General features: G+C 48.7%; 3 protein-coding genes across 9 annotated transcripts; 2 read left to right on the top strand and 1 right to left on the bottom strand.

Moving 5' to 3' along the window:
* The first annotated feature begins 53260 nt into the window (after nucleotides 1-53260).
* BEND6 (BEN domain containing 6) lies at nucleotides 53261-76358 on the top strand. 3 transcript variants are annotated; one of them, XM_078598417.1, is made up of 6 exons: nucleotides 53261-54115; nucleotides 64497-64602; nucleotides 65634-66322; nucleotides 69488-69677; nucleotides 70878-70953; nucleotides 73479-73565. In XM_078598417.1, exons 1-5 carry the CDS (start codon nucleotides 53798-53800, stop codon nucleotides 70919-70921), a joined length of 1347 nt encoding a protein of 448 aa, XP_078454543.1. In that variant the 5' UTR covers nucleotides 53261-53797; the 3' UTR covers nucleotides 70922-70953; nucleotides 73479-73565. The 3 variants fall into 3 exon arrangements, with proteins under 3 accessions (XP_078454543.1, XP_078454542.1, XP_078454541.1); XM_078598416.1 differs by lacking the exon at nucleotides 70878-70953 and having other exon boundaries at nucleotides 64500-64602; nucleotides 73479-76358; XM_078598415.1 differs by lacking the exon at nucleotides 70878-70953 and having other exon boundaries at nucleotides 73479-76358.
* A 12020-nt stretch (nucleotides 76359-88378) lies between these two features.
* On the top strand, nucleotides 88379-132249 carry LOC144721073 (KAT8 regulatory NSL complex subunit 1-like). Of its 5 annotated transcripts, none has more exons than XM_078598411.1 (15): nucleotides 88380-89645; nucleotides 109035-109070; nucleotides 111786-111927; nucleotides 112552-112701; nucleotides 114927-115033; nucleotides 116441-116648; nucleotides 118986-119079; nucleotides 123188-123391; nucleotides 124406-124558; nucleotides 126596-126804; nucleotides 128028-128149; nucleotides 128804-128858; nucleotides 129546-129652; nucleotides 130239-130440; nucleotides 130946-132249. In XM_078598411.1, exons 1-15 carry the CDS (start codon nucleotides 89038-89040, stop codon nucleotides 131414-131416), a joined length of 2868 nt encoding a protein of 955 aa, XP_078454537.1. In that variant the 5' UTR covers nucleotides 88380-89037; the 3' UTR covers nucleotides 131417-132249. The 5 variants fall into 5 exon arrangements, with proteins under 5 accessions (XP_078454538.1, XP_078454537.1, XP_078454535.1 ...); XM_078598409.1 differs by having other exon boundaries at nucleotides 118905-119079; nucleotides 126599-126804; XM_078598408.1 differs by having other exon boundaries at nucleotides 88381-89645; nucleotides 118905-119079.
* Nucleotides 132250-134354: 2105 nt separating this feature from the next.
* LOC144721074 (ribulose-phosphate 3-epimerase-like) lies at nucleotides 134355-142170 on the bottom strand. The gene is made up of 6 exons (XM_078598414.1): nucleotides 141960-142170; nucleotides 140217-140296; nucleotides 138288-138427; nucleotides 136785-136919; nucleotides 135869-135955; nucleotides 134355-134732 (listed from the first exon to the last, which is right to left on the bottom strand). The coding sequence occupies exons 1-6, from the start codon at nucleotides 142082-142084 to the stop codon at nucleotides 134610-134612; spliced, it is 690 nt and encodes a 229-aa protein (XP_078454540.1). The 5' UTR covers nucleotides 142085-142170; the 3' UTR covers nucleotides 134355-134609.
* Between the last annotated feature and the right edge of the window lie 2009 nt (nucleotides 142171-144179).

Below are 144179 nucleotides of genomic sequence, written 5' to 3'. Positions count from 1 at the left end.
CACTCTTTGTCGGCAATAAGATGATGAAACATTTAATAGGCGTTAACCTTACCCGGTAAAGCTGTTCAACCCAAATTAGTATTAATGCTTCGATTGTTGCATCACATTCGTGCTGCTCGCCGTCCGGCGTTCTTCTCCGGTCTAACACTAGTGCTGAGACGAGGTCACACATGAGTCTCAAGGGAAAGGCAACATTATCATCAAAGCGTGTTTGTTGGCATGGTTTGCCACAAGTGTGTGCGGTTAATGCAAAGTTGGGTGCCTTGCAATCGCTGTCTATGCGGTGTTCGAACATCTTGAGGCCTTCTGTATTATCTTTTTTATCAGATGTAACTCCATTAGCTTTTCGTATCATCATCATCACCACCACCACCGCCAACTGCGGTGATCGTCGATTCAAGAGTACCTTACGCATATTCTACGTTGTCACAAGAAGTATCAACGGTAATTGAGAGCAGTGAGGTTGATTCGCACAAAGATCCAAGACACTTGGTGACGTCTAGTGAGAGGACACGAGGCTTGGCGCGGTCTGACGGCGCAGGAGTTTTGCGCTTCCCTCTCTCCGAGGTCGCTCCACGACAGGGGGGGGGGGTGGGGGGGGCAGCCGAGAGGCTCTCTGATCACCGTGGGAGGTGACTCGGGGCAGACACCCGTGGTTCAACTTTGTTCTCGAATGTTGACGGTACCCGCCCAGTCACCGATGCCTGGACAACCACCACGTTGCTCACTTAATTGGCCAAATTCCAGTTCTGAGATTCAAACAACGAGGTGTCATTGACACGCGACGAGCGCTCTGCGCAGGGCATTGTAACTGGCGTGACCCGAGTGCGGACAGAGAGGCCTCGAGTGAAGTGCCCTCGGAAGAGATTCTGCGTCTTCATCTCTCCCGTGGCGTTCTCTGGCGCAGGGTGACGACGCTCTCTGAGCTGCGGAATTCCGTCAAACAAACCCGCTCACAGTGCGGACATGTGGAGTGCGACAGCTGCACGTGACTCTCGTACGTTTCCCCGCGGGGATCCGGGGATCATCGGTGGACATCATCGGGGATTGGGGACTCGGCGTTGGGCATCTTCGGGGTGCCCCGGGATGCGAGGCTCGCTCCAGCGGCGCGGGGTCAGCGCCCGTCAAAGGGTCAAAGGGAGGCATCGCCACTGCTGGGCGACCTCCCCCCCCCCATCCTCCTCCACCCCGCCCAGCGCTGCTGCGGGTCGCGCGGCCAGCGTGTGTGCCACGGCCTGTTGACACTCAACTCGCCATGAAAGCCGACGCGGAGGAGCCACTTGCGGAGAGCATTGATGTCTTTGTGCGCGTCTCGAGAGCCGCGCGGTGGGCCACGTGACGTCGCGTCTCCTCCAGTCGCGTCTCGTTCGTGACGACGCCGCGGTGCGAGTTGCGTCTCCACGTGGCACGCACGAGGCTCTACCCCCCACACCCCCCGCACCCCCCGCACCCCCCGCACCCCCCACACCCCCCACACCCCCCACACCCCCCGCACCCCCGCACCCCCCACACCCCCCACACCCCCGCACCCCCCACACCCCCCACACCCCCCACACCCCCGCACCCCCCACACCCCCCACACCCCCCGCACCCCCGCACCCCCCACACCCCCCACACCCCCGCACCCCCCACACCCCCCACACCCCCCACACCCCCGCACCCCCCACACCCCCCACACCCCCCATGACAGCGATCGCCCTGGGATTTTAAGACGGCGGAAGAGACCCCAAGAGGTGCCGATTTCAGGTGCTCATTTTTAAACAAAAGCTCAACAATCAATTTATGTTCGAGAATTTTACATATTTTTTTATCAGCAAAATGTCCTCGCCAGCGTCAACAAACCGGTTAGTATGCAAATAAATTTGTCAAAATCCCGATGAGAAGTATTCGTTGGCATTGCCTTGGACGACGATTTGCTGGCTTGCACTTTAACCCGAGGCGTTGCGAGTGATGTCGCGTTCGCCTGTTTCACATTTGACATCACGCATCCGGGTAAATGCTGCAACTGTGTTAACAGTATATATACATAAAATATCAAGAACGGCTTTAAGCAAATACTGCATTACATATTAGTTTTTACAAAGCTCAAACTTAAGAAGGAATGTGGTTTACATCGCAGAACCACTTCTCTCACTTTTACCTCCGAGCAGGTGAAGTTTGGTGCATAAAACGAGACTCGCAAGAACCCATTTCCTTGTGCTTGATGTTGGCGCAGCACGGGCAGCACGAGCAGCACGGGCAGCACGAGCAGCACGAGCAGCACGAGCAGCACGGGCAGCACGAGCAGCACGAGCAGCACGAGCAGCACGAGCAGCACGGGCAGCACGAGCAGCACGAGCAGCACGGGCAGCACGGGCAGCACGGGCAGCACGGGCAGCACGAGCAGCACGGGCAGCACGGGCAGCACGGGCAGCACGAGCAGCACGGGCAGCACGAGCAGCACGGGCAGCACGGGCAGCACGAGCAGCACGAGCAGCACGGGCAGCACGGGCAGCACGGGCAGCACGGGCAGCACGGGCAGCACGAGCAGCACGGGCAGCACGGGCAGCACGAGCAGCACGAGCAGCACGGGCAGCACGGGCAGCACGAGCAGCACGGGCAGCACGAGCAGCACGGGCAGCACGGGCAGCACGGGCAGCACGAGCAGCACGAGCAGCACGGGCAGCACGGGCAGCACGGGCAGCACGGGCAGCACGAGCAGCACGGGCAGCACGGGCAGCACGGGCAGCACGAGCAGCACGGGCAGCACGAGCAGCACGGGCAGCACGGGCAGCACGAGCAGCACGAGCAGCACGGGCAGCACGGGCAGCACGGGCAGCACGGGCAGCACGGGCAGCACGAGCAGCACGGGCAGCACGGGCAGCACGAGCAGCACGGGCAGCACGGGCAGCACGAGCAGCACGAGCAGCACGGGCAGCACGGGCAGCACGGGCAGCACGGGCAGCACGAGCAGCACGAGCAGCACGGGCAGCACGGGCAGCACGGGCAGCACGCGTTGTTGCTGTTCTGCACGCTGTTCACAAGCCAGGGTACGGCCCCTCGATGCTCATGGGAAGGGAATTTCGCAACATTTGTGATGCGTGCGGTGATCCGCCAGCCCTCACTGCCTCCACGGTGCTGGGTCACAGGCCACGTGCGTGGCCACCACTCATGCCTGGCTGTGTGTGCTACTCTGCATGTGAGGGGTTCGTCTTCGGCACAATCGTCCATTCGCGTCGCCTCGTCCAACGGAGAAGGATGCAGCCTCGAATGCCCCTGGACCCGAGTTGTGTCCACAATGTTGTGGCCGCTCTCCCTCTTAGCCATCGTCCAAACGCGCTGGGGGCTCTCCGGACCCCCCACGGCACCCGCAGCGGCTGTGCCCCTGGCAGGTGGCGAGTGGGGGGGGGGCTGCAGGCCTCCTGGGGGGCTGGGCTGGGACGGGGGGGGGCTACAGGCCTCCTGGGGGGCTGTGCTGGGACGGGGGGGGGGCTACATGCCTCCTGGGGGGCTGTGCTGGGACGGGGGGGGGGGGCTACAGGCCTCCTGGGGGGCTGTGCTGGGACGGGGGGGGGGGGCTACATGCCTCCTGGGGGGCTGTGCTGGGACGAGGGGGGGAGCTGCCGAGCCGACGTCTTCCCCGCCAGCAAGACGTCGGCTCTTTGCCCGTCTTACAAATCACAACCGGACCCGACTCGCTGACCTACCGTATCCACAAACAACGCTCACTGGGGATTATTCACGTACTCGATAGCTCTCTTTCACGAATTTCAACCTCCAATAGTTTTTGGTAAACAGATTCGTTTGGGCAGCAACCGGATTGAAGCATTGTAAAGGGCATGAGCGGCTCGTCACAGTCACTAATAATAATACTACTCGCCGTGTGTGCTGCTTGGGGTGCCTTTCTCACGCATTTCCCTGCGTCGGAATGCATTCTGCTTCTTCATATGCCGGCGGTGTTCCTTGCCCTCCCGCACAGCGCCAAGTGCTGTGAGCACGGCCCGGCAGCAGCAGCAGCATCTCCTGGAGTGCGTGCGAACTCAATGGTCTGTGTTGTTCGCTTGCCTCAAGTGCATTTTGATATTTACAATTTGAAGGATCCTAAGCGATGGCCCCCAGTGTAGTTCATCCAGTTCACCATTTGAAGTATGAATCCACATTCTAACCCGAGGCTTTTTTTCTATCCTGGAGGAACCTGCGTTGAGATGTGGGGGCCCCGATTCATTTTGAAGCGGCGTTTTTTTGCGGTGGGAAGGGCACCGCACCCCCTGAAGAACCCCCACCCCCCCCCCCCCCAACACGTGTGAAGCGACGGCACTCCAGGGCTCTGCACAGACTCGTCCGTGAACCTATTTGCTCCACTGCCACCCTGCGGCCTCGTTGCAGCCCGGCGGCTTTGAGGGTCTCACACGTCTCCGTGTTCCACCAACCCTCGCGCCCAACCAGCGCTGGGTCACAGCTGTGGACCACCTCGTCCAGCGCAGCAGAATTCGACAAATGTGTCGGTGCGCTTCCCGTGGCCCCGCGCGCCCGTCACCAAACACGGCTCCCACGGATGTCTCCGCCTCCCCGAGGCTCGAGACAATGCAGATCGGCATCCCAGTTCAAAGGAGTCAGACACAAGGTGATGATTTCACTCGGTTTGCTCTCCCCTCTCGCTCTTTCTACGGCGGCTGTCTCGACTCGCGGCCGTGACTCTGGTCGCGGCCCATTTAGCGCGCGGCCCCCTCCTGTCAGCGGGCGGCACGCAAACGCCCGAGCAGATCCGCCGCTCCCATACGGCGAGCGGAGCAGCAGCAGCAGCATCAGTGGCGGGTGACGGATCCGCGCGTGCGACTCCTGTTACGAGGCCGAGTGGGGGGGGGGGGCGCCGCGCGTGCGTGCGGTGCTCACTCGGAGCTTCCATCGCGGCGACAAACGTGGATTAATGTTCCGCTCACTCGCCGTGGGTAGCAGACGTGGAATGTGCGGCGACTATCGAAGCTAAATCACGATTAGCTGCTCGGCCACTTACAGCAACCACAAAGACAGAGAGAGGAAAGAGAGAAATCCCAGAATACCGGAACGGGTCACGAGGAGAGCGTGCGGAGTCGGGCCATCATCTGGGAGTGCCAACTGGGCCCAGACTCGTGCCTTGCAAGCGGAACGCAGCTTCAGCAGCTGACTGTCTGGGGAACAGCAAGAGGCCCCCCCTCTCTCTCTCTCTCTCTTGCTGTTCTTCGAACGCTAGGGAGCCGGAAAAGCCCTCTGTACCAGCGAGCACGGCACCCTCGTGTTCACCTTCTGAAGCGCTCGCTCGTCACCGTGGCGTTGCTGCTGGCAGCAATAAAAGTTGTTTAAAAGTCAAAGTCTCTCTTGCTGTTCACGACCGGTGCTGGGCAACACCCAAGGGGACAGACACTTCTCCGCATGGCGGATGCTGCTGCTGCTGTAGAGCGACGACGGTGATTTTCCATCGAGCTGGTTGAGCCAGAGCATTGCGTCAGAAGTGGCGGAGGCAGCGTGTCGCTGCGAACTGGGCATGGCCGTTATAGAGCCGGTGGAGCGAATGGATGGGTACCCCCTAAGGGTGCAATCTTTATTTCCCTTAATTTATAAGGAGATGAAAGTCGACCAATACAAGCCTCTTCTGCAAGGAGCAATAACACGGGGAGCATCGTTCAATATCCATGCAAAACACAGCGATTGATGGTAACACGAAGCCCCGTATAGAACAATAAATCTGCGCACACCGCTCCAGGTAAAAGGCGGCCGCGAGACTCCGCGAGCCCAGCTTGGAGGTGGAGCAGCTGACGACACACTACAACACAATGACGACACACTACAACACAATGAGTCTCAAGACTCGTTTTCAGGAGGAGGGACGCGATGCTGCTGCTGCTGCGTGTGATCCCAAACGAGTGATTTTGAGGTAATTTTGCAGCGTTGGGGATGTGTTGGCCCATCCCGGTGAGGCTGTGTGGGGTTTTACATTCTGGGAGGAAATTGGAGAGGGTGGAGGACAGCCTCCGAGAGCCGAGGAGGATCATTCCCTGTGCACACAAAGACAGTCACCCACGATACACCCTGTGGCAGGCCGCTGGGACAGCTTCTGTCAGCAAATGCATAATTAATGTTGTCTTTGTTCACATTTTGTGGAAAAACTAAACGTTTCATTGGCACTACAATGCTTCTATCATCATCGCTGCCGCTACATAGATGAGCCGCGACACGTCAAGGAAAAGAGAAATGAACGTGTCCGTGGGTAAGTGCTTGCAGGTGATTCATTCCGAGTCCACGTTTCCACGGTGTTCAACATTAGAACCTGCCGGTCTCCATTGAGATGGAGCTCCGGATTGCACTGCTCTCTATCTGTGTTGCATGCACTGTCCGCGTGATTGCATCGGATACACATTTACACCTGGACCCAAAGACAACAGCAGGCCCGTATGGTAAGTCCCCTTTATGAACCAACATATTTCATGGCCTCTTGTTTGTCCAAGATAAGACATCTCTATTCCTCTTTTCCTGCCCATCCATCAATTTCTGTGCAGCCGATTGGATCCTTGGCTTCGTTTCTCAGGGCCGCGCCCTCGTGAAGACAAAGGTCTTAGAAGCGTGCAGTCGAACTCCCGTCTTGTGGCGAGTGTTCGATTTCAACGCAATGCTCGCACGCGGTGGGTCCATGCAACATTTTAACGCCTTTGTTTACCGAGCACTCATGTTGCAGTGCTGCTGCAGTTAATCATTGTTTGCCGGGGGGATAACAAAGCCCATTGCCACTGATGTTTGCATTGGCCTGGAATCGAACTCAGGTCGCCGAGTGCATAGCGCGGTTCGTGAATCATTGCACCACCGCTCCCGATTTTACAGTCATATTTTGTTTATGTTCACGAGTATGAACGTGGTATTTTTGCTTTGCTGCACGTTACACTGAATCATACCACGATATGAATATATGCTGTTAGGAAATTAATTGATCAAATTGTCTGGATTCTATTGGGTAAGTCCCGAATCGAAGCACAACTTGTAACAACTCCTGGTTGCTGTATTCATATCGGATGACCATCGTGAGAGTTGTTGCTGTGGCTCGGCATTGCAGGCGCACGGACAGCGCGTGCAGAGAGAGGCCGGGCAATCATTCTCTCAACGTTAGTTGGCTGGAAAGTGCTCAAAAAGAGATGGTATCGGCTTACATTTAATGACATCCTAATAAACATGCATTATTCCCAATAGCGTGACCATTATGATTGAGAATGTTGATGGCGGTTTTTAAATGATAGGAGCACAAAAAAAAAACGTGTATTTTTTTTTTATAAGAAACGTCCTGAAACGGTCGCTCTAGATTTCCCCTTGAGCCAAAACCCACCACATGATGACAGCGGCGCCCTGGCGCATCACGGGGGGAAGACTTCCCGCGACGTCGGTCGTAAACACATCGCCACGTTCCTTTCTCTTCCGTCAAACAAAGAGAAAGTTGTCAGCGGGTGAATCGTACCACCCCCTCCACCCGCGCGCCTCTTCTTTGCCGTCGTCATGTAAGGCGCGCGTGCTTCCAAATGGACGCAGGTGATTGATTGCCAGGTGTGACACCGAGCGGCCGTGAGTGACTTCACGGCCGCGGCTCCCAGATGGCCCAGGCACGGCAAGTGCGGACGTCTGCGGCCCTTCCAGTTGGGCCCGCTCGGCTCTTGGGTGCGGCATCGAGCCGTGCCGTGCCGTGCCGTGCGTCCGACGTTTCGCTCCACGTGCTGGGATCTTCTTCAGGAACTCGATTTCCGGTATGCACTCGTGCTGGCGGGCACGGCTCGGAGATCGTAGAGGTCACGCGGCCGTGTGACCTCGACGGGACGCGCGGGCCTTGCCTCGCTGCTGGATACCGGGGACGCGCAAGCAGTCGTCAGGAGCAGAATGAACACGCAGACAATCTGCCGCCTTCAAATATCTGTTCCTCCATATCAGAACAATCGTGTATTTACACGTCGCATCAGCGCATAGTTTCAGCAGCGTTGGCTCAAGACAAGCACAACTCTTGGACAGGTTTTGACGTTCAGTGTCTCATCAGCAGGCATGCGCGTTTGTGGGCAACCACCACCTCCAACAGGTGCCGTCCCTTTGCGTGGCAGCGTCACTGTTTCTGAGCAAAGCTGTTCCCGGGGGTCTCCATTTACGGAGGAGTCAGCTCATTGGTCTCAGCAGAGCTGGGTCAGTGAGAGAGAGAAACCCAATAATCCCCCACCGACTCACCCTTTCAAGTTCCGACCCCCAGTCGAGGCTTTTGATCATGACAGCTGAGTGGCAGGCACCTCTAACCTGCACCAACCTACGGGCCTCCATCCCCGCCTCCCGTGCACTGGGAGACTATCGCGCCCCTCGGGAGAGGGCAGCAGGAGGGGAGACCACCACGCAGGTAACGCTGAGAGCAGCCGCAGTGGGGCGGGGGGAGACACGAGGGCAGACAGGACGGGAGCGCACTTGAGACAAAGGCAAGATGCTCGCTGAAATACGAGAGATTAGCAGACGCGAACACACGCGGGGGGAGGGGGGAGTGTATATGCGAGTGTGTGTATGTGTGTGTGTATGTGATAGTGTAGCGGTTAGCGCGCTGCGCTATGAACCCGGCGATACGAGTTCGATTCCCGCTCACGGCCAACACCAGTGACGATTATCTGAACCGGTCCCGGGCCTCCCCTAGGTCGACTCAGCCTCAAATGAGTACCTGGTGCGGTGTGTAAACATTGCCACTAGGGAGACAAAGGCGGTCGGGCGTGGTGCTGGCCACCCACCCCCTCGTGTATCGTTCCGGCCTTCGTAGGTGCTCGCTACCAGCACTTGCCCCTACAGTCTGTTAAGGCTACACGGGGGACCTTTGTATGTGTGTGCGAACAGGTAACTTACAAGCACAACGGCAGACGACGCACGGACACAAACGCGGGGAGCAGTCGGCTCTGCTGGGAGGGAGGGAGCCTGAGCCATGGACTTGCCCTGGGGCACAGCACGCGAGGAGAGGCGAGGTGCGCGACAGCGCCGTGGAAGTGACTCCGCGCGTGCCAATGCGTGATGGGCGATGTTTTAGGAGCGGTGCCTCGGCTCTGCCACTCGTGGGCCGGGGCAGAGCGACACGCGTGGTGCTGCACCACGTGGGGTGCTGCACCACGCGGGGTGCTGCACCACGCGGGGTGCTGCACCACGCGGGGTGCTGCACCACGCGGGGTGCTGCACCACGTGGGCAGTTGGCACGGCTTGGGCAGCGTCTCCACTCTGAGCACCAAAACCTCGCCCCTTCCCGCTCCATCATGCGGCTCTCTCCGCCTCGCTCCCGCCACTGCATTTGTTGAAACCCCCTTCTTAGTTTCCAAGACCTCGATGTGTATCGCCCCCTTTTGAGTGCAGTTTTTTTGATGTGTGTTTGTGTTTAGTTTGTTGTTCTTCCCCGCACCTCCGATTATACCGGTTGGCTACCTACGGAGCGAAATAAGTTCAACAAACACACATAGGAAGGGGTCGTATCTAGAGCCTCTATATATCGATATATATCGATATATATCGATATATCTATCTATATATCTAGAGCCTCTATATATCCAGGTTGTATTGGGCCAAGAGAGGCGAAGGTGGAGCGCCAGGCCAAGGGGAAGACGGCGATGCCTTTGGCCTGCAGCTCGAAACTAGACAATGTTGCTTTGTCTCTGCATCCGAGACAACAAAGGGCGATTCTGAGGTTAAAGTCGGACAGGTTGTAAACTCCGGCAAGGCGCAGAGGCTGTAGAGATAGCCGCGTCACAAGCTTGGTCGTGGTTCTGTGCGAGCCTGCTCAGCAGCAGCAGCACGAAGGGCAGAGCGGTGTTTATTCACATGGCAGCTCGCCGTGTGATGTAACACGCCGTTTGAACATCGGCAAGACATCGCGTGACTCTGAACAACCCAACGGTGACCCGCGCAGCAGAGTCGCACTGCGGGGAGGAGGTCTAGCTGCAAGACACCTGGCAAGACGCACGTGGCCTCTGTGCGCCTCGCTTCACAAGCTGAGCCGTGCTCGTGGAGTGGAACGCGTGGTGTGTGTGCGGGTGTGTGTATGGATGTGTTCATGTGGGGAGTGGTAGTGTAGTGGTTAGCGCACTGCTCGTGGCCAATAACAGTGGCGTATATTTGGACGGCTCGACATCGTCACGAGGAAGACAAAGGCGGCCGGGCGTGGTGCTGGCTACCCAGCCCCTCGTGTGCTCGCTAACAGCACTTGTCCTAACAGCCTGTTAAGGCTATACGGGGGATCTTTGTTGTACGTGACAAAAATGCTATTCTGCTCTAAGGCAATATGAATGTATGAATAACAAACTCGTGCATGAATAAATATGCAGCATTAATTAATCATAAGACATTTATTTGAGGTTCATATTTCTTTGCAGGCTGTTATACTGGAAATAAATAGTCGCCATGTAATAGAGTCTACTCGTTTTGTATGTACAGTATGGGTGTTGAACTTCTTTCGCACCGTATGTAGCCAACCGTGACTCTACTCTGCAATCGTTATGATTCATGCTGTTATCCACAGTGGCTCTTCCTAGTATCCGTACGTTAGGAAGCACAAGGTTGTACATGCGGACAGAAGTTGCAATTGGCGTGCAAAATATTGGAGCTAAAATCAAAGGAAGCAGCAAGCAGCAAACAACCTCAAGCTCGCCTGTGCCTCAGGTGGCTGCGTTCTGCGGGATAGAAAGGCGTGCCGAGGGAAGCCGTGCCATCCAGCACTTTGGATAATGCGTTTGTGTTGAACTTCTTTCGCATGGTACGCAGCTATCCATGATAATCGGAGGTCCGTGGGAAGGACGACAAACTAAACGCAACAATCGGTTCTAAATTAATGAGTTTTCAATCGAGATGATGATTTAAAAGTGCATAGCTCCAGTGGCTTCTTAATATCGGAAGGGAGAGCGTTCCAGACGGCCGAAGAAGCGCATCTGAAAGCGCGCGATGCGGTGAGCGTCTTTGTTCGACGGTGAGTCAAAGGGCGCAGCAGCGAGGGTGAGCCGGAGTCCACGTGGTGGTTCACGCTCCTTGACGAGACCGGCGGCGAGGTTTGTGGACAAGGCCAAGGCTCTGATGGGCCAGGCCACTCTCTGTGAATGTGTTTGTGCTATTTGGAGCCGGTGACTCCGAACGCGCCGCCAAGAGAGTGAAGCTGCTTGAGCAACTTCTGCGTCTTGTGGACACCCCCCGCCGCTCCCCACCCCGGGGCGCAGGGGCTCACGGCGGGCGCGCTCGAGGGGTTCCTTCTGGCGGAACGCGGCGTCGCTCGTGGGGACCCGCGGACGTGGCGGTCCTCCTCGTGCTCCACGACGGGCAGGGGGAGGGCGGATTCTCCGGAGGCCGCTTCTGGTTTTCGTGCGAGCAGAGGGGGTCGCCGATGACGTGTCGGCCTGATGGAAAGACCTCGCCACGAACCGCGTTCTGTTCGCGACTGCTGCCCCGTGGAAGCAGCTGGGAGACGGAGTCACGCTGCGTCGGCGTGGCAAGGACATTTGGTCGACGCAACTCAACAGGACATGGTTGGCTCTTCCAAACGAACAAAGGCGGACACCCTCCTGTGTGACCCTGGGAGACGAACGGTGAAGCGCATCACGGTTGTCGCAGCGCCCGGCAGCCTTTGCGCGTTGTACTGCACTGCCATTGCGCCGGACTCACTCGGCTCGGTAATGAGACGGACAGACTCGAGAAGGACGCAGCCACAGAGAAACCTGTCAACCCCTTATCAGTGTCTACCTTGTTACAGGCACATTCAGACATTACTAGTCACCCCGGGCCATGAGTCCCATCACAAGGGAGACACACAAATACATAGACATGTTTTGCCGTATTGAAGCGGCTGAAAACTCAATTTCCCTGTACTGTACAAGAATTCGCAGTGAGTTGACAGCGATGCATCGACCACTGGCGTTTGACAACACACAGGGACGGGATGAGCAGAGAGCCGCGGTGGCTCTAAAGCTCATGACGCAGATACATTGTTTAGACAGAGGCAGGCAAAGAGAAGTTCCGAGGAAGAACAGACGCAAGGGTGCAAGGCAGAAGAAAGCTGTAGTGACTGAAGCGGAAACATGATCGCGTACACAGACGTGGGCAGGTTAATGCACCATTCCTGGAGGATGCGGACACTGAGAACGAGATATCACATTCAACATAAAAGGAGACGGGTATGGGAGCGAGGCAGAGTTGAACCATAACACAAATCCCATGAGCAGTCGATATTTTAAGAAGCTAAGAGAGTGCAGTGATTCAGAAATTACCGTTTCAAAGGCACGGGTGGTTACGTACGGTGCGAAAGAAGTTCAACAACAACAACCGCCGTTCGCCACTAAGTGGCGGTGACGTCACCATGACGCTTATGCCAGGCCATGTGCACCTTGAGGCCACGTGAAGTGTCGAACGCCCGCTGGCAGGAGGTCACGGGGCAGACCCAGTTGCCACGGGTCGACTGACCGAGATGACCGAGATGAATGGCTGATGCACCACCTGTGCCCCCTCTACTGTGCCAGCTTTAGCAACCCGGCGCTCCGCTCGTTGTTGTGAGCGTCGCTCCTCCGCCCTCCGTTGTTGTTGGAGGACGACTGATCCAACTGCCCAGTAGCTTCCTTCACGAGCCTCCTCCACAGAGGCTGATCTTGACACCGCTGGTACCAGTCATCGGCAAGTCCACTCAGCTCCACGTCCTCCTGTACCACATCACTCCATCTCTTCTCTAGCCCGTGCCGCGCCCGTTTAGCCCCCTCGATCCGGCCGAACAAAAGCTGTTTAGGCATGCGGTGGCTGAGCATGCGGGCTACATGACCCAACCAACGCAGCCTTGCCTGCTGGAGGAGCTCACCGATGGGACTTTGCCCAGATCTTTCAAGGATTTGTGAGTTCCTCACACAATCCAGCCTGGTTAAACCCATGATGGATCGTAGGCAGGCCAGCCTAAATGTTTCTAACCGGCGAAGATGCTTCATTAGGGGGGCCCACGTTTCGCAAGCGTAGAGAAGGGAGGGAATGACTGTGGCCGAGAAGGCCTGAAGCTTCGTGCGGAGCGACAGACCAGGTAGCTTCCACACAGCGTTACGCAACCGATGAAAAGATATTGCCGCTCGACTGATTCGGAGTGAGACCTCTGCTGTTAAACTGGAGCCGGTCGACATACATACACACATACACCCATGACCGCTACAATCTACAACCTGTGTCAATCCACTGCTGGGGGGTCGAACTCATTTCGAGAGTGCGTTGCTGTAACCACCGCGACACCACTCCGTCTGGCAATCACGAGGCCATCCCTAACGACGTCACAGCCACCTTGCTGCCCACGTGCTTGCACGCGAATGCTCTCCGTGGAGATGAATTGGAGCAGTCGTTCTCCATTGCTAGGCCCGCGAGCCACTGGCGGTCACTGGTGGCCTTTAGTGCGGCCCCTGACGGTCGCGAAGAGCCACTGCGTTCGTCCATCTCACCACCGTGATGTGCGCGAATGCGCCGATGCGGGTGCCCGCACGCCTCCACTCGGCCAAGTGGCCCCGTCGCCGGCGGGCGGGCAGCGAGAGGCACGCACGCGCGCCAGGCTCGGCCACCGTCACCCACGCACGCGCAGACATAATAACAAGCCGCTGCTGCTACGTGAACGAACGACAGGCTGAGAAGTATCGCACTCGTGCATGGGCGGAGTGCACAATGCACCACGCGGTGTGCCTCATTACAGCGGTCATTAATACAAGTCCCACTAAATAGGTGCCGAAACTTGTTAGCATTGCGCAGCGCGAGGCGATTCGTCTTGATTTCCAGCGCCGTGGCGTGTGTTCTGCTTAACAGCCCCACGACGCTTCTCGAGCGCTCAATGTCATCGTCGCCTACAAACAAAATTTAGGTTGGGAAAGGCAACATTAGCGAGCTCCCATCGCCCGCCGCACGCTGGCGTGGGGCCGCGTATTGTGAGCATTGTCAGGCCGCACTACATCACCGTCGCTTTTATGCGCGCCTCTGGTTGTTTTCACCGCAAAGTGACACGCAGGCATGTAACATGTTGGCTAAACGCCCCGGTGCGTGAGCGCGTGTGCGCCCAATCCGGTTGATGTGCAAGCGCTCGCAGCGCTATTTTGGCAGATGTTTTACAGTGTCAGCATCTTCGCACGTGGCCTGCCCTTCTCGCAGCTTTGCCCTTTAACCTCCCGCGAAAATCTCGGATGACGACTGCCGCTTTGATGCGCCCTGCGGAAGATGGCACGGCGGATAATCAACGACTCGTTCCTAACGTCTACGGCGACGTTGTGTGAATGTTGTTTAATGTCCTGTATTGTTTCTCGGTGCTATGTAGCCCTTGTCGTGTCTCCTGGCTGTACAAGTCCAGTACATTGTTCAACGTCGTTGGTGGGGTCTATTTGGAATCGACAGTAGCGAAGATTTATACGGGTTAAGTCGTGAACACTGCGTCCGTGCGTGTGAGTCTCAAGTTGAGTGTCCTTGTTTACCCAGGCGAGAACTCAAGAGGCCAGCTGAGTCGAGCTCGCAAGAGTGACCTGGGGCATTAGCCTGCCAGTCGAGGGGCGATTATTGCTCTGTGTATAATCCTAATTGAGTAATTCATGTTCAAATGTGGACCATTATACTGGCACATGATAGTCGATGCTTCGAATGACGCCACGAGGGCATCAACGTTCACTGTGAAGCAGACAACACAGTCTCGTTACGGTCAGCACGCCCGCAGTGATAACCAACGCGGCCTGCCAGATTCGAACCGTGAAGCTCTGCGACAACCCGGCGATAGCGCTGCCGCTGGGCCGTGTCGCCGCCCCATCGAGATGACAGAAGAGAGATGCAGCCCAGACTGAGGTGAGATAAATGCGTTGGCGTCCAGCGAGAGCATTGCTCAATATTGCACCCACTCACTGCTCACCGCTGGAGTAGCTGAGACCATAATCTTGGCTTTGCATTACAGTGAATTACTTTACTAGGAGCGGTGGCGTTTTGATTAGCGCACTGTCTTATGCATCTTGTGATGCGAGTTCTATTCCCAGCCACGGCTAACATCAATGGCGAGTGATATCTCACCCGAGAAGGCACCTCGCTCACCCAAACCAAAGCTTTCATCAACGTATACCGATTCGGGTGAAACCCGTTCGTGTTTTATTAGCATTTGAGTTTGAGCTGACATTTAGTGCACCCATATATGTGTAAATGTATATGTTGTACCGTACATATATGATCCTCCGGCGGATCGCGCCTGAGGTGGTCACGTGCCTGCGTTCTCAGTCCGTGGCTTGTTCCGTGGCCTTTCAAATTGCTGCGTTTTATTGTCCCAAGAGCTTTTCGCTTTGTTCTGCGTGACAATGGGCAGTCAGTAACGCCTAATAGTAGAGTCTGTTAATTGGCTTCAACTGTATACACACTCCCCTAGATAGTGATGAATTAAATTTAATTATTTTACAGTCCTTAGGTCAATCCACCACTTAATGAAGGCCTTCCCATGCTGTTTTACCATACTGCACCCTGATCAGTATGCGTTGGTGGAAAGCTTCAGTTGGAGTGGACGAGGAACATTGTCTGTTCAGATATCGCTCGCCACTGATGCTTGCTGTGGTTGAGAAACCACAGCACCACCGCTCCGGGTGGGGTAATGCACCGCATTGCAACAATTCTGGGTCTAAGCCACTCCCGGCAAATTAACAATGCGTGTGTGCAATGTTTACAATATTTCATCCGGATCACCAAATCTGCTCGGGCTATGAATCCTCGATCCTTCCCTGGGCAAGGTGGACTGCACACACGCACCACCGCTCGAGCGGTCCACCCCGTCACGATTTCTCTCCCAGGATCTGCCGCGCAACGATACACGGAGCTCACAGGAAGCGCAGAAGATGCATTCACTGCACCACGTGGCGCGGAGGGCACCCGCACAGTCGGTGCCTTGGTGGTGATCAACTCGCAACCCCCCCCTCCCCCCAGACTTGTCTCTCTGCCACACCACATTCACCCGACGGCGATTATAATTGTTTAATTTTAAAATAAGCGTCGCAATTACTCTACCCAAGCCTTGTGCCGGTACTCTAATCTAATTAAATCACGAGGTGAGGCATTCATTGAAATGTCCACGGCTCTGCTTTGTTCCCGCCCGAGGTTTTCATGACCGCGCGTGTGAAATAATAAACTCCAACGCCTCTGCCCTGTCATTAAATCATTTTCGGTTTAAACGTTTTCGTGACACGTCCGCTCGAAGCCACTCGGATGCCACGTTGCCATCTGTCCCAGCGCATTGCCAATCCAATCCTGGATGGAGGACTCCCCTCCCCCCATGCTGTGTCGGTTATGGACGGTTGTTTGACCATACTTCACCACACTGGTCAGTGCGGTTTGATGAGGTGGGGGGGGGGGAGAGGAGCAAGACCGCTTCAGATATCAATCACCACGAATGTTAGCCGTGGCCGGGAATCGAACTCAGCTCGCCAGGTTCGTAGCAGTTCACTAATCACTGCGCTACCACTCAGTTTAGCTGAAAGATAAACAAAATATTTAAAATGCCCTGTCTTCTAAGCTTCTGTCCATTCTGTCCTGGGTGGTATCCAATGCATCGGTGTCCTTTAGCAGTGTAGGGGTGGTGATTCCGTGTCCCGACGTGTAATCACGGTCACATTACACCTCCAACGACCTCCGAAGATACGGAACCCACAAATAACGATATTCAGCAAATGAGTTTTCCATTCAGTGAGCCATTCCTCTGGTGGCGACCGCACCTATCATTTGCGCATTCTGCAAAAGCTGAGTGGCACAGTTAAATAAGCGGGGTGGCGCTCGGGTTAATCCCTGCATTAAGGGTCGCCACTTAAAACATACCACCTTCTCTGTCACACGCTTTCTAGCAATCCTCGTGGAGTGCCAATGATGTCCACGGAATGAAAGCAAGCAGCTGTGTCAGACAGAGGCATCACGGAGAGGGCACTTCGAGTGTGCAGGGCAGTGCGTGCGTGTGTGCAGGGCACTTCGGGTGTGCAGGGCAGTGTGCGTGTGTGCAGAGCAGTGTGCGTGTGTGCAGGGCAGTGTGCGTGTGTGTAGGGCAGTGTGCGTGTGTGCAGGGCAGTGCGTGTGTGCAGGGCAGTGTGCGTGTGTGCAGGGCAGTGCGTGTGTGTAGGGCAGTGTGCGTGTGTGTAGGGCAGTGTGCGTGTGTGTAGTGTGCGTGTGTGTAGGGCAGTGTGCGTGTGTAGGGCAGTGTGCGTGTGTGCAGGGCAGTGCGTGCGTGTGGAGCAGTGTGCATGCAGGGCAGTGTGCGTGTGTGTAGGGCAGTGTGCGTATGTAGAGCAGTGCGCGTGTGTGCAGGGCAGTGCGTGCGTGTGTGCAGGGCAGTGCGTGCGTGTGTGCAGGGCAGTGTGCGTGTGTGCAGGGCAGTGTGCGTGCGTGTAGGGCAGTGTGCGTGCGTGTGGAGCAGTGTGCGTGTGTGTAGGGCAGTGTGCGTGTGTGCAGGGCAGTGTGCGTGTGTGCAGGGCAGTGCGTGTGTGCAGGGCAGTGTGCGTGTGTGCAGGGCAGTGCGTGCGTGTGTGCAGGGATGAGACTCTCCCCGTGCCCCAGCCCTGCCGCGCCTCCCTTCACAGAGCAGGGCATTGTGGGTGTCACAGACATCTGGATAATTCTGGGCAGCCACGGCTACATCCGCGCGTTGAACCACTTCCAAGGTCAATCGTGAAACATTTAATTTTCGGGACAAACTCTGATGCATTTGGTAGACCCCATTTTTTGTTAAATTATGGTTTTAAGTACATTGTAATTACCTATAATTAACTCGTAACAGCTCGAAATTAATGTTGAATTTCCACACGCTCACGTTACCTCGCCCTGGTCCACACATTCATTTATCAAGTGCGCGTTCATTAAGGCCACATGCCGCGATGTCCAATTGGTGACGGTGAACCGCGTGAAAATAAATCGCAACCCAAAGCAATTTTGAATCGTTGATGTTTTTATTTCACATTAAAGACGCAGCTCCTGTCAATGGTATTTACACTCATTTGAAAAATTACGTTCACTTTCGCGTAGCAATGGCTTCCATCACGAACGCGTTTCGCATCGCCCCGTTGCCGTGAGGCCGACTGCCCCGGCCGCTCTCAACTCTTCCCTCCCTGGACGCGGCGGTCTCGACTCGTTGCCTGCACAACCCAGGAATGGCTCGCTCAGTCGGGAGACTCTCTTCCTGGAGGATCGTGCACTACACCGCTGACGTTGCTCGTGTTGAGCAAGCGGACGACATCAGAGAGCGCAGATGAACCCCAAGCAGAAAGGGGTGAGAACATCCAAACTCCAGATACATACACGCACACGTTACCAAGCACGGCATACTCCTCGTCAGCAAAACGTCAACAATAATAATCAGTGAAGGCTCTCGCGTCGCCGCGCAAAGCGTGGCTGGCACCGCGGTGTTGTCCTTGATCCTGACATCTCCTTCCTCCCCCACGCCTCTCTCCGCCCGCAGGACTTCGCCCCCCTCTCCGTCTGCGTCACATCTCCTGCATCCACCGTCCCGTAGCCCCAGCTACGGGACAGCTGATCCCAGATGCCACCGCAAGGCTCCTCGTCTCTACCCGACAAATGAGACCACGTCACGACCAATACTCCAGCCCCTGCATTGGTTCCCAATGCACTCCCAGATCAACTTAGAAATGTCACTCACCGTCTTCAAGATCCCCCATGGCCTTGCCCCTGCCTACCTCTCCCCTCTCATCTCACTCGGCTGTCCGCTCAACGTCAACTCAGTGGGAGGTCGCTCTTTCTCCACTGCCGCAAGTACGTGCGGTAAATCCAGCCTCGCATTCTATTCGGCGTTTGAACATCTTAACACCAACTGTTTTATTGCCAGAAAGGGTAAAAGCCTCTTCTTAAGTTTTAAGCATTTGCAATTCGTCGCGCTGTCCGTAGCTGAAGGCGCCAATAACTCGCGCCCGTTTCTGGAGGTGCCTGGCGGGACCGTGGACTTCACGAGGGGAAGGTCCCGTGGCGTCGGCACTCGCCTGGAGCCACCCCGAGCCGCAGTCGCTCGCCGGGCTGCGGGAACATTCACGGCGGGCGGGCGGCCCGGCTGGGCTGGGCTGGGCTGCTCCGCGTCCTGCAGGCGCTGCTCACGGACACCTCGAGCTGGGCCCTGCGTGGCGTTTAGAGCAGCACGCTTGGCTACGTACGATGCGAAAGAAGTTCAACGCACGTTGCTTACACGAGCAGCAGGGGAGGGAGTGAGCACATGGGGAGGGCTGATGGAGGCGGCAGATACACATGAATGATAACCACGAGAGAAAAGGGAAGAGATGGAATTCTCAAGAGATGGTGATAATGGCCGGAATAGAGAGTCTGCTGATAAAAAAAGAAGACGGTCTATTATTATTATTAAACGATGGTCGTTTCTTATCAGTGTTGGCATCCGTTAAGAGGGAGAAAATAAATATACGGCGACAACCGTGCCGACGAAGTACAAGAAGACAATAAAGATAACGATCCCAACAACTGGCACGTCCTAAAAGTAAAATATCGCGGTGTTTAACGACTCAGGTGGTGGACATAAAAAAACGAGTAAAGAGAGCCGGAAAGAGCGAGGAAGATGGAAAAACATAGATTAGTGATGGACATCATCACTACGACAATGAATAATGCTCGTACATCAGTTGAGTAAATATCCCAACAAATCATTGGTGGGGGGTGTGGGTTGGGGGGGCCGGGGACAAGGAGAGCGCGCGTAGAGTGAACAACGGGGCCGGGTGCGATGTTGGGCAGAGTCCGGGGCGCTGCGTCGGTCCCCGGCCCCTTGCGGGTGGAGAGGAGAGGGGGCGGGCGAGGGAGCTGAGCAGCAGGCGGCAGCAGCAGCAGGCGGCAGCAGCAGCAGGCGGCAGCAGCAGCAGGCGGCAGCAGCAGCAGGCGGCAGCAGCAGCAGGCGGCAGCAGCAGCAGGCGGCAGGATGGCAAAAGTGGAGCGGTGCCAAAGCCTGCAGCCGCCCGACGGGAATTCCACCGCACTTCATTAAGTGCGGCGAAACTCGATCGCTTAATTTCCCGGACGTGATCTACCGCCCGGGCGCCGTGTGCGCTGCGCTCGCCTGCCGCTGTGTGCCATTGTGTCGCCCCCAGGAGCAGCACAATGGGCGCTCTGAAAGGCGATCTTATTAGCGGCTGTAAACCCGTCAGCTCGACAGACGGGTACAAACATAAAACCACCAGCACCACCACCGGGACACGCTTTATTGGCGCGCCCATTGATAAGGCGAACTTTACAAACCCCATTATGCGTCTGCAGTAAAGTGTCTCTGGCAGACAGTGGCTGTGAAGCTATCCCTCTTTTTTTTTCCCAAGACGGGTTTTGTCCGTGGGCAGTTAAAGTGAGACGACCCATCGTCAGCTGCCCCTGGAGGTTGCAGCTGCCCCCTGAGCGGCTGGGAGACGTCACCAGCTACACACGGGGAGGTCACCGCCACAGAGCGTAACATCATATCTGGAGCTCGCCTTACCTGCGAATTGACACAATAATTATAATCATCGTCGTAATTATACATTATTTTATTATCACAAAGCCAATGTTGTTTCTTAGCGGTATGGCACTGCCATTGGGCTACGTTATTTTCGCAATATGCGCCACCAGGATCCAACCAACATGCTCGCGACACGCGTACAGTGCATGGATTCCGAGGTGCCCCGTTCGATCTCCTGGCGTGGGGCACTTGAAACAATGAACAGGTTTCTTAAATCCTTCCAGCGTCTCCTGCACCCCGCAGTACGAATGGGTGCAACAGTCGTCGATCGGGAGGTCTTGTGTGGTGGGGTCAAATGTGGGTAGCCCCGACCTCTTTGAAGACGTCTGGCCAGTCTGAAAAAGTAGGCCACGAAATGTCTTCCAGAGGAGCTCCCTCGAGTGGAGGCAACCCTCTACAGTGCACAGAGCACACGCGCCTCTACAGCAGACATGACGGGGGTGCCACGGTGGCGAAATGTTAACTACCTCGCCTGGTATGCAGGAGGTCGTGGGTTCGATCCCTAACCGTAAATCTTGCTGTATCTTTGGAGTTTGCGTGTCTCTCTCTCCCCTTGGTCGTGTGGATTCTTCTCCGGGTCATCCGTTTTTTTCCCCCTACACATTTCCATACATTCGTTTAGAGCATTTGGCTGCTGCAAATGTCCACGTGATAAGCCACTTCATTGAGCGATCATTTGTGGCCAGGTCACTTCTGAAAAAAAGAGCTAAATAGCTCAGTGGGCTTTACCTGGTAAAAAAAAAGGTTAAGAATAGTTTTAGGTGCTACGACTGATACCGACTCCAAAGCTCACTGTGCATGCGGCTAATGCCCCAGCCTGGCTCCGCGGTAGCTCAGCCTTATTAATTAATGTCCTTACTCATTCATTTCCTGCCAAGCACAAAGCCGCCGAGCAATCGCCCCTTTCCGCCCCCGATGTAAGCTGCTCGAAGACACAGTGCTCAAAGTTTTCAACACGTTTCCTCGTAGACTTTCCTGCCGATTTCACTGCTTTCCCACCGTAAATCGCCACAGAGCACGTTTCCACAATGGCGTTGCGTGTGGCTATTCTAGGAATGTTGTAACTGAGGTAGCTGGGTCGTTTAGTGGGCCATTGCAACGTCCACAGAATAGTAGTGAGGTTCCCCGCTGCTTCTAAGTCTTATAAATGCACGCCCGGCATGCCTGACCGACACCTCAGCATGGATTCATAGAGGCACATTACGCCGGTGATATAGCACTCAAAATACGACGTGACACACCGCAGAGACACGCTAACGGGTGCTGCTCGCTGGCAGCAGGAGGTCACGGCTCCCATCGTGCCTTACACGCGTGCCACGTGACCACCACAGTGCACGTACAATGCACTCGGCCTTGTCCAGACCACAAACTCCAAAGAGCTGAATGCGTAAACTCAAGAGAGTTGAATACGTGGCAGTCCTGTCACATACTGCACAATGTCACATACTGCACAATGTCACATACTGCACAATGTCACATACTGCACAATGTCACATACTGCACAATGTCACATACTGCACAATGTCACATACTGCACAATGTCACATACTGCACAATGTCACATACTGCACAATGTCACATACTGCACAATGCGCCTGTAGCGCAGCTGCTTAGCCCGAGCAGGGAGCGCGTTTGCCTCCTTTGCTGGTGAGCGTGGAGTCGGCAGTGATATTCCTACAGCCACGGGGCTTGCGTCACCTGCAGTGGTGAGAACGCTCGACTGTTACATCCCCATTAGCAAGGGTGAGCCATTGTGTGCCAATGTTTTATTCCTTTCAAATAAATCGTAAAGACAAAGTCTAATCGCTTTCTCGCTCAACCGAGCACAGCGTCGTGATTTTCTTTTGTTCCAGCTCTAAGCCAGTGGTGGCAATTCCACATTGCTATGGCTGGGGTGAGATCATCTATAGGACGATCACTGTTTGCTTGCTACAAAGTGGTCCTTATTTGACCGACTCCAAAGTGGGATGTAAAGGACTGCGTGGACTGCCGACCGGAATCTGACTCGCGACCTTCCACGTGTGACGCGTGCTCTCGACCAGTGCACCACCATCCAGGCGAGGCACCCAGCGGGCACAGAGGGTACCCGGCTCAGCATCAGGAGACCTCAATGGGCTTTCGCCATTCAAAATAAATAAAGTTTGTCAACACGAATCACTCATTCAGTCATCTATTACGGTTTCGTCCTCACCGGCGAGGATTGGGCAAACCGTGCCCACTTTTCACCCAGGAAAACTGGGACTAAGTGTTACTCACCGGACATTACAAATGACAATCGTATATTTAAGAATCACAATTAAGAGACAAACAACATATATACTATACAAAATAAGAAATTTAAACAAAACAAAACACCTTCAAATCTCATTCATGGTCATCAAACGACCCGGGCCACTGTCCCAGTGCCCAGCCAGGCGATGTAAAACTCCGCGAGCACCAAGGGAACATCGCAGTCGCTCATGCGGCCCTTTTACCCCAAAACGTCTCACGCGTGACATCTACCCACGAGCATCACGCACAGAGAACACGCCCCGCCTCCGTCTGATTGTCTTGGATTTCTCAATGGCCACACCAAAGAGCCACCAACGCTCGCAGTAACTGGATAGCCTGGGGGGCAATGCTGTCAAGTTAAGTTGATCCTGAGTGCACAAAGGTCACTTGCAGTGCGACAGGTCCACAGCGCGTGTTCACTGCCGGCCTTGTTGTGAACGAGAAGATGCTCACTCGCTCCGAGCCGCTCGGTGCACGCGGGCACCGGCCGCAGGGAATTCCGCCCTCCCTTGGCACTTGCACCTCATTAATTACTGCAAGCGCACCGCCGTCTAATCACGCGGAGCATGCTGCTGCTCCCAAGAGCTCCCGTGGGGGGTACAGCCCACCCCCCGTGGCCTCCTCCGCCTCCTCTTCCCACACATCTGGGCTTTGTCAATGCGTGACAGCCTCCCGCTGAGGATGGCCGCTGTCTCCCAGTGCCCGGCCACGGAGCGACGCCTTCATTAGCCGCGCCACGGCGAGGCGACCCGCGCGCTTAATAACAGCACGCGATGCGCACGCCTGCAACCTGCGGGCTGCGCTTGTTGGTGTGCCCTTTAATTAGCGGAGTCATTGCAGCGTGGGAGCTCATTGTCGAGTTAATGATTGCGAAGAAATTAAAGAAGGGGGGGGGGGGAGAAGACGTAGACGCGTTAATGTTTTGAGTTGCATTGTCCATAAGAACATTCCTCACTCCTCTTGGGGTCTGGTGAGCGATTGTTGAGTTGACATCGACTGGTTGTGTACGCGACGTCGTCTCGTGCAGGTTCACCCCGAGGGGTGCACGGGAGCTGAGCACGTGCTTGTGACCCCGAACCAGAGACCCTCCGAGCCAGGCCATAGCCGTGCCAGCCCGATGCTCGTCTGCTTAGCTGCGGTGGCGAAATGTTGACACCCTCGCCTGGTGCGAAGGAGGTCGTGAGTTCGATCCCGATCCTGACGCCTGAATGTTTGGAGTTTGCATGTCTCTCTCCCCGTTGTACTGCCAGCCTTGGCAATCCAGGTTCTGTGAGTACACAGTTGACCTGTCATGAGATGTACAGGGCTTTAGGATGCCTACCATTGAATCCATTAAAAAAACGGAAATTTTGGTATGTATGTTGAATTTCTTTCGCACCGTACGAAGCCAACCGTGCTAATCGGAGGAACGTGGGAAGGACAAGATACGAAACACGAATGTTCACTCTTGAGCCGGTGACGTTTACTGGTGAGCAGGTGAGAGCTCATCAAGCCGCGTCCCTCTCACTCGACAGAGGTGGCATCCACACAAGAAGACACGCACGAGCTGTGGAGCCGGGCACGCATTCGGCACTGAACACAAATCATCAGTGCAGCCGCAACGACAGCAACATTGAGAGAGAGAGAGAGTGCAGGTGAGAACCTGTCTCCAGGCTCACACAAGCATTGGCTTTCCGAAGCCAGTGGTGGAAATTCCACATTCCTGCGGCGGCAGGCAAACTTCTCACGATACAACTCACTGTGGTACTCAACTCAACCGCCCTCAAGACCAACTAGAGACCGTGGGCCTGTCTTGGGGGCGACGCAGAGAAAGCTGCTGGAGACCCCCCGGCACGGCGTCGGCTTGTGGCGCGGCCTTGTGACTCCCCAGGGAGCGAAGAGGAGTGAGGCAGTGACCGTCCTGGGGGGAATGATGGGCCGAGTTGACCGCTGATCGGGGTTTGAAACTCGTACAGCCGAGCACTGCACCAGAGAGCCAGCTGACGGGATACGCAGCAATAATGAAACGATTGTGCACCGAGACCCCAATTACAGCTTAATTATGTTTAAGACACGTCAATAAACACTGGAACTTTACACAAAGTAACATGTCAAAATAATATGAGCATGAAGTATTGCATGCAAAGACAAAGCAATACTTCAAATAAACAAACATTTGTATGCAAAGAGCAGACGTGGAGCGGGGTTAGTGCACGGCTACCATCAGTGGCAAGTGATATCTGAACAGGTCCTAGGTATACTTCGATCAACTTTCACTCATCGGCGTGGTGAAGTATGGTCAAGTGCCCCCCACGACCAAGGAGGCGTGGGAAGGGCCTTCATGCAGTCGTGGCGACGAACGGAATTCTGGAATTGTCAGCCTCGAAACGATTGGCCATTGATTCAGGGAATGATTCCGTGGAGGGATTTTTCAGATGCCAATGAAACTATCTTCTCGACATTATTAAATATAGCTTATCCAAAATGACACTACGCATCTTACATCCCATCATCATGCGTTGTAGCCCTTGCCACCTTTCCCCCTAGGTATTTTTCCTGGCGTGTTTCTGAAATGATGTACGCACCTGCGGCGTGTCGGCTGCTCCGAGTCACGTGGGTGCGTGGATAATTATACAAGATTTACACATCTTGACTTACAACTTTCGTGCCTGCAGGAATTCATATTCTTTGTTTTTTTCGGTAAGTCACGTAGATGGAAAAATAATAATAATAAACCACGACTTTTGATCGCTTGTTGCAGCCAGAGTCACTGTTGTAGCCAGAGTCACTGTTTTAGCCAGAGTCAGTGTAGTAGGCAGAGTCACTGATGTAGGCAGAGTCAGTGTTGTAGGCAGAGTCAGTGTTGTAGGCAGAGTCAGTGTTGTAGGCAGAGTCAGTGTAGTAGGCAGAGTCAGTGTAGTAGGCAGAGTCAGTGTTGTAGGCAGAGTCAGTGTAGTAGGCAGAGTCAGTGTTGTAGGCAGAGTCAGTGTTGTAGGCAGTCAGTGTAGTAGACAGAGTCAGTGTTGTAGGCAGAGTCAGTGTAGTAGGCAGAGTCACTGATGTAGGCAGAGTCAGTGTTGTAGGCAGAGTCAGTGTTGTAGGCAGAGTCAGTGTTGTAGGCAGAGTCAGTGTAGTAGGCAGAGCCAGTGTTGTAGGCAGAGTCAGTGTTGTAGGCAGAGTCAGTGTAGTAGGCAGAGTCAGTGTTGTAGGCAGAGTCAGTGTAGTAGGCAGAGTCAGTGTTGTAGGCAGAGTCAGTGTAGTAGGCAGAGTCAGTGTTGTAGGCAGAGTCAGTGTAGTAGGCAGAGTCAGTGTTGTAGGCAGAGTCAGTGTTGTAGGCAGAGTCAGTGTAGTAGGCAGAGTCAGTGTTGTAGGCAGAGTCAGTGTAGTAGGCAGAGTCAGTGTTGTAGGCAGAGTCAGTGTTGTAGGCAGAGTCAGTGTTGTAGGCAGAGTCAGTGTAGTAGGCAGAGTCAGTGTTGTAGGCAGAGTCAGTGTAGTAGGCAGAGTCAGTGTTGTAGGCAGAGTCAGTGTTGTAGGCAGAGTCAGTGTAGTAGGCAGAGTCAGTGTTGTAGGCAGAGTCAGTGTTGTAGGCAGAGTCAGTGTAGTAGGCAGAGTCAGTGTTGTAGGCAGAGTCAGTGTAGTAGGCAGTCAGTGTTGTAGGCAGAGTCAGTGTTGTAGGCAGAGTCAGTGTAGTAGGCAGAGTCAGTGTTGTAGGCAGAGTCAGTGTAGTAGGCAGAGTCAGTGTTGTAGGCAGTCAGTGTTGTAGGCAGAGTCAGTGTTGTAGGCAGAGCCAGTGTTGTAGGCAGAGTCAGTGTAGTAGGCAGAGTCAGTGTTGTAGGCAGAGTCAGTGTACTAGGCAGAGTCAGTGTAGTAGGCAGAGAGGCGGATGCGGGCGTTGTCACCTCGGGGCGACGATGACTGCTGACCGATGCCGGCGGGCTCTGTCTTAGCGGGATGTATTTGCGAGTGTTTGCCAAAGGAAAGCCGCACTGCCAAGATGTAGCAGTCCCCAGCGATCTTGCTGCCGCTGCTGCTTCTGCTTTGTAATCCCGACTGAGTAATCTGCAGGTAATTGTTCAGCATTGGGATGTTTGGCCAAAACCGGTGACGTTGTTTGGTTTATTTAGCTCTTGCTGGGGAGCCCGAGGACTCGGAGGGAACCCATGCAGGGGGGGGGGGGGGGGCAACACACAAACAGCGCACAGAGAGGGGGGGGGCAACACACAAACAACACACACCGAGGGGGGGGGGGGCAACACACAAACAACACAGAGAGAGTGGGGGGGCAACACACAAACAGCGCACAGAGAGGGGGGGGCAACACACAAACAACACACACCGAGGGGGGGGAGGCAACACACAAACAGCACAGAGAGAGGGGGGGGGGGGGGCAACACACAAACAACACAGAGAGAGGGGGGGGGGCAACACACAAACAGCGCACAGAGAGGGGGGGGCAACACACAAACAACACACACCGAGGGGGGGGGGGCAACACACAAACAACACAGAGAGAGGGGGGGGGGGCAACACACAAACAGCGCACAGAGAGAGGGGGGGGCAACACACAAACAACACACACAGAGGGGGGGGGCAACACACAAACAACACACACCGAGGGGGGGGGGGCAACACACAAACAGCACAAAGAGGGGGGGGGCAGCCCCGAGTCTGGAAGCGAGCCCAGGCGCCGCTTGCTGCGCCTGGGCTCTCTCCTCTAGCACGTCAGGCGTGGGAGGGGGGCACCTGGAAGGGTACCTGGGGGGCGGGGCACCTGGGGGGGGGGCACCTGGGGGGCGGGGCACCTGGGGGGGGGGGGGTACCTGGGGGGCGGGGCACCTGGGGGGGTGTTTCGGTCACTTTGGCATTAAGCGCACATTCGATTTATTTTGTTTTGTAACCGAGGGAGGAAATGTCGGTATGGGAAGTGGCTATGTAATGTTTGTTTTGTTCTGTCCAGCTTGTTCTCCGCCAAACGCAGGATCGATCGCCCACAGGAAAGCCCCTTCGGGCACTCGCGGCCCAGGTGCAGGAGGAGCCTGAAGGGGAAACTCTGCGCCTCCTCCTCCTGCTGCTGCTGCTGCGATGAACACTCAGCTGCTGTGACGTGAAATTCACTAAATCGCTCCACTGCTGGATGAGCACCTACCCCATGCTATGTGAGCCACTGTGCCAATATAAGGCCGCGCGCATTCCACGCAAAGTGCTTGCCACAAATGAACCACAATGCCTTGCTGATCTGGTCAAGGAGCATACACCACCATCACCCTAACTCCGGTCATTCTTGCAGCAGCAGCGACTTTTGTCTGGCATTGCGGTGCTTTCAGATGCGCTTCTGCGGCCGTCTGGAACGCTCTTCCTTCCGATATTAGGAAGCCCCTGGAGCTATGCACTTTTACATCTCGATTGAAAACTCATTTCCTTAGACCTGCTTTTTGTGCTTCGTTTGTTGTCCTTCCCCCGCACTTCTGATTAGCACGGTCGGCTACTTACAGTGCGAAAGAAGTTCAACATACACACGTGCATAGGGGTGACTGAACCATCCTCCACCACGCTGGTCAGTGCGGGTTCGTGAAGGAGGGGAGCATAGACATCGTATTATACAACAATGGATGTCTCTGTACTTATGTTTGCTGGGTGGCACTGTGCCAAGGTGCGTGGCTCACAGTCAGTGGGTCATAAGTTCACATCTCTGATGAGGGTCAACTGAGCCCATCGTCACCACAGGGTCGATAAAGCAGCCGCCACTTTTTGGGGAGTCACCAGTGACTGCGTTGTGGGCTCCTGCCAAAGGAGCGTGCCACAGGCACCAGTAACATGCACCAGTGTGGCTCAGCGCTCCAAACGAAGATGACAATGGCCAATACTCACGTGAACACGGGGACACTAAGTGTTTATATGTTGTGTTATAAAACCAAACGAATTAGTGAATGTTTTTTTTTGGTGTAAAGTTTTTTTTTCAATGTGGCAATCGGCAACCTCTGCTCGTTATTTATCCAGGAAAACATCGCTGAGTTTCAGGACTCTTTTAGTCAAACATTGCCCTGCGCTGCATTGTTTGGCCAATGCCATTAACGAGCGTTTGGCAAATGGTATGAAATTGGAGTACCTGGAGAAAACCAGCGCAAACAAGAGGGCGACGCTCAAATATCCGCTTGGCTTCAAGGGACCATTCCTGACGTGGCCGCGTGGCTCATGGGTCAGAAGGCTGAGTCAACACCGCTGAGGTCCTGGGTTTGAATCCAGGCAGTCACCCATGATCAAACTAAGTTACCGCGTGTAGCGAGTTGATGTTCTCAGCCTGGGCACTTTATACTGCACACAAAACAAAGACAAAGATCCCCCGTGTAGCCTTAACATAATGTTGGGGCAAGTGCTGTTCGCGAGCACCTCTGAAGATCGTCATGGCACACGAGGGGGTCGGTGGCCAACACCACGCCGGGCCGCCTTTGCCTCCCCAGTGACGATGTTTACACATCGCACCAGGTACTCATTTGAGGCTGAGTCGACCTAGGGGAGGCCCAGGACCGGTTCAGATAATCGTCACTGGTGTTGGCCGTGAACGGGAATCGAACTCGGAGTGGCCGGGTTCTGTTGCGCAGCGCGCTAACCGCTACGCCACCGCTCCCGACAATGATTAAACGAAGTTCACACGTGTCGCGAGTGAATGTTTCCAGAATAAACATACACACACAGACACAAAATCTCTTCATAATAAATGTTGGTGTTTCACTCAACTTTGTCAAAATTACAGCTCTAAAATGTAAATATTGATTCGAGTGTCATGCTGCAAACACCAAAATCACAGCGCCGCGTGCAAGGAAAGTGCCACCGTGATCTCGTAAACATACAACAGCCACTTGAAGGGTTTGTTCTTGAGTCCCGTGAACATCCTTTGTGTTGCCAATCTCAAACATGGCATCTCGTGCGGTCATCTGTCCGGTGTGGAATGATAAGCTTTACTCCCTGCAAGACGCGCGTTTTTTTAATTTGGATGTATATTGTGCAGAGCCCTATTCTTCTTTTACCTTGCCAAAAAGGTCACGTTTAAAGCCCTAAATGTACCCACAATTGTTATCCTGTCTAAATAGTTTATTCACTGTCGGGCACATTTCCACGGAATCAATTAGAGTTCTAATTTTGGTAACAAAAGCTGCAGAGCGTTAATAACCCCAATCACAAGCCTCGACGCGGAGTGCACGGCCATCTTCACGGCTGCTCTAGAGCGGAGTCTCCATTCCTCACGCGAGGCCATCATTGTCAACAAAGGGGCATCACCACGCTCCTTCCGGAAATGCCACTGCATTTGAATTGTGTTTAACTGAAATCAACGCGTTGCAAACAAAACTAAAAGCACCTCTATTTTGACAGTTTAGGTGTAAAAGTGACCTTTGCGTTGAAAAGTAAAAACATTTTTGGGGGGAATTTCCTGTTTTGGGAAAGCGCAGCCACTGGGTGTTTAGAGCCCCGTGGGCGACGTGGCGGTGCAAGGGGAGATGTATTCCGTGCTCTCCACCACCATCACAGATCCCCCCATAGCCGCACAGACCGCTGGGGCCAATGCTGTTGGCGAGCGGCACACCACGGAGGCCGCCCGCAATGGGGTAGTGTGGCCCAGCAACCACGCGCGGCGGCCTTTGTCTCCCCGTAGCCGATGTTTGTGTGTGTTTTTTTAAACCCCACAGCAGGTGCTCATTCGTGGCTGAGTCAATCTAAAGGAGGCCCAAGACCGGTTCAAATAGTTGTCACTAATGTTGGGCGTGAGCAGGAATCGAACTCGGAACGCCGGGCTCGCAGCACAGCCACTGGCTGCCACTGCAACAGGCACACTCCACATGCAAGTGCGTGCATGGCACGTGCATGCGTCAGTTGTACGCGCGCATCTCACCTCCCTCTGCCTTGTGACCGATTGCCGTGCATGATAGGCACGCTGCTGATGCTAATCCTGATGGTAATCATCAGCAGCAGCGTGCTGCTGTTCCTGCTGCCGGGGTTGCCGCATGGCTGTTGCGGGACGAGGGAGCAGGAAGAAGGGCAAGGGGTGAAAGCAGAGAGAGAGAGAGTGATCTCCTTTGGAGCCCCGCGTATTTCCCTGATGGTCTTGGTCGATAAGATGCGTGGCTCTTTCACGAGCTCATTAGCACGGTAGCCACCAGCTCCCCCCCTTCTCTCCAGCTCAATGTCCCCCACGACCCGGCTTGTGTTTGCCGAGTCGAGGGTTGCCCTCGCTAATCCCACGCCACTGACAGGGCAAACCATCTGCCCTCATTGGCTTAACCCTTTTTATCTCTACATCGTGCCTATTGTCAGGTGCCGTGTTCCCCTTTGTTGTTTAGTTTCTGCCTCTGCTTAGTAAACAGAGAGCCCATAACCTCAAACTTGTTGCCCAAATGCTCTACTGACACGAGACTTTTGTGACTAATTATAATGAATAACGTTTAGATTATACTGTTTGGAGGCAAACGCAGTCAGTACCATTGATCCTGCTTTTCCAGTTCTGCATTTCCGAATCTACCTATAGCAAAATGTTCGCTCTCTTTGTTAAAGCTTCTCTGGCGCTTAGTGATTCAGATTTCTCACAAAGTATGGGCGCGATCGCTGTCGGTGGTTGTGCTCAATAGCTCTCTGGGTGTGGGGTTGTACCTCGGGTGTCCGTTGTCCATCATAGCAGCGATGTACTGACATTTTCCTTCGTCCAAGTTGGCACACACAGCGCTGCAAAGCCATCGATGCACACTCAGCTACCACAATGAGTCCGTCTCTGCTCCTAAACTAAGGAATGGTCTGACGCTACTTCATTCCACGAATGCCAATCGGATTCAGACCAATCTCAAGACGTTTTGTCCATTGTCAAGTGGCATCTCGGAAGGTTGTGTTTGTAATTTATTAAAATACATTGTTGCCACGACATCATTGTCGTTCATATCACAACTCTACATCGCCGTTAGCCACGATAAATCCACTGCTGGATGAAGGCCTCCCCAAGCCATCGCCGTCTCTCTCGCTCTCGCAATTCAACAATCCATTGAGCTCCTGCACATGAACTGATCTCATTGCTCCATCTCTGCTGTGGTGTGTTCCGGAATTGTCCTGCCACTCCCTCTTTGGTCTTGACACCGCCATCATCTCTTCTGGAGACGTGGCAGCCTCAAGCCCACTTACTTGTATGAATAGTCAATATTGACTTTGATTTGCGGCTATCCTGTGATGCACGTCTTCCTCGTTTACTCTTTAATCGCGACTGGGTAATGTGCCGGGCGTCTTCTTATGAAATATTGGAGATGAGCAGAAATATAATCTGTGGTCACAGTGGAACCGTGTTGATGCGTGGCAGAGTGCAGGGCGCCCGTCCTGGATAAGTAAATTTGCAGATAATGGAAGTAAAAAAAACACACACACACACATGATGCACTCCCTTTATCCATAAAATATGACTCGTGATAATTACAGATTATCGGATGGACTTGCAGCAGGACTTGTGCGAGGAGGGTACTGGCGTTGACCCTGCACCACCAAATGTCCCCTCGAAACCACCCAAGTTCTCTCTGCGTAGCGGTGAATCACTGAATCGTGCCTGTGAGTGCGATGAAAGTTGGGTGCCCCAAATTGCCTCCTCTGAATGTCCACACGAGGTCTCGTCAGGCATGCGCCTTGTCCGTGGGGCTGTCCACAGTACTGTCTCATCCGTGGATACTGCACATCGTAGGAGTGTCTGGAACCCATCTGTGGCTCCGTCCACACTTTTCCGATTGTCTGGAAAATATTGGAAGTGAAAAAGGACTGATCGGTGGATAAGGGAAAACAAATACAGAGCAGCCAGACTCCTAGGATAAAATTAATCGCGGATAAGAGGATTGGGAAATAGGCGTTATTTTATTCACTACTCAGTTCGAATTACGCATGGCAACTATCGCCCCCTACTGGCAGATTAGTATCCGGTTGCAGGCCAGGTGCTGAGCCACCTTGTTTCCACAGGGTCAGCTGCTACTGGGGGTGCCCTTTCCATTGTTTGCGATGCGATGCGATGCGAGTTGCTTATCGCGTGCAAACGTGATCTGAGATGCTCCGGTTTAAAGGGAGCTATATCAACAACAAATTACTTTTTCTATTATGACCAAGTATGGCACTCAACCATAAGGGCATACAAATAAAGTCACGTACAAGCCTACACATGAGCGCTGTTTACGCGTACACACAACCTCCCAAGGGTGACACGCAGCTGCACTCTGATGTACTATGCATTGGGGCAATGTGTGAGCCAACTCCAGCCACGCGGAACCTTGTAACGTTTACGCGTTCCAGGTCAATTTCTGGAAACAGTTTCCGTGGACATGAATTCGTCAACAAATCCACAGAGGTTATTTGGAGATATGACAGGGGCATAGTTTTTGTATACTCGATTACAATCTGCAGTCCCTTCATTTTACGGTCACTTTCACCGCCCTTGATTAATGCATTCACATCAGGTCTGTTGACGGCTACCTGCAGTAAAGTTTAACAAGTTTTACACATTTGTCGCTGCCGTATCTATTAACTGCGGGGAGCCTCGTGCTTTCACAGCTGCAGTCACACGCCTTCAGCGCGGTCTACATTTAGTGAATTGTGGAGCAAAACGCAAACTGCTGGATCTCCAAGGACAAACTGGTGCCTGCGATTTATATGGGCCGCTAGTGCGCAATTACGGGCTATTCTCAATCAGAATGGGCACAGTTCCTCGCCGCTGGAACCTCTCCATTTCGACTTTAATATGCTGTAATGAGTCGTAATAAGAGCTGTGCCACTGCCCTGGGCTCACTGGATTGTGGGTTTGGCTCGCAGAACCGGTACTTACTGGGGGGGGGTGGGGGGGGCATGAGACACAGCAACAGGGTTAGGAGATGCCCCACGCTGGGCGCTGCTGCTGCTGGGGGCGGGGATGGCGCTTACCGGGCGAAGCGCCCCTGATTGCTGCTGATTTGGGCCGCTCTCGCAATCACTCTCGGAGCTCATAGCCTCTGGCGCTCCAGCCGCCCCTATCTACACGTGCTGCCGCTGCTGCCGCCGCGTGTAAACAATGCTAATGTGTGCTAATGCACTCAGGGGGAGGGGTGGTTGGGGGACGGAGGGAGGGGCGTGGGCGTTCAGCCCTTGCTCCTGCTGCTGCTGCTGCAGGTTGTGACACCGCGGCAAATATGTATCGAGGCGAATGTGACGCTACATCCAGCGAGGGCTGTTGTCGTCCGCGCGCTTGTGAGTTATGGCCTCGTCTCGTCGGCCTTTGCTCGCGCGAGTGAAAGCGGCGGGGGGGGGGGGTGTTTGCAAGGGCGGTGTCCACATTCGCTCAAGACCTCGGCGCAGGGGAAGGCAGCCCCCCCCCCCCCCGCGTGATGCACAGGGCCCACGTTGACCAAAGTGGCAGTTGTTTTGCAAATTTGTTAGCTTGCTCTGCTTTACTGAAACGGCGGCGGATTGGCGTATGCCTCGTCACATCTGGGACCCGGACCCCAAAATGAACCCTTTCCGACGGAGCCTCCTCTCATTTTGCGTAAAAAAACACAAAAAACATTTGGGCCAAAATAAATTGAATGGAAATCTTCAATTATGACAAACACACGACCGCTAATTGCAATCCAAACATATTGTGAACGGTTATAAATGAAGTGCTTAAACAATGTCGGATGGAATGTGAATGGGGTGATGGCATTGGCAGCTTCTCTAACCACAGCGAATTAACATTTGTGACATCGTGCGCGGAGTCATTGTTTTTGCAACATTAGCGATGCTGGCGAGCTGATGGGTGATGGAAGCCATCCCCTCTCTGTGTCCACTGCTGTGGCTTGGCCGTGCGCACCGTTAGCAGTCACTCCGCCCGCTTCTTTCCTGGGTCGTCACGAACAAAACAAACATCGCTTAAAGCAGGTGCACTCATAATGACTCCGCGATTATATTTCTTGATTGAACACACGGCACTAATTCAAGGCACGTGAAAATAACTGTGCCGTAATAAATAACAAAAAAAATACCCGCGTGCGTGCCGAGATGCAGCCAGACCCAGCGTGGAAGCATCACACGCGACGTACGATGTATGGTGAACTTCTTTCGCACCGTACGTAGCCAACCGTGCTAATGGGCGGTGCGGGGAAAGGACAACAAACTAAATACCATAAGCAGTTCTAAAGAAAGTAGTTCTAGATTTGAAGCTTTCGTGACTGCAAGGATTCATATTCTTAGGTTTTTTCGGTAAAGTCACGTAGGTAAAACATTAAAATTAATAAAAGTAAAATTAAATAAAAATCACGACGTTTCGGAGGCAACACAAGCGTCCGTCTTCAGGTGGAACCGTCACAGCCACGACAGCTGTATCAAGTAAATGAGAGATTGCAGGAGCTACCACTCCGTTTATATAATGGTTGGAGAGGAGGGAAGGGCCAAGTACAGCACACTTTTTATTAATATGGTAAGAAATTAGTTTTCAATCTAGATTTAAAAGTGTATATCTCAAGTGCCGGAAGGAAGAGCGTTCCAGATGGCCGCAAAAAACGCATCTGAATCGCTCGATGCCAGCCAAAGGATGGCCTCGGGAGGACGTCTGTGCCTTGCATCGCCCACTGGCAGGCGCGGGACATCACCCAGAGGAGTCTCCGGTGTAGCCAGCGCGTGCGCCACAGCGTGCACAGTTGCCCGCCAACATACTGTGACGTCACAATTGAATATAGTCATTCACGGCACTTTGTCAACACGCTGCTGGATGACGGTCAGAGAGCTGCTGACCATACTTCACCATCTTGTGCAGTGGGGGTGGTGAAGGGGGAAGGAGCCCAGAGCCTGTTCAGGTATCACTCTCCGCTGATGATAGCCGTGGCTGGGAGTCACGCTCAGGAGTCGGGGACTGCAGTGCAATGTGCTAAGAAATGCAGTGCGGTGCGCATTTTGCATAATATCTAAATATAATATGCCATGAGTGGTTATACTATGAACAGAAATGTCAAAAAATCCCTGTATCCTGACATAATCCATAACGTACATTAAATATTCAGGGAGTTAAGTTTATGTTCAGAGCCAAGTTCAGCTCAAGTTGGAGTCCCTTCATCTCCATGCTGATGCATGAACGTGCAAGCCCCAATCCAGGAGCATTTGACCAGAACAGCATTGCACTCTCGTGTTCTCCTTCATTCCAGACCCATGTGGTTCATCTGAGACCTATTACATAGAGGCGTTTTGCGGTGTAGCATAATATTTACGTTGATAGCACGACATACCAGCTGTTGCTTGCTGCAAAAGCATAATCATAACACGAGCGGTTAAATCGTTCGTGATGGCTTTGTCATTTTCACGTCATGTGTTTGTGGATGTTTAATGTTGTTCTTACAGTAAGCTCCTGGAATGTTATACAGATAGCAGAAGAGCATGGTGACGCTTTGAAATGGATTGGCTTTGCATCTGCCTGTTCAGCAGCATTGATACAAGCAAACCTGACTCTGCTGATGACATACTCGAACCCGGTACAGAGTTTGCTCGTATTGAACCAATGCTGCTAAAATTGTGCACTCCCAAAAAGCATTGTGGAAGGCCTTGTAGAAGATATATATACAGGAGATGTATGTATGTTGAACTTCTTTCGCACCGTACGTAGCCAATATAATCTGCTTGTTTATTCTTGTTAGTCTATGCGTCTCCACAACACTGCCTCACAATTATTTTTTCGTTACGACCTTTGCAGGATCATGGGAGCGAAAGTCTTCCACCTGGATTAGTCACAGAGCATGCCACACACATCCAGTGTCTGCATCTGCGTGGGTCAAGGTGTTAAGATCTGCTCTTTTTCGCAATGTCGGTGGAGAGAGTTTTACAGGGCCAAAGCACGTGGTGATAGGTACCCCGGTGTTTAGCAATGCAAAGGTGGTGACCTTAATTTCATGGCTGCTACAAATTGTTACACACAGCGACAGGAATCCGCCACAGGTCAGCCGAGGTGTCTGGTGGCGAGTTCGTGCGGACACACACAGGGCGTCTGATGGCCTCGGTTAACGACGACTTCAAGTCATCAACTTCACGGAGCCCAGCTGATGACGTCTCGCGTTACTCGAAGTCACGTGGCCTGGCATGTTCCGTCTGCATCGCGTTGACATTTCACAGAGGCAACGACGCATTCGTGCAGTGCCCACAGTGGACACAAGTCGCCCCTGTAGGGGTTGATTATTTCACCGGATTGTAACGCAGAAGAACCAGGCTAGACGCGTGCTGCATTATTTTCTTTCGTTCATCACATCGCGCATGGATCTTGCAGCAAGAAAAGAGAACGCTGATACATCCTTTGTGATGTTATGTTGGTCATAGATGGCCATAGCTACGAGTGACTGGTTGCTTCCGATTAGTAGCTGCTTACAAAACTGCAATGCATGGCGCTAAAATGTCCATTTTGAAGTGAAAATTTGAATTTTAACAAAACATTGTTCTCAATTTGCTGGTGACGGTGTATCGTTTACATTGCATAGCTTTACATCACGTTTGAAAACAAGTTAATTTGCACTATTTAAGTTGTATGCAAGAATCAGTTTTATTTGCATAGTATGGGCTAGGTTATTTCTTCCGTATATGTTGTTGCCACTGGGGTAGCAATTTGCAATTTTATTTCAATATCAGCGATTGCGCCTGTGTAGTGTGGCGGGTGGCTGGTTATGACCAACACCGGAACGCCTCGACACCCATAGTGAGGATAAAGTAAAACTGCATCAAAGTAAAACTGCTTAGTTTTTTTTTAATGTTCATACTTGACACTTTTGTTTGTTCCGTTGTAAATCGAAGCACCACTACAGAGAACACATATTTGTACATTAGCCGTCGTCGGAATGTTTGCGCAGTCTATATAATTAACCCGGCATAAGCCCCGTATCCCGTTTGCCTGCGATAAACACGCAGCGTTTAGCTGTGCAATTAAACAACCATTCTGCCACTCACGCTCTGCTTCATTAGCTCCGCGAACTCAAGGAATGTTTATTAAAGAAGAGGCTACAGAAATGAAAACAGTTCAACTATACCAGAGCTTATTATTATAATTAGGTTGGCCGTAGCCAAAGAAGAAAAGCATTAACCTGCTTCAAAAGAAGGGCACGACTCGAAGGCTTACGGACACTTTACGGATGCCGGGCAAGTTGTCACAGTGAGCTACGCTTTGTAGTTAAACCTGAGAGATCAACGGGGGGGCATTCATCCATTGTAGTCGTGGCCCGCGCGTTAAGACCCAGGGGTGGCTCGTGAATGTGCCGCCGCGAGCGTGAGATGTTGGAAGTGACAGGCGAGGAGTGTTGCCACTGCTGTGGAGAAGCCCTCTATGGGTCAGGGCCAGCGGACGACAACCAAATTGTAAGTGACAACTTCGTCGCTCCAGCGCTCTGGCGACAAACACTGTTTTTTCGACCCCCCCCTCTCCTGTCCACGGGTTAATAAGTGGCTGCTCTCGTCTGGCGGACACGAGGAAAATTCCTCAAATACCTCGCGGGCAGCGCCGTTCGAGCTCAATCCAAAGGTTCCCGTGGTCGCCTCGTCCGTTGAGCGAGCGCGAGGCGGCCGGGCGAGGTGAACCCTCCTCCTCGTGTGTGAGAAAGCGAGCCAGGAGGAGGAGGAGCGAGGAGGGTGCATGAGGGTTTGTGTGCTCAGCGCTGTTTGCTCGGTGTAATTGCAAGGCACGGGGAGGGGGGACGTTGGCTCCATCTGGGCCGCGTGTGCGAGTCCCCGCCGTCTCGCCAGACCCAGAGCTGTGGCTTTCGGGGTTAGGCGAGGGTTAGGGGACAGACCGTAATGGATTACGAGTGGGCTCAACGTGTAATGTCCTCGTCCATTAGACGGAGTTGGTGGCCCAGCCGGGCTGATGCTGACGTTGGGAGCGCACGGCTTGCCTGCCATCTCCCTGCTGGCATCGGGGGTTGCCCCATTTGCCCATTTGTCGTCAATCGGCCAGAAACCCCGGGCGTGACCCCACCACCACCCACTCACAAATTCTGAGCCGCAACACAATAACCACCTTGTCTCATCTTCAGAAATGGCTAAAGAGTTGCTGCTTAAACGCTCTCCTTTAAAGCCCCGTCTTGCCTTGGGGCTGTTGTCACAGCTGTGTCAAGTCGGGCCTTCTCCTGGCCACGCGTTAATCGCAGCGACCGTCCCGCGGGATCGCTCTCTCCTCTGTTTAGACAGAAAAACGAGGAGGATGGGGAAATGTGTGGTGTGTACTTAATTAATGTGGCATCAGAACGAGAGAGAGAGAAAGAGAGAAACAACCACAGGGGTTAAATGTTCAAGTAAAGCAACAGAGCCAGTTAGACCCATTAAGGTACATTTTAAAATTGTCATCATTTAAAAAATAAAAAACATTCGTAGATTGTTCATGTGTAAACGCACGGTGGGTCAGCACACTGGGGCCATGAACCCGCCGCCAAACGGTGTTTGTTTAATTCCTGGCCAACATCAGTGGCGAGCGAGGTGTGATCGCCGCTGCCCACCCTCCACCTTTCTCCAACTTGCACTGACCAGCGTGGTGAAGTATGGCTGAGCAACGCTCACGACACACACGGCATGGGGAGACTCCCACACGGCAGTGGATACAGGGCTATCAGTGATACAGAATGAAAACACCACACATAGAGCTCTATGCGAATATAAGGAGCAATCACTGTATCTATAAATGCCATCAATTAATAATAACATCTGCTTTGTACTTTGATTCAGTATACAGTACAACCCAGTTGCATTCATGCTTTATATTATATATTACTAAAAAACTGAAATTTAAGTATATATACTGTGTGTATATATAGCGTATACATACTCATGTTGTTTTATACATGGATTTGTTTGTGTGCTTGTGTATGGGTGCAGAGTTTCGCAAGTTCGAATCCAACCCGAGGTTAGAATCCAACTCCAGGTTCAAATCCAACCCGAGGTTAGAATCCAACTCCAGTTTAGAATCAAATCTCAGGTTCAAACCCAACTCCAGGTTTAAATCCAACCCCAGGATCGAATCCGACCCCAGTGTCGAGTCCAACCCCAGGCACTGCTAATGTGCATGGGCTGATTGTCATTTCGCAATGCGTGCTGTGGAATGATCGGCTGTTAGAACCGGTCCCGCGTCTGCTTGTTCTGTGCTGCGTCAGTGCTGCTGGGGTTATGCCTTACCAGCAGCGCATTGTGTTAATGCCCTGTGTAAGAAATGCTCCGATATGTTTTATATTTATGAGTATACACATATTCTTATATTTTAATGTGGATAGATGGATACACGACGGATGTGTGTTATGCGTATCTATTTTGCTATTTATATTCTCCACAATGACGCGAATTATTTCATGACATTTTCGCTAAATAAATGGAAACCTTCTTCTTGAATAAGTGACACGTTCCTTGCACGGTGGAACGAATTCCAAGATACGACTAATGAGATGTTGGTTTAAGATTGTTCAATTCATTTAGAATTCACCTGCAGCTTCTTGTACATCTCTTAGTTGTTGTTTTTTTTATAAAGGACTGTGGGATAAAGTGTCCAAACGAGGAGCAAGGTAAATGTGGAGATGGAAGGCCCCTTCATTTAAGGTGTGTTTAGGGTGAGCTTGCCCGAGGCAACCTTTAGTTAGCTTTCATTACATCGATTGGTGTTAGGGTTACGGTTAAGGGTTGTGTTTACAGGTCAGGATCAAGCTTAGGGTTAGGGTTGGGCTTACAATAGCACTGCTGTCAGAGATAATGTCGGTGCACATGCACGAAATAAAGCTAACCCTGTAATGCAGTTGTATTTGGTCAAACACAGTACAGTAGTATTATTGTGTGATTAATAATGCAAGGATAATAATTTACAGCTCTCTATTAATTTACTGCAAGACGAAGGCCAACCCAGAGGACTGCTGTTGTCTGTGATTATCCCAATTCTGCTCTGAAATCGGTGAGCGTGACACCACAAGACCATATCAGGCGTCGCTTCAGTAACCCTCTCGTGCCAGCCAAGAGTCGGTAGATTGCTTCGTAATGTTAGATGGGTGGTGATTGGTGGGGCTTGGTCATGTCGTCTGCACCGTGCCGGATGAAGCTAGTGCGGGGCCTGTAGCATATGTTATAAAGGAGCCTTAAATAAATAAATAAATACGTAAATATTTAAACACATTTTTTTTACTTGCATAGTAAAATAATTGTATTTTTTCTTTTGCTATACAGGCAGAAAATACGACAAATCGCTAACCTTAAACACCCAGTCGCTCATAAAAGTGTAATGCAGTATAGTACTATAGTAATAGAGCAAGTGCAGAATCGCTGAACCGGAATTGATAGCTTGAAAGCATTTAGTGCGGGGCCCTTGAAAGTGCGGGGCCCGTAGCTACTGCATATGTAGCTACTTGTGCTACTAGGATAATCCGGCACTGCATCTGCATCATCAGCAGCTGTAATTCGCTGGGCGTAGCTTGTCGGGGTTTCCCGCTTTCAGGAAGCAGGATGTGGGGACTGCCACTATTTTACAGGGGCCTCAGTAATAGTCCACGACAAAAAGAGTTATTTTACAATTTTAGTTGATTCAACTTGTTGATGTTCAACTTGTTCATGTTGAATAAACTTAATCAACTCCTTGTTGCAGCTCTACAAATGTTCATGCACAAATATTGTAGTGTTCATGTACGCCCAGAGATGCGCGCATACTCACAACTACATATAAACTGCATTGCACATTAAACAAAACGAACATTAAACTATGAGCCTTCAGCACGAATGTTCTGTTGAAGCATTTTTTATCGAAATCTTGCTTCAACAAAATGCTGATGGAAAATATTTGTCCGAAAAAGGTGAATCGATGGATGTACGATAAAGACGTGGCTGTTGTACCCGGACAGACTCCCTCTCCACTCACCTTCTTTACCCACGATCCTCCACCACAGCGCGCAATAAGAGTATGTAACCGCACACGATACCGCATTGCACATTCAAACATATGCAATATAAGCATTTAAAATTATAAAGCGCCCTAAATCTGTCTCAGGGCGCTACGCATGGAAAGGCGGAAAATAGCAAACAGCAGCGAAGTAAAGAAGACGCGAGAAAGATGGCTGAAAATAACTAAAGAGACAAAGCCGTTTTAAATAGGTAAATTCTAGTCGAGATTTGACGATTTGTAAGTGTGTCGGAAGTCGTGACCTCGAAGGGCAACGAGTTTCAGAGTTTAGATGCCGCAATGGAAAAGGCACAGTCATCACCCCGAGTGTGAAGCCCTGTAAACACTGTGCACACACACACACAGACTAGTGCACGGACACCATGAATACGCACGGTTATCATGGTGGGCTACGTACGGTGCGAAAGAAGTTCAACACGCAACACGCGTGTAATTGCGCGAGACAGCAAGGGTGCCCAGAGCAGCAATACGACTTCTGTGGGAGGGAGAGAGAGCGAGAGAGGACCGCCCCTGTCCTGGCGTCCCAGGCTCGTCCACTCAATGTTGAAACAGCTGCCCTAGGCAATCCTTAAGTCTTCCCCTGGACATTAAAAATCCCTGCGTTTTGCCGGTTGCCTGTAATACTCGACTCAGGACAACGCATCTGCATGCAGATCTCCTCTCTTCTGGTATGTTTGGGATATTGTTCTTCCCACGCTCTTGCAGGCCCGGGTTGTTGAAGACCTCGGAGGTAGCAAGCCGAGTGCGGGGACAGGTTTAGCGCTGCAGCTTTCACAGGGAGAGGAGGCTGAGAGGGCGTGGATCAGGTTGTTCAAAGAAAGAATGCTCCGAAGCTGCGTTTCATCTAAATGGAGAGTGTAAGTGTTGTGCCGACAGAACCACGGACACGCCGCATCAACGCGCACTCCGAACATTTTTTTCGTTATGAGAGTTACGCCAGCGGACTCGGACTCACATTTCGACTTGCACATATCCAAACACCGCCACCACATCACCACGAAACGGCGACTGCAATGGACAAACGGAACCCATCACAACACAATAAAGTCTAAAGTAGTGAGACATTTTGTTGAGAGAACGTTCACCATCATCGTCGTGATGAGCAGCTGTTGTCTATCCACCGCTGGATGAAGGCCCACGCCGTTGTCAGATTCCTCACGGCCGCGTGCCAACTGCCGTCCACCTCGCTGCTGCACGTGACCTGCCACGGTCCGTAGGCCACCAAAGCCTCACCCCCCATCCTTAGTCCACCAGACTCCATCTCGTTGAGCCGTGCGCCCACGCCCATTTGCTTCACCTCGTTGTCAATGTGATGTCTCCCGTTTGCGTGTGAGCCATGAGCCACATGTTCCCTCTCACCTATGTCAGTGCGCGAGGTGGTTCACGTCGCTACTCGACGGATGTTGAACTCCGTAGCCAACCACGCTCATCGGATGTGTGGGGGAAGGACAACGAACGAAACAACAAAAAGCAGTTCTGAAGAAATTAGTTTTCAATTTAGATAATTTAAAAGTGCATAGCTCCAGTGGCTTCCTAATATCGGGAGCAAGAGCGTTCCAGACGGCCGCAGAAGCGCATTTGAAAGCGCGCGATGCAGTGACCACCGCCTTTGTTCGATGGCGAGTCAAAAGTCGCTGCGAGGATGAGCCGAGTTCGCGTGGTAGGCGTATGCTCCTTGTCGAGATTAGCGAGGTGTTGTGTTTCATTAACTTGCTGCAAAATTACAAATTAGCGACGGCCAAGGAGACGACATCTCGACCAATGGCAGTGCTCGTGCTCTGACAGTAGCTATTGTCTAGATCTAGTGCTCTGACAGTAGCTATTGTCTAGACCTAGTGTGCTCTGACAGTAGCTATTGTCTAGATCTAGTGTGCTCTGACAGTAGCTATTGTCTAGATCTAGTGTACTCTGACAATAGCTATTGTCTAGATCTAGTGTGCTCTGACAGTAGCTATTGTCTAGACCTAGTGTGCTCTGACAGTAGCTATTGTCTAGATCTAGTGTGCTCTGACAGTAGCTATTGTCTAGATCTAGTGTACTCTGACAATAGCTATTGTCTAGATCTAGTGTGCTCTGACAGTAGCTATTGTCTAGATCTAGTGTGCTGTGACAATAGCTATTGTCTAGATCTAGTGTGCTCTGACAGTAGCTATTGTCTAGATCTAGTGTGCTCTGACAGTAGCTATTGTCTAGATCTAGTGTGCTGTGACAGTAGCTATTGTCTAGATCTAGTGTGCTCTGATAGTAGCTTTTGTCTAGTTCTAGTGTGCTCTGACAGTAGCTATTGTCTAGATCAAGTGTGCTCTGACAGTAGCTATTGTCTAGATCTAGTGTGCTCTGACAGTAGCTATTGTCTAGATCAAGTGAGCTCTGACAGTAGCTATTGTCTAGATCTAGTGTGCTCTGACAGTAGCTATTGTCTAGATCTGGGGTCGGCAACCTGCGGCTTCCGAGGCACATGCGGCTCTTCAAGGACTTCTCCGTGAGACGTTATTTATGAAGGATCCACCGTCTCGTATTCCACAGCATTGCGGCTCTTGAAATTTCGAGTTTCTACCAAATTCGAAAAAAATGGCTCTTATTATTATTTTGGTTTCCGAGCCCTGGTCTAGATTGAATCATCAACTTGAAATCTGACCTCTGAGTGCCGCTCTCGGTGAGCTGCCCTCCACTGTCACGCACCCATTCTCCACCCCATGGCAGCCTCCTTTTTCTGATTCCATCATCAACCCGTGCCCCCGTGGTGTAACCCGAACTTCCACGTTACTCCATCCCACCACGACGGTTCCGATAGATGCATTTATATTCCAAGACCAAAAGATTTGTCTCGAGATGCAAACATGTCCCTTATGCTGCTTGTCTCATTTTCGTTGATTCCTACTTTGCTGTAAATATTTTACGGATTTTTTACGTGTGTATATATAAGTATATTTAAACCTAAGTTGGATCTTAATGTTTGGAATACACAGGCATCACGGAAAGTGGCTAATTACGCTTAATATCTGTGGCATAAATTACGAATCAGATTTACATCTTGATGAAATGGATGTGAACATGTATAACAATATATTGATCAGTTTAATCGATTAATAATATCAGCCCACGTGACCACAATCTAAACGCTTTTGCCGGAATTAAATTCCCCGCATCGGGAATGTTTAACCACTCTTGCGTGACTCGTGACCTCCAACCTCTTACTCGCGATATAATGGACGATATGAAGAGGCAATAAGTAGGTTACGTGAAGAAGCGGTGACCCACCCAACCATGCGGACAGCAGGAGGAGGGGCGGGTCAGAGGGATAATGAAGGCTGGAATTATCTGAAGTCGGAGACGGTGGAAGAAGGCACGCACTCAGCCCGATCGGACGAGACGGCACAGAAGAGATCCGCGGATGACGTTCACACGCTCTCCCTTGTGACATTCAGTGTTGGTTGACAGGAATCGATGGATGTCGGTGCTCTTGGGCATTAATTAACGGCAGTACTGCATAGGGGACGCGTTTTACTGCGTACGATTCGCGATAGTTTGTGTATCGACGCAGCAAATGCGAGAGTAGGCGTCGCGTTCCGACTTGGCACTGCGAACTCCATCGCCGAGCGAACGAATGAAAGAGCGCACGGAGAGAATTCCCCGGACGAGAAAGTGAACGCCGCCCCCTGCCGAGTGCTTGTGACCAAGGCAGAGGAAGGATGTTGGTGTGACTTTAAAGCACTTGAGACATGGGGTTGATGATACAAACATACTGGTTAAATTGGACAATATCCAAATGCAGCAACGTATTAGGACACGGCACATGATTGGAAGACAACAGCTGTGTAATATGATCAATATAACAATGAGTACAAGTTTCCCACATTTCATGCGCTTTCAGTGTGTGCGAATTCGCTTATATGCGGCTAACCTATTTCTACCGAAAATTCGCGATATGCGGCTATGCGGTCGGACGTGGGCTAACATTGTGCGTGTACTGTGTGTGTACTGTGTGTGTGTGTACTGTGTGTGTACTGTGTGTGTACTGCGCGTGTGTACTGTGTGCGCTATACGGCAGGCAGCCATCTCGTGCGGGTTCGCTTTGTGCGGATTTTTTTGGAGCATATCTAATACTACTGCAACTACTGCCGCATACAGCGAGGGAAACCTGTGCAGAGATATTGACAAACATTCGAGAAGTGCGAAAGTGTCGTAAGAGTGAGATACAGAGTCTCATATCGGCTTGCAATGGTTCAGGGTCATTGAATGCAGAGGACACGGTGTGACGTTAGTTTGCTCAACAGGAAGATGACCAAGTTCCCAGGAGAACGCGCCAGTGGTCGAGACGCGGCGGGTCGAGGCGTGAAGGAGGTGGCAGGTGTACTGGACTGTGATATGTTCTGCGGAAAATATTTGGGACTTGCATAGGGGAAGAGGGAGATGCATGTTGTGACCACCGGATTTAGCAGATGATGCGTTTATGTTCGAGATGGATATTGTTATTTGTAGCTTTGGCTAAGCACGTATAAAACAAAGTAGTCCCTATCGGCGCAGGTACAAACCTACTCAGGTGCAACCAACTTCCATGAGACCCAATGCACCGACATACCCCCTCCCCCCCCCACAGGAACACGTGCGATGTGGCGGGTGAAGAAAGTTGTAATCGCCAAACATAAAGAGCTCTCATGGTGTAAAATCAGTGCCGGCCCGAGCCTCTTGGGGGCCCTAAGCAGAATTTGATTTGGGGGCCCCCCTCCCACCACGCAGACTCATCTGTGCTAGAAGATTATTGACACAAATGTCACACTATAATGTTATAGCGAATATTATAAACGAATACAGTGAGGTTATGTATTAATAAAAAATAAAAACAACACTTAAAATACTTCACTCTTTTATTAAAAAAAAACGATTCGGGGGCCCCCTGGTGGCCAGGGGGCCCCAAGCAGCCGCTTAGTTCGCTTATGCCTCGGGCCGGCCCTGTGTAAAATGCACCCCTAGGTTACGCGACACGCTGTTCCAACACAACTTTTGACGCTTCGTAAATGACAAGACGCCAATTTTTATTTTTAAATGTAAATCGACATCATCCTTCGTGGGTTCGTGGGAGGCGCTCCAGAACGCGTTCCGTGGAGTTGTTGTCATCCGTGCAGCTGTGCGGGGAAGCGCACGATTGTCCAAGCGCGCCCCACTTTTAAACAAAACAAACGTGTTTCTTTTTAAGGTAGTTTGTGAATCCCCATTGCATGCTGCACGTGCGCTCTAAACGCGTCTGCCTATTACCCAACCGATCGGCATCTCCCCCAGTAGCGAGGAGTCAATTGTGTATTGTGCCGCTTCCAACTACGCAGGTGATTATCCAATGTTCTGCAGGAGGGCCGTGCGATGAAATGTGTGCATGTTTGTGTGTGTGTGTGAGCGCATCTGTGCATGTGGTTGATGTGTGCAGTGTGTGCATGGTGTGTGTATGTTGACTCAGCCTCAAATGAGTACCTGGTGTGGTGTGTACACATCAGCACTCGGGAGACGGGAGACAAAGGCAGCCGGGCGTGGTGCTGGCCGCCCACCTTCTCGTGTGCAGGCTGCTCTCTAACAGCAGTTCCCCCCCCCCCCATCAGTCTGTTAAAGGCTACACGAGAGGTATTTTTATTTGGTGTGTGCAGCAAAGTGACGCAGAGGGGAGCCAGTCATCTCAGTCGGTCAACCCTTACCACCTGGGTCTATGCCGTGGCCTCTTGCCAGCAGCCAGCCTTCCACACTTCACGTGGCGTCAAAGTGCAACTATCCGGGCACAAGCGTTGTGGGGACGTCACCTAAACATCATAAACCTCGTAGCGAAATAGGGCTGGTGTTGCTGTTGCAGGTGTTGTGCATACTTGCACCTCCACTGCACCTGGGACACTTTGTAGAGGTTGGATCTCAACTCTGGGCAATGCCCATAACGCCTCCGGTATATCCCTTCGGCTTTGCGCCAGGCTGAGTCCAACACGAGCAGCACGGTCACTGCAGCGGCTGGCGGGTTCACGTGTAGGGTTAGGGTTATAATTGGACAAAGGGTCGCCGCTTAAAATGATGCCTGGTTTTGCCAACCTTCCAGACCGCATCGATGTCCACGTCGTAATCATGCACTTGTATAGTTATTTGCATAATTGTAATCATGGTAATATGGCACTATTAGTATTCTTTTGATTACTATTGTGGGGCAGTTTGATCATCTCCATACTCAGAGCCACCATTATTCTTGCCATGTGTTATTATCATCATCTAGTAGTAGACGTTTATAAAGTAAAATAATGATACATTTTCAAGGGAGATCTGGGTACGGCATCATCAACAATGTAAGTTCCGTTATTTCCATTGCCATCATCATTACAATCACAATCGTCATCACTATGCACATTAAACGTCTCCTTATCTGCGGTGATGTGGCCGACGAACATCTGGAATCCCAACAGGAAGAAGACGGCCACAGAGTTTCCGCAAACCCCACGGCTCGCACAGACACCACGACCAGTCGCGGGTCACAGTCTCGCAGATAAGCGGGAGCTCTCCTGCACATCGATTCACTTGGTTTTAGCCCAACAGGCAGTGGTGGGGGCAACAACGCAGCGCTGGCCTACACAGCTGTTGCATCTCATTGCCTCAGGCCGCTGAGTCGTGACGAGAGGATGATGGATGGCTACTTGGCCCGTGGCTGCTGCTGATGCAGCAGCAGCAGCCACAGATCCTGGCACGGGACACGGGGCTCCCGCTCGACAGCAATTCCGTGAACTCCGCCGTCTGCGGGACCGGTGTGCTTCCACTGGCGGTGTCAGACAGCTCCCATGCCCCTCACAGACCCTGGCACCCACCCCCAGACACATCGCAACCTCCATGCCCCTCACAGACCCTGGCACCCACCCCCACACACACCGCAGACTCCATGCCCCTCACAAACCCTGGCACCACCCCCACACACACCGCACCCCCCATGCCCCTCACAGACCCTGGCACCCACCCCCAGACACATCGCAACCTCCATGCCCCTCACAGACCCTGGCACCCACCCCCACACACACCGCAGACTCCATGCCCCTCACAAACCCTGGCACCACCCCCACACACACCGCACCCCCCATGCCTCTCACAGACCCTGGCACCACCCCCACACACACCGCAGACTCCATGCCCCTCACAAACCCTGGCACCACCCCCACACACACCGCACCCCCCATGCCCCTCACAGACCCTGGCACCCACCCCCAGACACATCGCAACCTCCATGCCCCTCACAGACCCTGGCACCCACCCCCACACACACCGCAGACTCCATGCCCCTCACAAACCCTGGCACCACCCCCACACACACCGCACCCCCCATGCCTCTCACAGACCCTGGCACCACCCCCACACACACCGCAGACTCCATGCCCCTCACAAACCCTGGCACCACCCCCACACACACCGCACCCCCCATGCCCCTCACAGACCCTGGCACCCACCCCCAGACACATCGCAGCCCCCATGCCCCACACAGACCCTGGCATCTACCCGGGGAATGGTCAATGATGATGATGATGCTAGGTTTTACCCTTTCTAGTAATAATGCAGGAAGTGTTAAGATATTATAATACAACATAGATTCCTTTGCAAGGCGTCAAGTCTGCATTCACCACACGTACTTGTGGTGAACGCGCAAACAAACATACCCTGCTAATTATATGTGCATTATATTTGAAACTGATTGGCCTACACTAGAGACAGCCTTCTTAATGGTCCCATAGAGATGATGATGATGATGCTGATAGCTTCGTGTGCATGCCCTTCAGCTGAAGAGCATTGCTGCACCACGGCTGCATGGGGCACACGCAATGCGTGACCCAGCTGGATTAGTATTGCCGCTTCACGAGCGCCTGCAGTCCCACGCTGAGTTCCCATGCATTTGGAGTCATTTTTGTCTCATGAAACAAACCTTCAGACTGTTGTCAGGCAAGCAGAGACGCACACCCTAAGTAGGCATCTGAAAAGAAAGAGCAATGTGGGGTTTTAATGTCTTCCCAGCGGTGGTGCTTAGCTCAAGGGGCCACAAGTTCAAGAAACATATTGGGACAATATAGAGATTATCGAGTCTTTCGGTAAAGTCACGTGGATAGGTTCAAAGAAAATAACAAAACATAAAAATGTATATAGTTTCGATCGCAACACAAAGGTCGTCTTCAGAAGACGACCGCTTGTGTTGCGATTTAAACGTCGTAGTTTTTTGTATTTTTTTGGTTATGGTCTTTGAACCTATTTACGTGACTTTACCGAAAGACCCAAGAAAATGAATTCCTGCAGTCAGGAAAGCTTCAAGTCAAGATATAGGGACAACTCAAACATGACCTCTCATTTGGAGCATAACAACCACTAACGCTAGCCGTTCTAACGATACTATCAAAACAATTGCATTCATCTGTTACAGCCAGGCCCCGACTGGCTGCAGGGCAGTCCGGGTAATTGTCTGGTGGGCCGGTTTGTGTGGTGGGACCTTCTGTCTCCTGGCTATCTCTGAAAAATACATGTCTCTCTCGCATCTCCTACAGGAATACATGTGTACCATGCTTTTCAAATCCTATCCAAATACATGTTTTGTCATATAGTGTCTCAATACATCTATATTCATATACTATTGTTGTCTTTGATCCCGCCACCTCTGTCCTGTGATCTCTACCTTGTCTGCATATAGCTTCTCTCAAATCAAGCCGTCTGTCTCGTCGTCTTTATCTCTCTTCTCATCTCGCGACATTTCTATCCATTTCTATGTTTTTATCTCATCGCTTTACATCTATAAACTTGTTTACATTTATCTTATCTAAATACATATCAAAATCTTGTCTACATCTCTTCCATCATCCGATGAGAAAATTCAAAAATTGTGTCTTGTTCGATGATAATTAATAGTTATACCAATTACACCAATAATGTGATGAATGGTGGTGCTGTTAGTGGTGATGGATAAACATGAAATGAAGGCGTTGGGCAAATCCAAGCCACGGACCGTAAGTTTCTCGCCTTTGCCGCTTTGAATCTCATGGGCGGCATGATTGTTTTGCGTGCTAAAGGCAGCAATCGGCCATGTCCAATGACTGCTTTTAAAACATCAACCCCTTATCGCACAACAGCACACCGTGTGTCGACGCCACTGTCAATGAGTCATGGGGATTTCTAGGTTGTAAGTTTACGAATTGGCAGGGTGTGGATTGTGACCGCTTTATTCATTGCTGGGAGTCTAGCGCCTCCTGGTGTAGTATTCGTCAGCATGATGTCAGACGTGCAGCTCCACGTGGTGGGAGCTTCTGAGGGAACAACTACATTTTCTGCATGAGCTGAATATTCAATTCCTCAAGAGGCTTCCAACACGTGGAGTGAAACGCCGGACATTATGCCAAACAACACGCAGTGCAAACCGAAAACATCAAATAGCTATACAGCACAACCGTGAAAACGTATACAGTAGGCATATGCACACTGTTATTTATTTTAAAAATTCAAAATTACAATAATACTGTACTGAAATTACATGCGTTCACAATAAGGATCCCCAAATGTCTCTGCTACCAATTATGCATTGTAATTGTTTTTAATTGATAAATTCTTTAGTACAAAAACGCATTTCTAAAAATCTATTTCAAAAGAGTAAAATATGCATTCATATTAATTGTACACTGTCGAATTATGCACACAGCAAAACATTTTACAAAACGTGGCATTCCATTGCACGGAAGGCAACACATCCCAGGGACGAAGCCACGATCAAAATAACCATCAAGACAGAAAGATTAGTGCAGGCCAGAAAACAAATATAATTTACAGCACAGAGGTGTTGAAAAGCCTTATCCAGACCACCAGCTCAAACTAACTAATTGTGTGGCCATTTAGGCATTTACGACCACCAACTCAAACATGTGCGACAATGCGGCCATCCCAACATGTTGAGAGGGATAAAGCTTTTAGGTCGTAGGGATCGCTAAAAAAACATCGATAACATCGACCTGTTCATTATGATTTATCAACATTTTCCTTCCAGCGTTTGTGTTTTTCACGCTGAAAAGGCGTTCAAAAGGGGGCTGCTCGCGGCAGGCAATGTGCGCTGAATGACTTCTCTCATTTGGCATTTTTGGTGCGTTCCTTTTCATGATCAAATTATGTTTTAACGCCGCTGCAGCCTTCCCTTGCTCGCTTTGATCACAGTCCGAGAGACTAGCGGTGGGGAGCTATTCTATTCTTGTGTATGGAGTAAATATGTCGAGGTCTGCTCGCCACGAGGAGAGGGCTTCATGAGAGAGTTCGTGTCGTGTTGCTATTCCTCTTCCGCTGAAGGAGCACAGACTAGAGTTGTTTACGTTGAGGTCCGCACTTTAATCCGCATGGTCACAATCGCACTACTGTGGCTCGTCTTTATGTATCTGTATGTGTGTCTTTACGAGACTCTATGTAGCTCTATGCGTCTCTGTGTTTACTGCGGTCCATAGTTTGGGTTGCATGGACACGATCCCACTACTTTCCCGAAGGAGATGCGCGCATCGGCCTGTTGATTTTTCTGATGTGGTTCATGGTTAGACCAGGGTATAGAATAGAATAGACCAAGGTCTTTGAGGCGTTTATTCTGGACGTCTGCATGGAGTCTTCTTGAGTATTTGTACAATATTTGTATGCGATTTTGCGTGGTGTGGGTGTGTGATTGCGAGACGCGAGTTGGCGTGGGGGCTGTAATGCAACAGCGTCCATCACACGTCAATCGAACGGATAATGTTACATTCTCATGGCTTTGTGGGAGTCTTTGTGCAGTCACTATGAGAACGGCCCGTGGAAGCTGATATGACGGAGCTACCTCCGAGACCCATTCATCAAGTAACTAATGACAAAGATCCCCCTATAGCCTGAACACACTGCGGGGGCAAGTGCTGTCAACGAGCGCCTATGAAGGCCGTGGGCACGGCACACGAGGGCGTGTGTGGCCAGTACCACACGTAGCAGCCTTTTGTCTCCCAAGTGGCGATGTTTACACACTTCACCAGGTCCTCATTTAAGGCTGAGTCGACCTAGGTGACCTCTGGTGCACACACACCAGAGAGCGGCCTTCTCCCACCAGCCAAGCTTCAGAGCCCGAATGCTCGACGCATGATGAACCCAATGCTTTAAAGTACCAGGGGTGGGGAACGTCCCAAATCATTTGGTGTGGCCCTGCCAAGGCAACTCAAAAATTCACTCAATCTCGAAGCAAACCTGGAAAATCAGTTGCGAGTAGCAGCAACATCATCAATACCAGCTCACATCACACGCCTCGCCAAAGAGAAGCAGTTCCAGCCATCACATTAGGGGTGAGTTAAGAAAATGTTTGACCAAATATAACGGGCTAATTTTTAAGTTGATAATTTTGTATGGCCCGCGAATAATGTTATAAATATCCAAATGACCCTTGGCAGAAAAAAAGCTTCCTCACCCCCCTGCTTTAAACTCACCGTGGTTTTCCCCACACGATCCCCCTGTATGGGCTCACACCTTGGTACGGTCCGTAATGTAGCGGGCCCCGTCCGTCACGTGCGAAGGCACCGACCAATCGGAATGCGCGAGCCACCACGGTTGAAGTGGGCAATACCACTCGTGAGCGTCTCGGGGGGGGGGGTGTTGGAGTTGATGGGGTTGAATGGGGAGCGGCAGTGGAGCTATTAGCGCTACGCTTCACTTACGAACCTGGCCATCCGAGTTCGATTCCCGCTCACGGCCAACACCGGTGAAGATTATCTGAACCGGTCCTGGGCCTCCCCCTAGGTCAACTCAGCCTCAAAGTGAGCACCTGGCGCGGTGCGTAGTAAACATCGCCCCTGGGGTGACAAAGGGCGGCCACCCGCCCCGTGCCACGTTCCGGCCTTCACAGGTGCCTGCCACTCGCGACGAAGACACAGCCCTGGCACCAGCAGTCCCGCTCAGGCGACACGGCCCATCTTTGTCTTCTTTGAGGGGGGTTGGGGGGGTTGGGTGCACACGAGGGAGGAGGAGGAGGAAGGGGAGGAGGCATCCGGGCACGGGCGGCACCCCCCGCTCAGCCCGGGGCCTCTGGGACGAGCAGGAGGCGAGGGAGGCGCAGTGGGGACCGGGCTGAGGGCTGAGCTCGGGGCCCGGGAGGGAGGTGAGAGGCAGCAGCAGCAGCGACAGGACGAGGCTGGAGCTGAGTAAGGGCCATGTCCCGCCAGCGATTTGCTGCTGATGGGGGGCGACATCATCATCAGCAGCAGCAGCAGCACCACGAGGAGGAGGGGGAGGGGGAGCACCGCGGGCAGCAGGAGGCCGGCCCGGGGCTGCCAATAAGCCACCATCGCCCTGCTCGCCTGGTCACGCACGGGGATCTTAATCACCACCACCCTCTACAGCATCATCAGTACCATCAGCAACAACAGCAGCAACAACAACAGCAGAGGCGCGGGGCGGTGAACGGGGAGGCGAAGCGGCGCCGCGTCCCGAGTCGGAGAATCGGGCCCGATGGTGCCTACAGAGAGCCGGTGTGTGACACCGTGTCACTGTATGTGTGTGTCACCACTGTGTGTGTGTCACGACTGTGTGTGTGTCACCACTGTGTGTGTGTCACTACTGTGTATGTAACTACAGCAGCGTGTGGCACTTTTGTAGCTTACAGTGTCATTGTTTGGCACGATGTCACTCAGTGGGCATGGCTCACTGTGTTGAATAACTGTACGCCACTGTGGCATGGTGTGTGTGTCATTACTGTGGGTCACAGTGTGTGTGTCACTACTATGGGTCACAGTGTGTGTGTCACTACTGTGGGTCACAGTGTGTGTGTGTCACTACTGTGGGTCACAGTGTGTGTGTCACTTCTGTGGGTCACAGTGTGTGTGTGTCACTACTGTGGGTCACAGTGTGTGTCACTTCTGTGGGTCACAGTGTGTGTGTGTCACTACTATGGGTCACAGTGTGTGTGTCACTACTGTGGGTCACACTGTGTGTGTGTCACTACTGTGGGTCACAGTGTGTGTGTCACTTCTGTGGGTCACAGTGTGTGTGTGTCACTACTGTGGGTCACAGTGTGTGTCACTTCTGTGGGTCACAGTGTGTGTGTGTCACTACTGTGGGTCACAGTGTGTGTGTCACTTCTGTGGGTCACAGTGTGTGTGTGTCACTACTATGGGTCACAGTGTGTGTGTCACTACTGTGGGTCACACTGTGTGTGTGTCACTACTGTGGGTCACAGTGTGTGTGTCACTTCTGTGGGTCACACTGTGTGTGTGTCACTACTGTGGGTCACACTGTGTGTGTGTCACTACTATGGGTCACAGTGTGTGTGTCACTACTATGGGTCACACTGTGTGTGTGTCACTACTGTGGGTCACAGTGTGTGTGTGTCACTACTGTGGGTCACAGTGTGTGTGTCACTACTATGGGTCACAGTGTGTGTGTGTGTCACTACTGTGGGTCACAGTGTGTGTGTGTCACTACTGTGGGTCACAGTGTATGTGTGTCACTAGTGTGGGTCACAGTGTGTGTGTGCGTGTCACAGTGTGTGTGTCACTACTGTGGGTCACAGTGTGTGTGTCACTACTGTGGTTTACAGTGTGTGTCACTACTGTGGGTTACAGTGTGTGTGTGTCACTAGTGTGGGTCACAGTGTGTGTGTGTGTCACAGTGTGTGTGCCACTACTGTGGGTCACAGTGTGTGTGTGTGTCACTACTGTGGGTTACAGTGTGTGTGTCACTACTGTGGGTTACAGTGTGTGTGTCACTACTGTGGGTCACAGTGTGTGTGTGTGTCACTACTGTGGGTCACAGTGTGTGTGTGTGTCACTACTGTGGGTCACAGTGTGTGTGTGTCACTACTGTGGGTCACTGTGTGTGTGTCACTGTGTGTGTCACTACTGTCTCGCTGAGTGCCACTGCTGTGTGGTACCGTGTCACTGTGCCTGAAGAGAGTGGGTGGCACAGTGTATCGCTGTGGGGCAATGTGTTGGCCTGCGTCAGTGTGTGTGGGAGTGTCACCGTATGAAGTTTGTCACTTGAAATGTGTCACTGTGTGGTGTGTGGCACTGTGCCATTGCGCGAGGAACAGTAATTGTGTGCAGCAAAGGATCACTGACAATATAAATGTGTGCGTGGCCACGCATCACTGTGGAACTGTGTTAGTGAGTGTGGGTCACTGTAACGGTGTTGTATGCCACTGTCAGTATGTGGCACTGTATGGGATACCCAAATCACCGTGAACACTTTGGTGCTCTGTGCCACTTGTCACCGGGACATTATGTAACACTGGGGTATCATGTCAGCCAGCGTGTGGGAATATGAGTTTATCGCGTAGTCTGACCCCAGAGTAGTACACGTGTCACCGTTTCACTGTATCACCATTTAACTGTGTCACCATTTCACTGTGTCACCATTTCACTGTGTCACCATTTCACTGTGCCACCGTTTCTGTGGAGCGATGAGGAAGTTGTTGTGACCGTGTCACTGTGGAGCCACAGGGTGACACGAACCTTGCCACTCTGCGCGTGGCACTGGGTGTCTGTGTGGAACGTGTCTTGGTGTTCCATGCCAGTGTGTGTCTGTGTGTGATTGTGTCTTGGTGTTCCATGCCAGTGTGTGTCTGTGTGTGATTGTGTCTTGGTGTTCCATGCCAGTGTGTGTCTGTGTGTGATTGTGTCTTGGTGTTCCATGCCAGTGTGTGTCTGTGTGTGATTGTGTCTTGGTGTTCCATGCCAGTGTGTGTCTGTGTGTGATTGTGACTTGGTGTTCCATGCCAGTGTGTGTCTGTGTGTGATTGTGTCTTGGTGTTCCATGCCAGTGTGTGTCTGTGTGTGATTGTGTCTTGGTGTTCCATGCCAGTGTGTGTCTGTGTGTGATTGTGACTTGGTGTTCCATGCCAGTGTGTGTCTGTGTGTGATTGTGACTTGGTGTTCCATGCCAGTGTGTGTCTGTGTGTGATTGTGTCTTGGTGTTCCATGCCAGTGTGTGTCTGTGTGTGATTGTGTCTTGGTGTTCCATGCCAGTGTGTGTCTGTGTGTGATTGTGACGGTTCGCCACCGTTTCTCACAAGGGGACATCGCATGTGTCACCGTGTGTCACCTTCCCTGATGTGTCACCGTCCCTGATGTGTCACCGTCCCTGATGTGTCACCGTCCCTGATGTGTCACCTTCCCTGATGTGTCACCGTCCCTGATGTGTCACCTTCCCTGATGTGTCACCGTCCCTGATGTGTCACCGTCCCTGATGTGTCACCGTCACTGATGTGTCACCTTCCCTGATGTGTCACCTTCCCTGATGTGTCACCGTCCCTGATGTGTCACCTTCCCTGATGTGTCACCGTCCCTGATGTGTCACCTTCCCTGATGTGTCACCGTCCCTGATGTGTCACCTTCCCTGATGTGTCACCTTCCCTGATGTGTCACCGTCCCTGATGTGTCACCTTCCCTGATGTGTCACCTTCCCTGATGTGTCACCTTTCCTGATGTGTCACCGTCCCTGATGTGTGCATGTGGAACGGCGTCTCAATGTGGCGCGTGATGTTTGCTATCAGCGACTGGAGGGGCAGTGCCACTGTGGATGATGTCACCGGTGGACATTTTCCGCCACCGTGTGTCACTGCGAGTGTAGCACTGGTGTGGCACTGTGCGTGTGGTTCGCCCGTGCTGTTGTTACTGCTGGCCGTGTGGAACACTGTTAGACCCCGAGACACACACGGAGCTCTGTGTGGCACTGTCACCCGATCGTGCGGCCGTGTGATCTCCTCTTTACAACTGTCTCAACCACGGCCCCATTTGTATATCACGTGTGGTACAGTAGCTGTGTGTACAATACCATGTATACGATACAATTCGGATTTGTATGGCATCTGAATGTCACGGCATCTCGCTGCTGTATAGTGACAGTGTGTATATTCATGTTGTCGGTGTTGACTCGGGGTGAGGCTTTGGAGGGTCTTCTTCTTGGACTTTAAACGGGGCAGGGAATGTAGCACGAAGTTCCGACCTATGTGTGCCTGTTGTATAAATCTGCCATTGTGTAGGCGCCGCGTCACTTGCACAAGGTGCCAATTGTGTGACCGTCTGTGATGCTGGCGTGCCACCACCCTCGCCATGTGACTGTGTGCCAGTGCGGCTTGTCGTCGCCACGGTCAGTCACAATGTGTGTCACTCTGTGTGCCATTGTTGGGCTGTTTGGTGAACTCTCTTTCGCACCGTACGTAGCCATCCGTGCTAATCAGAACTACCGCGTGTGTCTTGTGTGAGCCGCTGCTGCTGCACACGTGGTTTTGTTTTGCTGTGCGTTTGTTGCGTTGAGGGCAATCGAGCCATTGTGGTGCAGCTGGCCTCACACCGCGAGGACAGTTTTATTACTGCAGCTGCGTGTGTCTCCGTGGACGTTTCCTGTGGCGCTCTGATGGCGATGTGTCACTCCGTGGCCCCTTTGTGTGTCACTGCGTGCCACTGCTTCGTTGTGTGCGTGCCACTGGCTGTCACGAGCAGCCTATTGTGGCATGCACGTGTCACTGTGGACTCCATGGCCACTGCTAGTTTGTTTGCATAACTGGTCGTTTTGTGCCAATGTATTTTAATATCATTGTCACTATTTTCATTTCATACGTGTGGCCCTGTGTTATGGTATTTGTCGCGATGCCATGTACGTGTGTTTTTGGGATTCAGACTTTCTGTTGACTGCACTAAAGGATTGCTTTTATTTTATCTCAAACGCTCTCACTCGCTACTTTAGTGTTATTGTATGTTGTGGTACAGTATGATTTAAATGGAGCTAATTGATGGGTCGCAGCTTATTTAACGGGACAGCGATGGCAGTTTGTTGTTCAAGTGCAGAGGCTGAACATTCTTTCCCACTATCATTAACCCTGGCTCACAACTGTTTTTTTTTCAGTATTTTTAAATGGATCAGCTGTTATGTGTCACGGATATCTGGTTACTGCTGCTTATTCATATAAATATTTGAATGATGGAATATTGACTGGACATTCGCACAAATCGTGCGCTTCGCCATTTCACTTTCTTACTTCCCATGGGCGGTATCATCGCTTTCAAACCTGGGCAATGTATAGGATAGTCATGAGTGGCCGGGATGAAACCATCAACTTGTTACGCAACGTGTTTCATTTTTAGTGGTTTTCTGGATTTGACTCCAAGATCTGTGATGGCAGCGTAGTAGTCTCGCATAGTATTGGCCATGGTTTTAACTATGTATTGAATCATCGATCAATTTGGATTAATATTCATTAAGTTATTGATACATGCATCAAATGACTTAAAAAGCAATGTTTTTCAATTTGTATATGTTGTATGTAATGGGTTCCTGTGACCCCTCCAGCCACTTGAGGCTATGACGAAAATAATCAATTCTTGCATTGACTCATGACCCAGAATCACGACAGTTGTAATCTGAAATGTGGAGAGAATCGTTCCACCCTTGGTATTAGCTATGTTAACCACGTGACCAGCTCGTGGGCAATGTACTTATCACAATGTACTTCTTATGGCTTTGTCGAGATTGTCAAATGAGGTATTTTCAGCTTTGTTCATGCCCTCCTCTGTCTTTGCTAGACTTGTACCTCCGTACAAAGCTGCTATTTGCCATTCAGACACTAGTTCTAGCGACACTGTGCGCTGGTCTCGTCTTAGTTTGATTAGATGAGTATTTGAAGGATATTAGCCATCTCTGAGAAATGCTCTGCAATTGGGCTTCCTCGATACGTATGGCTTCATTGGCCTTGTGATGCAGTTCACATGCTCAGTTGCTGCATGCCTTTGTGTCTTCTGTTCGTCTAGGAAATTACTGTAAAAATGCATACAGCATTGGCTAAAAAATGAAGTTGAATACAAATTTTACTGAGTTTTTTTTTATAGTAATGTGTTTTTTGGAATTATACCAGCAATGTTAACTGAAGTTCATAGAGGAGATTTACGAACAAGTCTACTAGCAACTGGCAGTGGCGACTGTCCAGTAGGATGCCAGGCAGTGCAAGCAGCACACGGGAGCTGAAGAGGCCTTGTACAACAAGTCTCAGTCAGGAGCCTGTCAACCCATAATGAATTGCTGTGTCATGTGACGTCCTGTCAGCAGCACGCTTTTAAACGTTATCCGTGGCCTTTTGAGCACAGGCACTGTGCTTAGTAGTGAATGTTGTTGTCATCCGTGTTGTGTTGTTTGTTAAGAATGAGTTTAAGCACGTGTCTCTACTGCATTTGTGTTGGAATGTGTTGTTTTCTTTGTGTGTGCTGCGCCAGAATGTCTCACCCTAATTTCATTAGGCGTTCGATGTGTTGTCTATGTCTTGCTGTTTGCGTCTGTGTCCGTATAAATGTCATGCTGTGTTTATATTGTAAATAAGAATGGTAGTTAATCGGCAGCCCAGTGATAACTCATGTAAGTTGTTTTTGCCACAACTGTGGTATCACCAGTATTACTTAATAAAATCTATGATCCTCTCAGATTTATTTACACACATAGTCCATGAAGAAAAATACATGAGAGTTCATGATGCATTTTATATTTAGTGATGGTTACCTATCAGTGTTGATTTGAGCAATGTGTATTTAAAATGTACAATTGAATAACACTTAAGAAATCATTCCTGTACAGTTCAATCCGCATCACTGGCACCATTAAGTCGTGGTAGAAGGCTGAGGTTTATTAGATGTTGAAGGCTGTAGAGATATTCTGACGGGGCTTGAATAATTCATTGCATATATTTGTCAAATATGACAAGCACGAGAGAGACGTGTCAATGCACGTGGAAGAGAGGGGTGTGTCCAAGGGTACTGGTTAACCAATTTCCAAACAGCAACATCTTCACATCGCTTAACCATTACTCGTGCACAACACACACAATTCGTGTGCTACTGCAGGAAGGTTAATTGGCGCCACGGTGGCTAGGAGATGTTAACTACCTCGCCTTGTGTACAGGAGGCTGTGGGTTCGATCCCGACCCTGACGCCTGCTGCTGTATATTTGGAGTTTTAATGTTCTCCCTGTAGTCGTGTCGATTTTTCTCCAGGTCCTCCGGTTTTTCCCTCCACATTTAAAAACGTGCGTTTTTAGGGTATTTGGCTGCTATAAATTTTCGCATGATAAGCCACTTTGTTGAGCTCTCATTTGTGGCCAGGTTGCTTCTGTAAAAGAGCAATATAGCTCGCTGGGCCTTGCCTGGTAAAATAAAAAAAATAGTTTAATTAGTGCACGAACAGTTTTCCACTCAAGAGTGTAAAAAAGGGACGTTTATTAATTTATATATTTGTATTTATTTCCGGATTACCCCAAACACTGGCTTATTTGAGTGTGGCTTTGAGATGTTTCACTGTGCTATTGTAGTATCCGTTTTGTTTACCACTTTTTCTTATGGTCTCATTATGGTATTTTTAGTTTGTCTCAGATAAGGAATACTTTTAATTCATCGCTATCATGAAATGATAGTCAGTGCCCAGTGATGTTTAGGAAAAAAACATGCAACTCCAGTCATGTGTTTTTCTGTCACTGGCTTGAGAGCAAGGGGTGTTGAAATGTATTTCATAATTCCCAATTTAGCGTTGTGAAACAAAAAATGTTCTGTGCTCTATGTGAAGCCAGGGTTGAGGGTAAATTCAGCAGTTTGTTTAATTACGAAGAGAGTTCTACCTGCATGCCACTCGAACGGAATACTGTGTTCCATTTAATGCTTCCTTTGGGTTTTATTATATCTATAAAAATGAACCATTTCACAAGAAGATGGAACCATGGGACCTGAGAGTGGCACCTTAACTGCAAGGCTATATTCGATGTACAAGATCAAGGAGCCCTATTTCTCACTCTAGAGTTTTTGTTAAGCTTTAAATAGACTCTGCGGCAACGCCAAATAACCGAGAATCTACTTTGGGGAATGTGCTGGTGTGGATGTGTGTGCTGCTCATCACAACTATTCAAATGTTAACTCGCAAAAACCATCCATCCAGTTCACCATGGAAGTGGAAGCTGTCAGAACTTTACCATTTCTGGATATTGGGCTCGGACGTGGTCGAAATGGTAAAATAACACAGCGTTTACCGAAAGAAAATTCACACTGACGCCTATCTGAATGCAGAGTCGCACCATCACCCCACACAGAAATTTGCTCTCGTCAAGACGCTCATACATTGGGCTAAGAAAGTGTCAGATGGTGATAGTCTGAGAAGTGAAATTAAACATGTTAAAGAAGCGCTGAAATTGAACGGTTACAATGATGCACAGATCAGGAAGGAATTGAATTCCAAAACCAAATCAAATAACACGAGAATTGAAACTGACCAAGTAGTTAAAACTATTAAAATACCGTACATTGCGGGAGTAACTGATAAACTAGCCAGATGTTTGGAAAACAAAACATCCGAGCCACATTTGGCACGATACATGAAATACAGAATTAATATTTGCTACAAAAGATGTATTAACGAAGCTATCAACAGAAAGTGTGTACCGGATTAATTACACGTGTGGCAAATGTTATGTTGGGCAAACAGGACAAATGATCAACACCAAAGACATTCAATACTCCCAAATACACTGTCGGCAGCGGCAGGTCATGCGTGCCAACAAGGACACTCAATTGAGTTTGATAATGTTGAAGTTCTGTGCAATACTAGTTACTGCTGGACAAGACTAATGAGAGAATTTATAGAAATTGAGAGAAATAAATTTTTTTTTAAACCGATCGGATGCAGACGTATTGGTGTTTGGAAGCGAATCATCAAATAATACTTTTGTTTAAATGGATGCCTATACAGGTCACCATACTTCAATGGGGATTACTGTTGGTACCACTATTTTAGTTCACACAATCGACAGGAAGTACACGAACATGGGCTTGCATAATGCACATGCATCATGTGCGTTGATTACCATATTAAAAACTCAAACGGCAATGGATGCCCATAGTCATTAATACTGCATTCATTAATCCCCCCCTCCCCCCACTTCGCGCAAGAAGAGCACACAAGTGACGTCATCGCACCAACGCCTCTATTTAAGGACGAAACAGGTGGACTCCTCCACAAATCTGGCTGTCGCCTGATGAAGCTGGTTGCAATTACTGGCGAAACATCGTATTCCGTTTGTAAATGTTGTGGCTTGGCTCTCCAACACACCGGTGTGCTGTACTAGTGACGAATTGGCCACGTTCTGTTTACGTGACAAATCTTACTAGTTGGCTGTGTCGGGTGGTGGTGGGTTTAACGACGCATTTATATATTTACGCGATCTAACCCAAAAAAAACTGTTATGGAGCTCCCAACTGATATACAAATTTTTCATTGTTGAAATTGGATGTTTCCAAAAAAAACAACATCCATATATCAGCATTACCACTTACAAGACTTTCTTTTATTAAATATTCACTGCATTTCCCACAATATACCCGCAGTCAGGTTATTTATAGATAAATGCATGATTCAACATTTGTTGAGTGTGTACAGTTTTCTGCAAGCATGAACTGCACCTATTATGTTTACATGTGTTGTGACTGCCGTGTCTGAAGCATTAAATATGAAGTGTACTGCGTCTGAAGTTGATCTCTAGCCATTTTTACCAGGCTTAGTATTTACCTGTTTGGCTAAAAACAAAACAAAAAGTAAACTCGTGGAGTTTAGGTATTTAGCTGTGCTCAGTACCTAAACGCGTCGCGTTATTCTAAATGTGGAGGGAAGAGCAGAGGACCCGGAGAAAACTCCACACCAGGGGGAGAACATGCAAACTCCAAATATACAGCAGGTGTCAGGGTTAGGATCGAACCCATGGCATCCTGTATACCAGGCGAGGAAGTTAACATCTCGCCACCATGGCGCCCCAATATGGTGGTTCGAAATTTGGAATACGGATTATTGAATCATTTCTGTACCTCCTATTAAACAAAAACTACATACATACAGTAGTTTAGCGGTCCACATCATTGGACATCTGTGAGAAAGACCTTCATGAATCTGAATGCGCCCCTATTTTAAGACTCCACTCATGAGTCATCTCTTTCTCTCATGCGATCTCCGTGCGTATAGCAAAATGTCTCCGTGTATTGCATGCATTATCTGTTACATTTTAATTTTAGTGCGTAATTCATTAATTCTGCGTGCATAAAACTCACAGTAGGCAGCTTATCTAGTGCTGGCTGTAGGCATTGAGACATAATGTATGACTTTGAGAACACGTGCCTGTGTACCACCAACACCACACTTGATAAGAAATCTATACTGCATTGTGCAATGCATACATTTTTTTTGCTGTTTTGAGGAATATGAAAACAGCCTTTTCTATACCACAGGACAAATAAAAAAAAATGCGGTGCGCTTGCAGGAATGGTGCCAATATTTGTATGGTTGTGGACAAGTTTTTCGCCTGTTACAACGCACTGCAGTTGAAAAACGCATAACGCGCAAAACACATGGAAAATGGTCCAAGAGGAATAATTAGTTTAATAGGAAAAAAAATGTTACAGTAACAGCTCTGCTCCTTGTTACGTGAAAAGTTGAGTATCTTTATTTAAATGTATTTATTCGGTAAAACATTTGATGAGTAAGTAATTGATTGCTTATCGGATAATAACAATAATTTTTTGGGGAGAACAGTCTCACCTTTGTTTCCATTCGTGCCGCTGGATGGGAGGTCATGGGCGGGGCTTGTTGATGTCCTCATCAGAGATGTCTCGCCGGATGTGGCTTTGAATGTTTCCTTCCTTCGGAGGACGTGATGTGGGGCTGGCTGCCATTTACAAAGGAGCTTGAGTAATCGACTGCGTGAAAAGTAGTCCATGACAACTTTAAGTCACTTCATCAACTTTGTTGATTCTTTGACCCTTTTGGAACGTTGTCTAATTGTAATTAGTGTGCAATTGGATTGGTCCATTTTTTGTCACTAATGCTTGCTGTTTTTCTCCAGCAGGACTGGCTTCTTGAAGAAAAGTCAAAGGAAGAACTCAAGAACATGGTGATTGCTCTGCAGGCAGAAAACAGGCATCTCAAGAACCAGATCCGCTGCCTTACTGGTAATGCGCTTTAGCCGCATGTGGGAGGCTGGGTGCTTTGTGGGGTAACTTCAGCTTGGCTCTGTGTTGGCTTTGATATAAAAATTCTAACATTTGAATATTTTGACGAAGTTAGTCATCCGTCCATTTCTCTCGTCACACAACACCTCTGATTAATACAGTTGTATATGTCCGGTGCGAAAAAAGTTAAATGTACATACGCGCTATGGTATTCGCAACATTATTATCGAGTCATTCTCTGATGTGACAGAGTTTTGGTACGGTGAGTGCATGTGACTGGATTAACTCACTGATTTGTGATTCAAAGGTGAGATGTTAGTCGAGTGTAATACCCAGCAACTAGATATTGCTCCATGTTTTTTTATGAAACTGCCAAACTATCTTGATTCCATAAGAAAGGCTTTCTTGGGTTAGATCACGTAAATATAAATGTGTCGTTCAACCCACCACCACCCGACACAGCCAATTAGTCAGGTTTGTCACGTAAACAGAACATGCAATTCGTTACTAGTACAGCACACCGCTGTGTTGGAGAGCAAATCCACAACATTTACAATCTATCTATCTGATTGTTAGTGACTAAGTTGATGAACAAATTACTGACATCAGTTAGTTCTTCGTGGGTTAGTGGTATGTATATGTAGTACGTGAATATTATTTCTAACCTTGGGACGGGCCTGTTGAGATGAGTATCCTTTGCAAAGGAAACTGTGTATCTCTCACCAGTATTTAAACGTCTGTTAGACTGTCCCCATGCACAAATGAGTGTTGAGTGGTGCTCATTTCAGACTCTTTAGCTGGCGTTATTTGCCTTGCTTTATTACCCTCTAATGGCCCATTCAAAATCCATTTATTTAATGTAGTATTCATAAACACAAGCCCTTCAGGAACACAATCATTCGTTGAGATACAATGTCTGCAAATTAACTCTTGGACATTTCGTGAGAATCGGGATGTCTCGCCATCCAATCGAATCCTGACACATCCGATCGCCCTGCTTCCCCGCGCGTGTGTGTGTGCGTGCGCCGCAGGGCTGGGGATGCTGGCTGACCGCGTGGAGAGGCTGGTCGGGCAGACGGATGCACTGCTGCATTCTGGGACCTGCCGGGATCCTCCTGTGTCGCCGAGCCACTCCACGGCTTCGGCGCAGAGCACGGAGCTGGCGGGGCACGGCGAGCGGTCGTGGGACGGGCCGTGCTTGAGCGACGCCCTTCACGACGTCGCGGACCAAACTCGGACGGACCTGAACTGCGGCCCCGCGGAAGTGTGGGTGTTGGACACCGAACCTGAGCATTCGGTGGCGGTGAAGTGCGAAGAGCCAAAGGACAAGCGGCCGTGCCCGAGCTCCGCAGCGGAGTGCTCTTGGGGGCAACCGTTGCCTCTGCACGCAGAGAACGTGGAGGGTAAACAAAACTCGCCTGCCGTTTCGTACGGCCACCAGATGGAGGAGTCCACGAGGACGAACAGAATGTTTGCATTGGACAGCGTTGGCACGGCGGCAGCTGAAAAGTTTTTGTACCCAAGACAACAGTTTTGCGCGGACGGCCATGGAAGCCCGGCCGAGCAGCAGAGGCTGCAGGTCATTGAAGACCAGGAGGTGGCCCTGGAAGAGGATTGTGCTCGTATTCAGTTCCTCTCCCGAGAAGAGCAGCAGTTTCAGGAAGAAGAGTCTGAGATGAAACCACTGCAACCCCTCGATGTCAAACCGATAAAGACAGAAGTAAGGTCCATTCGTATTCTTCTGCGTGAGGGGCATGATGATGTTAACAATTGTGTGGATGCGTATGTGTACAGGGGGCGGTGGCACAGTGGTTAGTGCTCTGCGCTACTAGTTAGTCAATCGGCAGGTCACGTGTTTGGTGTGGTAAAGTGTGGGTACTCCCACCTATTTTAAGACGTCTGGCCAGCGTAGAAGAGTAGGCCAAAACACCCTTGGGCATTCCCTATAGTAGAGGCCCTACTGTCAGGAGTGCTGTAAGCCAGCAATTGCAGGGCTATACCTTACAAGGAGTTATATGGAGGTGACTCGCCGCCGATGAGCGAGCGACTGCAGTGAATCAATGAGTGCTGGATCGTCAGTCAACGTTGAATCTTATCCAGTTTAGTGAGGTAGAAACTGGTTTCTTCACCTCAGATAGGACAACATTATTCTTCATCTGGTGACAATGTGTTAAAGTAGAAGGCTTGGTATGGAAAATAAAAAAAAACATTCCTGGATGCATCATTGGCTAAATTAGTAACATAGACATTCCATAACAGGTCAGATGAGATTGTTGTGCCAAGAAGATCAATGGCTTTGCTTTTTCTAAGTATAACATAAGTAAATATGGCGTATGCCCTGACCCACTTTCCGTGCGTGCATGTATGCCTCGCGGATCTCCTACCCCCACCCTTTGCTCTCGTTCATTCATGGTCTTCTTTCCCTAACAAGCTACCACACCTACTCATGCTGGTGGAATGAAGCTACATTGCAGGTCCACATTTTACACTCTGGCTGATGCTAAAGAATTCTGCAGCAGCCAGAATCGATTCTAGTGTCACGTTTACCTCTGCTTCTGCAGTGCAGCCGCAATAGACTTATCACTTTTAATACTTCTAAGACTCAAGCTCTCAATGTCTCTGCTAAACCAATAAAAAAATAACTCGAGGCTCTTGCCAGTCTATTACTTGCTACAAACGATCCCACCCTCGTGATCATAGGCACACATTTTTTTTTATTCTGTCTTAAGTTGAATTGTGCATCGACTTTGTTGCTCAAGGCAATGTCAGTAAACTTCCATTCCTTGTTCATACTACATTTCTGTTCAGCAAGCAGCAACCACTAACAATAAATCATATAATTGGTGCACCTCCGAGTGGGGTGTGGCTCCCGCACAGGGTGGTGCGTGCCCGTCGCGATGACAACGTGTGTCTAGATACAAGACAAAGCGGATGCAGCCTGGCCAGTGTGTCTTGCTGCGGTGTCATTTTCTCTCGTTTACCTGCTCCTGCCTGCTTCTGCAGTCGGTGCTGTAACGAAGGCTTTCACAGGATGCCACCTGCCTGTTTTCACCCAGGAAAGTCTCGCCGAGTCTTAACTCTTCTTTAGGAGGGTCCTGCCAGGTTTTCGCAGTAGGGGGCGATGTTTCAATGTGTAATAACATTTGAGTGATTTGCAGGTTATTTTTCAACATTGGGATGTTTGGCCAACGTGGGTTACATTGTCGGTAATTTTAGCTCTGGGAGGAAACTGAAGAACCCAGAGGAAATCCATGTAGAGCAGGAGAAAAACATATAAACATTACACAGAAAGGCGCCCAAGTCTGGAATTTAATCCAGGCGTTGTTGCTGTGAGGCACATCTATGACCACTCCGCCAGCCTGCCACCCGATTGAAATATGTATTCATGCTACTCTGGTGTGTGTTGATCAGGCTGATTAGATCCACAACAGTATTTTACTCTTTGTTGTAAATAATTATCATTTAAAATATTTTTTACGAGACTTTCATCATGGGAATAGCTATAGGTCTGCTGCAAATGATGCTTCATTCAAAGAGTTGTACATGATAAAACCCAATGAGCCAATTCATGTTTTCATCTTTCCATGTGCTTTAAGCAGATGATAACGGATACAATGTAAATGATGTAGCCGACAAGCAGTGATGAGACAGGAGTGTAAGATATCTTGATGTCACTTTGTAATTAAAGACATCACTTTGTACATGTTGTTGAGCTGCAGCTCGGTTGGTAGAGCCTCTGGCTTCCAACCGAGTCATTACGGTTATGATCGACTCGGTCCATCAGCTGTTCCAGTGCTGGTAAAGTCAGGACCGCTAGATGGGACAGTACCACACGATGCAAATTCGCATTAGTGAGATTTCAATCAATAGATTTGTTTTGGACATAGGGACATGGAGATTAAAGCCGTTGATGCACAACCACCAACAGAAACGAGCTCAAAATGCGTCTGAGTATGAGTGACCTGAAATACCTTGGCGTTCACATTGTTGCGAGTCAAACCCACTCATTCGTTCCCCGTTCATTGTCTGCTGTGTGACAACTATAACACATTGTATTTAAAAAGCATGAAAATGCAACTGCATCTCAAGACACAGAACTAGAGTAGGGAACAAACACTGGAGGGTGGGAGGGGGAGCAGGTGAACAGGAGAAGCTGACGCGGGAGAGAGGGAGACGGTGCGATGTTAGACACCCTTGGGCGCTGTGATCGAGGACCTGACCATCATTTTAGGAAGCTTCACGGACGGTCTGGAGCACGCAGCCTGGGCACGTATTTATTAGATAAACGGTCTTTGTAATTTGTTGTTCAAATTCGTTCCAGAACCCCTTTACATTTAATCGCTTTCCCTGTATATTCCTGATGCCTCACAGTGGGTGCTGTCTTGGCTGTCTGTACAGTTGTGAAGAGTGCGCTGGGCTCCAAATAGCACGGTTGGCTACACATGGGTGCAAAAGAAGTTCAACGTTCATACAAAGACAAAGATCCCCACGTATAGCCTGTAACAGACTGTTGGGGCAAGTGCTGTTAGCGAGCACCTATGAAGGCCCGCACGGCACACGAGGGGGTGGGTGACCAGCACCATGCCCGATCGCCTTTGTCTCCCCATGACGATGTTTTTACACATCGCACTTGGTACTCATTTGAGGCCCAGGACCGTTTCAGATAATCGTCACCGGTGTTGGCCATGATCAGGAATTGAAATCGGGTCACCGGGTTCGTAGCGCAGTGCGCGAACCTTTGCACTACTGCTCCCCACAACATACATACACGGACGCAATTGCAACTGGCAGCCTCACCACCCCCCCCTCTTTCCGTTCGAACAGAACATGATTTCCACCATGTGTGTGTGTGTTCGCTTGTCACCTTGTGCCCCGCTCACGGAAGTTCATCACGATGGAGCTGCTGTGGAGGTTTAAGGGCTGCGAGAGCGCCCAGAAGTTCACCAACAAGCTCCTGTCGTCGCTGTACACGCGCGAGTTCATGGCGTCGCACTCCATCACGGGCACGGCCTCTAACAAGGAGCCCAGCTTCGTGAAGCCTGCCCTGCCCTCCGCCGAGCTCATGGAGATCATCCGTGAGTCCCCGGCGATGCCGCACGCCGATGCAACACCCGCCGCTCTGACCCGGTCACATCACCCTCGCAGGGTTGAAAAACCCATCGATGTAACATCAAAATAACATTCATCCTTATATTTTTTAAAATAGTTTTTAATGCAACTAAGGGTGAAAGTGTTAATGCGTAAGCTCCATCCGTCCATCTAGAGTGGGGTGCGCGTGATAATTCCCGTGAATGTGGTCCAATATGAACAAAACTCTACAATAAATTGTGTTGGTATTCGAGCCTTATTCGAAGTAAAACTGTCAGATTTGATAAAAGGTTGCCAAAACATTTCCCTTGGCATTTGTGCCGCATTGGCGTCTCCAGCTCCCGATGACATCATTACGTGGTGATCTAATGTCGTGATTTCACACGTCAAGTACCGTCATCTCATTGTGCTGCGTGAAACGTAAGGATATTGGCAATTAAATGCCACTGAGAACAAACACATGTTGTAAAGTGTTACAGGAGCCATGCATGTGCATGATTTCTCTCCCGTGATAATATTGCCTCCCTGGGTCTCAGTACTTGTTCAGGATCTTTTTTTGGGGGCCTATTTTGGCCGATTTCTTTTTAAGAGCAAAAAGAACCCCGAGAGCAGAGCACAGTGCGTGGAGAAGCCCCACGCACGAGATGCAATAACTCTCAAAAGGTCTACACAGATGTTCCCCAACCCATTTGCTCTGCTGCCACCTCATGGTCACCTCCTAGCCTCGCGATGTTGGGAGCCGATCAAATATGTACGTGATCCCCCCCAACCCTCCTACGCCCTCCAGAGTGCTGTATCACAGGCATGCGCTACCATGCCTGGCCAGGTACCCTTTAAACGAGTTTCTACCACCGTTAAGTCCCCTAAATCAAGCCATTGCTCACGCTGTCATGCTATTCAATGAGATAATGAGATGCATTATAAATCTTGATGACGACTTATTCATTGTGTTCACATGTGGTGCCATTCTTACTGCTTTCCAAAACTGCAATCGTGGTCAATAAACAGCGAATGCCGTACAGAAATGGAATATATCGAGCCGATGGGCGCAGTGACGGAGCACTTCACTGGCAGAGTCGTTTGTTTAAATTCTGGTCGAGGGGCTTGACCTGGCCCATCTTCTGTTCTGGGTCAGTAAAACTAGTACTGTTTTGTGGGATGTCAACATTGGTTTGTCCTTTGCATAGACGATCGAATTTCTACCACGAGCTCAAGATTGCTCTCACATTGATAAGAGCACCGTCTTTGAGACATCCCTTTGTGGTGGGTTACTTCCTAATGTACGCAGCACGACTTCAGACAGCAGAGGGCGATTTGTCCCTGTTTAAGAATGGTCAGGCCAACGTTGAATCCATTCGGAAGCTGTCAGAATAAATTAAATAAAAAGTGAAAGTCAAAGTGATGTCTGTGTAAAAGAAGGTCATTGAGGTATTTGTGTTCATCTCCTGTTTTACGGCCCTAAGCTAGTGGTGGACAATCCATATTCATATGGTGAGGACGAGTCTCACCATGGACAACCACTCGTGATTTTCCCATAAAGGGATATAACAGTCTTAACAAGTTGAAACAAAATAAACCGCACCTCTGTGGAATGGTGACAGCAGGCAGTGCAATTGGCCTGTGTATGTGTGCTCACATACGCACAACTGTTCCAGAATCTCACTCGTATCCTGGCAGAACATTTTATATGACTAAGTTTTGTTAGCACGTGGTGACTCGGTTCTTTCAACCTGATTGTAATTTTGCATACCGCCTTACCCAGTACACGAGATAGGCCAGTGAAGTGGATGCACAGGGCAGGCAGTTCCATCACAACAGTTCCATATTTTGCATGTGGAGAAAAATATAATAGGATATTAAAAATGCCAGCTACAAAGGCAATACTAACTAGACTTATATTCCAATTTTTTTTACGTGCAAAATTGCTTGATGGATAATCTCATTTGCAAGAGTGTCCAGGGTATCAAGTGACTTGTACATAGCACACGCGTTTAAGTCTATAACGTAAACAGAATACGTTGTACAATGGCAATGCACACATACAGCGTCCAGAACAGGAGCGAGGGCAGGAACAAGACGGCCCAGGCAGTGCGCATGAGCATCACACATCGCTCACCTGAATACATAAATACAGGGTGCAGCTCAGACGGTTCATATGGAATGTACTTTGGCTGTAAACATTGCAAATATTGGACAAGTGTTTTTTTTTATGAATGAAAGGTTTGAGTTGAGCCTGGCGACACATTCGTATTGTGTCCTAAGAGATCGTCCCATTGTAAAAACAAGTTTAAAAAAAAATTATGTTTGTGGTTAAACACCCGTTTTGTACGGATGTTAAATTGTAATGAAGCTAATCTGTCATCAAGGGCTGTGTGAAAGGCCCGGTCCTTATCACACAGAATAGTTTCATATGATGGGCGACTTGACTCACTGCCGCAATATTAATTGGTGTGGCACCTTATCCATCTGGCCAGGAAATGAGTTTCCATATGGTGTGTCTGCCTTTAATCAAGGCAATGTTATGCCGGTGGCATTCCCTAATTGAGAAAATGTTTTGCAACCGCTTTGGAACTTTTTTTTTACCGTTGAAACTATGGTGATGTTAATTGGCAAAAATGCAAGCTGTTTTTCTTTTATGTATGTGCGTTCATGCATGAGGATGGTATTTGTTTTTGTAACACTTAAGGCAGCATCTGACTAGAGCTACAACTAGACGTTCATCTGAAGACAGGGATAAACTAAAAGTCACAATTATTTCATTTTATTACACTCTACCTATTTGTGTGTTAATGCCGAGGATTGCACTACATTTATATTTATTGTTGTGAGCCTAAATTTAAAAGTGGAAAAAACATTAAGTGATTTTAAGAATGTTTATATTTGGAGGTGACCAGTGGGCTTAGACGTCTCAGTGCTAAGCTGGCATAGCTGAGATCTTGATTTCAAATCTGGGGAGCTGTCCATGCATAAGCGGACACTTAAGATTTCAGAATCAGTTCTGTGACATCTTCTTCCACAGGTAGTCACTGAACGCAAAGTAATGCACTGCTGTCCGACACTTCTAAAGAGTCTTCAACTCGTCACGTGATGCTGATAGCCCAATTAGAGTAAAACTGGGACAAAGAAATAAAAAAATGTATTTGTGTTTTAATTAGAAACACTTGCGTGGCAAAGCATACGTTGAAAATGTGTTTTGTACTTTTTAGTTCTTCCCTTTGAGAGATAAATTTGCGATCAGTCAAGTATTTAACTGTCTTCCAGTACTGCCAATAGCATGTATTTATAACTGCATGAAAATGTCATTAACATTTTATTTCCAAAATTTATAGACTTGAGAAATTACATTTTGCAGTTTTCCCACGTAAAATTATTTTCAAAAATTGGGGAAGCAACCTGACACACACTAGATTTTGCTCAGCACTTGCAGTGTTCATGCACTGTACATCCTCAAATAGAATGATATGCATAACTGATCATTAAATATTAAATTATAAAATATCTTATAGACTTGGCCATTTGATCCATTCAAAAGTGTCAAATAACTTATTTATGGTAATCTGTGAAGGATTCTTAGAAAAGTGGGATAAATCTTCTTTGCTGGTCTGTGCGGTTGCCTTGTTATTTTCCTTTGCTTATGCAGCCATAATTAAATATTAACTTATTTCGTACCTTACGTAGCCCACCGTGCTACTCGGAGGCGCGGTGGAAGGGTGACAAAGTTAGAGAACGAAGTGTGCCTGGTTCGGACCGACTGGAGGCAGTGACCTGGCTTATGCATGCATTCACAGGGGTGGTGCTGCACTTCTTCCCAATGGAGACGGACACTCAGATCAAGAGCTACATCCGGCAGAAGCTGCAGAATGAGAGCAAGGGGCTGAGGAAGCAGAGGAGCAGCGTGGTCCCCTCGGCCGTGCTTGCTGGAGAACCACCACACATCAAGATGGAAGCCGGGGACTAGGTCACCGTGTCGCAGCGCATCACATTGTGCCATTGTCGTACGGACAGACTGTAACTTCACAACCTAAGTGCAATGTCCTGGGCGTACAGGCTTGTTACAGTGCTTTTAACAGTCATTGCGTACCCACCCGTGGACATGGTTTGCTTTATGCGGTGGTCGCCGACACGCTCCAATTGGATACACTTGAACTCATCAGTTTGTTATTATTGTAACTCATCAATTTGTTATTATTGTAACTTCTAGTGCCCGGAGGGGAAACCCCTCCGCACCACGTGACCCCTCCACCACCTCCTGCTCCGTGTTTTGAGTTTGCGAGTGGGGGCTCGGCAAAGTGTGTTCTTTTAGCTCTGTAGTAAAACTCAAAAGATAGCATCTGCGAGTCGTTTCAAAAGAAGTCTTATGATGGGCAACACGTTCAAGACGCCCTGCAGGTAATCGTTTGCCGCCAGGACCGCTGATAAGCAGCACAGCGCTGCATATTGAGGCTGATTTGGCGTGAAAGTGCTGTGCAGCGTTGGCAGCATTCCTTTCAACAGAATGTGTTCAATTCAGCGCCCTGAATGCGCGTGGGTGGGGAAGAATTTGCTGCCAAAACTCCGCGGGGCAAAAGCGAGCAGAGAAGCGGTGCTGCACGCGGCTCCCGAGGTTGTGGTTGCCCCACAGGTTGTGGTTGCCCCACAGGTTGTGGTTGCCCCACAGGTTGTGGTTGCCCCACAGGTTGTGGCTGCCCCACAGGTTGTGGCTGCCCCACAGGTTGTGGCTGCCCCACAGGTTGTGGCTGCCCCACAGGGGCAACCGCGCTGAGCCCCCCGCTCATGGCTGAGTAGCCAGGTGAGGCGGCAGCCCCGAAACGTTCGGCCATCCTACCAGTGACCCTGATTTGTTGATTATTCCCCACTAATCACAATGACATCGGTACCCTGTATCTCATCTTTGGGGCCTGAGCACGAATAGTGGGAACTGCATTAAGTATCCTAATTCGAGCAGAATTAAGCCAACCGGGGCACCCTTTCCCCGGGAAATGATCAAATTTCTAATGTGATCGTAACCGCCCACGCTTTCATCGTAATTGTCTTCGTGGTTATACCAATCAAAATCAGAATTCGCCGCGGCGCGACAACCGGTAGCCCCTCCGCTCGTCGGACAGCGGCGTCGGCGGTGTCAAGCGCGCCAGGGAGCCGAGCAGGGGCTGGGGGAGGGAACCTCTGGAACGCAAGCGGCCCTAGCCAGCCCCCCAAACAGGAGGTGGTGGGGCGGGGAAGTGTGGTCCCCTGTCGGAGGCCGGATGGTGGCGCTGGGTGGAGGCCTCGCAAAAGTTGTCGGCCAGGAGGGTGGAGTCGGCACGTGGGGAGGCTCGTGCAGAGACACGCTCACGCAGCACTTCCCCAGCGCAGCACTTGCAATGGGATTTCGAGTCCCATGGAGAGCGAGATTCTGACCAGAGGGACCCTGTGGGCCCTGTTTAGTGGTTTGGGCAGACCAGTGGGGAGGGGGCGGGGGCTAACGGCTGAGATTTTGAACCTCCTGTTAAAAGGGCTCAAGGCCAGAGTACGTCTGGCTCTCCCTTGAGTGTGTGGGCAAGGCCCCGGGCACCTCGGGTCCTCCCGCCACACAGGAGGCCAAGACAAGGAAGGTCACGGGCAAGTGGGATGACTCGGGAGGATGACCGCCTCCCCTGCAGAAGGGGGTTAAATAGCCCAGGGAGGAGGAGTGTTCCTCATCGGAGGAGTTGGGCCCGGAGGGAAAGAGGTCTTTGTAGGGCATTGCCTCCTGGGAGACCCTCAGCGTGTAAAGGGGAGCCTCCTAGATGGGCTTGGAATGATGATAGCTTCAGAATCTCGCGAAGGGGAAGATTACTGAGAAAGAGGGAGGCCCCCCCCCCCGCCGTGTTTGCTAAACCTGTGGGGTCTAGAGCTTCCTGGGTACCTGTGGACCAAACTGCGTTGCACCTGCTTAGAGGCACGAGTGGTAGAACCCCACGAAGGGTTGTACGGTGCCTAAGGCAGTGGCTAGACGGTGTGCCCGAACAGAGCACCAGGGAGAGGCCTCGGTGGGTCTCCGCCCTCGCGGACGCGGCAGTAACGAGAGGGCTGGTGTCGTGTCGCGGAGTGCCCGGCCCCGCTCCTCCCGGTGAGCGAGACGGAGCGTTCGTGGAGGGAGTGTAAAAAGGCCGCCCTTGGTGGCTGTGTCCATGCCAGTCACGGCAGGGGTCTGTGTGGCTGACTGTGGTTAGCTGGCTCAAAACGAAAGTCCTGGCGAAGTTTCCGTCGGGTAGATCGTAGTGCAGGAGTTCAGCTGTATTCAGTCGGAGCGTGTCGGTGACCAGCGACATGAAGCGGGTGTTACGTTAGAACTAAAACACAGTATTAAGCCAGTAAAAGTTTGAGAACCAGTTTTAACTTGCGTGTGTGTATCTACACTTAGAAAGACTCGGTGTCCCCTATCGCGTGCGATCACGTGTACAAGTCACATGTTTGCACGTCGAGTGTAATTTTTACGCATTAATTTATTTATCGCAGAGAAAGTTAACATGAATAACAGCTGGAAACGTTCACTCTCTTCAGACGACCAAACTTGATTGAAACATTCAATTGTTTATTTAATACGAGTTAAAATACGTTAATTTCTATTTTAATGGGTCCAAGTTTGGTTTTAGACAGCACTGTTGTGAAACGACGACACTAAACAATAAAGCTTACCTTAACCAGTGCAGCGTTGTTGCATGCATTATTGCTGATGCCTCGTGATCTGCGATACTTTCTCTGACCCATCGCGGCGTTTCACCACGCGTGTCCCCCCGCCGGTGTTGCAACAGCCGAGTGTTACGCTGTTGTCACGCACGCGTTCTTGACATGTCGGCTGAATGAGATGACCGATCCACCACCCCCTGACACTGAAACCGGGCAGGAGAGCCAAGCAGGTGGTTGACCTGCCCTGACTATTCAGGCTGAGCTCATGAGGGAGCGGTGGCACAGTGGTTAGCACAGTGGTAAGTGGCCACGACAGCTTCAGCCGCTCCTGGGCACCCCATTACCTTGCCGTACTCAACCAGTGAAGAACTCGGTGCAGGAAGGCTTTCATCCAGCAGTGAGATAACCGAGGGATGTAAATAATTACTTTTATTCAGTTAAATAAAGAGTATGAGGCATTATGGATACATACGAATGTGCACGCTCACAAGGTAAATATAATTAAGGATCTTATTTTCATCATCAGCATCCCCTTACATAATCCTAATACACATTTGCAATAATAACATTTACTGATATTTTTCTGCAAATAAATTAATTATCCCTGACAATGTTGATGATTTGATTTCAAACACAATACACATCTTCGAGCTAATTTCAAAGTTGTGCATAGGAAGCCATACATATTTTAGTTTGCACGTGACTTTAACTGGATAAACTGGGACAGCTGAATAAGACGTGAAAGGAAACATACAAAATAAAATTTGACTGTACCTCATCTTGGTACTAACAGAAGCACTTTATGGATCAAAATCGTTAGGAAGACAAGAGTGAAACATGCTGCTAGTTATACAAATGACATGTTTACAAATACACTCGGAGTGGCAAGGTTCGATAGAATAATAAATACACACAAAAATAACTTTAAGATGGAATGAACGATAAAGAATTGTGAAACAGACTGCTATGCTATTGGTCATGTCGGAAGAATGCCACCAAACTGCCCGCTCTGGCTGCAAAGTTTGGTCGACCATGGTATGGATATCGTTTATTGATAAATTTGAATCACAGTTCCTATGATCACTGTTACATTGTTTTATAGCTTTATTTTGGTGATTTCGAAAACGTATGGTTAAGCGATGTTTGTTGAAGTATGGAGTTAGCCTGATAACTTTATCTAAATTGTCTTATGGTTGTTATTGTTCGACTTGCATCCCATTTGGATTTTTGCACACAGCGTTGAAGTACGATGCTTTTTTCTGGAAGATTTGACTGTTTTTTCCTGGATTTTTGTTTTGCGTGTCGTCACTTTAAGATGTTCTTTGTTCATGTTTAGTTTGTTGCGGTTGCACCCGAGTCAAGAGCCTCATGGCTCACAGGGCTACACCTAATAAATGAAACTGAAACAGCAAAAGGAATGGCACGGGCACGGCTCATGGAAGGAAACGAGTGGAGGACAATGGAGAAAACAATGGACGGAGAGGAAAGTCACGGAAAGAACAGCAGCAGGAGGTGATGACGGTGGTCGCCAATTGAAGGTCTGCCGCTGCCGCTGCTGCTGCTGCCGCTGCTGCCGCCGCTACAAGCGTGTGGAAGCAGCGGCCTCTGTAAAGGGGCTGGATAAGAAGATCAAGAGAAGAGGAATAGCGCAGCATGGATTGTTAACATTGCCGCAGACTATTGTACTTGCGCACATCGTAAACATCGTTGCACTATTTAACTCCGTGTTAAGACGAGCCTGCTTGTTGGCCCATACACTGCATGTGCAAATTCGCCTGAATCCTCTAAGTATGTAGTGCAGTGGCCAAAGGGGCTGTTATCATTAATGGTTTTGAGTCTGGCATGGACTTCCTCAACGGTGCAGGAATTTGCATGCGTTTCTGGGCTGTGAGATTGAAGCAACCCCCCAAGTGAGCCGGCAAGACCACAGAGCATTGAGTTGTCCAGATCAATCCTTCGCTGGGTATGGCTCGATCCACCTTGGTTGTGCGCATCATTAATGCAATAGTTTGCATTCTAGATTTGAAGCTTTTGTGACTGCAAGGATTCATACTCTTAGGTTTTTTCGGTAAAGTCACGTAGGTAAAAAAGAAAAAATAATAGAAATAATAATAGAAATAAAATAATAAATCACGACGTTTCGGAGGCAACACAAGCCTCCGTCATCATGTGGGACCGTCACAGCTAAATTTACTGTATTTATTTTTTACCTACGTGACTTTACCGAAAAACCTGAGAGTAATAGTTAACATCTCAACCCAGGCTTAAATTGCTGCCCCTTGGCATTGGCTGAGGGCCCCCCTGCCGAAGGATAAGCCCCCTCCCCCACCCCGCCCTTGTGTGGTTGTATGCCTCCTTTAAACCGGGTGACGGTGCCAGGGTTGGTTGGATGAAGGGAACACTGTGGATCATAGTGGACTCTGAGCACAACTCCGCCATCGTTTGTGATCATGTATTTTGCTTCCATCAGCTGGCGTCACCACGGTGGGCCGGGTCGGCACACGAGATCACGTGACCGTGAAGAGTTATTGAGGCAGCTGACGTCGTGTGCTTTGGTGGTGTTTTTTGTGCAGTGGGCAGAGTCGGCGCTGCCGCATTAAATAAGCCAATTAGTGATGAAGTCGGGGTACAATGTGGAGGTGAATCTCTATTACCCAATTTAATTAAGGGCGTGGAAAACCAAAGTTGAGTAAATCAAATTATATTATCAGGGAGTGCTTAGAGAATTGCCCTTTGAAATGTGTATGAATTGCCTTCATAGCAACTGATTTGTGAAAAGGGAAGGATGTTTTAGTGAGTTTGTGAGGACGTGGTTATTGAGAGAAGGGGTGGGTGGATGTGCGTGAGGGTCAGGCCGTGATGGTGCCAGCCAATTGGAGGTCCTCGGCAGGAATAATTTTGCCCCTCCACTTTAAATGTCTAAACTCCGAGTGAGATGACAGGCGAGATATCGACAGGAGAGCAGATGGAGTGAGACGTTTTGATTATATAACAGAGACACAAACAAGGGAGGGACGACAGAGATGAATTGGCAATTATCATGTCAATTCGCGTCGTTGATGTTTTTAAAGGTGTGGATTCGAGTTGATGTTTGGATTGCGGAGGTCCCCCACCCCATCTGCCTAATGGTGAACGTGGTTTGTCTGGCGCCACTCCTGGAGATGTGGAGGAGCTTGTACTGCGCTAGACGACCGGTGAGAGTGAGTGCAGCATTAGAGGACGACCGTGGGGCGAATGGTAAGGGTCACCGTGACCTCGAACTGAACACGACCACTTCCTCGCTGCCGCCATCACTTGAGCCATGGGCTGCACCATTGTGGTATTTGATACCCGATGGCTCGACTATTTATTACCACTTTCCACGTTGCCTACAACCTATTTCCTGGCAATGCTCTCCTGTCCTGATTCGTGATATATATTAACAATGTTTGTATATGAGATAATCATTATTAACATTGAGGTTTACATGAAATGCCTAATTATAAACACAAGTGAAGGGTAGGAAAGTGTAAATCGGTGAGACCACAATATTAATAATTGTTTCTATCAGTAACCTGCTGAGCTTGGAGAAAACAAACCTCCGCTCAGTACTAATAAGCTGCACCACACCAAAATGTGTAATTATACTCTTCAGTTCGTTTCACCGAGAGGATTATTATTTATACGTATTAAGTGCTGTCATTAAAAAGCTCAAGCAATCGGCCAAAACAAATGTGAGCGCCGCTAATTGACTATTTTAATAATAACTATCTGTCTGCGCTACTGTACACGGTGTTCATTCTAGCACGGGCACGCAACCACGCCGGCGCTGCCCCCCAATGTCATCCAGCAGTGACAAGTCGAGCAGTGATCTACAGCAACTGGTCATATCGTAATCCCCATGTCTCAAGTGCACTGTGGAGGACATAACGAGAACATGAAGTTTACGTAATTTTTCAGTTGCCGCAACTAAAAAGCCACTTGGAGAGATAGAATGTAGTGTTGACCGAGATGCAATGTAAATGTAGACTGCCTCCTCGTCAGTGCTGCCGAAATCCTCGGTTTGAATCCGGACAAGGGTCTTGTAACCAAATGGGATCTCCGAGTTGACCAAGGACTGTCGCTCAGCGCTTGAAGCCGGCACCGCTGAGATTCCGAGTGCAAGGCTGGGCACGCACCCAACAATTAAACCGGCTTGCCGCCTGTAGCGAGTGGGAGGTCTCGCCAGCACGCTGACTAACGACTGCATACAAAGCATCATGTTCAAATACGTTTCTCACGAGATCCTCAACATAAGAGTGCTGGACACTGATTCTATTGCCATGCCACAATCACTCTTCGCAGGGCACACACGGACAAGGTTGTCACCTCGTGCACATCGGAGACCTCGTGGAGTTGATTCGAGAGTAGTTCGATTACAGCATCTATACTGGAGGCAATTCACTGACACCATCACGCGATTGTCACTGCTCACAGTGAGAGTTACAAATGGAATTGTTATTGTCTCATGATATCAAAGGCACAATTTTATTCGGAGAAAAATAAATCCTAAAACGTATGCATATTTTAAACAGGCGCTTCAGTATAGTAAGTTGATGGTCCAGCACAGTCAGTGATGGTCCAGCAACGGCTAATATAAATGTTGTTACTGTGTGCGTGTTTGCGGTTGTGAATGTATCGCTATCGGATGTGTTTTGGGTTGTACCCATGTTGTTGGACATTACGCAGTCCCACTCCAACATCGCATGGCGATACATTTGGTGTTTTGTGTGAAACACGTTCAACCACCTTGAGGGAATACACTGTATATTTTGCAGATGATAGATGGGCACAAACCACTCAATAACGGCCATTAAAGAGCTCCACTATGGTTGGGTAAGAGAGGCCGATTGTATTGACGAGATTAAGAATGACTAGAACTAGCTCTGTGGTGTCCGCTTCTGCGGCCACGTCCTCACGTTATGCCGTGCTCCGCTGGCTGGGGGAGATCCAGGATGATGCTTGTTTGCCGAGTGACAGAGTTGTGAAAGGACACAGCCAAGGACCTAATTGGTGATAAAATCACAGTGACACATAACCACCTCTACCACTCAAAGTCACGTTGTGAGTACATGCACACTCAATACACTTTGAGTGTGCATCTGAAAGTATGCTGTCCTCTATTTAACTTTGTTTTTTTATTAGTAGTAGATGATGCATATCAGCCTTTAGTGAAGGCATATAAAATTACCCGTTTTTTATTTGCATGCTGTGATGAAGGTGTCACTGGTTATGTAAGCTTCTACGAGATTAAAAGTGTATCTATTTTAGGAGGTATGGAGCGTGTGTTCTCAAACGCATTTACGGTGTATATTCAAATGTGAGTTAAGCGTTCTAATAATGCAGGAATGTTATCATGAGTAAACCTGAAATAATTATCTGTGGTAACGTGTTAGGACTGGTGTCTAACAAGCCCATTTAGAGCTCCACAAATCCTCAATAAACCAAAATGAATCCCCACAATTGCATTCGTTTTGTACTCGCGGCACGATGGCATGAGACGAGGTAGCGATTTGGAAACCCTCCTCACAAATCAGGAGAACTTTGGGAGCTACTGAACGGACTACGGAAGTGAGATTTCATGAAACTGCTTCTGAAATACTTTCATGTGAACATTCATATCCCCGTGCCACTCTCAACACTGCACTGGAAGAGGCATCAGGGCTGACCACTCCTGTGACGTAGGCAGTCCGGCAAGTTGTTACTTGATCGATGGTTCCACATTTGGTGTTCTGTGTCGTGTCCTCTGCCATTTGACACGGCCACTGTTGAGATGTGTAGGGTACAGCAGACATAGCTCAGACAGAATAACACTGGTAATACTTTAATTCTGAGGATTATTGGGACTCAGTGATTGTGAATCAGACTGTGCCAATCTTCCATTGAGCCTGATTCTGCTCGTCTCATATATCCGTTTGCGTTTCGAGTGCGTTTCTTGTATGTGTTCAAGTTCGGGATAGTTTCACATGTGCTACACTTCTCCTTGAGCCCGTGCACCATTTGTAACGAATCCTTTTGTCGTTGAGGCCAATCTGGTGCTTTTGATGGCCTCGACGAGCGATGTGCGCATTCACGTCGCACTACGCACAGGATCCGTGCACCGGCTTCGATTTCGCATTAAAACGGAGCCGCAAGTGACGTGGCCTTAGCCCGAGGATGCACGCAGCAGCAGCAGCAACGCGCTAAGCGCGTGCGGTGGGTTTCGTGGTGACGCTTTCCATTTGCAGTAAACACATTCCTGCGGAGGGAGCTGGTTGGAACGTTGGGTTGCTCGGTCAATGGCCAGGGTCAACGGCGGCGTGGTGTATTCCGCAAATATGCCCGACTGTGAGGGCGGGCACAAGCCGGCGTGAGTAGGTTAAACGTTGAGTTTTATAAGGGCACCACGGGGTGACCAGCCCCTCCCCACCCAGCCCCACCCCTCCCACCCCCCACCCAGCCCCACCCTCCCCACCCAGCCCCTCCCACCCTCCCCACCCTCCCCACCCAGCCCCTCCCTGCACGACGGACACAATAATCCCCTGTGGGCTGGTGTAACCAGGAGGTTCCTACCAGTATAATGGGATTCGTGTAGTGGCCGTGCAATAAAAGAGAAGGTAAACACAAACACATGGCAAGGTTCAGTCGGCCCCGCAATTGCTCGCTCTCGCCACTGCTGTCGGAAGGGCCGCCACTAGAGGCAGCTATAGAGAGTCCCTTCAATAGGCATCCTTTTCTGTTCAGGGCATTTCGTGTTACGCCTTTCGCGTGTGTGTGTGTGAACTAAAATAACAACCTGGCGTCTTCTCACGTTTGGCTGACACCGGCGGAATATTCAGATGTATAGATTGGCAAATGTGCTCTCTCTGCGATTTTGTTTTTTTTAAAAGAGCACTCATACGAGAAGGGGCAGGGCGTGGCCTTTCGTTCACTCGAGACGCACAGAAAATAGTAATTCGGCTCACGAGAAGTGATATCCTCATTCTTATTTTTAGCAGCTTGTGTGCCCCTCAGGATTGGAGCCATTCCTTTAGTATTCACGTCGCAAATATGCCTCGATTTCAGCTGCTCGGCCACGATGTGAAACTCGCAGTCATTCTGCTCGTTGTCATGAACCGGCTTATTTCCGATCTAACCGATTCTATCACGCACATAAGGTCATTAGCGGGCATTCTTTTTTTGTATGGGAAACAATTAGTCACGCAACGCATCGATAGTTCCGAACGGCAGTATTAAAATACATTATAAATCAAGAAAACATTCCTGAGAACAATGCGTCACGAGCATTCTTGTGTCACGTTTGCTTTGTTTGCTGCAAGTTGCTGCGCGCAGTTCTAGAAATGAGCGTGTCACCAACCAGTTTGCCCAAATGTGACGATGTGCACACGCGCACGTGGTGATGGGCGCCATGTCGCCTGTCGCGGCCACCGCGAGAGGGCAGGTTGGCAGATGCTTCTACCCCGTGCACAGCACGGTAAATAATGCACGATGTTTGGTGATGCTGCGTTGGCAGTGGTGGCCTCCATTATGCGCTATGAAGAAGGGACGTTGCCCGAAACGTCACCAATTATATTTTTTATTGGCAAACGTGTCGAGTTTTTTTTTGTAAATAAAATAATGCTGAGCAATCACAACATCCTGTGCATCAAGGATTATCAATGACCTCCATGTTTACACAGGAAAGCCTGATCGGCACTAGAGTCCTGCTTGGAAACATTTGAACGATGATTTTGAGTCCTGTGTTTGTGTATTTAGTTTAACATTTGAAAGCTACTTATTGCTTACGTGGCCCTTTTAGAAAACCGGCGATTGCCTCTTTGTCTGTCCACCATGTATGTGTGCGCATATGTCCGCGTGTATTGATGCATTGATGATCGTGAACCTAAAAAGGCTTGTCGTGCCCCCTCTCTGATGCACATCCGATTAGCACGATTGGCTACGTAAGATTAGCACGATTGGCTACGTAAGATTAGCACGATTGGCTACGTAAGATTAGCACGATTGGCTACGAAAGACGTTCAACATACATGCGATGCATAAGGTTTTTTTTGGGTTCGATCGCGAAAATATAAATGCGTCGTTAAACCCGCCACCACGTTTCGCTGTAATGACCAGCGACAGTTCGTACTCGAATGGTAAATGTTGTGGGTTTACTCTCAGAAACACCGGTGTCCTGAAGTCGTAACTAATTGACACGTTTTGGTTACGTGACAAACTTTACTAATTGGCTGTATCGGGTCGTGGCGGGTTTAACGACACATTTATATTTACGCGATCTAACCCAAAGAAGACCTTTATTATGGATATTTGTCGCGAAAGCCTACAACTACCACGTGTTAAACGGATGCATACGATGCATTGTGAGACACATGCTTCACATCGCCTTCCCATTACCCGAACTCCCCCCGAATCTCCACCATGCGGCCCGTGGGACCGTGAGATCTCTCTCTCTCTCCACGGACCACGATCATCACGGTCCCAACGATCCTGCCAGCTCACAGCTCCGCCCAGGAGCGCGGGTTGACAGCGCTGTCCTCTGTGCCTGTGAGTGGTCACCGTGAGCGCTGTCAAAACAACTCTCGCGCCAATTGTCAGAATGCTCTCGTGGTGTTAATGGTTCGCACGCCGTGACGTCTTGAAATCCACTGGTCGCCGGTTCGATTCGAGTCCTCGTGCGGGTGCGAGGCTGCCAAGTGACATGCTCTCCTATGACACCAATTTGATGACAATTGGTTATGAAAACCAATCATACAGTAAATCATAGGAAGGAACTACGCGTTATTTACATGTCATTGTCATCACTGCCCTCTTCATCGTCTTAACGTCGGACATTATGCTGAACAACACCCGGTACGATGTGAACGCACATCGGGAGAGCGATGCATGCATTGTATCTATGATTGTTAATATTCGTAGTAATATTGCATTTGTTTAGCCAGGAAAGGCTCACCGAGTCTCAATTATATTTTTTCAGGAGGGTCCTGTCAAGTTTTCACAGTCAGGAGTGATGCTGCTGTTTCTAATCGCAATTGAGTAATTTGCAGGTATTCGTTTAAGTGTTGGGATATTTGACATAGCTACGTTGTATGTGTTTTTTTTATTTAGCTACGGGAGGAAACCTGATCGAACCCAGAGGGAACCCATGCAGAACAGAGGAAGGACAAACTCCACACACCAAGGCGTCTGAGTCAGGGATCGAACCCAGGAACTTCTGGCTACGAGCCACTGTGCTGCCTTTATTTTGCCGACAGTGCACTGCATTTACAAATCATTGTCACCACTGCCCTCTTCATCTCTTCGCAAGCATTACCACTACCACTCATGGTATTTTCTTTAAGAGGCGAACGTCTGGTACGCAGGAGCCCGAGAGTTCGACCCCGACCCTGAGGCCTGCTGCTGTATATTTGGAGTTTGCGTGTTTCTCTCCCCGTAGTAGCGTGGATTTTTTCTCCGGGTCCTCCGGGATTTCCCACCACATTTAGAAACGTGCTTTGAAATTATTTCGATTATTTTGCTGCTCTAAATTTACACTTGATAAGCCACTTTGTTGAGCTATAATTTGTGGCCAAGTCGCTTCTGAAAAAGAAGTTAATAGCGCAGTGACCCTTACCTGGTAAGATACAAATAGCTTGGTTTTATTTGTATATGTTTAAAGCGTCTTGTTTACCTTTCCTATACTTTTCACTCTTATCGCGTGTGTGTATTGTTTGTTGTAACCTTCTGACCCGCCTCTACTGAACATGTGTGAAAGAGAGCTTTATAGCTCATCGGATTCCTCCTGCAGTATAAATGAATAAACATTTCCGATTCTGAGATGTGCACGCGGTCGCCCCCTGGCGGCGAGGGCGCACGGTGCCCCCGCGGCCGAGGTGATGGCAATTCTGTGATTCACACTGAGATCTCTTTTACCAGCGGCAAAATATAGTAATAGGTTTTTACCCTTTCAACTGGTACAAAAACTGACACCTTTATACAAGGGATCATGATTGCAATAACCACAACACAAGCAGTCAAAATGCAAACAAAAAGAAACAACTCTGATAATGATAATGATATGCAATGTCCTTGTGCATATGATTATCAGAGTTGTTTCTTTTTGTTTGCATTTTGGCTGCTTGTGTTGTGGTTATTGCAAACATGATCCCTTGTATAAAGGTGTCAGTTTTAGTACCAGTTGAAAGGGTAAAAACCTATTACTAAATTCTGTGATTCATCTGCGGGGTATGGCAGCGACGATGCGTCCATGAGCTACATGCAAATGTCAGGGTCTGCCGGCCACGACGAGAGGGCTTCAGGAGAGAGTTGGGTAGTCTGGCTGTTATTACTCATCTGTTGAAGGAGCCCAGACTACGGTTAGTTTAATATATAAGGTCAAATGTTTGGGTTGCGCTGTCGCACTGCAGCTTGTGTGTGTGTGTCTATATGGGTATCTGTGTGTCCCTGTGGGTTTCTACGTATCTCTTAATATATCTGTGTGACTCTATGGTTGTGCTATATGGTTCGTAGCTTTGGTTGCGTGGCCAGTGCCTTCGAGGAGCAATGAGGTGTGAGATGTTTGGCCGGTATTGCCGAGTCAGCAATTCAAATGCGGCTGCGGTGTGGACCTCGGGCTCGGCACGGCGTGCGGTTTGCATCCATCGCTGAGAATCGGTCGACATTATTCGACCTATGAGCTCCAAATGTTGATGCTAACGACCCTGGTGTTTCGCACATTCATTATCCTTGGGCTCTCCCGGCAATGTCAACGTGTAACTGACAGCACAGCAGCAGCAGCAGCCTGTCACCCCCTGCCGTGCTCAGTATGCAGAGGCGACATCCCTCGAATTCTGGGCTCTGCCCTTGAGAATCAAGTCAGCTGCGGTTCCAATTTCTCCAACACCTCCGATTAGCACGGTTGGCTACGTACGATGCGAAAAAAGTTCAACATGCATACATTTGGGTTCCTCCAATGTTTTTAGACGCGTATACAATTTGTTTACGTGGAGGTACAGCAATGTGACGACGTATTGTACGCTTATTTATTGAGGGTTATAACGAGGGGACAGCATTGTTACTACACCTCGGCGAGGAATCAAGATACATTCTGCGCGCTACGCACCGGATTACCGATGCCAGTACTTGCTGTGAGCCAGAAAAAGTCGATACGGTATTTGTCAATTAATCGAATCATCCTTCCATCCCTTGAGACTTGGGGCGGTGACAGGGCCGCTCGTTGCAGAAGTCTGTGGTGTGATTCCAGCCGCCGCCCTGGTTAATACTGCGGTGGGTATTTGCCATTCAAATACGGACCACAGTGGACATTAAAGATCCCGTGATGTCAATGGCAAGAGCACGCCATCGTGGTGTGTGCCGGCGTCATGGTACACATTTGCCAAATTGAAAAAAATATACAAATGTACTCCGTTGGAATCCACGTACTATATGTATGTTGAACTTCTTTCGCACCGTGCGTAAAAAAAAGCCCCTCGTGTGAACACACGGAAGACGCCTGGGCATCCTGCACTGAAAGAGCTTTACCTGTGCCGCTGCTGGGTTGGTGAGTGGTGCAGTGGCACACTCAACAAAGACTCGACACACTCGTCAACGACGTTGTGGGGGGGGGGGGCAGTGGTTGCGTCATTATAGACCGAATGGCCATTGCCCGAAACGTCGTCAAGAACGAACGCCTTGACACCGACAGCACGTGCTGGGCGGGGGGGATGGGGGGCGGGGCGCGGGGAGGAGGGGGAGGAGGGGGGAGACGTTGGGGGAGGTGGCGTGCGAAAGGGGCGTGGCCCGTGACGTAACGTGTGGAGGGAGGGGAGCGTTGGAGGATGGGGTGGGGCTCGTGACGTAGCACGTGGGGGAAGGGAGGGGAGTGTTGGAGGATGGGGTGGGGCTCGTGACGTCACGCGTAGCGATGGGGGGAGGGGGGTGTGTGAAAGGCTGTGAGGGGGGGGGCTGCGTGGGAGCGGGGCGCTCTCGCTGCTGCTGCCGCCGCCGCTGCTCTCGCGAGAGTTGGCGGCGCGGCTCTCGCTATCTTTGTTCGCGGCGCTCGAGCGGGAGGAGGAGGAGGAGCGGCAGGAGGAGGAGGCGGCGGCTCGGGCTGTGAGCGGCGGCAGCGGCGGCGCTCACGGAGTAAAAAAAACCACCCGCCCGCACGGTGGTTTTTTTTACTCCGTGCGACAATGCGAGCGGGGCGGCCGTGCGGCCCACGGGCAGGCGGCGCGGGGCCGTTCTCACGGCGTTCTCACGCCGCCTAAACACCCCCCACCCCCAGTGCCCTCCCTCCCGTGCGTGCCGGGCTACAGCTGCTGCCTCCCCGGGGTGGAGGTGGCTGCGTGGGTGTTGGGGCGACCGGGCGGGTGGGTGGTGTTGTTGTTGTTGTTGGCTGCTTGTGTCGTCGTCTGACCGGGTAAGGTCCCCGCTTGCGCGCGGGGAGGTGGGTCGCTGGGTTGACGACCGCGGGCAGCGCGCGATTGTCCATCGGCGCTGTGCGTCGGCTGCTCGTGTGGCTGTGTGGGAGCTGACGATGCGACCGGGCGCCCTTCGGAATCGACGACGGTAGCAAGAGGAGCGGCATCGGCAGCAGCAGTGGCCCCGGGCCCCGCGGGGGGCGGGGGGGGCCTCCCCGCCGTGGCCTCGCACCGTGGCCGCGCCGCGCCGGCCTCCACGGCCGCCGGGGAGCCGCCCCGTGGCCGGGCCCCGCCGGGGGGTTGTCCCATGGCCGCCTCCTCCTCCTCCTCCTCCCCCCGGGCCGCCGTGCTGCAGTCGTCGGTGCAGAGGCTCGTGGCTCTGGAGCAGCGAGCCCGGCGCCTCGCCCAGCGCCTGCGCCTCGCCCAGGCGGAGGCGACCGAGAGCCACGCGCGGCAGCAGCTGCGCGACCTCCTGGCCGAGCAGCAGCAGCCTCCGTCACCACCATCACCACCACCTCCTCCTCCTCCTGTACAGCAGCAGCAGCAGCTACAGCAGCAGCGGCCGCCCCGAGCCGTGGACGCGGCGGCCGCGATGGCCCCGCGTGGTGTGGCCGGGGAGCTGGGCCGTGTGCCCAGGAGCCTGGCGGCCGCGCTGCGGCACGTGGAGAGGGCGCTGGACTCGGACGCCACGGAGAGCAGCTCGGGTGGCGACACGGACACCGAGGAGGTGGACAACGACGAGAGCGACGCCTGTTGCGACGACCACCATCAGGGTAGCCGCAGCGGCGGTGGTGGTGGTGGTGGCGCCTGGGTTGGCGACCTCGGCGTGGGGGCGTGGATGGGCCGGGCCCATCACCACCACCACCAACACGAACAACAACAACAGCAGCAGCCCGAACAGCCTCGCTCGGCCTTGTGAGTACCCGTGTCTCTTGTGCGTCACCATGTGTGTGCATGCGTGTGTGTGTGAGAGAGGGAGTGAATGTGTCTCTGTGTGTGAGTGTCTCTGTGGCTGTCACAGGAGCTTTTCTCTTTGTGCCAATGTGTGTGTCTGTGTGACGGTGTCTCTGTGCATGTCCCTATGTGTATCGGTGTGTCTGTGTGACATTGTCTCTGTGCATGCCCCTGTGTGTCAGTGTGTGACTGTGTCTGTGTGCATGTCCCTGTGTGTCAGTGTGTGTCTCTGTGCATGTCCCTGTGTGTCAGTGTGTGTCTGTGTGACATTGTCTCTCTCCATGACTCTATATGTCTGCCTCTGCGACACCGCATCGCCTTGATTGTTGCCCGTCTGCTCAGGACACTAACTGCAGAGCATTGTTATATCAGTGATTGAATCCCATTGTTGCTCGGAGGAGCTTCAACCCTCGCAGTGGTGGACCTCTATGGGACCTGTTGACCAGCGTGCCTCTGGATGGGATCGGGCCAGAGTTTGTATCGCAAGCATCACTCCCAAAGCCTTGAGACGAGCGATGGGCATGGCTAGTTCGGTCTTTGAAGCCCATTCTGTAGAGGAGGACTCTTCGGACGTGCCGCAAATGTGGCACGATTTAATTTAAACATTCCACCCATAAAACCCCCCAAAATGACACGCTGGTATTGGAACTCTTTGGACAGGGGCATGCTTTCCATAAGCGTATCCCCCCCTATCTGTCGCTGCTGTCACTGGTTTATATGCAGTAGTTGACAGCCACTTGCATGTTAATCGCATGCTAGTAGTAGTGTGTGGAGTGTCAGACCCCCACACACACTGCGACTGATTTCGTTTGTCTTCGTTGCCTCCTTGTTGGGGGAATGGTTCTCACAGTGGGTGTGGGGATCTGGCCCAGTGCGATGCACAACGCGATACTGTAATCCCATGTTTATCTGATGTGGGTGTGTGTGCGCATGAGGCCATACACCACTCATTAAAACCATTTAGCTTTTAAAAACACACGTGTAGTTGTTGCCCACTGATTTAACCTGGGTGTCAAGTCTTTGAAAAAATACATTTTATGCACATACCACAAGCTTTTGTGTGTGCTTGGGAGGAGAGACACCAGATGTGATGACTACTGTTTGGATTTAAATTTAGGGTGTATTCATTTCAGCAGGAAGGGGCCGATGAGCTGTTTATTTCATATGTTACACGGTACAGATGTTAGTTGTGTTCATTAATCATTTGTGTCGGTGTGTTCAGTGACAGTCACTGTACATTGCTGTGTGCCAAGTGTGTGTGTCTGTGACAGTCTGTGACAGTGTGTGTACGTTAACACGGTATATGTTTATTCTGTTTAACCAGGTGAGTGTCACCCATTGTGTTTGTTGTGCTGCTGGAGTTATGTTTTTGTTGTTACCAAAACATTTGGTGGAGTACAAAGTGCAGGCCTCCCCCATGGGCTTACAATTGGTCATCCGCACCCCAGAGGCTGAATGAGCATACCCAATGTTGCAGGTTTTTTAGCCAGGCCCTGTTGTCATTGTGGGTTTGGACAGATTTAGGTGCTGTGACAGGACACCACCGGGGCTTTAAGATGGATGCAAGAGAGGGGGTAGGATGTGTGGAGTAAGCAGAAGGCTTTGTACGTGTGGGTAGTGTAATGTGTATAGTAGGGGAGGTTGTGAGAATGAGATCAATATCTTTGTGTTGGCTTGGGGTGTTTTTTTACGTGCTATATAAAACACTTTAGAAGAGGAGAGAAGTCAACGATGGTTGAACTAGGACTGGTTGTTTTAGGCAGTGGAAATGCGTGTTATACCATTCGCGTGAGAAAGTTGGACTTTAACAAAATAACTAATCGTCTGGCTTACGAATGCAGATGCGCGCAGAGAATGCCAGGCATTTCATATCAGGATCGGATAAGTTTAGAGTATATTGTGGCAAGAGGGGGGGGAGGAGTTGTGCATGTATGAGGAGGAAGAGGAGGGTTGGGATGGGTGGGGCACGTGTACAGGCTGGAGGGCACATGGCAGAGAGGTGGTCATTGGGGTGCCACCAAAGGGAAGACCTTAAAAGCCTGACACGAAAGCTTGATGCTCAAAGAAAAGACGTTTGAGGTCGGATGTTGACTGTGCGATAGTTGCAGATTTTAGCAAATGGGAGGAAGTGATGGTGCATTTTGGTGACACGAGTGACGTTGGCTATGATGACCCGATGACCTTGATGTTTGTGTATTATTGCAGAAAACTCCCCATAAAGGAGTATTTTCCGTTCGGCACGCTTGTTGATGTTAGAGGTTGAAGTCACGAATATGTAATAAATATAGCCACTTTAATGGACATTCACACCACATGTGTACAAATTACACAGTTCATGGAAGCTCACGGGGAAATTAGGTTTGCGAGTATATTTGTTTTGTTCAAGGTAGCTCACGATTGTAGAGAAACACGCGGTGATTGTGTTGTTCCTCTAAAACGTCTCCAAACATCCATGTTAGAGCACTCGACTCGCCGCACCTCCGAGGTCTTGCATCTGAGCGCTTGGGGGGGGGCACCCACAGAGGTCCTTGTGTTGTCGAGTGTCAAACTCAGAAGTGACTCGCTGATCAAAGGCACAATGGAAGGAGCGTGACCACCCGAAGCCAGTGGAGCAAATTCCACATTCCATGGTGTGAGGGCGAGTTGGTTTATCGGATGGCCACTGTTGAATTACCACAACATGACACCTATTTTATCGACCCCAGACTGATGATGGACTTGGTTTACTGCTGACTGGAGTTGGAATGCGCAACATTTCAAAGAGCACAGTGCCACCCATGTTCATGTAGTCCATGCGCCCAGACCAGATGTACCACTTTTCGTTACCACCTGAGGTGACGTCAAATTCGTTTCACTTTCTTGGTGTGCCAATTAATTGCGTGATCATCTGAAATGAATGGGTTCTAACTTAATTAATTCGTATTCGTCAAGTACATAATGGTTCAGTGGTCTTTTACCTGGTAAGATAAACATCGTTTATTTTAATTTGTATATATTTTTTAAAGTAATTTGTTTATCTTTCCTATACTTTTCACCCCTATCGTTGTAACGTTTTAACCCGTCCCCTACTGGACATGTGAAAAAAACTGCTTGATAGCTCATCAGATTCCTCCAATATAAAAAAAAAATATTTAGACGATTCTGAAATAAAGTATTTACTCCCCGAAAGTGGTTCTGAGTTCATAGTCCAGCCAATAGGACTAATAGTCGTGGCTGGTTTGGACCGCATAGTGGCAGCCCACCCGTGAGGTCCTGGGCTCGCTCAAGCTTTGAGTTCTGGGTGTTTCCCTGAATCTCACGGGAAATTGTTCCAGCACCTTCTGAGGAGAGAGAGAGAGCGACCACTGCCACATTTGTGATTGCACAACACCACGGCGGTTGCATAAGCAGCACATGTTATTGTGTGGTGTCGTCTTTACTCTGTTGAAAAAAGTCTCCAATTAAAAAAGAACTGTTCAAAACGAAATTCTAGACGTTATTTGTATTTTGTAATGCAATATTTCTTGAGCTGTGTGTTTTTAAATGTGTACCGGCCGCAGTGTTTGATGTTTCGAGTGCTTGTTGTAAACGGGGCCTATGGGCAGGGCAGTTCGTGGAGCTCCGAGCTGACTGTGATGGAGGCTGCCGTGTCCCGTGAAGGACAGTCTGCTGTTTCAGTACTCCGTTTCATGACCCTGTTGATACACGCCGCATTAATGGAGACCACTTTGCATAAAAAAGACCTTTAGTGATGTTTGGACAAGCTGCAGGAAGTGTTAAAATGTCCTTTTAATTGTCGAAGTGAACATGAACTGACGCGTATTTTCCACGTCAAGTGGTGTGTATTTATCTATTTGATAATAACCATTCTCTGTCAATTCAAAGTTTTGGTGTACAGTATTTCCCCATCTCGAGTGGGAGTGTTACCGTGAGAGAAGAGCATTGCACCGTTTTGGTACTTTCACCTCTCGTGCTCTGCACTTTGTACTTGGCCGCGAGGGTGGAAGGGTGTTTTTGCACGTGATTGGCTCGGTGTGTCAATACAACTTGATATGTATGTAATCCTCACCATTCTTGGTCAAGGAGCAATTGAGAAATAGTAGGTGCAGTGTTTGCTGACGGTTTGCCATAACTGGCACGACTGCTGACTGAGAAGTGTATTGCCACTGCTGCCAGTCTTCGTGCACCACACAGGTACCGGGGGTCCACGTGACCTGTCGTGGAGCAATACGAATTCTGTATAAAATCCTGCGCCATAAATTCTGTGTTTTGGCAGTTCATTGCTATTGCCCTATGATGGTCATGGTGCGTTTAAGAGGTGATGTTCCATAAATACTATTTGCTTGTTTTTGTGGTATACATTCCTGTTGAGCCGCGTGTCCATTGTGTGATCTTTGCTTGATCAGACTACCCCATGGAGTATCCTTACCTCGCTTCAAAGTATACAGTAATTCGCATTGCTATGCGGATTTTCATTCTCAGTTCCAAATGTGTTACAACACTCATGATAATCAGCCCGTGCAGCTTTTTCCTGTGTTTTCATTATGCTGGCGTGTGGCCGTAGTTTGAGTTCCAGTTCTGTATTGGATAGATCGTCTGTGGATGAGTTTCATATTTTGCCAGTGTTCTTGTTTAATTTCGTTGGTTTGTGCTTCTGAGGATAGGTGATGCTGGTAAAATGGTCTTGTGTGTGAAGTGTGAATTTGAATTCCGTCCACATAATAGTGAGTCCTCCCACCATGTTTCTGTGTAAGTCTTTTTCCGCCCCTCACTGTTCGCACCTGCTGAGCGAGTGTGTGGGTGTTACTCTCCCGCTGTATGTTTAGCGTTCCTTTAAAAAAATCACAAGTCGCTCGGTTCATTTGGCAAATTTCTGACAAACATGCAAGTGATTGTTATTGCACTTAATAAATCAATTAAATAATAATGCTGTACAAAGGATGGCTTCAACACAGTCATAGCCTCTTACTCCTGGCAATGGGATTCCTCGGAGCCACGTGAATGAATGTCATTTTGCACTGAGAACTATTTGCACTGGGTGCAGCACACAGCACCAATGTCTGTGCAGCGAGACTTGGCTGCGTCTTCACTCCATACCTCGGCAATGCATTTGCATTTGCGGTTATCGTCTAAATATTCACAACGTACTTTGGTGTCACCTTGCCATTGGTAAGGTTTTTTTAAACAATGGGTTATTTTTGGTCGATTCTTGGTAACCTCTGATGAAGATACAATAACACACCAGGATAGAATAACAAATCGTAAACGTGTACTTAAAAGGGGTACGAACCTCGTGCATGTTCCAGTTACCTTGGACGGAGAGACTGGGGCCTGCTCGGCTTTCAAGAACCTAATAGTCCTGAGGTGGCTGGGTTGCTCAGAGACTGAGATGATGCCTGGTCATTGAGCCGGCACCCTTGAATAAATGAGTTCTCAAGTGTGTAGCAAGGTTATTCCATTATCGCCGACACCAGTGAACACGAGAAAATACGTGATACGCAAGATCAAAAGTCCCATATATAACAGATGGTGTAATGTGAGTGAATGTTCTTTTAATGGCAAAACTTTGTAACTAGTGAACTATTAAGCTTTGTTACTTGTACTTGGCTTAGCTGTACAGTCTCTTGAGAGTATGTTCAAGCTGGAAACGATGAAAGCCTCTCATCCTAATATGGGATGCGGTGGTGGGGAGTAAATATGTTAATATAATACCCTGCAGTTCGTCCCTGTGGTGGTGTCACTTGTGTTGGTAGGGCATTCCCATTGGTGGACCTATCTTCACTAATTGATGGCCGTGGCACAGTTACAAAACAATGATCTGAAATTAATTTACGAAACACTTCTGCCAGCGTTTAAGCTGGTGTGTTCGAAGGAAGAGCCTAATCCGTAATGACTTAAAGTTAACTCCTTATTTAGCTAAGTGTAGTCGCTGCAAAAGGAATACGTTTAAAACGAGTTGAATATAAAAACAAAAATGACATGCATGTGAAAATGTTTCAGTTTGTCTATTGGGGTTGCGAAATATATCGCAGTGTGTGTCACTGACCCATTTTACAAAAGCTTGGGAGCATTCCTAAAGCTACTTTTTATCACCCTATTCTCTAGGTTGTAAGACGCTCCGCAAATTAAGATGCTCCACAAACTTGCGCCTGGTGTCAATTTGGCCACACACCTCTACGGGGTTATAGGACGTACACCCAACTTTTGCTTTAAAATACGTGGGAAAAAGTATAAACAACACCCACGATATGCGATGTAGTTGTAGGGTAACACGTAGAATTGCAGCCAGAATGATGACAGGCAGGCGGTCAGCTGATTGTGCTTCTGGAGGGGCTGGGCATGCGGCTGCCCCCAGCGAATAGCTCTGGATTGTAGCTTCCACATTGTTTGACCTTTATCAGCCATGCCCTTCGTTGGCACTTACAACAACTTCTATCAAAGTATAATAAATGTAAAAAATAATGTGAAAAATGGGGCATACGCGAATATATTCATCGGACCGTTTGTGCGTGACGGATGATGTTAATAGGTGAAGCATTTAGCTTTCAGGACTATAATGGACTGACATTCAAATTTCATGGCATTATTCATTTGTTGTGTGCTATGACGTTTAGTAGGAACATGCAATGAAGAAGGGTCATTGCCCAAAACGTCACCTAATGTATACTTTACTGTTCGGGCAATGCTATTGATGAATGTTCTAGATTTGACACACACTTAAGCGGTTGTGCTTTCGCTAAGTTGTCCCCACCTGAAGAAGGACGCTTGTGTTGCGCCCGAAACGTCGTGATTTAATTTAGTTTTCATTTATTTGATTTGATTTTTTACCTACGTGACTTTATCGAAAAAACCAAAGAGTATTGATGAATGTGTTGTTTGTGGTTGTGCACCATCGCCAATGCAGTATCACCGAACAATGTGTCTCATTGTTAGTGGTTGGCGTACGAGTCTCTAGAAATTGCAGTTTCAGTTGGCGTTTCTTCATTTGTCTGCGTCAGAAACGATTTCACCACTGTGGCTGTATGGTATCGAGTACGACTACTCAAATCAGATCCCAGTGGCATCTGACTCCGATCTATGTTAATCATATTAAATTCGCCTGGTCCCTAAATACATTCTGATTGGCTGAGCAGGATCAAATGTTAGCCGTTACAGTTATACATTTATGCTACATTATATCGCCTAATTAAACACCTAAAAGTTTATTTTTCTTTTTCGATTTTAAGCCAAACAAAATACAGTATATTCAACTGATTACAGTCGTAGTCATATTTTAATAAGTGAATCCCATTTTTTGCGGATCCATTGAATTCACTTTTTGCTACCTGTCTGCACATGCTCACAAATTCAAAGATCAATTGAGTGACAGACAGATGCTAAATAAACAGTTTGATGGCTACTATAGGTGCTCGGCAGCATAATATGAGGAAATAAGGTATAAACCCCCAAAACAGGTTAGTCTCCAATGAGAGAATGGTATGGATGACATTGCCTACTTTAGATAGATTAAAGACAGTTCACTGCCCTGATCCTTCCAGTGTTGGAGATAAGGTGGAACAATGATTTCTCCTCCATACTGTGTTGTGGCGCTATTTGCGGACCATCCTTTGTGTGCCGTGGGTGGACTGTCGGTGGTGTATATTGTTATCGCAGCGCTTTAACACCGGTGACCTGAATTCAATTTGCCGGAACACTGAACTATTGGCAGATGATATCTGTGAACCCTTCCTGGATTCCGCACCTCACCCCCCTTGACCAGCATGGTGAAGTATGGACACAGTGTGGGAAGGCCTTCATTAAGCAATGGTTTGACAGAGCAGTACACGAATATCTTGTATTATTGAGGTGCTTTAACGGAGACTGTCTCTTCCCCCATACCTGAGCGACTGGCCATGTGATGACTCTCCTCTCCTCTAATATTCGTTCATGACGCACTTAAAAAAATGGTAAACATTCATATACCGTCTGCGTCTCTGTGTGACCGGACACGGACAGCATACTTCCTGCATTGCTATCAGATTCTCACGAGACCGGGGCGCTTACAGAGTGCGGTCGCCTTCATGGGAGCAGGCCTTGGCGGCTCCTCTCGCCCCACCGCCTACAGAGAGCCATGGCGTGTGACTGCTCGTTCACTCGCTCTGTCGATACCAATTACTTGTCGTCATCACGAGTCTGAAGGGCATATCTGTGAATGCTCTAATCTATGGGGCCTTTGGCTGAATGTACAGGAGAGGGAGCTTCAGTAAAATGAAGGATAAATAATTCGTGAAATATTTAAACTTGAATAAAACACCACTCGGAGGGATCTTAGTTTCCACTGTGGTGCATATGGAAGCTGTGAAAAAATAAGGCTAGATTTTATCCTTTCTGGCAATAAAACAGGTGTTAACATGTTCAAACACCAAATATAAACCTTGTCCAAGGAATCAAGTCTGTATTACCACACATACTTGTGGTGAACATGCAAACAAAACATGCCCTGATAAATATAATATATGGCATTGTCTTTGAAACTGATTGCTCTACACCAGAGACGGCCTTCTTTAGGGCCTAGTCTCACCAGTGTGAGACCAGAGAACGCCAAAAGGCGAACAGCACCAAGACAATGCCACTATCAGGGCATTCATAGCTTGGGGTGAGCAGCTACAAAATGAGGACCTCTTTTCGTATATAGTTGCTGTGTGGATCACATGATACAATATATACAAACATATAGCAATGGAAATTATTACATTCTTACCAGCACGATTCATGTATTGTTAGTGTAATAAATACATTTTAATCGATGCATCATTGCGTCCCTAATATTTAAACCGAACAATGTCGGCTGGAATGTATTGTGTTCATTGGAATTAGTGAGAATTGGCAAACTGAAGTGGTTGTCTGATTCTTGGGGTTCAATGGAAACGTCAAAAAGACTTTGTGCCAAAATCAAATTGTGACTCTTCGGTTTCATCGCTCGCTTCCAAGATTGAAGGAGCCGAATGTGGACGGCCCGTGAAGCACTGTCGCCACTACGGCAGGGTGCGCACTATTCCGCTCCGATTGCTGCCTGACATATTCTTTTCCATGTTGTGGTGCTTCAACCATTTATGGCGCTTCATTTTAGGTATTTTTTCAGATATTTATTTTTTTGCGACGTTTGATTTGGGAGTTTTAAGATGTGTTTTTACAATAAAGTGATGAAACTTGATTTGAAAAAGTGCCTGGTGCTTCTAATAACACCGTCAGTGTTGAGGCTGTGGTTCAGTGTTGAGGCTGTGCGGCCATGTTGAGGCTATGGGTCAGTGTTGAGGCTGTGGGTCCATGTTGAGGCTATAGGTCAGTGTAGAGGCTGTGGTTCAGTATTGATGCTTTGGGTCGATGTTGAGTCTGTGGTTCAGTGTTGAGGCTGTGCAGCCATGTTGAGGCTATGGGTCAGTGTTGAGGCTGTGGGTCCATGTTGAGGCTATAGGTCAGTGTAGAGGCTGTGGTTCAGTATTGATGCTTTGGGTCGATGTTGAGTCTGTGGTTCAGTGTTGAGGCTGTGGGTCCATGTTGAGGCTATAGGTCAGTGTAGAGGCTGTGGTTCAGTATTGATGCTTTGGGTCGGTGTTGAGTCTGTGGTTCAGTGTTGAGACTGTGGGTCCGTGTAGAGGCTGTGGGTCAGTGTTGAGACCCTGCGTTCGTGTTGAGGCTGTGGTTTGGTGTTGTGGCTGTGGGTCCGTGTTGAGGCTGTGGATCCATGTTGAGGCCCTGCGTTCGTGTTGAGGCTGTGGTTTGGTGTTGTGGCTGTGGGTCCATGTTGAGGCTGTAGTTCAGCATTGAGACTGTGTCAGCTTTGAGGCTGTGTGTCAGTGTTGAGGCTATGTCGCAGTGTAGAGGCTGTGGGTCAGTTTTGAGGCTGTGGGTCAGTGTTGAGGCCCTAAGTTCGTGTTGTGGCTGTGGGTATTGAGCTCCTATAAATACCTCCCGGGCAGCGGCTTCGTGCATCAGTTGTAGCAAGTAGAGCTCCGTGATTTCATCAGCATCATGTACGTACGTGTGTGTATGTTGAACTTAATTCCCACCGTACGTAGCCAACCATGATAATCGGAGGAGTGGGGGAACGACAGCAAACTAAACACAAGAATCCGTTTTATAGAAATAAGTTTTCAATCTAGATTTAAGTGGATGGCTCCAGTGGCTTCCTAATATCGGAAGGAAGTTCATTGCAGACAGCCGCAGCAGCGCATCTGAAAGCGCCGCGCGATGGTGTGTGGGTGTGTGGGTGTGTGTGGATGTCTGGGTGTGTGTGTGTGGCTTGTCAGGGGTTTCCTGCCTTCAAAACGCAGACTGTTTGGGCCCATTTTCAAAAAGGTCTGAGTGATCGACCACAAAAAAGTTGGTGATTACAATGTTGAGTCTGAATTCACTCATAGCGACGACCATTTAGTATGATCATATAGATGATGAGTAGCTATTACTCGACTGCTATCGATAAGCACGGTTGGCTATGTACAGTATGAAAGAAGTCAATATACATACACTTAGAGCAGTTATTAGGCATGTAATGATGCAATACAATAGATAATTTTTTATCTTGATGCGTGTTTCGGATTGTGCATGTAAGAATGCATTTACATTTAATACAATTTCTATGCGCATGTTGTGCTTTTTTCTAATGGTGTCAAGATTGTACACACAATAAAAATGAGAAACAATACAAAAGAGGTGGAATACAATCAGTAGTTTGCAATTGTTTTTTTGGAAATGTCTTCGGAAGTGAACCATCACGTACGTGCCTGGTAGTCGTGTCACAGTCGAGGCACTATAGGCCGCTATTACAGATTGACAACACTTTTTATTTCTCCTTCTCAAACTGGTGTCACACTGCTTGGGTAGAAAACAAATATTCACAGCCCTTTCTTCATCCACTGCTGGATGATGGCTTCCCGACACTTGATTGGTCATGGAGGTGAATTTACCATCATTCACCATGCTGGCGAAGAGGGCCCAGGACCGGTTTAGGACGCCACGGTGGCGAAATGTTAACTCCGTCACTTAGTATACAGGAGGTCGTGGGTTCCATCTCGACCTTGATGCCTGCTGTATATTTAGGGATTGCATGACTCTGTCCCTGTGGTCGCGCGGATTTTTTTCCGGGTCCTCCGGTTCTTCTTTCCACATTTATAAACGTGCGTTTAGAGGATTTGGCTGGTATCCGTCATCACTCACGTTAACTGTGGTCAGGAATACAACTCAGATGGCTGGGTTTCTATCTCAATCTGCTCATCGCTGCACCACCACTCTACCTTGCATAGGATTGTATGTAGAACATAAGGGTTGTTGGGAATTTATTGAAGTATCGTGTTTTGTAATGTGACGATACAACATTAATTTGTTTGTATTTGACCAAGGAGAGGGCTTTATAAAAATCCAGTTGCATTCCGGGTAAATATTTCGTCACAATGCTATGCAGTGCCGGTTATTTTACATGCTGTGCTAAAAGCAGTTTTTAAGAAGAGGTATGGCGGTGGCCATTAAGGAAGTGAGACAAAGGAAATTGGGAGAGAGGGGAAGGAAGAGGAATCAAGAAGGCGAGGGGGGAGGGGGGAGTGGGGAGGGGGAGGAGGAGAGACTGTAGGGTACTGTGGCTCAGTGCCGGACTAAGCTAGTGTGGGGCCTGTAGCATATGTTATAAAAGGGCCCTAAAAAAACATTAAAACACGTTAATGTTTTACTTGCATAGTAAAATAATTGTATTTTTTCATTTACTATACAGCCAGATAATACGACAAATCGCTAACCTTAAACACCCAGTCGTTCATAAAAGTTAAAGGCAGTATAATACTATAGTAATCGAGCAAATGCAGAATCACTGAACCGGAATTGATAGCTTGAAAGCGTTTAGCGTGGGGCCCTTGAAAGTGTGGGGCCCGTAGCATATGCTACTTTTGCTAGTTGGATAAGCCAGCACTGCTGTGGCTGGCGTGTTGTCCAATTCTGTGAGCGTTGACGTCACATCTCGGATGATGTGTATCACATGGTCGTGAGTAGCAACAAGTTTCGATTTGAAGCGCGTTTGCTCGATAGAGACAGTGGGGCCTTGGGGTGCCGAGTTGGGATATGGCTCCATTTAAAAAAAAAACTCTGACAGTTCAACTTTTGAATAAAATTAACGCTCCTAATAATGTTCCTGTTTCGAGAAATATTTGCAACATCGAGTTTGCAGTGTATACATTTCAATTAATGTCAACTCCGTTTTGGACAAAAGACCTTCTTGAGTGGAGGGACCCTCCCTTTTTCACGGCATCGTAACGAGTGGCACTTTATGCTTGTCAATGAGCAAGGGCTGCATGTGCTGACCAGTGAACGTGGGTGGTAGGTACTCTATAGACCCTGCATTACCGTCGTTTGCCTCCCCCCCCATTGCAGAGCTTTCACCATTCCGAACCCCCTAATTACGTGTGCGGTTCCCTCCCAGCTCCCCAGAACGATCACTGAGAGCCGCTGCGTTAACTAATTTGGATGTGACATTTCCCCCCCAAGAGACTATGAATTGCCACGATTCGGGGTCACACTTTGATTCCTAAATCATTTCTTTTTTTTGCATTTATGCTCTCGTGATACGGATATTTGGACTGTCGAAGTACAAGATTATATGTACCTATGAGTCATAAACTATTTTTAGGCATACTATTACATGTATGCATGTTGAGGGGAAGAATCCGTTTGAATCAGAGTCATTACATCAGTAACTCGGTTTGTTAGTTTGGTATTGCCATTCAATAAAGTCCATCTACTTGGGTTCATCATTTTTGAATGGTTAAATACAACCGCGATGAATAGAAATTGTCACGATAGTTGTTTTTGAAATGCTCACAAGATATCACTTTATAACCACGTGTAAATTAAATTCCCTTCTTGGTGAACATATGGGTCACCAGTGCATGCCACGTTTACAGTGATTATTTTAACATAACATCATTTTGGTCAATAGGTTTGAATAAATGCAATACAGTCTAATTTCAATCACCCTGCACTTTGTAACTTTTTAGGCATGCAGTTGCATTATACTTTCAATATAATTATGCGTAATTATGTATGTATGAGGCAATACCAAAGTGATTTCATGTTCAAATTTCTTAATGTGTCTGCTAACTTGTTTATATTTTCCACATTTGGTAGTGTTTGCTTATGATGAAAGCATCATAAGCAAATACTACCAAATGTGGAAAATATAATTTGTGATGGTAAATGAAGCAGTTTATTAACGATCATATACCTACCTACTGGCTAGACCTTAACGCTAGACTTATCCCATGACATTTCACAACCGGATCAAAACATCATGACCGTTGTGAGTAAAATGTTGGATTCCAATGCTTCCCACGTGGCCCCACATTCAAGTAATTGATAAAACTATTTAATAACGTGGTAATGTGTTATAAACTATTTTACCATTTCATTTTAGTTGGCGTAATTTGTATAAAACATTGCTTCAAACGGTTAATATAAATTGCATTATGGGAAAAATCTTGAGTGCTGTGATAGGTTTTGACATATCAGTTGCCAGATTGATAACAGTTTCTGTGTCGAGTCCAGGTTTAGTGCGCACCGATCACTTGGCTTATATTTATCTTTAGTTCCACTTGGCAGCCTTCTTTGTTTAGTTCTTTAATAATTACCTGTGCTTTGTTACCATTTATTGTTGTAATAACTTCTCACTTTGCTGAGAACGCTCTTGATGGGAGGATCTCCTTGCCTGACTTGCCCTTTGTGTTTAATACATTTTCGCACCTCCGATTAGCACGGTTAGCTGCGTACGGTGCGAAAGAAGTTCAACATGCATACGTACATTTGTGACTGACCGATGGTTGACGCACACTTGGGATTACAGGAAGAGATGGAGGGGAACACGTGTACTCGAAAACTTATACGCAGATTAATGAGTGGCAGTCAGAAGAGGAAAGGTACCCAAGAAGAGACTGCAGAGATGGACTAATGAGAAGCTCAAGAGCAGGTGACCATGAAAAATGGAGGCGACTTGGGGAGGTCTTCATCCGGCAGTGAATTTATCATGGCTGTGAAAAGACCAAATGAATAATCGCCTGACTGCAGAGACCTGCAGGAACGACGGGGGGCGCCTCAGCTGATTTACTGGGCATCTGACAAAGAGCTTCCGAGCTCATCGGATTCCTACTGCAGTCTAAATAAAGATGCTGATACTCAGTGGCAGATTGCTGTGTGCTCCAGTCTGTTTATTCCACACTCAACAGTTGGAAATGTTATATCTGCACATTCATATCTAAATATGAAAATAATATGTGCACTTGCGTAAAGTGAACGTGTTGCTTCCATTCAGGAATTGACTTATTTACTAAAACAGGCAATACAATGAATTTGCCGGGAAATACAATATTACATAAACCCATACTATAAACACTTTACAAGATTGGTTCCTCTAGTTACATGACACGCACATAAACAAGATGTAATTTAGCAAGGTGCTTTTGAGATTGCTTTTGCAATACATTGAGCTGGAATGGTTCTTGTGTAGGTGTGTGTACAAACGTGCAAATTACTCCAGATGTCCATCAAGCCTCGGCCTTCTAGAGGTGTCCTGAGAGAGAACCAGGCCAACAGAAAATCTCTCTTTCAGCATTCGTTTACATTTCATACGAGGTTTAGGTCAGCCTCACATATTGATAAAAAAAAATACATCTTCTAGCACAGTGCACTCGCCAACGCAACTGCCGCTCCCAAAAATGTTCACAAAGACAACCATACCCACAATAGCCACACACAAAGCAATCACGTTGTCCCTGTGTGTTATCAGATTAGTCTGTGCATGCCAGTTTAAGTTGGTGTAGCATCAACATCTGTGCATTATCCCAATACATTTTGCAGTTGTAAAGCGAAATGCCACACTGGACTAAAAGAGCCGAAGAGGTAGCAAAGCAAGCACATGGACTGTTTTGTCTCATGTAAAATTTGCGCAACGGGTATAGGTTGATAGAGAGCAGAACACGAATGCTGTACACAGTGTTTATTTGCATCCTCGGTGCAGAAATTGGTTGTGCAGTGGGAGGTTTTTTGTTGTTGAAATGTAGCCAAATGGAATCTGGAATTCTTTTGCCCGAGGGAAATAGTCTCAAGTTTGGCTGATCATGAGTATATGGGCAGAATATATTGGTTTCAAGTCATGTTCAACGTGGAGGAGGTAGCCTTGTGGCTTATGAAGCAAGTGTTATGCCAGGGGTGCTGAGCTAACACTGCTGCGGTCAAATTCCAAGCCGCCATACAAAATTTAATGAGTGGCCTAAGTATATGGCACGTTTGGAGGCATGCAACTACAACCTCTCGGGCACAATTTCACAATACTCTTACGAGTGGTACTGACGACTGGTAAGATTTCTCACGACTTTATGATGCTCAATATCGGAACTGTCATATTCACTCAGTTACAAAAAGTATTATTTTCAACAAAAATTATGACATAAGGGTGATTGCCGTCTGTTATGTACTCTGGCCCCAGTCCTCCGAATACACATCAACAGGGAACGAAGCAAAGAGTTCGAGGTAGTCTCTGGATTGACGGTACATATCGGGTACAATACTATATAGCCATTTACTAAATCGTGAAGCATGACTAGGCACTTATTGTGTGTTTTCTTAAGTTGATTGAAATAAAAGTGCAAGTTAAGACCGAACGATGGAAAAGCGAAATGGTTTTAGATTTTTATTCCATATTGTACCTTTGTTCAAATTGGATAAAGAAAACAAGCCGAGACCTAAGAACACGAGAATCCATCTACAATTGGTTTGCCGCGACTTGTTTGTCAGGTAAACGGTGCCTGCAGTCGGGTGCAGATGCACCAGCATGCAGACCGACTCTGATGCAGTGTCTTGTAAATTGCTGAAAGTATACTGTGGTAATTGGGCACTTGCCCTTTCTAATATTGTCATACCATATCACTTTCTCTTAAATTCAGGAAGGCTAGGTTCAAACTAATTGTGTGGTGGTGTTGCACAAGCCACGGTGCACAAGCACAGAACAACAACCAACTCAACACAGCGTTATTGAAGAATGTGTTCAGTTTATACGTTTTAAACGTTGGTTTAACTTTTTGAAATGGCTAGGCATGTCCTTATCTCAACAATCTGCTATCTCAGACGATGATGGCATTGAAAAGGGTTTCCTATGTTGATGCTGGTGTGCATTTGGATTCACTCAAGGATAAAATCTCAAGGTAGTACCTTATACCAACGTTATAGCTGTCATATTTATCAAGTGCTTGGTGCAAGATACAAGGTTAAGTACTGATAATGGATTGGATTGTGAGTTTGCAGAAGCAGAGCTCTGCAGTGTTTTAAAGGCTCGTGTGTGTGTGTTTGGTTTGCAACACTAGGAGTGGACTGTTAATGTAGCTGTAAAATATAGAACTCATTCAAGTCGGTCAGGAACTTTGTATTCATTGGTGTTTTAAATAATGTATAGTAACCTACTTGGTTAATTCTGCATTTTCTTGATTGGTACAGGTTGTGTTTGAGCAGTTCAACGTTTTATTGACGTTTCCTGTTTACACTGTTAGTCATAGTTGTATGTTTTGATGATGTTATAAAGCACTTATTGATGATTTTATATGAAAGGCACTGTGAAAGCTTTATTCTCTTATTGATATTCATAAAACATTGAGCTCGCCTTTTGATTTTCCCTGTGATTTTCGCAGAAGTCATGAGAGTGTGCTGTGCTTGAAATTATCTCTGTATTAAATCAGCGTTAATCCTTGAGTAATTTCTCGTCATAATACAGACGAGGGCAAACACATTCTCTCAATCCTGGCATTGAGCCGAATCCCGTGCCACAGTGCGTTCCCATGAGTCCCGTGGTCCCTCCGGGCCCCGCTCACAGGAAGCTGGAGTTGCGTCCGAAAGCGTGTGGCCGTGTGTGCATCAGTGTGGTTTTTACTTCGTCTCTCTCGCAAACATTGAGACGAAGACCTTCCCGAGCGCAGGCTGCTCCATGGCTCGGGGAAGGATTCTTGGTAATTGTTAGGTTAACGTTTCAATTCAAAATCCACCGCCAAGCTCAGCCTGTGCTCTTCTTCAACGCCACGCATTCCCCCTTCACAGAGAAACCGACATCTGCCACACAGGAACCCTCCCCCAGGGCATCCGTAAATCATACGACTGACTGAGTGCCACGTCACTTCCTGTCATTAGCATTCAAGTGCGCATGCCCATCTCAGACTACAGGCAGGAAGAGGTGGATGAAGTGCAGTCATCTGGAGGAACTGATAATGGAGAGAGATTGGACACTTTGCGGTGATGGATTGGAATGTAGCTTGTGGAAGAGGCAGACGTAGGCAAGATGTCCGTTTTTAGACTGAAGAAATGAGTGGCAGGTGGAATTCTACAAGAGAACTTTGGACAATGACGGTGCTAATGGTTAGTATTAAAGAGGGGGGCTGCAGAAGGTGGTCGAAATGTTTGAACAGGGCAATGGGACATTTTGAAATGGGAATGAAAGAGCAGAAATCAAGTCGTGAAAATCTCAGAGTAACGTCGGAGATGCTTCAATGTCATTGTGGATTGATAACAGCAAGAACAGGTTCTGATTTAAAACTTTCGTGACTGCAGGAATTAATATTCTTGGTTATTTCGGTAAAGTTACGTAAATAGAAAAAAAATATGAAATAGAAAATACTAAAAGCAGAAAACCCACGATAAAAATAAAAAAATAAAATTAAAAATTGGAAATAATAAAAGCAAAAAACCCACGACATTTCGATTGCAACACAAAGCAGTCTTCTCTCCGCTTGATGAAGACCGCTTGTGTTGCGATCGAAACGTCGTGGGTTTTTTGCTTTTATTATTTCCAATTTTTATTTCATTTTAAATGTACAGTTTATTTTACGATTTTGATCGTGGGTTTTTGCTTTTATTATTTTCAATTCATAATTTTATTTTTATTATTTAAAATTTTACATAAAAATTTTTTTACGTGACTTTACCGAAAGAACCAAGAACATAGCTAGAACAGGTAAGACAGTTAAAGTGTCCAGGAATAATTTTGACAGATGGCAGACGCTTGAGAAAACTGTTTCTGATAAGATGGACAAGCAGGGAATTCATAAACAGAATCGTAAACACCTTTACGTAATAATATGCATTTATAGTGGAGGAATCCATTGAGCTATTAAGCTTTTTTCACAGATGTCCAGCAGGTCAATATCAGCAGCCGTCCGTCCGTACTAGACCCCAACGGCTCCAAGTGGGCCATGCGGCACACTTCAACTGGGACCGCTCGACTTGCCTTCCTCGGGGAGCCACAACATTTTTTCTGTACCACCCTCAGACAGTCATGAAGTCACAGGGTCAACGCAGAAACATGGTAACACGGCCATTGGAGCCTCTTGTACTGACAATCAACTTCAGAGCTGTGTTTGGGGGGGCACGGGGGAGTTGAGGGTGGGAAGCCACGGCGGAAAATGTTGTACTTGTAAAAAAATAAACTAACTTTGGGATAGTACAGCGTAGACTAATGCAGACTGGCTCAGCATGGGATTGGTATAAAGTCAAATTGCCGTGGAAACGTCGCCTTACACGGGTGGTAGCGCCATTTAATTGGGATGCATGTGGTACAGCACTCCAGGTATTTGGTAGAATTCGGATTTAAAAATAGTACTTCTCATCACGTGTGCCCTACACTGTTCATAAAAAAGCGCACTGGAAATGTGGGCAGCGTCTTCTAATTTATTTCCACTGAGAACGGTAACTATCTGGCCAACTTTTATTATTATTTTCTTTTCGGCAGTTAATTTATAACGAACAGTAAAACTACTGTAGTTTGGTAACTTTTACAACCTTTCTCATTCGTTAAAGACTCTTTGTTAGCCGCATGTGCACTTGCGTTCATAAACATGTCACGGTTCTTCATGCCTGGCCTTTAATTTAAAGGGCTTTCTAAATATATGTTTGAGAATAATTGTGCAAGCCTGCCTATTGCCAAATGTAATGGCTAATATAAGTGTTTGCTGTTAAACGGACTCGTTTTGATTCCAGTAAGTTGTGCAGCAGCATATTCAAGTCTGTTTGGAATCAAACTACAGTTGGCTATTTGAAATAACCAAGGCAGCGCTGCAGATTAGTGGAAGTGATATATTTAGCAGCAGTGGACTATTTTATTTTTACTGCCCAGTAGTACAGTTCTGTGTTGCCGAGACTGTGCTCAATGCCTGTGGGGATCATTGAGTTCGTTTCATGAGAGACGAGAGGTCTAAGATGTTCAAGTGGCTATCGTTATATGAACGACATTGAATATTTAAACGTCTGACTTGCCGCTGGAAGAGTGTACCCGTTTGTGACTTGGTGCCTTATGTTGAAGCCTCTTCCTGTCGTTAACAGATCCGAATATAGCTCCGTCGCTGAACCTCTGTGGAAGTGAGTGTCGTGTGTGTATACCAGCGACGCTATCATTTCCCGCGACAGTACATTCGTTGTTGAAAGCAGAGGCGAACGGGACTCTTCTTGTGTTAATTCGGTCGGCATGTTTCATCGTCGTTCCAGTTGAGTCGACGGCAACCTGTGGAGATGTAGTCGAGTCATCGCCGGGAGATTTCACGTAGCCCACTCTCTTGGTCCAGTCGACTAAAACAGTCAAGCGTTTAGTCAGACACGCTTTTGTTATTAAAATGTATCAATCAGGTCAGCCAATTATTGAACGCGTTAAATCTTTTCATATCCATTTGGCATTTGTGTTCTTCCCAAGTGCACTGCCGTTCCAAATTCTCGGTGAACTTCGTCCACTCGCAGTCATCGTTGACCAACAGGCAAATAAAAACAAATCAACATCTTCTTGGTTCTTTCGGTAAAGTCACGTAGAAGGGAAGTAATAAAATAATAAACTAAACCATAATAAAATTATTCTCACGACGTTTCGGCCACAACGCAAGCCACCGTCCTCGGGTGAAGAACAGGTCTGTCGGAAAGACAGCCTCTGAATGGCGCTGTCTTTCCCATTCAGACCTGAGGACGGCTGCTTGCGTTGTGGCCGAAACGTGAGAATTATTTTATTATGTTTTATTTTTATTATTTTATTACTTCCCTTCTACGTGACTTTACCGAAAGAACCAAGAAGATGAATCCCTGCAGTCACGAAAGAAGCTTTAAATCGAAATCAAATGAACATCGACAAATATTTTCGTCACCACCTCTTGCCGTCGTCGTGGGCCTGCGAGCGAGGCCGCTGTGGCTGATGGGCCACCACCAGGGGGCGACTCCGCCTGATGCGACGTTCTGACGGCATCACAGCGTGTTCGGCTGTCACGCCGCACAACCAACACGGTTTGTGCTGCGCACTTCCTAGACACGTGCACAGGATGGCCGATGAACAATCATGATAATTATACGGCTGTGAATTGAAGCTTTGGGATTAAATAAATGAAGGGCTCTATAATGTGATTTCTCAGGGGGGTGAGGGGGGGCTGTCCCCACGTGGTTGCGTCCCCCGCTGGCGACGCAACATCGACTGCCACCCCCACCCAGAATCATGTTCTTGTTATCTGTACCATTTTATTGAAAATAAAGTTAACAAACATTTAGCTTTTTCCCGACGTTGTTCAAGTTGATCGGCTTTCACCGCATATGTAAGCAACATCTTCATCGCGATAGTTTGCTGTTTTATTCAACTTTGCGCTGATTATAAGGTTGTTGCATAGGTTAATGATTTATTTTACGGCAATTTTGTTTTACAAATTACAGAACGTATTTCTTAGATTTCAGTGCTGTAAAATGTCCAGCGGCGTTGGTGCAGATTACCGGTTCCCTGGCAGAATGTGCGAGTTCTGCACAATCGACTCGCACTGTAAACTGGCAACAGTATGATTCCATCGCAATTAACCAATTGATATAAATAATTGTTATGTTGTTTCACAGACAATTGATATAAATAATTGTTATGTTGTTTCACAGACAATTGATATAAATAATTGTTATGTTGTTTCACAGACAATTGATATAAATAATTGTTATGTTGTTTCACAGACAATTGATATAAATAATTGTTATGTTGTTTCACAGATCAAGCAATATGTCTTCTTACACTGTTGGCAACTTTCCAAAATATAACTTTTTTTTATTTTTGCTGTGCATTTGCTTAGTGTATTAAAAACTCATAACAAGGAAGCACATGACTTCAGCTGATTGCATGGTGGTGCAAGAGATCTTTCGGAAATAATGGGATTGTGAAAAAAATTCAAGGCTTCAATACCAATATTTAAATTATTTTATTTGTTCACAAACATCTAAGTGGACTGTATGTCGGAGTGTTTGCCCTATATGATGTCACCACCACCATCATCGCTGAGACGTTGTTTATATAACACACAGTAGCTGTAGAGGGCCATCTGAAAATAAAACGATTGTTTATGTTACGAGTTCTCAAGAAAAGTGAATCTCTTTGGTTTTCATTTCCTCATCTCATTCCCCAAAATGTGCACCTTTTGAGTCTCCCCAAATACCACCACCACTCCTCTCCCAATCATGACCTCATCCTTGTTTTTGGTGCAATATGCCTGGTTAGTTTGTTCACATTGTAATGTTTTGTCCTTTAAGCACTCTTTTCGTCTGAACGTCTACCGCGTTCTGTTACGTCGTTGCCTGTTCTCCCGTACGGATCACTCCGATGTCACGGTCCGTGTTCCCGTGCTGACAGCACCACGGATGTCCCTTGCGAACTCGCTGGGTGGCTGGCGACACTGTGATTTTCTACGTAACAAATAAAACATTGATTGAATGAGCAATCAAACTTTATTTCTATAGCACTATTCGTGTAAAAAAATGCAATACGTAGTGCTTTACAGGCATGAACAATAAAATTGAGCTTGTAGGCAAAATAAAATCACGTAACAAATTTCTAGAAAAGATATAATAAACATAACACATTCAGAAAATCCTAATTAAAAGCAAGTGACCGAATACTGCACACCACAGCCTCTGAAAACAACTAGCGAGCTTTATAATGTTTTGCTGATGACGACGGCAACGCTGGGGTCTGGCCAGTGCAGTGCGGTCGCAACGCGCGGCGTGGTGGGGCGCCACGGCGTGGTGGGGTACCTCGGAGCGGGCTAGACCACTGAGCGGCTCCCTCTGTCGCAGGCGGCGGAGCACCGCGTGGCTGTGGGCGCGGGAGCGCGCGATGGTGGCGAGCCGTTGGACGTGGCTCACGGCGCAGGTGTCCGACCTGGAGTACCGCATCCGGCAGCACAACGAGCTCTACCGCCAGATCCGCATCGGCAAGGTATGTGCGTGTGTGTGTGTGCGTGTGTGTGTGCGTGTGTATGTGGCAATGTCTGTCCCCTACCGGCAGACTAATGCCCCTTGATATGCTGGTGCTGTGTAGGGACAGTTGCCACTTGGGGGGGGGGGGGTCGCTTTGCATGACTGTAGCAGGGCATTGGAATGATTAATATCAAATATTTATCCTGGAGGAATCCGATGAGCTCTAAAGCTCTTTTTCACAGACGTCCAGTAGGAGCATGGTGTCAGAACGCGACAATGAGACGGCATTCGCACCCGAGATGAGACGCCGTGTAAGGCGCCGAGAGTTGCCGAGGCTTTTATGCCAGCGCCCTACGAAGGCAAACGCCTGCCACACCACCGCCGACGGCCTTTTGCGCATGGTGGCCGCCCCCTTAACGCTCTCTCCAGCCTCAACGCCGCGCGGCTTCCGACATCCGACGAGATTGGGCGCATTCCGGGCGATTTGGTCGCGGGCGCCTTCCTTCGTAACGCGGAGGCGCGCCGCGCACGGTGCCACCGCTGTGTTCGGAACGGACGTGCGTCGGGTGACCCGCAGCGACGGGCCGGTGGCTTCGTCGAGCCAGGGCGGCCGCTCGGCGCTCAGCGCACGCTTTCCTTGCAGGGCCCCGTGGTGCTCGGAGACCTCCAGGCCCCCGAGGACGTGACGAGACCGCACCGGAGGCTGCCCGGTACTGGCGCCGCCCCCGCTTTGCCGCTCGCTGGTGAAATGAGGGGCAGCCCCGCTCTGCTGCTTAGCAACCTCCACAAGCAGGTAGTCACCTGAGGGCTTGTTAGCGTGCGCCCTGGAAACAGACCCTCTGGAGGAATATGTACAGCAAACATGCACTCAGACCCCATGTGTGAGAGTCGTGGGGGTATTGTAGCCCAGTTTGGGTGGCAGGCTGCTCGCGCTGTGGTAACACTCGTGCCTCGCAGCAAGAAGTGCCTGGGTTTGATTGCTGACTCGGGTGCCTTTTCGCGTGGAGTTTCTCTGTCCGTCCCCTGTGTTGCATGGTTTTTCTCTGGATGCTTTGGTTTCCTCCTATGGCCAAAACAAACCAAAATTACTGGTGTAACGGTCAAGCATCCCAGTGCTGAAAAAAATTACCTGCAAATGACTCAATAGTGATTGCACATGGCACCATGCCCCCTACAAAAAACTTGGCAGGACCCTCCTGAAATATAATGTTGAGACTCTCGGCGGTGTTCTCGTGGGCAAGCGAGTGCAAGGCATTCTGGTTTGTGGGGAGTTGGTGTTCCAGCCTGTGTTGCATTCCCTTGGGAAACATGTTTCCTCTCACCCTCAACATTTATTTAAAATATATTTTCCTTAGAATTCCAGGCAATTCTCACTTTAATCGTAATCTGTTGAAGCCTCAACGATGCTTTCTCAGGTAATGACAAAAAAAAGATGAATATCTTGATGAATATTCGTTAGAAAAATATTAATAAATGAAAACGAAAAGCCACTAATGTAGACTGTAGCCTGGTTCTTAAACGGAGTGAGTGTACTGGCAATCTAATGTAGACTGTAGCAATGGTTATTAAGCTGGGTGAGTGTACTGGCAGTCTATAATGTAGACTGTAGTCTGGTTTTTAAGTTGGTGAGCATATTTGCAGTCTACATTAGTGTTTTTTGTTTTAAAAATTATTTTTATTCACTTTATTTTTAGAATTTTTTCTAACTCTGTGACTTTACCGAAAAAAAACAAAGAATATGAATTTCTGTAGTCACGAAAGTTTAAAGTAAAATTGTAACTAGATAATTCATTAATTAATTAATTGCTGGGCCTTAATTAGCACGTGATTGTTCTAAGCATCTAAATAAAGCAACTATTTAGTATTACGTACATATGCTCTATAATTTCAGTATTGCTTTTCATGGGTTCACTGTATTCCTATTTGTTATGATGTTTCTGTAAAAATTTGCACATCAGGCTACTGGTGCATATAAGCGGGATGGTTACACCTTAACATATACAGCGTTTTATTAATTTACAACCTTTTAGTACGTAAAATGTGTAACTTATTTAAATGTGTTTCATGAGTGAATCATAGTCTGTGATCTGTAGGAGTAATACTGCTGCATCAAAGGCGTTTGGGATGCGTCAGCGAAGTTGCACATCTGCTCATTTCATCTCCTCGGCTTATTACGTAGCAGATGGCACCGCATTTTTGTCACACACAAGCTCGGCTGTGGTCTTTGCAGAGCAGATTACAGAAAGCCTAAATATGAACACGGCTCATTGTGTCAGTACCTCTGTTGCTAACGCGTGGCACTGCTGTGCGTTTGATGGATGGTACAGGGAAGAATGGACTTATGGGACCAACTATATTTGCATCACTATAAATGTGTTGACGAAAGGCTTCCCACTCGTTGGAATGTATCTCTGTCTCCGTCGACACCAATGATGCTTGCCCTTAGGGCATTTGCTGCTCGCTCCGCAGGGTCCTGTGTGGTCCCCATGGGCCGATGCGCTCCAGGCAGGGCTTCCCGCGCTCCACCCCGCAGTCAGTCGAATGTGGCGTGCTTCTCTTCCGTCGCCCATTGTTTTTTGTCAATCTCTCTGTGGAGCTGTAGTTGCGTGGCTCTGTGGATTAGTTTTTTACGAGCTGGTAAAAGCCATGTTTCGCAACGGTGCATGTCACACTGGCCCCACCTGCATGGCACAGTCACCGCACGTGTGTGGGTGTGGGGAGCGGTAGTGAGTGGTTAGTGCACTGCACTACTAATACAGCGACCCACTCGTGACCAAGTAAGAGTGGTGAATATCTGAACCGGTACCTTGCTTCCCTTAGGTGGTCTCAGTCTAAAATCAGTACCTGGTGCAGTGTGTGTAAACATCAGCACTGGGGAGACAAAGGTGGCCGGGCTGCTCGCTAACAACACTTACCCCAACAGTCTGTTTAAGGCTATACGGGGACCTTTGTCTCTATTTGTTCAAGTGACAAAGTAATTTTTCTTCTGACTTGTGCTCCAATGCTGTGTGTTGACAGAGCTCACGCCTTAAGCAAAGTCTGGGCGGCATGGCCTGTCCTCTCAGCCCAGCCTCGTCTCCACAACCCAAACCTTCTCCACCGCAGCTCAACGGTGTTCTGGCCGGGTACGCCTCCCACTGCTGTCTGCAGCCCCACGCACTCACGCACACGTACGAGGCGCATGGTGCGCGGTGTCGCGGCGTCTCTAGGCCACGCAATACTGGGACGTGAAACTACAGAGGCAGTTTGCGCAAGAAGACACGCGCGCAACGTGACGTGTGCTGAAGATCCAATGTCTTCGTACAGTTTCTTTATTGGCAGGCTCAAGTAAACGATATATCTGTCCGTTGATTACTTTATCAAATCTCCCCTGAGTTTTTGTACGTACTGTATGTTGATCTTCTTTTGCACCGTACGTAGCCAACCATGCTAATCAGAGGTGCGGGGGAAGGACAACAAACTAAGTACGACAAACTTGGCAAAAAAATAGTTTTTCCAAGCACGCACTTTTATTTGCACTCAAAAGCAGAAAACAAATATTTTGACTCCAGAATTAAACATATTTGATGTGCGGAATGACAGTGGGTGGTTTCTTTTCAATATGTTTCATTTTCTTTATGCAACAGACAAGTTCAATAAAAGTGTGTAAAAACATAAGGACTAGCCTGGCATTGTTGTAGCTCAGGTGTTGTAGAGACGCCGCATGGAAGGGCCTGTCGTCCCGTGCTCTGCTCGTACGGGGGGCTCCTGGCATTTCCACGTCACCTCGGCCGCTCTGCACACCGTTTTTATGGAGGGATGCTGAACACGTCGGGAGGCCCTGAGGATGCCCACTGCTAAACACACCTCCAGCGGTTGAACGAGGGTGACCGAGTTGATGCGCTTAAACGTTCGGGGCAGTCGTCAAATAGAACCTTTGAATATCTGGCCAGCACGCGTGTTCACACGTTTGGGTAAACTGGTGAGGACGGTGAGCAGAGGAAGCAGACATCTCTGGACACAATTTGGCTCCGATTTTGTTCGTCCATTAAGTACCGTGTAGAAATAAGAATGGATTTAGCCACGAGCGGGTGGAATTAATGTGAGAGTAGACTGATAAACAGAATGAGTGGGTGACGTTACATGGGCGTTGTATATCGTTTTGAATCAAAACGTGAGGCCGTCAGGGCGCTTCTTACCTGAAGATGCCTGTTGCAGTGATTACGCAGGAGATTAAATTCGCTCGTTTGTGATTTGAATGCAAACCGCTAACATCTGCACTCTTGCGCTGGCCGGTGGACCTGCGCGTGTGCTTATTTGTGCGTCTGTGTGCGTGTGTGTGTGCACGCGCGTGTGTGCGTGTGTCTGTGTGCGTGTGTGTGTGCGTCTGTGTGCGTGTGTGTGTGCACGCGCGTGTGTGCGTGTGTCTGTGTGCGTGTGTGTGTGCGTCTGTGTGCGTGTGTGTGTGCACGCACATGTGTACGTGTGTCTGTGTGCGTGTGTGTGTGCGTCTGTGTGCGTGTGTGTGTGCTCGCGTGTGTGTGCGCGTGTAGCTCGTCGAGCTGCACGCGAGGAGGAGATGCTCCGCCTGACGGCTTCGACGCCGCCAAGCGCCGCCCCGCCGTGGTGTCCCGTGGGGCCCCCGCGCCGCCGTCCCCGCCCGGCAACTCCTCGTGCGTGGCGGCACGGACACGGCCCCTGCGGGAACTGCGCCGTCGGCGAGTGCTGCGAGCCAGCGACGCGTACTTCCTGAGCCGCAAGGTTTGTGGTGCAGATGCAGGAGGCGGGGATGGGATGCGCGTTCTCAAACATCGCTGAAACAAAACCCTACGCGGTTATTAACTAGCTTGTGGAGTTTGTGGAGGAAAGTTGTAAACAGGTGGTGGTGGTGGTGGTAAAGCCTTAGTGGGGAGCGGTAGAGTAGCGGTTAGCGCGCTGCGCTACGAATCCGGTGACCTGAGTTCCATTCCTGCTCACGGCTAAAACCAGTAACGATTATCTGAACTGGGCCTGAGCCTCTCCTAGATCGACTCAGCCTCAAATGACTACCTGGTGCTGTGTAAACATCGCCACTAAGTAGACAAAGTCCGCCGGGCATGGTGCTGGCCACCCACCCCCTCGTGTGCCGTTCCGGCCTTCACAGGTGCTCTCTTAACAGCACTTGCCCCAACAGCCTGTTAAGGCTATATGGGGGATCTTTGTATGTGTAGCTGGATGCAGGGCTGGTGCGGATGTGATGAACTGCTGCGAGTTGTGTGAGCGGAACTGTGCCACTTCTAAAAGCGAGCCGTATTGCCGTGGTCAGCTTTGGTTGCCGTGTGGTTGGACGATCGTCAACGTTTTCTGTGTGTCGGGACGTGCCTGCATCTCTTGTAGCTTGTGATCTTGCAAATACAGGCCCCTCTGAGGCTAAGCAGGTTCATTTCTAATTCGTAGATAAAAGTGCGAATGGCAAATGTGTGTCTGGAAAAAAAAACCATCGTGAGCAAACCTAACCAAAGCTCCTAAAACAATGGGGTGATAATCTGATTGTTCTATTCTATTTCAAATGGTATTGTCTGGGGTCAGGTCGGATGAACAAAGAATCAGTTGTGCAATATTCACAGATTTTTGTCGTCGTTGTTGTTGTTGTTGTGCTCACAGCACCACGGAGCTCCCGCGTAAAATAGCCCGGAAACGAGTCGAACGGGACCATCCGTGTAGCAGAATAAAATAAACTGAAACTCAGAATGACGCAATCAAGATTGTCACATCCTAATCAGCTAATCAGACTATGGCTGACCATAGCTGATCAGCTTCTTGGCTTACAAGTATTCTTTGTAGTGGTGTTAAAAAGTTAATCCATAATGCACTAAAAGGATCGATATTGCGATGCTAAGTACCTTAAAAAAAGAGCCAAATGCATGTCCAGTGTTATTATCGTGAAGTGGGTTACAATTGCAGAGAACGAAGCGGGTGTGCTAATTTTAATTTGTTTAACAAAAACAATCCTTATTTTTTTCATTAATACCTGTTTAAATGTGTTTATTATTCGGTTTAATTACTTAAAAGCTAAATAGAACAAGGGGCATCTGAGAGTGGAATTGGCCATCTGTTAGTTTAAGGCATTATATTCACATTTATTTTATTAATAAATATTGTGAAAGCAGTTTATTTCTCATCATAACTGTGTTACCTAAATAATAGTAAAAAAAAACATCATTTTTTGTGTCGTCGTACTGTAGTGTTGGGATGTTGCTGTCATGTGACCAGGTGCAAGGAGATGAAGATGTGGCCTGATTACACAAGAATATGAATGAAGTCCAATCCGACCTGACCCATGCACCCCTAGCAATGTCCCGTAAACAAACAACTTTCTCATCTGAAGTAAGGCCAGATTAATGCTGATATTTGACAAAGTATGCAGAATCCATTTGAAGCACTGATTACTTCTAGTTTGCATGCTCTCTGTGGGTTCATCACATCGTGAGGCAGTCGGCACATTTATCTTGCCACCATCGTGTTAAGCCAAAGTTCATGTCGATAAGCAACTTCGAATTCTAATTTCTGAATCATCGTGCATCAGTGTTCCCCTTGTGGCAGCACCTACGCCGATTCTTCAGTTGGCACGTGCATCTTGGGTCTCGCGTCTTGCTTGAGCAATGATGAGTGCCCGGTGGCACAGTGCACCCAACTCACAAGCAGATGGTTGGTAGTTCACATCCAAGTCAGAGAGTTGGAGTGGGGCGGGCGGGGGGGGGGGTCAACTAAACCTATCAACCCTCGGGCTGATAAAATGAGCACCACTTTGGAAGGCAGAAGTGGTTGTTCTATGGAGGGACTGGAAGCTGCCATGTGTTCTTTACACCCCTCACTCAGGGCTACCAACATCGATGAGCAGATGTCTACACTCGATTGAGTAAGGAGATGCCAACTCTCTTGAAAGCTGTACATGTAATACACACACACACGTAGCGCGTCCCAGTTGACTCGTCACACATTGCTGTGCTGCTGTTGTGCCATGCCACGGGTGTGCAGGCGCAGCGGCCGGTGACTGTGAGGTGCAGCTGTGAGCAGCCACTCAGCTGCATGGTGTGCGTGTCACCGTACACCACGCAGCAGCAGCAGCCCATGAACCTGGACACCATGACCCTGCCTGAGAGGGCAGCAGTGCTCAGCCCATCCACCCACCCTGTGCTCTCTCTCCCAAACGGTGCGTCGCTCCGTCTTGCCCCAGCGTCCGCACCGTGCAGGGCTGCATTAGGGGTCGCGCAGCAGTAGGAGCCACGGGGTCAATAGGTCAGCGGGCTTGGTGCTCTGGGTCCATTGGTGATTTACAGGGTGTGCACAATGTCACACCCAACTCGGATCCGTTTCACAAGGAAATCCTTTGACGCTTGAGATGTGATCCGGTGTGTGTCTCTAATGTTGTAATGTGCGTACAGAATTTGGCCAAGCATCTTGCGTGTGCAATAGTTTGCTTACATTCCAGCCTTTCTTCACCTGTTGCCCTTCTTGCTGTGTATTTTCTGCACTCAATCAAATTTTGCTTCACTTGCGTCATCTTTCATGGAGCATCGTGTGATTTGAAATGGAGGAAGCAGAAGTCACTCCCAAGTGTTCAATTGATTAACCAAATGCCACTTTTGCTGGATTATGAAAAGTATGCTATGTTTTTTTGGCATTCCATACTGAATTATTCTTTTTCTAAAACAAAGATCATTAATCAAATATTGAAAGTAGTTTTGTACGTTACACACTTACGAACTTCCACTGTCATTTGCACGCGTGTTTGTTCCTCGTTACGTTTAGTTTCTCTTCGTGGTCACCCCAGGTCTCCCTCGAAGACTGCTCATCTCAGTGTGATCTTGTCTGGCTGTTGTAAATAGAGGCCACTATCCAGTACCATCATTTCAGGGTACTTTCCATTGATAAAGAACACAATTCACTCCCTTGAGTGATGTTTTCAGCTTTTCGGATGTTAGAGTGCAACAATACATCATTACTCGGACTGCAATTCGTCTGCAGTTGTCATTCTGCAAATTGACAATTTTTTACTCCGACCTTGGCATTGATGTGGTCCTTTACGGTTCCCGCTCACGTCAATAAAATCCGGGCAGTGTGGCCTCCCTGCTTCATCGGTTGGTTTGATCCTTGCAATGCGGTGGGCAAATGTTACGTATCTGGCCGGCATGTTTCACTTGGTAAGCACCGTTGTACATTAAATAGACAAAGTAATATGTCATGGTTTTATAAACGAGATTTCGTGACGCGGTTAGAAAGAGAGAGTTAGGCCACGTGTGTGCCGACGCCATCGGCCAAATGTGCCAACTCGCTAAAAATCAACCTGCAAATCACTCAATTGGGAGAACAGCGCAATCATCGCCTCGTCACTCCTGCCTCTGAAAATAGCACCTTCGTGATGGCCCTGCGCTCTCTAAGAGTTACACCAACACCCTGAGTACTAATGGTTGATGATTATAATGGATCCACTGTGATACAGTAGAACTCGATGGCAATTGTCACCAATAATATCAAAATGTGTTCCTTCAATCGGCGATTGTGCTTGTTCCCCACCCTTCTGCCTGGTGTCTGCACCCTAACTCCATCTCTTCTGATGTGGTAAAGAACACGTTTGCTGAACATGAAAGCAGACCACAGCTTCTTTATTGTCCCTTGCAACAGATGCTTTGCCACTGCCATTCGCTACATGAATTACCGCCGTTGTAATTTTCGCCATTGATTTCCTGTAACAAAAAATAACTCATTTACATTATTAAGCCGCTTTCAAGAATTGTTATTCCATCCCCATTTACTCACTTGTCAAACGTGCCTCCCCTCATTTATTATCCATTGCAGTAGTAACAACAACATTTATACTTGCTCTGCCGTGCTGGAGAAAAGGCTGGGCAGGGCAATGATTCATATGCAAGGACTCCGACAGTGGTGCACACGGAGAGTTAAAAACAACTGGCCACATGCATTATTAATGCTGCCTTGTAACAGAGCACAGAAATCTGACGTTTTGGCCACTAGCCTTCTGCTTTGAAAACTAGTCCTTCTGCTCTGAAGGGTGCCCATTGCCGGAAATGTCAGCCATTCATGTATGTTTCTGTTTTAGGCACTGTTCTTTACAAATGTCGTGATTCGTGTGCTTGTGTACAGGCTTGGACAACTTTAAGTTATGTTTTACAGATTGAGTACATGCAAAATATTTACTAGGTTATTTCTCATTTTGCTTGAAGCAGAGGTTCCATTATTACAGAAACATTTTACAATTATTTACTGGCTTGTGAAGGTTTGCTTTGGCGTGTCTTGGGTTTTGCGCAAGCTTGGATGGTCTTTCATGAGAAAACAGAGAATATAGTTTTGAATTTGTGACATTCAAGGGCACCATCACGACGCGATTCTGAATCGCACTGCCCCGATGTGCGTAGTTGGGGAAGCTTTGAAGCGGACACGACCAACGAGCTCTCCGTTACGTTCACACGCTTCTGTCATCCACATGAAATGCACGAGGGGGTTTATGCAACGCCGATCCAGGCCCGAAGTACATGCGCGCACCCCTGTCCACAAAGGGGACCCGTAACTTCATCTGTTGTGGAACACGTACACCGTGGGAACTCCATAGCTGTGCACGTAACTTAACAACGACGAGGACGGCTTGAAATCAATGGTGGCTGCTTAATGTCTACCAGCTGTATACTGGGATATTAGCGGTCGATTATCACAGGAGATTGCAGCTGCCGCATTGCTCTGGGTTGGTACTGTTTTGATTTACGTGGGACGTATCTGTGAGGGGCTTCGGTAGGGCGCTCACCACTTGTTCCGTAGGTTCGCGGTTCGAATCCAGCGGCCGCCCTGGTTATTACTGCAGGTGTAACATCCGTTATAATACTACACGCCGTCTGCTTCACAGATCTGACGTACGTGGTGGAAGCTGATTTTTGGTTTGAAAAAAAAGTTTACTCTGGCAGATATTAAAACCCGCTGTGTAATTTTACTTTCTAAAATCTCTGTTTTTCCCCCCCAATGATATACCGATTGTGCTACCCACCACGTGTTCAAGAACAGACTGGGATATGCAGAATTCTTCTAAAATCTTACAAGGCAATGTTTGAATGTTGAAATGGGCATTGAGTCGGTGTACATCTTCTGTTAAAAGCCGTGAGTTAGTGGTGGAAATTCTACATTTCTATAGCAGGGGGGGTAAGTAGTTTAATATGATAACCATTGTTTAAAAGGGTTCCTCGGTTTTTTTTATCAAACTGCTGTATATGTGCCCCATAGGGATGATGGGCTGAGTGAACCCCCAACGAGGATTTAAGAGTTTGCAACATTTCGATTGTCCGCCTGTCGCTCCACTCGCTAAACCGCTTGGCCAAAATCTCTTCAATTGACCTTCACAGTGGGAGGCAGCACCGCCACCACCCTGCTCCAGAGACACGTGTTTGTTACGTGGCAGTCAAATCGAGATTTTAGTTTCTCACAAGTTGGAATTTAGCCAAATCAAGCGTTCCACGAAATCTATTTTACGTGCTGTTATTGGTGATGGGGCTGAAAGCAACCAACTCGCAACCCTCGAACCCAGCTTGAGGTGGCTGCCTGGATCTGAACGCAGAATTGCGTTGATTCAGCGGTGCAGCTCCGATCTCTTAGCCACGGAACACCTCTCCGCCTGCTCTGTATTTTTCTTTTATAAACAAACAAGTTCTGTAAGAAGTTAAAACACCCAACTTAAACCTTTTGCAAGGAATCACATCCACATTAACCACATATACTTGTGGTGAAAATACAAACAAAAAACATGCTCTGACAGTATATGCATTGTCTTTGAAACTGATTGGTCCACACTAGAGGCAGCTTTCTTTAGAGCCTAGTCTCAAACGGTGTTAGACCAGAGGACGCCAAACGGTGAACAGCACAAAGACAATGCACTATCAGGACATTGAGAGCTCGGGGTGAGCAGCTACATCATGGGACCTCCTTTGCCAGTACCAAAATATAAGGAGGTCCCATGATGAAACAAGTTCTGTTTTATCCCCAAAAATATGACATAATAATCTCAGGGCAATCAGCCAGTCGGCCTTCAAGAGCAATGTTTTTACAATTGCATGCTGTTTGAACACACTGCCAATACAGCGCTTCATATTGTGATGATGGTGGTGAAATGTATGTTTTATTGCTTGTGCACGACATCCAAGACAATTCCTGGTTCTTTTTCATTTAATTCAACCCTTGACATTTATTATTTTATGTTCTGTTCTACTTGGCGGAAGTGCAAATAATTGACCGAAGGCAACTTAACTTCTCCTTTGCAGATATCCCTCTACACCTGCACTTCCAGAGTCTGATGAAGCGTGCCGAGTGGCACGAGCGGATGAACCCCAAACCCAAAGTTCCAGCCAGCAGCAGTAGCAACAACAAGAGGCCAACCGGCGTCCCACGAGCGTGGACAGCCTCGCCAGGCAGCCCTGCCGAGCGCAAGCAGCGCCACAAGGCTGACGCCTCCCTGCTGACCACCAGTGAGCTGGGGGGGCGGGCAAAGTGTTGGGTCGTTATCGCTCGGCACGATAGGTGTCGTTGCAAATTCGCCTGATAAAGCTGGTTGCAATCGCCAGCGAAATGTCACATACTCCAATTGTAAATGTTGTGGGTTTACTCTGCAATGCATCGGTGTGCTGAAGCAATAACTAACTGCCACGTTTTGTTTACATGACAAACTTACCAATTGGCTGCGTCAGATAGTGGTGGGTTAGTGACAGGCATTTTTACTCACGCGATCTAACCAAAAAAACCCCTTTATTATGGACACGACGGTGGCGAGACTACAACCACGGTCCCCTGCTCAGCTGCTCGCCAGTCCCGCCGTGTTTGCCAGCAGGGTGTCCGCACGTGCGTGCACTCTTGTCCCGTGGCTCCATGTACATTTTCGGCACTTGCTGAACTTGTGTCGCGCCATGGTCGTTGCAGCTGCAGCAGTTCGCCCGTGGAGATGGGTGTTGCCCACGGTCTCGTAGTGTTCAGTGTCTTAGCTCAAGAGTCGTAGAGCCAGTCTGATAGACAAGCCACAGGGAATGTCTTGACAGCCACCACGGGAGAATTGTGTCTTGGTATGAGAAGCACAACAAGTGCTTTGTCTCGCATGTGTGACGTTTCCTGGCCGTGGGCGTCAAGGTCACAATCTCCTGGCTTGACAGGGTTTGGCAGTACAGCAAGTGGGTTAATTTTCACCTGTACAGGGATTGTGTTATCCCCCTCTCTTGTTCTGTGGGGCTTCTCCAGGCACTTTATTTCCTCCTACACGTATACACACACATTTTCTGGAGTTGTCTTAATGTCCCAATACAGGGCCACAGAGTTTGCACTGCTTGGCACCAAGTCTGGCTGCCTTCCTGCTTATCTTGTTGTCAAATACAACCTTGTTTGGTGATGCATTTTGCACGATTTACACCATACTAAATACAATTATTCAGTAAACGTGTTGACTTAATGATAAAGAGTTATGTTTACCAACGTTGCTCTTTCCCACGTTGCAGAGTGCGACTGGAGTAAAGCATGTGTGGATCCATCGCTGTGGCAATACCTGGACAGTGTGGAGCGAGGGCCTTCACCGCTGGACTCCTTGGATACAGACGGGGAGGACGGTGGCCACTTCAAGAAAAGGAGGCGCTCTGGGCACAGCCCCCTCGGTGGGTATTGCATCTCGATCCATTTACATCCGCTGCTAGTCTGCCTCTCCACGTGATAAAACTACACATCACCAGTGTGGTCACCCAGGGGAAATCTTCTATTGACACCGCGGTGCCTTTATGTCGGCGTGCCTCTGAAATAACGGGGATCGGTGACTGCCGCGTAGGTGTCTGCGGTTGCGCTGCGTGGCCCTCCGTCGTAGTATTGAGGCAGCGTTACGTAACCGTGGGGGGAACGCGAGCTGCTCAGGTCCTGTAGAAGCTCCCAGCGCGCCGAGTGAAGTGTCGAACATCGTGCCCAACGACGCTGGGTACAACCAGAACGTGCGAGAGCGGTAGCAATATACTCGGTCTAAAACCCCATTTTGTTCGGTACAATTTCAGGGCGACGGCTGAAAATTCTCGACCCAGAATTTATGTTCAATGCAAAACATTGAATGTCGCAATCCTGGTTCAAACCCTGATCGTATAACGCTCTCCTCTTTGCAGAAAGCTGCAATGCAGCAAACACTGTACATTGTTGGCATCACTCGGAGCACAATCTCCCCAGGTGTGCCCACGCTTTCGCACGTCATAAAAACCTTGACTCACCACTGAGGGGGGGGGGGTGCGTGGGGATTTGTAGAGCCGTGCCCCACACACGCCGTCGTAAATCTAAACCACCCAAAAAAGGGCCGAGTACAGAAGCCCCCTTTTATAAGAGGCATGTAGCTGCCCCTAAACCAGCCCTTGCAGCCGCTGGTATGTCACTGGCCGCGTAGGTTTTGTGTTTGTGTTCACTGTGGCTTTTTTTTTTGCCATCACACCTGGCGCGCTAGGGGATCGGAGTGACATTTAAACCCAGTGACTCACAGAGTGGGACCGATGTCAGTATTACGTTTTTTATGGGAATCAACATCCATAATTGTGTTCCTGTGATCTGCCAACTGGCTCCGTTATGAACTCGGATAAGAGTGTTGGATGCACAGAACAAGGAGACAAAATATGAACAGATGGAGTTGTCCTTGACGCATCTTTGCATATGGTTAGGGTTACATTGGGAAAAGTTTATTTGATTGTCATCTTATTGCCTTTAGTTGTGGACACATTAAACAATACTGTTCACTCTAACTTTGCTCCAACGTTTCACACACATTTACACATCAGTTATTTAGACTAACAAATATTGGCTCCTTTTCCTTTATGCATACTTAAGCTCTGTAAGTAAATTATAATTCATCACCATCATCATCATCCCTGGTCGGTCCACTGCTGAATGAAGGCCTCCCCAAGTTACGGCCGTCTCTCACGATCCCCATGCAGCAGTCCACCTATCACGCGGACATACAAGCTGATTTCACCGCTCCATCTCCTCGGTGGTGCTACTCTCCGACGTCTTCCATCCTTGGCTGCCGCGGGTGCAGTCATTACAAATTATGGCTAAAATAGTGGCTCACTTAAAATGATCGTACCCAATGACAACATATTTCGCAGCTTCATATGAAATGTTTAGCCGACAATACCCTATGTCGATGATAAATTCGATCATGGAAAGTCCTAAGAAACGATTGATCAATGCATTGGCACATGACTAATACCTTTGTAAACGTAAAAATCTTGTAGGGTGGTGGAGGGTTATTGACAATTATGGCATCAAACTACCACTTTGCCCAAAACTACCACATGGCCTAACCCAACACACAAATATGGATCATATGGATCAGGCAATTACTTTTAAATAATATTAATTCCATCTGAGTCCAGGTCACCAGAATGTCACTGCCTTGCGGACACAGAGTGGGTAGTAGAGGTGTTGATGGCAAGCCGGTGAGCGACGCTGCACTTTTGTATAATAAATTTAGCATTAATTTATTTACTTTTATTTAGTGACTTGCTTACCATTTTCTCTATTCTGCACTCTTATCGTATTTTTGTATCGTGTGCCGTTGTAACTCGCTAACCCGCCCCATACTGGGTATCTGTGAAAGAGCTTTACAGCTCATCGGATTCCTCCTGCAGTCTAAATAAACATTTCTATGATTCTGTTTTTTTCCGCAGCAGCGGGCAGCAAGAGGCAGCGTGGCGGGGTGCGGAGTCGGAGCCTCACCCTGGGGGAGTCGCCCGAGTGCACGGCGGCGGTGGTGACGGCGCCGCCGCTGCGCCAGGCCTACACGCCCGTGCCGGCCGACGCGTCGCCCGCGCCACCCACGCTGCCCTTGGCCAGCGCGTACGCCCACACGTCCGCCGCCACGCCCACGTCCACGCAGGTAGCGCCCTGGCGTGCACGCCACTTGTATCGTATCCCCGCCCCGCCTCTTCGATTTAGAAGATGCTCCGGAGAGTACGTAAACATTTTTTGGGTTGGATCACCGCCACCCGACACAGCCAATTCGTAAGGATTTTTTCACATAAACAAAACCTGCTAATGAATTACTACTCCAGCACACCGGTGTGTTAGAGAGTAAATCCGCAACGTTTAAAGTTTGAGTTCGGCCTTGTTGGGCAACACGAATGCAGTGCGCTGTATCGGCATCACTAGTCAATTATAAACCCCTCCTGAGCCACTCGGTGCTCATTTCCTTGAGGCTGTTTTAATCATTTGGAGTGTGCCAGCAGTATAGGGCATAATTACGTGTGGGGCGAAGATGGCCGCGGTAGGTTGCGAGGCGATGTAAAGGGGGAGGATCTGTGGCCCTCTCACCGGGACCACGTCCAGCACGGTGCCGCGGCGCTGGCACCGTGGCGCCGTGCCGCGCCCTGCTCGTGCCAGTGGCCATCGCTCACCAGGCCTCTGGCGCTCGCTCGGCTGCCTTCATCTGGCAGTCTCGGACGCGGTCAACAACGATCCCAAATGTGGCTTTTCTTGACCATGGGAAAGCTTGCGGCACACTGTGGCTTTTATAAAAGCACAATATTGTGCTGTTGATCGTATATAGACGAGTAGGTATGCAACGATTTATCGATTCAAGTCTTGTGCTCGTGGCACGCGTGTCAAATTGTGAATCTCATAAAGCATTTACAACCTATGCAAATTGTATGTGAATACACCGTTATGCTAATACAGGCTACACAATTATTAGTTGAAGAATTGAATCGTGACCCCCAGATGACAATATATATCCGCCAGGTTTGAACTCTTATTTGCCTTGTGCACACCGTGAGAATAGTGAGCAAAGTGTGAGGTGGTATTGTATTTGCAATAGCGGCTAAAGAGTTCTCAACATAATTAAACACTTTTTAAATCAGTTTCATTCCCCGAAACAAACGTTTGCCCCCTGAGCCATCAGGTCACTTAAATATTAACAATTTTTTGGTTATTTTATAAAACGATTGTTATGCCTGATTAATTTATTCCAGGAGGTGCAACAGGTCGCCAGTTAGTAACATGAATTGAGATGTTAACATTTGCCGTGTTTCTCAATGTGACTGATATTATGAGACTCTCTCCCTCTGGGAGAAAGTACTTAAAGTTTCACTTTGGCGTGGCCAGGCTTCTGCTCGGCGACGGAGGGTGGAGAACTCCTTCGATATCAACAACATCGTCATCCCGCTGTCCATGGCTGCGTTTGCCCACGTGGAGAAGATCCAGTACAAGGAGATTCTCACTCCTGGGTGAGTCCTTCTGTGTCCATCATTAGCACCCCTAACGGGTCCGCTTTAAAGTAGGACTTTTCTTTTACATCCTGGGAGCAGAATTATTGATTTCCAGCAAGCGGCCGCTTTCAAAAGTAACGTTATATACAGGCGGTCTCCGGATTCACGACGGTCAGATTTACAACAGTCCACATTTACGACGTTCATGCAATGCGACCAAGAACGATTTATGATGCAGAAAATTGATTTACGAAGCATCTTCTGATATGATTCCGAACGCATTTGAACCGAGTCAGTCTGGTTTTTGATGTGACTTGGCGTGGAGCTTTTGTTATTCTCAGGAGTTTTTTGTGGAATTTTTTTTTTACCTAATAAAGTCTGTTAAATACGGCCGATGAAAGGAAAAACGCATCGGCAAGTGATGTTTCTCCCGTTTCTACTGTCTATGGGAAAACAGGGTCCGAGGTTTATAGGAACACGTTGTGACGTCGTTAGAGTGCAGACGGCCAGTAATAGCGGTGTCTCCGAATGAAAAGTATTCCTCCTGAAGCGGTCTGTGCGATGGGCTTGTCAGCGCACGAAACGGTGGCACATCTCTCCGTGGCGGAGTGCTTCTGGGAGCGGATTGCGGTCGTTGGTCGTGGATCCCGAGCACTCTGTCGTGTGTTGCAGGTGGCGTGAGCTGGGATTTGAGAATGAGGGGCCAGACATTGAGGAAGTTGAAGAGGTATCACACATTGAAGCTCTCAAATTATTTCAGCTTTCTTTTTTGATTTATTAATAATAATAAATTATGTATTTACTCTGAAGTTTTTCAAGAGGCCAATTTCCGGAGCTAATGCTAATTTCATAAGAATGTTTTTCATTCAAGTCAATTGTGCTGTCATTCCAACCAAAATGCAGTCGAGTGACCATTCCCATTGCTCTGAGTTGTACCCAGATTGGTTATGATGTTTGAAAAAATTGATACATTTTGAACATGTCATTGATTTTAGGCAATCACATGTAAAAATCGTAGGTACTTGTGCATCTTATGTAATTTGATCACCCGGCTGTGGTGACAGCAACTATCTATCGGCTGTTGTGGACCTCTTGCCAAGCCATTCCCATTTCAGGTGCTAAGGTTGGAGCAGAGGGCAATTATTTTTGGGGATTATATTTTTTAAATACATTTTTGCTACAATATTCCCTCAAACACTCCGGCCACCCACTCACTCAATATTTAACCCAAATAACCTCTTTTCGATCATTACGATGGTTTAAACTATTTCATTTGTAGACATTGCGCAACGCCAGCAACACCTTTCTTGTAAAGAGCCGTCGGGATGGCCGTACAAGAACCGCCGGTCAGCCCGTGCCCGGCTCGGCGTCATGTGCAGAGAGAAACACGCTGCTTCGTGCTGTCACCTGCCAGGTGGAGGACGTTTCGGACGAGTCGTTTGCCGATCGCCATGCCCGGTTTGAGCAGATGGAGAAGACGCGATGGTGCTTCTGGTCGCCCGCCATCCACCGCCGCACTCGGTAGAGACTCGATCGCGAGCGCTGCCATTGTGACCGGCAACTTGTTATCTCTGTTAATAAATAGCTATAACATTCTTAACTCACAGTCACGTCTGTGCACATCCCATTGGCGCGGTTGGCTACGTACGGTGCAAAGGAAGTTCTTCGTACATTGTGCGTGCATTGCACTTGTATAAACTTGTGGGGAAAGTCATCCCAAAGAAGGTTTGTTAAGTAAAAAAAACAATTAATGCTCACCCTGTCACGTAACCTCACTACCCCCATCGTGTTTTATCTCCGCACAAATAATACAAGTAAAAAAAAGTACATTTGTGAAAATGTTTAAACCGTCATTGATTATATCTCACCTACTGTACTGGAGTCTGGTCACAATACAATGGTGTGCATTTCATATCCTCATTGACAGCAGTGCATCATGGGGGGCTTTTTATAGTTACAATTAGCGTCATCAGCCAGTTGCCAGAAACCTGGTTGCACGATCGCGTATTAAACGTTGGCCTTGCTGCGAGGGTGACATGCTCTCACCCACGCTGCCACGGCCCGACGCCTTGCCAATGCGTGCCTCTCTGCCGCTCCACACCCACAGATCTTTCAACAAGAGTACGTCGGAGGGGCGCTGCACGCCCCAGCCCCCGTCACCCGATGTGTCCGTGTCGGGAGGCGGCAGCAACCACCACACTGGGCTCAACGCAGAGCAGCACCGCTCCGCCGATCGGAGCCTCCGCGATTCCTTCTGCGAGTCCACGCGCTCCTCCACGCCGGATATGTGCTCCGAAGAAGTCTTCTTGGTACGTGTGCGCAAGCACGAGAGCGTGGCGTGCCGGTGACTAGCATTTAGCCTGCGGCGTGTGCCTTGCCTGTGTAACAGGTGTATCTTGGTTGGCTTGCCTGGATGAAATATCACTGAATTTGCTCTCCCTGATTGAACCTCATTCAGTTAGGTTCATTTGCAGCAAGTGTCCACTGGTTGTCCTGTAGCTGCACCCCACTGGGTAATCCTAGCCAGGGACACGCCCAGCACTTTGCAGTGTTGGACTGCGAAGAGGCGAGGGATGACTATTTGACTCCTGTTTGGCTCTGTCTCGCCATAAGGACTTTGGACAACATCCAGTGACACACGAGCCATCTCATTTTCCATCTAGCGGAGGCCTTTCCGTTACCAGCGGTGCGAGAAAGTCATTTGTCCTCCTTTAGCGATTTTCTTGCCACTAGTATTAAGGCACATACATTGGTAAGGTAAACAAGCCCAGTACATCGGCACTAATGGGCTGGCGTGTCTGCGTCTGCTTGCAGGTGGTGCAGCCTTGGGAGAAGAGAGCCTTCCCGTTGCGCGAACAAGAAGAGATCGCCCTGGCAGAGAGCGATTGCAACCACAGAGACGAGCGGCGCTCTGCCTCGCCCACACAGCAGTTCGATCGCCATCCGCCACCGCCGCCCACCGGCAACTCCGAGGAGCCCTCCGCTGCAGCGCCACCTCCGTGCGACACGGAGCGGGACGGCGCTGCGCCACCACCCAGGGAGGAGCGGAGGCCGGCGAAGCGCAGCTTGCGCTCCGCCTCCGCGCGGCAACCACACGACCCCTCGGAGCCGCTGCACGACGGCAAAGCCACGGAGCCGAGGAGTCGCAGCGCGGCGGGCTCCTTGGGCTCGACGAGCGGCGACGATAATAATTACCACACGCCAAGCGGCCGCACGAGAGCGGGCGATGGGAAGTCACGGAACTCCATTGTGCTGAGGGCGGGGAGACGAACAAACTCGCACTGACGCCGGCCTCGCTTGTGCTTGCGTCTCTTTGTTGGGTTGTAACCGGCCTGCAAGGGAGCGACCGAGCAGCACCTGTACACAGCAGGCCTGTGCATGGCTCTCCTGTTCAATGACAATGATGTCGGCGTATGCTGCTGCTGCTGTTTCTCTGGAATGATGGGGCTATCACGTTTGTAATGAAGCCGATGCGATGCACAATTTTAGGATTGTTTCCATGTATGAAAAGAAAAATGTACATTTGAAAAAATATAAATGTCAATACTGTGCAAATAAAAACGAGAAGTATAAAAATAAACGTTTCGCATCCAGTTTGAATTGCTTGGACGAACTTTTGAATAGCTCTTACTTGCCAAACTTTTGTTTAGACCAAGTATTTCACGTGTTGTCTGTCTCCTTCCATCGTTGTTGGGACTGGTGGGATGATGGGTGTTAAGGGGGTTTGAAATGTGCACTAAGTGTGTTAATGATCTATTTACCACAGCGTCTGTCCGCCTTGCTCTGCATATATCACAACAGGGATATCTGCCCTTTTGTATAATACGTAGAATAATCTTTCTTATTTTACTCAATAGGTGCAAGAATTGGTAATCTTTTGGAAGATATTTTTTAAAAATTGTCACTTGTAGAAAAATCATTGCCTTTGTACATATGGAGTTTGCATTTGTACCCACGTTAGATATGTAGGATATGTAATTGTTATGTATATATTATAACCTCCCTGTTCTCTCAGGGAGCCTGGCATTGTAACTTCTGTGACTTTACACCACCTGAATGTTCAGTATACAGTACTGTGCTTACAAAAATAATTAAAAACACCACGACTCTTAAAGCCATCTCTTGTTGGAGTTGTTCTTACAGTTTTTCTGCATGCATTCGCTTAGCAATGGGCACACACACTCCTGTAAAGTAAATATGCAAAGCTTTGCAGAAACACAATTGGAGCAGCAAACAGCACCGTCGTTTACCCACGAGGACTTTAGGTATCCCAGGCTTACATTGATCAGCATTTTGCCATGTTTGTGCTTACATGGTAATGTTTTAAAAAATGTAGATATTCCAATGTAGGGATGTGCAGTTTTATATACAAACTATACACGTGGACTCAAAATGCTGACATTGACATGGAAGTATTTAGAACACGCCTGCACACAGGACATCCAATACCACATGGCCCTCCTGCCATTCTACTTGGCTGCAGCCCACTCAAGAGGAGCACGAGTCTCAAACTACTCTGTTATTGAGCTTACGCCTGCAGACAAGTGTTGTGGGTGTGCCCATAAGAGATCTCTAAAGCCTTGAGAACAGTCAGCCTCTCCCATCCACAGCTTAATACAACTCCACCTTGTACCAAGACTTCTGTCACCCAGTGAAATTTAAATTCTTCAACCTAAGCTTATTGTTCAGGAAACTAGCGTTTTAGATCAAGATGCATTGATGAGTGAACATGATCCGGTTAGCCTAAAGAGAGCATTGTTATATTTGCTCTAAGACCCATTCTCCAACAGTCATTTTTCAGAGCTCTCCATAGCAATACTCAAGGATGATCCATAGCAGGTTGCTCCATAGCATCCCTGATTATACTGGTAGGGACCTCCTGGTTCCACCAGCCCACAGGGGATTATTGTGTCAGTCCGTCGTGCATCCCAAAATGGGTGGTGAGGGGCTGGGTGGGGAGGGGCTGGTCACCCCGTGGTGCCCTTATAAAACTCAATGTTTAACCTAATCACGCCAGCTTGTGCCCGCCCTCACAGTCAGGCATATTTGCGGGATACACCACGCCGCCGTTGACCCTGGCCATTGACCGAGCAACCCAACGTTCCTACCAGCTCCCTCCACAGGAATGTATTTGCAGCACCACGAATGGCATCTCTTTGGGCCTAACGCAAGCAGTTTTGGAAAAACCAATTTTTTCATCAACATTTTTATTGATTAGTCACACCAGCTGTACTTATTAGGTTCATAGATTTCTCCCTGGTGTCGGCAGATGAACATCGAATTGGCTTGGAAAATTCACTGCCCATCTGAAAAGACCTGACAACTGTGCTGGAGGCTTCATACAAAACAGGTGATCACAGGTGTTGGGGGTACAGCTATCTACACCACGGCATTGGCAGATTGCTGGTTTTTAGAGCAGTAACAAGTGGCAGGATCTGGAATAATGGGTTCATTTTTCCCCACACTGTTGTATTAATTCCATCGGGATGGAAAAAAATTTGCATCTTGATAGCTTTAAATCGAAATTTTTGCCTTTCTAGACTGCAGGGATTCATATTCTTGGTTCTTTCGGTAAAGTCACGTAGAATGGAAATAATAAAATAATAAAAATAAAACTATAAAATTCACGTTTCGATTGCAACTCAAGCAATCATCATCAGGTGTGAAAATCACAGCAAGAAAATTAAAAAAAAGTACTGTGGTTTTCACACCTGATGACGATTGCTTGTGTTGCAATCAAAACGTGAGAATTTTATTGTTTTCTTTTTATTATTTCCCTTCTACATGACTTTACCGAAAGAACCAAGAATATGAAGCCAAAATAAAATTACAGAATTCAGGTTGCTGGCACCTGGTGTGGTTGTAATTTTTCAATATTTTATGAAACGAACAGCAGCACAACTCTTCACGTTGGAGAACAACCCACGGAAGAGGATATCATCGAACTAAAAAAAATCCCTTCAACTTTGGAAATTAGCAGTTGTCACGGGCGATTTGTTACTGAAGGAGTAAAAATGTATCCGATTTTAATTCTGATGACCATGACAAGTGTTTTCCAGGTCAAGCAAATATTAGGCAAGTAGCAGACTGGCACACGACAGAGGCTGTATGTGTATTCATTCAGACAAGCTGAATTTAGATTCCATTGGACAATTAAATGAACATTGGCTAAAAAACAAAGAATGTAGTTAAATAAAGAAAATCACTCATTGAAAGACTCAAATAGCTTCAAATTCCTTTAGTCAAGTTTGCGTCACATCAATCCCGAAAATCAATATTTAATACTTTTATATTTCTACAATATCTGCCACTTTGCTCCAAGCCGAAGGGAATGTACATTTGCAAATTCAGTTCGATTAAATTTAAGAACTAAAGTAAATTTATTTTCACGTATCAATTAGGAATGACTCGATAAATCGCGTTTGGCAGCCCAAGAGGAAGCCCGGCGCATGGCCCGGGTCATCGCGCGACTTGCCACTCATCGGTCGAGCATGTGCTTCACGATGGCCTCGTTCACCACGTCCCTCAGGTTCCTGATGACGGAGCGCGGGTCGTCGCTCTTCATGATCGCACTGCCCGACACAATCATGTTTGCTCCAGCCTGCAAGATGCACACGTGCACACGTAGCGCATGCAGGTGCTCATCGCAGCCCAACGTCACACATTTGTCTTTAATACTTTATATCCAAGAACAATATATTCAGGGATGCTGCCATGGTTTAATTTGTACAGCCTTGTGGCTCCATTAGTTAAAATGTATCGATTGTAAATAATTGGCGAATTGTTAGACTGCCTAGTGAATGCCAAGTCAGGAAGTGGATCAAGATATCTCAAGGAAGAAGAAACGGACATCACCTACGGTCAGACCAAACATGGTCGTAATCCCAATATCATTACACAGTGAGTGAAGAAAGTGACAAAGGCTGAACCGGGCAGTTTACACCGAATTGCAAATTGGCACCCATGTGGTACAGAAGACATCCGTACAGGAGGAATACAACGTGTGCAAATTGGGTTCCCAAAATGACCATGAGGACCAACTTGAGGTGCGACGGCTGATTGTGGCACGACGAAACCAAGTCTGCCGCTTGAGCTTCAAGTCACAATTGCGGCAGCCTGTCAGCAGCGCTCGGGATTCCGTGAAGTTACAATTCCATGGCCTGATGATGCTTGGTAAGGTACACGATGATTACTGTTAACCATGTGCAGTACCTGGTACCCATTCGTAGGCCGAGTTAAGCCAAGGCCAAAGTAAGGTTCAGATATCGATTTAAAATATTGAACTAGAGTTGCACAGAATGTAGTGCAAAGTACTAATTACTAGGTACGTACAACTGCTTTCGCATCATATGTAGCCAATATATAACCACACCTGAAATTGTACAAATAAACAAGGCACTTCTAGCCATATTCATGCACAAATACAAAAATCTCCCACAGCCTGTAAAGGACTGTTGGAAGCAAATGCTGTTATAACGAGCACCTATGAAAGCCACCACAGCACAAGAAAGGCTGTTTGTGGAAAGCGCCGAGCCCAGCCACCTTTGCCTCCTCAACATTGACGTTTATACACTGCAATAAGTACTCATTTAAGGCCAAGTCAATCAAGAGGAGGCCCAGGACAGTTCAGATATTCAGACACAAGTCAGCAGGTTCGTAGCACAGTGCACCAAAGCAACATGCAATCGTGTGCACGCACACAAACACACGCACAGGCGCACACACGCCACCATGTACCTCTGCACACTTGTGGATTGTGTCGGGCCCCACGCCACCATCCACCTCGATGTCAAGAGACGGGAACTGGGAGCGAAGCCACTGCACCTGCGGACCAAGGGAAGCACGCCCACTAAATGAGAGAGAGCGCGAGTCCCCTGCCAACTCAATCTACTCGCTGCGGCAGGGCGGTGGCGCAGCGTTAACACACTCGTGCCTCGCAGCAACAAGCCCTTGGGTTTTGATTCCCGACTCTGGGCCCCATTCGGTGTGGAGTTTGCACGTCACCCCCCTGTTCTGCAAGAGTTACCACAGAGTTCTTCGAATTCCTCCCCCGTGCTAAACCGGACAATGTAGCTGGAACATGCCAATGCAGAAAGTTACCAGCCGATTATTAACTTGCATCAAACGTAACACCGCCCCCCCCCCCCCCCCCCCGTACTGCGAACACTTGGCAGGACCCCCTAAAAAAAGTCTTCACACTCTGTGAGGCTATCCTAGGTAAAGAAGTGTGAATGATAATACAAATCTCTACCTCTATATTTTACAAACTCCGGAGGCTACATAAAGCAAACGTCATGTATTACATTTTGAAACGAAAACAACGTACTGCACCCAGGCCATGTGTTGTATTTGCATTCATGCATTACTGCTCTCAAGTGGTATTATTATTCATAAACAAACGTCAACAAGGCAATAATAGGTTGTCAGATGGCATAATAATCGGAACATTGTAAGATAACTGGCAATCACCAGTTCATTTAGCCTATCTTCCTCGCGGGAAGAATAAAGAAAGCCTGCACTTCGCGCAAGATTGTTACATCTAAAGTTCTTAAAATTACATTCTACTTATGAATACACTTTGGGGAACTTCCAAATGCAAACATACAAGTGATGTTGTTATCTGGAGGGTGCAGGGTGTGCAGATGCTGCTCACCTTGGGCATCATGTCTTCCATGAACGACTGCCCTCCGAAGCCAGGCTCCACAGTCATCACCAGCACCATATCCACCTGGGAAGCCCAGGGTGCCAGCTGCTGCACAGTGGTGCCTGGCTTGATGGCCAGACCCGCCTGTGAAGTAGCCCATACAACATTTCGTATGGTAGCCTCGACATTACATGCAAATTGCACCTCCTAGCAAAGACTTTCAGATAAAAATGTAGATTTTTTAATTGCCAATTTTGGTTCTTTTTCCAATTTTCGGATGATATACATTAAGTCTTCATGCTCACAAAAGTGATATTACCCGATGCCATGTGAGACCACGTTCGGTAGGAAAAGCACAGAAGTGATTTAATATTTGCGAGGCCACTTCGTGACGTCGTACTTTTGGACCTAGGTACGAAAAAAAAAATGTTGGGAGTGGTCTGAAAAATGTGAACATCCAATTCCCTGCAAGGCAAAGCAACCAACGCTGATAGGCATGACTGCGTATGTGTGTATGGGGAACAGGAGTGTAGCGGTTAGCGCACTGCGCTACGAACCTGGCGACCCGGGTTCGTATCCTGCTCACGGCCAACACCGGTGACGATTATCTGAACCGGTCCTGGGTCTCCCCTAGGTCGACTCAGCCTCAAATAAATACCTGGTGCAATGTGTAAACATTGCCACTAGTCGGCCGGGCGTGGTGTTGGCCACCCACCCCCTCGTGTGTCGTGCCGGCCTTTATAGGTGCTCGCTAACAGCACTTGCCCCTACAGTCTGTTAAGGCTATAGGGGCGGGTTGGTTGCAGGCCAGTTTACTGCAAGCCCTTTGTCTGAACAGGGCTCAGCAGCCAGTGTGCAACCAATTGATTCCGGAGATGATTATAGGAACATTTAGACTCATCAAGTCACCCTGGTAATTTGGGTACCACTTTCACTGGGGTTTGTTTTGCTGCCCATGCACATTGAAAGTCGTTAGAAATTTGCAAAATTGGTTAGAGGATTTGTACGTGATTCTGCAACAACAAAAACATCTGGGCTGCGCATCAAAAAAAGAACACACTGCCCATGTGTGGACCATCGTGGTTAAAGTATTGGTTTAAACAGTAAATCATTTACAAATGAAACACTTTGCCAAAAAAACCAGACACATTTAGCAGAATCATAATTATGCCAACTTTAGTCTCGCAGAAATGCACACAGCACAGATCTGATAAAGCTGCACAACCCCTTACTCATCACGCTCCATCCCATTAATTTGGTTTGTGCCATATGCGCTGGGCGTCTGCCCGGTACAAAATAACAACTTACGCTTTTTAAGTAAATAACCCTTTATTACCGAACTCTCGTAGCAGACATCTACCAAGGTGGAAATGGTTATTTACAATCCTTTCATCCGTTTTGAAATTGTTCAAAGTGAAGATTTTTGGCTGTAGTTAGGGGACATTTTGTTGAAAGTTGAGTGCGTGAACATGGGTCAGCATGACCAGCTACAAGTGTGGATGAGCAGGGTACCTTCATGCCATTGTCACGGATGACCTTGATGAGTGGCCCAGGGCCCTGAATGGCCTCCAAGTGGAAAGTGTACTGGTTTGCTCCTGCTGCGGCCATGGGCTTTACCCACTGCTCTGGCCGGGCCACCATCATGTGCATGTCTAAACATGCCACACACACACAAACAACACAAAGACAAATATAGCCTCAACAGAACAAATATAGCCTCAACAGAATTTTGGGGCAAATGCTGTTAGCAAGCACCTATGAAGGCCGGCACAGCACATGAGGTGGTGGGTAGCCAGGACCATGCCTGACCACCTTTGTCTCCCTGCACCATACATAGCCAATCGATTAGCACCGTTGGCAACGTACGGGGCGAAAGAAGTTCAACATAACGCACACACAAATCAGACACCAAAAACATGCACACACCGCCATGAGTGTAATCAAGGACAAGGATCTCTCATTACATAGCCTACACAGGCCGATGTAGCCCAATCATTTTTTTGTGGTGCCTGCGTCAGAAGTATGCCTGGACTGCAGTCCAGAAGGACACATTCTAGACAGCCACACTATCGCTATCACTCACAGGCCTGCATTGCCACAGTATATCTCACCAAACACTTGTGAGCTGATGTCATCACTCATTCTCCATGGTGCCGGTCCTATCTGGTGTTCTTCTCTGCTCTGGCTGCCATTATATTCCACCAGTCTCCTTGCTTGTGGCCATCATCCCTTGTCCTGAGCCAAGCCTACTTACTTGTCTTACCAGTCAATACGATGTCCCGGATTTGTGTTCGTTGCCTGCACCGTGTGTTCTACTTTCTTTCTCAGTGTAATTCCAAGCATGCGCTTCTCTACGATTCTTTGAAGCATGTATGCTTGATTTTATTTGTCAGAGTCCATGCCTTTGGTGCATATCATTGTAGATACCATGCAACGAAAGCACACATTGGTATGTAACTTTCATTAATCAATTCAGTTTTTCGCAAAGCACTCCATTCCCTTCTTGTTCTCTTTTTTTCACGAGAACAATCCTAACCTGCCTTCAACAATTGCCCTATTTGTATATTTTCTGCTGTGTTTTCCAATTGCATCTTTCCAAAAAAAATACAAAAAATTAAACATTTACATTACCTAAATGAATAACTTTAATTCCAGCACAGTGTTACCTTCCAAGCTTATGCGGAGATGGGCTGACCCGGTGCATCAGTTTTCTTAATAAAGCCCATTATTTCCAAAAAGATAAAATTTTGCCAATTCACAGCTTGCAATATGATTTACACAGAACTGCTTTTTGCTACATTACAAGTCACAATCCAATGCCACAGTATTTACCCTACAGCAAACAAGTAAATTGGAACAGCCTGGCATGTGATGTTTCTACGCAGCATGCAGATGCGGCCAACGAGTTGGCATGGCTCTGTAAGCAGTTTTTTGAGCTTTGAGAAATGGGATTTTTAAACTGGTTTTAATCTTCATGTTTCCCCAAAAACACCCGGTTACAGGCGGTACATGGTATTACCCAGGGAGGATAAACTATACGAACAAAACATCTACAGCATGTGAGAAAAATAACTATGGGAAAAACAAAGTCTCAGTTGAACAAACCAATGGAAACGTTCAAAGATAGTACAAAATAGATTGAGTGACTGTGGAATTACGAAGAAAACCATTGATCGTGGTGGCCTCTGTAGGCCTTTTGTCCATTGCATGCTTCGCAGACTCGGTTTTGACATCACCGCGTGATGTTATAATTTCCAGTCGTACGCTTCCCTCGTATTCCAGTGGCGAGCCAAAAAAAATCAATGACACGTATTGTTTAAACGCCGCCCTTGTTCCAGTTAAGGTCAGCGGGTGAGAGGGCCCGATTCAGGTCACGAGAGTGCAGGCAGGCGAGGGGGGACTCCATGTGGGGATCAAAAGGCATAAGCTGCTGCCACCTACCAAAGAAGGGCTCTGTTCCCAGCGACTTGCGTAGACTCTCCACCACAGGGTGGCCAAACGTCAGGTTGGGCACGAAATGCCTGCAAGTGAGATGGTAGGGGGTAAACAAGACACGAGAGCTCTCACATGCTGGCCCACAGCACTCCTGCTTTGAGCAGATAAGGAGTGCCAGCACACACACACACCTTTAATTATGAAGACACATTGTGGGCGCATGAAAGGATCACCATTCACAGGGTGCAATAATGTAGCAGGCTTAAGCAAGCAGAATATAAACGAGTTATACCAAGTCTCGTACAACTATAATATAAACAAAGTACAGTTCATGTCAACGTCGATGAGGATGGATATTGACACCAAATAATATGCATCTTGATCCAATATGAACCCCTTTGCTAAATCAGTCAATAACCCAGTTATTAAAATCAAAGTAAAATTATTTGTGACATTTAAAATGATAATATTTATCCAATGTCCACAAAACACCCATATAGTATGTTGTGGTTGCTGGCATTGCAGCGATAGATATGGACAATGTTTTCGAGATTTGCATTTCAATGACAACACGTATTATTTACAAATCAAATACAACAATCATATACACAGCGAGGAATTCTCCATAAATTCTAAAAAAGGTGTTTAGGAGAAACCAATGTTGATCACCAATTCAATACTCTTTGGTTCTTTCGGTAAAGTCACGTACATGAAAAAAAAATGAAAATAACTAAATTAAATCACGACGTTTCGGAGGCAACACAAGCTTCCGTAATTAGGTGGAACAGCCACAGCAAAATTACTCAAACAACACAGCTGACATTCTACAACCAAACTGCCTTATAAATAAAAAAAAACGTGTAATTGCAAGCAAAACTAAACGTTTGACTGTGTTATGGGTCTAAAGCAGAACAATTTTCACTGTAATCTGGATTCTCAGCCACATGTCGTTCTCAACACTGCCGCCTCGTGGCCGGCAGACCTACAGCACCTGGCAAGCCTGTGGTCACCCATCCAAACAGCACGCAGGCTCGAAGCGGAGAGCTTGGAGAGGAGTAACAAGCGGACTGCCGTTGGCTTGAGTTCTGCACAGGCTCAGCAATGTTGGCATGAACTCCGATGCCATTTGCAACATTGTTAAGTAACGCATTGTACACAGAGCTCGCTTCTAAACCCACCACGCACTGAACAAGTGCGATGTGGTGATCCTCAGATGTGGGCCAACGAAGGCGGACTGGGCAAATGGCGCTCCGGTCATTGTCAGTGAAGGCCGCGCGGGCTGCGAACAGCTCCCACCACCACCACCACCATCATCGTCACCACCACCACCATCATCATCGCCACCACCATCATCATCATCGCCACCACCATCATCAGCATCATCGCCGCCAATCACCACAGTTTCGTGCTTCCCCCGCACCTCCGATTGGCACAGTTGGCTACGTACGGTGCGAAAGAAGTTCAACTTATAGTACATACCTCAAACAACTTATAGTACATACCTCAAACAACTGGCCGTTATAAACCACTCAAGACTACCACAACTACATCCTCCTCGTCACAACCATCTTCACTCAAATCATCAACCACCATCACCATACTCCACAATCACCATCATCACCATACTCCACCATCACAGATGACATCATCACCATACTCCATCACCACCACCAACCACGACCACCGTCAACAACGAGGGCACCGCCACCTCTTCCCACGCTCGCCTCACCACCATCGCCACGAACCCACCCGTCCATGACGTCCAGGTGCAGGTAGTCGGCGCCGCACTCCAGCATGCGCCGGCATTCGGCCGCCAGGCAGCCGAGGTCGCTGTTGAGGATGGAGGGGCCCACGCGCGCCGAGTAGGCGGCCATGGTGGAGTCGCGGCCTCCCCACGCGCGCCTCCCCCCCTATAAGCCCCGCCTCGTCGTTAGCCCCGCCCCCCACATCCACTGGCCCCGCCCCCTCCTCCACTGGCCCCGCCCCCTCCACTGGACCCGCCTCCTCTACTGGCCCCGCCCCCCTCCTCCACTGGCCCCGCCCCCCTTAACTGGCCCCACCCCCATCCTCAGCAGCATCTGATTCAACATAATTTCAGACATACTCTTCGGTTCTCTTAGGTTTTTTCGGTAAAGTCACGTAGGGAAAAAATAAGTAAATAATAAAATAATAGCGGTAATCATAGAAATAATGTATTTTTTATTACTATTATTATTTCTATTATTTTATTATTTACTTTTTTTTTGTCTACGTGACTTTACCGAAAAAACTTAAGAGTATGAATCATTGCAGTCACGAAAGCTTCAAATCTAGAATTCTCTTCGGTTCTTTCGGTAAAGTCACGTGGGTAGAAAAATAAAACTAAATAATGTGATGTATTATTTGTATTTTGTTTTATTTTTCTACCTACGTGACTTTACCGAAAGAACCAAAGAGCATGGATTCCTGCAGTCACGAAAGCTTCAAATCAGGATAATTATTACAGAATCAGAATACAGGGACTCCTCTACTTACGAACGAGTGAGGCTCCAGAGGTCTGTTCGTAAGTCGATGTGTTCGCAAGTCCAACTTTACTCCTGTCGATTCCAAACATGTTATAAGGCGTGTACACTAAATACGGGGAATGGCTTTAAACGTTGTATAATCGCCTGTAGATGTAGATGCCACTGGCTCTTCACGTTCTGCAATGTAGATGCCAGAGGTGTGGACTCGAGTCATGTGACTTGGACTCGAGTCAGACTCGAGTCATGAATTTGATGACTTGCGACTCGACTTGGACTTGCATAACAATGACTTTGTCCCACCTATGAGATGTGGACTCGAGTCATGTGACTTGGACTCGAGTCAGACTCGAGTCATGAATTTGATGACTTGCGACTCGACTTGGACTTGCATAACAATGACTTTGTCCCACCTCTGGTAGATGCCACTGATTCTCTATGTTCTGTAGATGTAGATGCCACCACCGCCATCTATTGCGTGGCAGTTGAACTTACGACTCTCGGTCCGAACAGGAAACTGGACATATGGACAGGTTTGTTCCTACTTCTCAAAGTTCGTGAGTCGAATGTTCGTAAGTAGAGGCGTATCTGTATGTATTTATACTGGAGTAGTCCGATTAGCTATAAAGCTCCTTTTCATGAGCCATGGGCAGATAGCTCGTAGGTGTCCACTGAACATTTCGTCACTTATTTCCACTTTCCTCATCTGTCTTGTAGTGCCAATATGCTCAAGTAGAGCCGCATCTTTATGGCACCAATGTCGAATGTCGTCAAGCCATTTCTCTGTGAGGTCTTGCATTGATTCAACACAATCAGAATCTTTATTTGGACTGCTGGAGGAATCCCGATGAGCGTGTTATAAAGTAATAACAACAAAAACAAACAATACAAAACAAACCATAGAAGTGCAAAGTATAAGAAAGGTAAGTCACCAAAATAAGTAAATAACTAAACAAAAATAACTAAACACACATTTACAAAGTATATAAGTTAAAATTGCACAAGTACCGTACATAAATTCTCAAGCTTGAGAAATGCAGCAAAACAACAGCGAAAAACACCAAACTCTGGACCGGATTCGACATTCAGTGGCTCATCATCTCGCTTGAACCAAGGCTGGTGGTGACCTGTCGGACGTCCACAGGTGGAGTGGCATTCCTGGGTGATGCGTGGAAGAGTGCCCGGCTCGAGCTGGGCCGTGGCACTCAGGAGGTATGGACCCCAGGACCCCCAAAAGGGGGCTGGGGGATGACGTGTCCACGACCCAGGTCCTTCTCGAAGGTTCGAGAAGGAGGGCGTGACTCGGGGTGGAGAGAGCCGGGACTGACTATATAAGCCGGACCCCTGAACGGGTCCAGCTGTTGTTGTGTAATTCTAGATTTGAAGCTTTCGTGACTGCAAGGATTCATACTCTTAGTTGTTTCGGTAAAGTCACGTAGGTAAAAAAATCTCATTTTTATTATAATTT

The sequence above is a fragment of the Lampetra planeri genome, chromosome 10, assembly GCF_965212315.1.
Source record: "Lampetra planeri chromosome 10, kcLamPlan1.2.h2, whole genome shotgun sequence".
NCBI lineage: Eukaryota > Metazoa > Chordata > Hyperoartia > Petromyzontiformes > Petromyzontidae > Lampetra > Lampetra planeri.
The sequence above is the reverse complement of the archived record's forward strand: the minus strand, read 5'-3'. Positions and strand labels throughout refer to the sequence as shown.

What these genes read in the sequence shown, in the direction of transcription:
- BEND6 (XM_078598415.1), top strand. Translation starts at nt 53,798, where the DNA reads ATGTCCCGCCAGCGATTTGCTGCTGATGGGGGGCGACATCATCATCAG. An exon ending in ATGGTGCCTACAGAGAGCCG is followed by an intron (nt 54,116 to 64,496) that starts GTGTGTGACACC and finishes GTTTTTCTCCAG; the next exon opens with CAGGACTGGCTTCTTGAAGA. An exon ending in TCAAACCGATAAAGACAGAA is followed by an intron (nt 66,323 to 69,487) that starts GTAAGGTCCATT and finishes CGCTCACGGAAG; the next exon opens with TTCATCACGATGGAGCTGCT.
- LOC144721073 (XM_078598408.1), top strand. Translation starts at nt 89,038, where the DNA reads ATGGCCGCCTCCTCCTCCTCCTCCTCCCCCCGGGCCGCCGTGCTGCAG. An exon ending in TTAGCAACCTCCACAAGCAG is followed by an intron (nt 112,702 to 114,926) that starts GTAGTCACCTGA and finishes GTGTGTTGACAG; the next exon opens with AGCTCACGCCTTAAGCAAAG. An exon ending in GCTCCGAAGAAGTCTTCTTG is followed by an intron (nt 130,441 to 130,945) that starts GTACGTGTGCGC and finishes GTCTGCTTGCAG; the next exon opens with GTGGTGCAGCCTTGGGAGAA.
- LOC144721074 (XM_078598414.1), bottom strand. Translation starts at nt 142,084, where the DNA reads ATGGCCGCCTACTCGGCGCGCGTGGGCCCCTCCATCCTCAACAGCGAC. An exon ending in CACCTGGACGTCATGGACGG is followed by an intron (nt 140,297 to 141,959) that starts GTGGGTTCGTGG and finishes TCTCACTTGCAG; the next exon opens with GCATTTCGTGCCCAACCTGA. An exon ending in CAATCCACAAGTGTGCAGAG is followed by an intron (nt 134,733 to 135,868) that starts GTACATGGTGGC and finishes TGCATCTTGCAG; the next exon opens with GCTGGAGCAAACATGATTGT.